The 124,275-nt window shown below is 40.0% G+C and overlaps 1 protein-coding gene and 1 long non-coding RNA gene across 4 annotated transcripts; both read left to right on the top strand.

The window, feature by feature from the left end:
- The first annotated feature begins 17,770 nt into the window (after positions 1-17,770).
- LOC105196367 (tyrosine-protein kinase Drl) lies at positions 17,771-93,896 on the top strand. 3 transcript variants are annotated; one of them, XM_011162288.3, is made up of 11 exons: positions 17,771-17,842; positions 18,283-18,363; positions 20,287-20,369; positions 47,037-47,164; positions 68,753-69,023; positions 75,920-76,094; positions 81,608-81,812; positions 87,198-87,354; positions 87,933-88,200; positions 88,669-88,855; positions 89,137-93,896. In XM_011162288.3, exons 3-11 carry the CDS (start codon positions 20,303-20,305, stop codon positions 89,383-89,385), a joined length of 1,707 nt encoding a protein of 568 aa, XP_011160590.1. In that variant the 5' UTR covers positions 17,771-17,842; positions 18,283-18,363; positions 20,287-20,302; the 3' UTR covers positions 89,386-93,896. The 3 variants fall into 3 exon arrangements, with proteins under 3 accessions (XP_011160590.1, XP_011160589.1, XP_025988506.1); XM_011162287.3 differs by lacking the exons at positions 17,771-17,842; positions 18,283-18,363; positions 20,287-20,369 and adding an exon at positions 24,749-25,375; XM_026132721.2 differs by lacking the exons at positions 17,771-17,842; positions 18,283-18,363; positions 20,287-20,369; positions 47,037-47,164 and adding an exon at positions 24,749-25,375.
- Positions 93,897-104,336: 10,440 nt separating this feature from the next.
- On the top strand, positions 104,337-114,445 carry LOC113003426. Its single transcript, XR_005574605.1, has 4 exons — positions 104,337-108,926; positions 112,983-113,162; positions 113,281-113,383; positions 113,490-114,445. It is a non-coding gene; the product is annotated as an uncharacterized LOC113003426 (long non-coding RNA).
- The last annotated feature ends 9,830 nt before the right edge of the window (positions 114,446-124,275 follow it).

Genomic DNA, 124,275 nt, shown 5'->3' with positions numbered 1-124,275 from the left:
TAGCGCAAGTGGCAAATCCTTTTATCAATCACCCTGATTGCCGGGAAGAATAAGAGAATAGGGTGCAAGCGTTTCGCGTTGGTGTGCCTGAAAGTTTTTTTTTTATGACCCCAGATATAATTTATTGGCCACTCCAAACAAGTCCCCGCACTTTTATATGCGAGCGCGCGGCGCGCTCCTACGAAACTGCAATATTCATTTGAATACGACCGAAAAAGGGTAGAGAAAACGGCGAGAGAAATAGCGTTGCTGAAATCAACATATCCTACGCGCTTTTGTGCTCAGTTTCGAGCGGCGTAAAAATAAAAGTTTATACGGGAGCTATGTACGTGCGAGCGATTGCTTACGAGGTAGAACATAATAAAAATTTCATGTACACGTATTGTAAAACGCGATGCGATGGAAATTACCAAAATATCTTAAAGTAGCGATGTAATGTATGAAAATTAAAGCAAATACTCAATTACGAATTTATTTTTCAAAGTATGACGAAGCTGCTGGGTTCATGTCTGTTATTATACCTTCATTTTTTAAATAAATTAATTAGGTAATATGTAAATATTCCTTTGTCATGCATCTACTTGCTGTAAAAGCAGTTATTTAAGGATAATGTAATTAATAACGCGTACATGTACTTTAACGTGCAGCGCGAGCGTTGTGAAATACAACAATCGTTCGCGTATAACCGTCGGTATACTCAACCGGCGATTATCCCGGTATTTACGAACCTTCGATGCGAATCGAATTTCCGCATTCGAACGACATAAATTCCAGGAATACGAAATCGCTATCGTATAGTATAAGAGTATAATCGTATACCTCAAACGATACCTCGCGCATGGCGTTGTTACGCAGAACGGGAAAGGTTCACGTAGAATTTTTACGAGCTTCCAGAACTGTCTCGATGGTCTTCCCATGGGGGTCGTATATGTGACAGCGCATATATACTCTAGATTAATATAATATCACGAGGCGCAATGTTAATATCGTCACGTGAGCGCAGCGACGGTATGCATCATATGAGGAGAGAGCCTCCTTGTGTACCTTTTGCAATAACCGTAAGAGAGAGAGAGAGAGGTAACGAAGCTTGCTTATTCTAACACGCGGGATGTGTGAAATAGCTTTCTACAATAGTGGAGAAAATTTAAATGCCACGTTTCCCCGGCAGCTCCAAGTGCATCCGCACCGCGCGCATTCCCAAGAAAGAGTCTGAATTTCGGCGATATCGTAGCATGCGCGCGTGCAAGAATGTTCGCAGGACCTATCAGCAGCCGCGAATGGCACTTAAACTGACAAATTTGCGATAAGTATTCCGTGAAAGCATTCGAGTCATCTTCACAATCTTAACATTCGCAGTAGGAGTTCTGAAAGCTGCTGAAATAAAAATTCCAGGACTCTCTTTTTAATCCTGTAGTTTTTAAATAAATTTCCTCGATATAATCCGACACAATGATAGCCTTTAAATATCTCGCGCCGTCTTAAAGATTTCAGTTTTTCCACGTCATATATTTTTTTATAATTTTTCACACGCCGGATGCTTTGAATTATTGGACAATTATTAATAAAAATAGAATGAGCAAACTTGACAATAATTTAGCTGAAATATTAGCTTATATAGGGGAGAATGCCATGCGTTTGTATTAATAATGGTCCGCTGAATACATCTCTGCATGTACAGCGGATGACAACGGGCTGGCAGTTTTATAGGGATTGAACACGTAGTCGCATAAAAATTACAGGCTTGCTGGACTTCAGCAGAATTGGTGCTCACAAATATAATGGAATTACGAACGAGAATTAAATGTTTGACCGTTTTATTCATTTTCATAAATCGTTAATATCCACACGTTTAATCAACTTTAATCTCAATCGTGTCTTTCAAAATCGCTATCTAGTGGCTAAAAAAGGTATCTCGCTTTCCATGAATGTAGAACAAGTATTAAATTTTCATCGCTTCCAATTATTTTAAGGCCAACCTAGTAATTTCGCGACCTTCTTAGCCGGCTCTCTATGTGACACGATTGCCTATTATAGTGTCGACACGATACTTAAATAATTCAAAGTATGCTTAATGTGTACATGCAGGACGAATGGATAATCGATAAGAGTTACCTATGTATATCGAGGGTTAGATAAGTTTACGTTAGCCCTCCCGTTAGGATGTGACGGTTGCGTGCAGTTCTCTAATTGCATACGAATCTGATTTTCGTCAAATATCGACATTGATGGGTTTGCGCGATTGATGGGTATATACAGAATTAATGAGCGTGAATTGCGCTGTCGAGCGCTGCGTATTACATATTCGATTAGAGAAATTATCGGAGCAACGTGATTAACTTTACGATTCTGACTGATGAGGCATTATCTAAAAATATTATGTGAAATTTTTCGATAACATAAGCGTAATCGTGAATAAATGTGCTTTACAAGAGTTGTAAAATTAAATTTTAATTAAAAGGAGCGACAATTTTTTAGATTGAACGATTGTAAGGATTGCAGCATTGATTTCACGAAAGATAGAGGGTAACAGAAAATTAGGAAAAATAATAAAGAAACGTGATAAGAGATTTAAATCAGTTGTAAACCACGGGGATTAATGTCCACGATCAGCCGACTTTAACGAGGAAGACACGCATTTTTTTTCCTAACTATATCCTCGCTGGCGCGAAGGCGATTCACTTAAAATTCTTGCGCGAGCATTAAGTGTCTTATTACGTTACTCTCGGGGAGAGAGTCCAGGTTGTGGTCCGTATTTTTTTCTTCATCCTTTTTTTCACGTTTTTTCTTATTCATCTCAACTCAATTAACGCGGCTCTTCTTTTCAAAGCCCGCGGAAATTACAAAGCGCCTCACCGTCGCTTTATCACCCATTCGCAATTATTTTTGCGAGAGAACTGGCACGGCCGGCTCTCCGTCACGATGCCTAAGGGACATAATTCCCCGAGGCGCCCGTCCGAGTTCCTCAATTAACGCATCCACGCTGCTTACTTTGCCTCAAATACGTGGGCGAGCGGAGGGGGTCGTTAACGCGGTTTTCTTGCGGAAGGCTCGCAATATCTCGGCCGCGATCAAAGGGAACGAATTTCATGTAATTACCGGTGAATACGCATTTCCGTGGAAGACAAGCGCCAAAACGGTACGCGGATAAATTTATTCCTGAAGTTTGTCTACGATTTTTTTTTTTTTTTTTTGAGAATCGCTTTTACCTATTAAAACTAGCCCCTCTCGCCACTTAATGCGCTTTTTATCCATTTCTCTTTCTCTCTCTCTCTCTCTCTCTCGCGCGCGCGCTCTCTTTTCCTATCTTTCTCTCAAAGCTTTTACCAATTAAGGTGACGCTTGCACGAGAAATGACTTCCTGGTGGCCGATGTGTAAAGGACCCAACGGATTACGCGGCCCGAGGGTGCTCACCCAGTCGTTCTGAAATTCAGTACGAGTCCTTTGATCCTGGTTCCCTTCCCCCCTTGATTGCAGGTGTCTACGGCCGGAGGGGCATTTAAAAATATCCGCCGCAATTCAAAATAATGTTGGAAATGGACTCTACGTGCTATCTTACGAAGAAATGTTCCCTTGTTAGCTTCAAAGCGCCAGGACTCTGTATTTTCGTGTATTACAAGCGTGTGCGTGTTTTTAGACAATTTCGGAAATTATAAAGTTTACCGCATGTATAAAATTTTATGTAGTGAGACAGAACTTTTATGTCCGCGGTAATTCAAGAGATAAAAATAATTACGGAAATTCGCACTTAATATTTAAATTACGCTTTTGCATAAAGTCCAAAAACGCGACGTTCGCGAATGAGGATGAAGAATATAATTTGGAAGAATCTTTTTCTATAACACCACCACACACATGTTAAGCACGTGTTTTATACCTGTGAGACTTGATTGTCGATCTTTGTGTATCGATAAAGATTTACAGTTTACATAAAATGCGCCCACGCTAGAGACGCCTTGAACGAAGTGAAATAAAGTAGCTAATAGGGAGAACTCGTATCGTAAAATCATGCTCGTCCGTATTCTTATACCCGAGTCAATAACGTCCCGATAAAACCGCCCATAAAATTTTATTTCGATGGCAGTATAGCTCTCGATATTTTTCGTTATTAGTACTGTATTGATAGAGTCCGCATCTCCGCGGTATTATCATACATTATATTTGGCTGTTTTTTCTAGAAAAATCGAGAGTAAATTTTTATTTATTTTATAAATCGTGCATAAATTGCGAATATTTGCAAAAAATATTTATTTTATAAAACTTTCACAATAATTTTGACAAAATATTATTAAAAACATCTCAAAGTATAGTTTAAAAAGTGACATTCATTGATATTCAATCATCATCTTTAATAATCAAAAAAACATATAATATAAAGTGTTAAAAAATAATAATTCCAAAAATTGTCTACGCATCCAAAAACTTGATTTATCAATTTAAGAATGATTCTATCTGCTTGGAGAAACAATGTTGTTATTTAATTTATTAATATATCGAGAGAAATTTATTTTAAAAGTCAATGTACATGTGGCAACAATTTTTATTTCAAATTGCAAAGTTTTAAAAAGACTAATTTATATTTTCGATTAACAGTTAAGCGACAGTTCATAACCGCGGTAAGGATAAACGTAAAATTTAATCGTCGAGTGATCTGCCCCGTTCGGGCATTTTGGATAACTGTTACAGTCAGCGGATATGTTGCTAGTTCACACGATCCGTTCACGAGCTACTTTCGCGAAACGAGCTTGCAGCAGGTGAGCTTGAGTTTCCTACAAGAGAATTCTAGGCTCTCGTCGCGATCGATTCAAATTCCCATGGTAAATGCATGCATTCGCCTCATTCTGTGTATAAAGCGACACGTTTACAAGCTTTTGATTTACAAATGTGGCAATTCTCTGCGATTCCTGTGGCGATTTTGCATAAATTGTCAATTTGAGCTGATTTTAAATTAAATTGAGCATTGACGATTTAACGACGATGATAAAGTGAAATTACAATTTAACATTTGACCGAGACTAGGTGATACGACACATTAAAAGGAGCGTCTCACAATGTGATCAAACAAGAGAACATGGGTTTGTTTTTTTTCTCCGATTGTTCCATCGCAGCGTCGTAACATTGTAACAACTGCATTGCAGACACTTCTTGAAAATTGTAGAAGAATCGGTGGTGTAATGCAAACGTGAACGTGTCAATGCGTGTTTCTGAAGAAACGAGTCTCGCCGTCACCCCCGTATCGCTAAGCGATAGCTCGCAAAGGGATCGAAGCGCGTCGGAACGTTTCTAATATCCTGTCTGTCGGCGGGAGATGAGGTGAAAGGGCATCAAGGATCAGCGCGGGACACGATCGCGAATAGATTTGGCGAACGCCCTTGGAGAGGAGATCCCCGGAGAGGGCGCGGGAAGGATGATTTCTGTTCACGACGAGCTGGCCCGGACAGTTACGAATATTAGATTAAACGCCGCTTGAACCCCTGTCATTAACAGGATGCTCTAATCAAAGTCGATCCAAAGTTCGGTACCGTTCGACGTGGGTGGTGAGCGTCTTATTAAAGCGGAGGAGAGACAACCCCCCGGCGCTTCTCGTCCTGCCCAGCAGCCATCCGTAGAATATCCAGCCGGCTCATCCGCGTCGTTGCTCGCCCACGGAGGCGGCCCTCGCGTTAAGGGATTATATTATAGACGGGATGATGCGCGTTAAGTGTAGTTCGCCGAGGTGCTGTAAGTGAATCATGCCGATGTAACGCGCGAGTGATCGACGTCGATCTCGGTGCCCGTTTCGGGGAATGCGGTCGTGCACACTGTTATTCGCACTTAGGCGTCTCTCGATTCTCTGATACACACGCTCGTGCACGCGCGAGATACAACTTCATCTATGGAATTAATTGAGAGGAGTCGTTTCGCGTAATAGCCGTCTCGCGTGACGCGAAAATTGGATCGCGCTAAGACAGGCGGTAATCAACGATTTTTGCATGTTACGTTGCATGTTGTGCCGGCCTCCTCGCGAGTTAATTTGGCTAATAACAAATTACATCCTCATTTTACATCCTTCGTTCGTCGTTATTATTATTTTTTTGTGACTCTACTAAAAATATCCATAGGCAAAATTTACATATTTTTTTTCGCGCAAGTATAACATATAACGGAGCGCGGAAAGATAACGGAACAATATGCTTGACACGTTTCTATGATCGTTATAAGCACTGAAGAGCGTTTACTTTATTATTTATCGGTTTTGCGCGAACGGAGACGGGGAGTTAAAGCGTCGCGTTAAAGCTCACGATAATGAGAGGCGTCGCGCCTTAAGAGAACACCCTTAAGATACCGCCACTCGTTCCGCGTCGTAGTGCATAATCGTTATCTCGTCTCTGTACGATGCGTTTTCAACGGCGCCGCCGGTCCAGACGCGAGTGTTTCTGGAAAACGCGCCAGAAACGGCACGTTCCAATGTCCCATTCACGCTCCATTTCTCGTATTCATTCATGGCCCGTTAATCTTTAACTGCAGGTACATAAGCGTACGCGAGTTCATGCTAATTTTATCACTTGCGGATACGAGAGAGAGAGAGAGAGAGAGAGAGAGAGAGAGAGAAAGAGAGAGAGAGAGAGAATAAGACAAAACAGCGTCATAATCTTTGATGACAAGATAATTAAGTTATTACTATTATTGTCAATTAACGTAGGGCAAGAGATTAAATTGGCGTGTTAAGTTAATAACAAATATTAAAAAGTAATAATTATACGTGAGCTTTTTATGAAATAACGGCACGACCGTAAATTTATAGCACGGGGAGATTTAAAGTTTTCAAAGCTTCAAAAGTTGGTGTAATTCTAAAGAATAAGTCAAGATCTCTGAACTCTCGGGACAGCAATTTTTATGAAAACTTTTCGATATGTTTGCCTCGCGAAACGGAAGCTTAAGCCTTTAGTTCAAAGAGGCCGAGCTGGCACTCTCGTCGCGGATACGATGAGTAGAAAACTCGCGGAAAATTCCGGTTAACCCAGATGAGCGTTGATACGTGCGAGTTGGTGCGAGTTTTTTGTATTTTTCAATGCGCCCAACCGCGCCGACAACTACCGCAGGTTGAATTCCTGTCCGATTTCTACGGGAACACGCCGAAGTTACCACGGTTCAATGGGACAAAGAGACACCATGGTACTATTGGCGCTGCCGACTCGATCGATATTTACCGAGACATAACTCGATAGAATACACGACTGAACGTAGTGCGCAATCCGTGTGATAACTCGCAGCTTTGGGCATTGCTGGATCAACACATTGAATAGATTCACAGTCGAACAGAAGCGAGACAAATTTATCACTGAATATAATTTCTCCAAACACAAAGAAAAACATATCATTTACGTAATTAATAATGCGTGCATTGCAAATGGAAACAAAAGGTGCAGATGCCAATTCTCATCGTAGATTTAGTATTAAATATCATTACCTTTTGATATTACGTGTACTGAACACAAAGAATTAGAAACAATCAAACTTAATTCATTATGGAAAGATGGATTATCACTATGAGCCACCATGTAAACAGCATAAATATAGAACGGGGCAAAAGAACTGAATTGAATTTCAGGCTGTCAGTAGCACAACGGTTTTATTCTAAAAAATAAAATTCCGGTCGTCTTGCGGATATATAAAACCGCCTTTCTTTATTTTACCTCCATTCCATGTGTGGCAATTTGGTACGCAAACTCGGATAAAAGATGTAATTTTTGGCACAAACATTGCTCATGTAATTGCGCTCCGGAATTCGTGTACCTAGCCTCTTTTCCGGTTTTTTTTTCCTTTATAAAATACACTGCCGGGATTCTCCGCGTATCTCCGAATTATTGACATTTAACCATCGATATCTCGTGCAGCGGATAAATTTACCTGATCGTCGTTCTTCCTTTCTGCGTCGACGTACGATGCGGAGAGCCGGAAATTTTATGGAAATTATGCTCCGAGAAGAACGAGATGGGATCCCGCTACGGCGACTCGCAAATTCGAATCGAACGCATTAAAAGTCCATTATCGGTCGCCGAGAAAAATGAGAGAGAGGGAGAAGGAGAGAAGGAGAAGTGGCCTAAAGCATCAAGGAAGATTCAATCGGTCATGGCAGTTAAGACCCTGCTATTACTTGTTAACGTAACAATCTGCTTGCCGAGATACAGAATATCGATGGTTAAATAATGGTAACTTAGTTAAAAGCCATTCACGTTTCCTCAAATGCTCGTATTTTTTACAGAAAATAGCGTTGAACATTACTATTCCAAAATCTCTCAAATATATGTATAATATATAATAGATATAATACATCAAAACTAATGTGAACTAATGTGAAACAAACTCATTTCATTATACAAACTCTATTAATGCAACGTATAATTCGCGTAGGGCTGCTTCCCCGATTATGTACTTAAGGAAGGGAGCTCAGTCTGACTGAAATGCTGTCTATGAAAGATAAGGATGATGACCCCTCGGGAAGACGGATTCGACAATATGCTAGACACGATTCAACATTATCACAATACAGTACAAAGATTTTTGTTTGTTACGCATATGCAAAAGGATGTGACTGAAATAAAAATTAAAACAATCTAAATTTTAGTAGATATTTTTTAATTTAACTAAAATATCTTTTTGTTTTATTTATAAATTATAAGATATTAGTTAACTTAAAGAAATCGGGCAAATGTTACTTTGTAGAGAGAAAATCAATTTTTTGTAGCGAAATAATAAATTATTTGCAACGTACAAATATTTTGATTTATGGATATAAATTTAAAACAAATTTTTATAAAACATTTTTTGCCACAGAGAAAATATATTTTTCATGGAATCAAGGCGCTCAGAAATATTTCGTTCGATATTAACGCTCGTATATCAAAAGTATTTCTCATTTCTCGGAAGTTTACAAAATGAGCATTAAAGCGTGCGATCGATGGGAACCTTCAATCTAATCACTACGAGCTACCCTCTGAAATTTGAAACGTTCTCTCAGGATCGATGTCGCGCTCACACTCGCCGTGTGTCGTCGTGCCACGCTGAAGCGCGCGCAGAAAAGCGAGCCATACGTAGATACACATAAGTATATGTATGTACATGTGTATCTACGCGGCGCACACACTACAGCATCCGGAGAGACGACGCGGAGGAAATCGCTGTATAAGCTTAAGTACATGTGTCTGCGCGGGATAGGGTGGTACGTAGGGCGTTATCAACGTGCACCACATTGGTCCGAAGGCCGAAATACGATTTCGTACTTTGTTCCCGCGCGTGGCTCACGATAATTGCGCAGAATTGCGCCGCTTAGATTACACCGGAGAGTGCCTTCTTTGAAGGAGAAGAGAGAGAAAGAGAGAGAGAGAGAGAGAGAGACGGCTGGGACCGCTCGAATGCCCTTCGGCAAAGGCGAGCAAATTCGGAGGCGATGGGCGCAAGTAATTGGTGCAGCGAGGCTGAAGCGGACGAGAACGGAGGCCGGAATTAGATGTTCCTATGTAACATTGAGAGAGGGAGAGAGAGAGAAAGAGAGAGGGCTGGTACATTTTTCGTATCTTCCTGAATTCGCGATGGAAAAAGAGGAAAAAAAAGAGAGAGAAAAAAGGAAAGGAAGAGCGCGCCGTTCCTCGCGGCCAGGATCGGACGAAACGAAGTAGCGCGAAATACCTTGATGAAAGAATTATTTATTAAAGACCAGCGAGTTTCACGCGGAACGTTGGCTCTCCAAGAAACCTTACCCTTTGCAAAGTTTACGTTTTCGCTTTGTACGATACAGCGAGCTACAGACAAAGTCTAGAAACTATATTATTGCGTATATATAATTGACGAAAATAATACCAAGCTTGCAGTACGAAACGTTTCATTTTTCTCTTTTTTAAGAATGCTTATATCCGTCATATTTTAAAATATTACCAAAAGTATAAAATTTTCATAGAGTATTCTAGTGTTACGTGCTAGTGTTTGAGTAAAATTCGAGCACAATTCACTTATTGGTTTAAAAGTAATTTAATTTTTTGTTTACTCTTCATTCTTCTATAAAATCGCGCTTTGCAGTATTCATTTGCAAATCTGATAGGAAAGTAGCACTTATCAATTTTTACACAAATTTTTTTTAGCTCGTATTGTATAGCCAAAATCTTTATATCTTATATAAATTTAAAAAAGCGCGAGCTTTTTCTTAATCTCTTGTTTAAATTGCGAAAAGAGGATAATAGAAAGCTGTCGTAGGGAGAGCTTGCTAAACCCTGACGACTAAATTTATTCGATTAATTCTTTACCCTGCAAATTAATATTTTGCCTTCGATCGTTCAGCCGTCCTGGCTTTGTTTCTTCTTCGATGTTAACGTGATAAGCTTGCTATCAAATGCATTTTAAAATCTGTTCATAATAATTTGCATCTCGTCCTGTTAAAACTCATGGGCGTGTGTGTGTGTGTGTGTGTGTGTGTGTGTGTGTGTGTGTGTGTGTGTGTGTGTGTGTGTGTGTGTGTGTGTGTGCATCAGTCAGCTGTTTCGAGGGAAAACAGGGCGATTTTGCAGCGTTAATTTAATAGAACCAACCGTTGGGAAGCTGTTTGCACCTTAAGCCTGCCTACGTGACTTCCGCTAAAGACGTCGGCTTATTTTCTTCCGGCGCCGCTTATACTGGGCAAACAATTGCATTAAAATCTATTTGAAACGATTCGGCACCTCGCCGTCGACACCATCGCGTTCCGCCAATTTTCCACGTTATGATCGCCAAGGCAATTTAATCGACTAATCAACAGAAACGCGATAGATTTCGCCGATGCGCAATAATGGTAACTAGCGCCTGGAAAATTACTTTTTCGTTTTATCGTCAATTAAAGCAGCTCACTAGCGGTCCCCTAGCGCATCATTCACTTACATAAAGAGGAAGATAAATCTCTGGGGTTATTCGCCAGGAAATATATCGAGGATCGTAGGCACACAACGGGGTGAGTTTAATAACGTACATATAGCGCACACTCGAAATATTTATATCTCCATTCCGGGTGACCAAGGAAACACCCCCTATTGTCGCGAGAGTCGCGACAGAATCGACTTTGGGTTAACAAAATATCACGACCAGAAACGGAAAGAATTTATAGTTTATTAGCTTTCGGTGCTGCGGCTGGGCGTAGCTATTGGGCTATTGGACCAAGTCCATTTAAACTTCGCTGGCACCGGGAATAGGATAATAAAGAACGGGAAGACGAGGGAAAAAAGAAAATGGGAAGAAATAAAGATGGTTATGTAGACGCGCGAGCTATATACGAGAGTTTCAATGCGAGAAGATTAGCGATTGAACATATTTTTTAGCATATAAAATCATTCAGTAATGAATAAACAATTACAAATGCAAGTTCGAATATATCCGAGGGCATTTCTTTCATAAAATTCAGCGTCCACCTCAGTTTTCCAATATCTGTGTCTCTTATGCGACTTTGCTCCCTTCTTTTTTTTTTATATTAACGTACGTAGAACTGAACTCAATATTTCCGATGTCATCAGTTCACGTGCATGTTTTATCGTGAAACATTTCCAATATCGCATGCCATCAAATCCTCTCACAGATTCCTCTCCGAGCGAAGCAATAGAAACTAGGCGGAACGCGCGGATGGCAATCGGCCAAAAATTATGCATTCCGTCCGTTCGGTCTCGCAAACAGCAATTTACAGCTATTCACTACGTTCGCGGGATCGGAGATCATTCTTCTGAAGGAAGTGTAGGATTGGCCGAAACACGTCATAGACCGCCATCCCCGTTGAAAATCCGTCGTGGCTGGAGCGTTTACCCTCCATGGCTCGAAAGAGAAGGGACGATCGCGGACGGAGGGACAGGAGGGGCGATCTTTTACGAGCCCTTGGCTCGCTCGAAATTTGTCTGGATGCCACCCGGGTATCCCGAGCGTCGGTTTTTCTTGGCGCGCCAGGGGTTAGGGCTCGCCGAGAAACAGGAAGTAGTAAAAGAAGCTCGACTGCGTTTCCTCCCGCGTGTTCCTGAACCGACGACGGTCGCGTCGGTGTGTTTTCGCGCTTCCTTCCCTTCCTCACCCTTACCCTGCGCGCGCGATGTTCTTTCGTTTACTGTCGCCGATAGCTCTCCGCGTCGCTAGTAAATCCGTCGTTCCACCAGCCACATTACTCTCGTCCGAACGAGAACCGTCCGATTACGAATAAACGACGCTACGGCACGGAGAGCCGGCATGGCCCGGATAAACGAAACGATAGGCGGACGAGACGAATAAATCATTGGACGTGCATTCGCGCAGCGCATTTGTTTTTACGACGATCCGCCGCAGCACCGGCGTTTGCGGCGAATTTACACTGAGCCGGTAGCCAGACGAGTCAAGTAGTAAATTATCTTTCTTTCCTACTTTTCTCGAGGAAGCGCTATTTATAAAATGACAGACGTTTCATAGATTCCTACTTCAAGAAAGAAAAACAATAAGTGGTAAATCAGTTTGTTACAAACTTGGAAAAAAATTGGTATTAAATCAACAATCATATTTTCGTTTATATAAGAGTATAAAATATTCTTGAAGGAATTTCATAATCTTAAACAGACATGGCTTGCTTACATAAAGAGATAAAATTTGTCATGTAAGAAACGAATTTCTTCACATAAAAAAGTTATGTTCGTTTAAAATTGTTAAATTTTTTCAAGAAAAATTTGAAACTTTTGCTTATATAATGAGAACGTAATTGCTGATTTGATAATAATTTTTTCTGCGAATATATTTAAAGCATCGTTTTATTTTCCAGAATTGTCTAGAATTGTTGCAAACATAATTCAAGCTTCTCGAAGCTTGTATTATGTAAAGTAAAAACTGCAAGAAATATTAGTAAAGGTACCAAAGATATTGTTAATTACTTTTCTTCTCGAAACGCCTGTTATCATCACAAGAAAACTTCGAAGAGAAAAATATTTGCATAGTTTGCTTCGTAACTTACTAACTCTTTATTAAGAGTTGGCAGCTCGGACCAACTTCCATCTCCTAATTTTCAACAAATAACTTATACAATTGACTCGCCCTCTCCACCGGTGTAAATCTTCCGCCAATTTAAATAAGGTCCATACTTTCTCGATCGGCTGCACCTCCGACATTACGGAGATTGCGGCGCATGTACCTGTGTACCCACCTGTAGAAGTGAATCTCGCGAAGAGGTAATTTCTCTGCCGCGCATATATACCGGTATGAATTAAACCAATCTTCTGATTAACCAATCTCGATGATTACAAACGGCGCGCTTCATCTGCGGACGGCCATTAGCGTGATGGCCCGCACCACCGAGCTCCGATTCGCACCGTTCCGTCATCCGCGCCGAGTTCTCAGGTATTTATCACCGATCTTTCTCGCCTCCCTGCACCGCTGGAGCTTCGCGCCCGCGGGAGTTTCATGGAATCACCGGTACGTGAAAAGAAACGAAAGTAATCTCGCGATTCTTGCTCGAACCGCCACTTCCGCCATCGCTCGAGGGAGAGGGGGAGAGGGAGGGAAAAGGAGGGAAAAAAAAGAGTAGACGAGTACAAGCGGATTATCTGTCGGCGAACACACATCGACATCCGCAAACCTAGAATTTATCTGCGGGTTAACTACCGTCCGCCAATGCACATGTTTGCTTTTTAACCTTTAAGCGTGTGGCTCAGCATATACGCAATCTTTCGCTTTTACCACAAATGTAATTATACTTCTGTAAACGTAATTATGTATGCTCGCGCGAGAAGATCTAGATTAAATCTCTAATTTGAGTCGTACGGAGGGCTTCAGCTCGCGTACGTGACAAAATTAAACTGTTAAGTACGTTAATATTTGCAGTACAACGTAATACGTCGAATGCATTAATTTATTAATATTTTTAACATATGTTCAGTTTTGCAAATTCAGGGTACACGGGACAACCGGATTATTTTAATGTAACGGATTAATTTTCGGTAATAGTGGAAAGTGCTGTTTGTAAATCCATGCGTATATTCTACCGCAAATATAAACATATTGGAACGAATCACGTTCTACTAAAACCCGCGCGCTCGGCAAACATCTCGATATTACAACGTCGCAGCGAAATAAACTGAAACAAATCTAGCGGGAATATTATTTCGGACAATCGATAGAGGGAAATCGTGGAAAACCGCGCAACATCGGGTGCGTGTACAAACGCGCGGTCGTCGCGGCGTGACGGCAAACTTCGGGGCCGCGAGTTATTAATTTAATTATGTATGCGAAATTCGATTCTCTCTCGTTAAAATGCTCGCTAAATATTAATCGACCGAACGTCAAACGCCGTCGAATTATCGTCAGCCGGCCGGGGGAGGAGAGCAATTAAGTGGCCAAATATTATTCCATTGTAAACACATTGGACACGCGTATTCCGTCGGTCCTCGCGCGGCGCGGCGCGTCGGGAGGAGTGTCGTTGAAATTACATAAATACTTTCTCAATCAAGCGAAGTAGCTTTCGCTCTTCAAACACATGTCGGATTTAATGTGAAAAACGCGACGATAATTCATACGTCGTAACCTCGGTATCTACGTCGCACCGATCGAAAATGTAAAGGGACGCGAGAATGAATGGCGATTCAAATAATGAAAGTATTGTGATAAGAGCGAATGCATTCGATGCAATCATTTGTGGAACGTGAAACGTGGAAGATTAATTTTCGTCAATTTTTCGTAAAGTTATAGTGTTTTGAAGATCCAGCGCGCCATACATAAAAATACACAGCGCACATTTTTTACTTGTGTAATTTGACAATTGCGTTGCTAGAAAAACAGGTGCGAAAACGCGAGGCATTTTGGAACACCGACATCGAGACTCACACGTGCGTGCTCGCCAATTTCACATAAATCATGATCGTGAACGATATAATCAATGCGTTCGCGCAGAAAAATCGCAGCGAAATCATTTTGAGCAGAAAAATCGTTTAAAGGCTACGTAAAACTCTAGCGCTTCCAACGAGCGCTTATCTCGTACGATTAGTTTGTGAGATACCGACAATTAATTATAAAAATAAAATTTTATCTCGAGAGTTTTATTCGTAAAAATATTTTCGCGGAAAACACGGATCTGTAATGAATATAAATTGCCATGCACAGAACAATTGCAAGTAAGTCATTCTAAATGTTTTTAATTTACGAGATATTGATCAGTTACAAAAATAAAATTAATTTTATTCTGAGAATCAATTCGCTATTTCAATACTTCTGTGTAAGAAAAATTTCCTTTAGTCCTGATTTTGTTTAAAAGTTAAAACTTTTTTTAACACTTTTAATTAGTGACTTGTAATCATCTCAAAATATTTAACAGTTTGCACAATATTTCATGATGAATATTTTACTTCGTATAGTACATATCTTTAAACTAATAGTAATTTTCATTATTACTTCAAAATTTAGAAACAAAAGATATAAAAGTTTTATTCGTGCGTTATCTCTTCACGATCGTACACACATGTGTATGTATGTAGATGTGTCCGTAGAGTGTATTAAGCTCGGGTCTGCGGATCCGTTAAGCCTAAATGACTGTGCAGATCAGTAATCCCTGCGGAGGTCCGGGATATCGCGAGTTTCGATCGAGGATCGTCGTTGATGCCATGATACCAGGAATCGATTTCTAAGGATTCCTGTCATTATCACGGCCGTAATTAATGTCACATGTAATTATCTGCTAATCTAACTAATATCTATCCAATATCTATCTATCTTATTACGCAACTATCATTATTCATGTTCATTCATTCGTGGCACTGCTTACGGTATTTCTGTTATGATTTAATTTGCTGAAGTTCTTATAATTTTATAATAATTGTAAATTGACAACTGGCATGCGATCAAATCAGTGCGTTATCATTCAAAGTGAATTGCATGCAATTTAAAATCGCAAATGCAGCTCAAAATCGAACGTAACTTGTAATCAAATTTATTTTATTATTCGTTTATTATTTATATAAGAAAATAATGAAACAAAAATTATTTTTATCTTATATGACTTAAATGTTGAAAATGTACATTACTGAATACTTATTTTAACATTGGATACAATTTAAATAATCTGTCTGAAATTTGTTTCTTTTTATGCTGAAAATTTCGTAGAATATTTAACAGAATCAAAGAATAACCAAGTATATAAATTTAAAATTATCATGAACGTGTACTAGTTTTTATTTAAAACTAAATATGAAAAAAAAAAGACATTTTTCATACTGTGAACAAGCGTTTGTACATGTTTTATAACTTAATTTATTTTTTTGTATTGTTTTATAGTTTAATTTAACTTAAGAATTACAGTATTATACTTGTTTTTTATAGTAAAATATTTTATATAATTTTTTTTAACAAGCGACTAACGCGCAATAAAAAAAACCAATATAAATCTTCTGTTTCATAAATTAACATGTAATTTTCAAAAACTAAAGTTTGCGATTAAAAATATTATAATATGTGATTCAAAATTGCGATGCAAAATTACAAGCAATTCAAGATATAAGGTAAAAATCGCGATGCAACGTGAATCACATTTTTACTACACTCAAAAAAAAAATTGATCAAAAAACTACAATATTTAATTTGATACGTTCAACTAAATATTAGATTGATTCAACAATTTAAATTTGGTTGGACAAAAAATAGTTCATTCATGTCAACCATTCAAATTTTTTATTCAAGAATAAACCTAACCAACTCAATATTTAATTGAACATATCGGTCTATAATAAATATTTTATTTTTTTGATAAATTTTGTTTTCAGTACAATTCTTAAGAAAGATAGTAATGCATAATTTTGTGAATCGCAAATTTCTAGCGAACAGTCGGGAAAGCGATGATCATATTTTTGGATGTCACAAGTATCGCGGGTATGTAATTTTGACTCGCGTATATTTAGCCTGCGTTATAATGCAAGATAATAACCGCCGCAAAGGGCGTGCATTATTTATTATTCGAAATGCGGAAAATGCAGGAACGTGAAGCTAGGAGCAACAGGTGTAGCGTCGTCGTCGTCGTCGTCGTCGACGTCGGCGTCGTCGTCGTCGTCGACGTCGGCGTCGTCGTCGTCGTCGTCGTCGTCGTCGACGTCGGCGTCGTCGTCGTCGTCGTCATCGTCGTCGTCGTTGTTATCGTCGTTGTCGATGTTGTGGTCGGTGTCATCGTCGACGCCTTGTTTACGAATCGTCACGAGTATCAGACGCGCCGTAAGCATCAGATGCGAATAAATAACAAGGTGAATGTTAGGTTACTTACCCTTCCACAGTCGCGCTGCCCGGCGCCGACCGACGCCGACCAAGTCTCCGCTGCTCCTTCTCTCGGAATCCTTCGCAGCGTTTCTTCTCCATAGCACTCACACGCGCGCGGTTATTACCGCAACGCAACAAACGCAGGATTAAATGCGTAGGCCGATTAAATGCGAGAGCGGTTCGCTGCGCAGTATCTCCGTGATGTTCCGTTGGCGGGAGAGAGCTTCGATAGCGGACGGCGTCAACTTCACTCCGATTTACTACGCGAGTCAAGCGAGGGTTAAGAGGCCGAAATTGAGACGGCTAATCGAGACGGTTTCCGTGCACGTGCGAGATGTTTCGACGCTTGCTACAAGCTGTAACGTACGCTACGCATGTACGTATGCAAAGTGAAGATCAAACGCGTCGATTCGGCAGCTTAACTCGAACTTGACTAGCGTCCGCTGTGTCGTGGCGGTAAACCGCGGCGAGTGTACGGAGTGAAGTTGTCGACGTGAAGTTGCCGCTGATGACGTCATCCGCCGCCATTGTCGCTCTCTCTCGCCAACGGAACGCCACGGATCGGACGCAGCGCAGCGAAGCTCTCTCGAATCGCGTTCAATCGGGAATTAGGTATGGCCTGCACAATTGATTCTGTACGCATTGCGTTTCGGTATATAAGCGCGTGCAAGGGGGATCGTATGTAAACGCTATAGAAAAGCAGCTGCGAAAGATTCCGAGAGAAACCGGGGGGAGGGATACGTAACCTCTATTTACTCGCGCGGTATTCATCGCTCGCGACGCACTCCAAGTGTATTTTCGTGTATAAAATTACGTAGCCTGTATTAAATTACACGTCTAAATATATATTATAAAAAAAGTACACGCGCATAAATGCGCAAAAAGCGACTACATATTTTACACACTTGGATTTGCAGAGTATTTTCTCCTCGCTGTGCGGCAACGTAATTAAACGCGGCCAACGTCGAGAATATCGTACAAAGTGCCGCGAGAGCGAATTGTGTTCTAGTGATTAGCGCTTAATCTATTGACTAATGTGTTTTCGCAAACAGGTATGTCAGTGCCACGCAAGAAGCAACAATGGAGAAACGAGGGAGCGGGAGACCAAAAGAGATATCGGGTGCAACGATGAGGTGAGCATTGCTTAACCTATTTCATTATTAATTAAAGAAATCACTCGTTTGCGTCATGCACCATTTTTAATTATATTTTAATTTATAATATAAATTAAACTCTTTATTGAAATAAAAATATTTTTAATTATACTTTGAGATTTTTTAAGTATATGTAATAAAATATTTGCAACCTAGTTGAATTAACAAATATATATAAATTATTTTTCGAAATGCTTAAATTATTAAAATTGATAATATTGTTGTTACATAATATTGTTATGTATAATAAATGGTATAAATCAAAATGAACGAAACTCTTTATCGAAACGGAAATAAATTTTACTGTTTAAACGTACATTAAATTTAATAATCCCTTTTAAATCACGTACTTAATTAACTATTCAAATTTTCATCAAGAAAGAATCAAAAACAAAGTTTGTGTGTAAAACTAATTATTATTATTAATTACCATCATTGTCAAATTTAATATTATACGTTTATAGATGTATTAATTAAATATTCGTCGAATTAGAATGCAAGTTGTAATATTTTCGTTACAAAACTGTCAATTGAATGGAATTAATTGTTTCAGGCAAAATTCTATAAAATCATTTAACGCTAGCAAGTCCGTGGAATACAGCGTGAAATGCACAATAACGATTCATTCATTGGAATATAAGGAACTGTGCAAAATAACAATACGCTCTGTTTAAATAAAATATTAAATATGTTATTAGACCAGACTCGTCCAACACACTTTGCTCGCTGGTTAAAACACTTCCATCTCTTTACACTGAGAAAAAGATATTTAAACATTTCTTTATAAAATATTTTATTCCGCTGAAATAAATATTTATTCAAGTACGCCGAAATAAAATATTATTCTTAACAAATAAAACAAGTAATGAGAAAAATGAGTTGTATTGCACCAAAATAAAATACATTTCACAGAAATCTATATTTTGTCATTGCAATCAAAATTTTTTTATAATCAATAAATATGGAAGAATCATTATATTCGCTTGCTAATATTACGACTTTTTTTCTCAGGTTATGCGAGAGGGAAACTAAGAGAAAACAGGAAAGAACGGACGCTACAGTTCCGCTTAGTTGTATATAAGACGGCCATTGATTGAAGCGATCGATGATTGACTGGGCACAGCAATGTAACGTTTATTTTTTTCTGTTTTCGCTCTGTCTCGCTCTCACAAGACAATATAGAGAGGTGGAAGCGTTTTAGTCTCGCGAGCGAAGTGTTGGACGGTATTAGACAGATATTACTGGTTGATGTTGGTGACCAGACGGTTGGCACTCGATCCTTGTTTTCGTTACGTACGCAGCCGTGTCGTGTTTACCGAAAGGTCGCCTCGTTATCATTCTTGTCCCGACCACCGAACGGACAGGCATCCCCAAGCCAGTCGCCCCGTGTGTAGCGTTATTACTTCTCGAAACGATAAGCTCAAAGAAAATATCAGAAATATTAGAAAGATATTTCGCTCTTTATTAACCGCTGGGTCACTTGCATGTACGATTAAGATTCATGGGTCTCGAAAAAGCGAGGCATCAATTGTTTGATACATAGCAGGTATCTCGCTTGATTTATCTGATCGAACCGAGAGAAGAAGAGAATTCAAATTCTAAATTAATGTTTTTGTCGAGATACCGATTTTTTGATGATTGCTTGAATTTGAATGAATCTCGCGTTTCCAATCAGGTCAAAACGAATCGCGATTGATTGAAAAGTAATTGTTAATACTCATTTTGGAGTCATTTTGATGTTATGTCCGCTTGCGTTTCAGATTATTTTTAATTTTAATTTATGTATTGTTTTTCGACTGCGCGGTGATACGTGAATTGTTGTATCGCGTATTGCGTGCATGTGTCATTGTATCGTGATTTATGTGATGGAATAATTAGTTTCGCGCTTAATTATGTTTTTAGCAAGTGTTGCCTGTGAATGTGCAATGAAGGAATGCTGAAAGGAAGGGGAGACATCAGGCTCATCGACGGAGCTCATCGTTTCGGTGAGTGCATATTTTTTTTAATTCGAGATAAGATAACAGACATCAATAAGGTGTGTTATTCGACGAAAGGGCTTTGATCTGGCTAAATTGTTGAGCCAGTTCTTGTTCACTGAACGTAGAGATAACGCGATTGTTCTTGCGGTTTAATAACGCTTATAACACACGCGTCAGTAATCACAATACCATATCTTGCGATTGAGAGACATAAATTAATAAATTTATTAACGACTTTTTTAGTTGCGGTTGCTCGCGTTATTTAACGCTTAATAAGCTCCATAATTGTAAACGAATAATTAATAATTGCATACCGCATAATTAATCGTCATTTATAAATGTATTGGTTGTACAAACATAGGTCTGGTATAAAAATCGTAAATTTTGTATTATACGCATTTTGAACATTTTTGAATAATTAGTTGTTGATAAAATTGAATGAATATGTTAAGTAGCTTTATTATATATTTTGTATTATATTTTGATGAAATTATTTATATTGCATTGTAATATAAATTATATGAAAATAAGTTATACACATAAATGAAAATAATATAATACGTGTGCAAAAGAAAAAGACCGTTGGTTAGGGTGGAGCAGAGGTTTTTTCCAAATTGATTTGTTTGAAAAATTTGAGTTAAATTCAAAATTAAAACTATACCTAATTCTGTGTATCGTAAAAAAAACAAAAAAAAACAATCTGTGTAAAAAAACAAGATTTCTCATTCATTTTTTTAACGATAATAAAATAATAAACAATAATAAATGAAAGGAAAATTTCAAATTTGTAAAGTTTGTATTCAATTAATGAAATAAATTTATTAATTATTTTTGAACATTATAATAAAAAAGTAACGCTTCCCATTAGAAGTATCTCTTGATACGTTTCGATTAAAGATAAGAGAACGGTCAATGTGTGGTCGATCGACCACAGCGATCAAACATTTGCAGATATTACACATATTTAGTTTGTCTTGATTTAATCAGGAATTTGATGAAGTGTTTATTTGGCTTTCCGAAAGTTATTGACATGGCGACTGAGATAACATTATTAATATAATTAGAGATTAATCGTTAACTAAAAGTTGACAAAATTGTAACTTTTATTTTATGTATAATTTAATCAGAAATTATTCTCTTTTACATTTTGTTAGCAGTATTGTATTTTTAAAATTCCTAATAATGTAGGGGTTTAGTTGAAAATGTACAGGTATGACACGAGAATGATGCAAATTTATAAAGAATGCGATTCAAAATTTATGAAGAGCTGCAAGCTAAAATTAATTCTCAGTGTAGTTTACATAAAATACTGCAGGAGCCGATATAAGACAGAAAGATGTATATCGCTTATCAGAGAGCGCACAATCCGAAATATAGTTGCTCGAAATGTGTTGAATTGTGAAAATCATAATAATTCAGTCTGGAACGCTGGAAATCCCCGGCGGCATTAAGTTGAAATAAGAGGGACGACGAGGAAGAAATATAAATGTAAATATTAATACAGAGAGAGTTGGGCTACTATATGGGTCTTAAGAGCCGAGGGGAGACTTCCTCCACCGAGCTTGCTTCCCTAGCCTCTTTCGTTCGCTCAAATATTTAATGGATTCGGCTAGATCCACTCTTAGCTTTAGGTATATTCGTGTAACTTTCCTATGTGTGTAGATTGAGTTCGTGTGCTGTCCAATTTATATACGCACATACATATGCTATACGCTTGCGTGATTCTGCGCACGGAAGCTCAAACTACATTCTCAGGAGTTTGGAGTCGATTCACATTTCTCTTCGGTAAAATTACTTTTGTAATCAAGCAGAATGCATTTTTCGACAACAAATTAAATTACATCAAACGGTATGCGATTCGCAAAAGAATATTACATTTACGAATATCGATGGTGGATGAACCAGGCGCAATATATTTTAAATTGTCCGTGTCTAGAAATTCCAATAAAACTTTTATTGTTTCATTATAAAAAAAAAGAGATAAAATAGAAAAATGGGATACAATTAGAGATCCTTAACTGTAGAGATTTGATACTATTCTCTATTGTATTGTTGAAATTTTATGAAATTTGAGACTCATTTTGTCTCTCTGTCTCTCTGTTTCTGCTTTATAGATGTACAAGTGTGTGTGTGTGTGTGTGTGTGTTTTCTTAATAAATATAAAACAAAAATTCATAAATTATGATATTTCCATGTTGCGATATCATTGCTTCCTGTGCAACATTTTTTTTACGTTCGTAGCTAAAGATATTTCGTTTGACCGAACATCAATGCCATCGTATCGACGAGCCGTCAATATTAGATTACTCCGCGAACTCGCGAAGCATCTGTTTGCGTGTAAGCTCGAGGGAAGCGCGATTCCACGAAAAGAAAGAGTGGAGGAGAACGAACGAAAAACGGTCTTTAATTATTTGCGATTGGCTCGGGCGAGTCCCGCGGGTGTGTTCCGCCGAGTTCGACGGAGAGTTAATTAATCCCGCGGTATAATTAAAGCGCCGTTTTGTCGAGCATCGCGGAGGATAGAATGGATGGGGATAGAGAATGGCTCTCTCTCTCTCTCTCTCTCTCTCTCTCTCTCTCTCTCTTTCTCTCTCCTCTGGAAGTTAAACTCTACGAAGATCAAATTGTGAATCCGAGGCTGCGAATTGTCCGGGACTCGCCAGAGGGTGGAAAGGAAGTGGACACTCTGCGACACGACAGGGGTATAGTCGGGGACCGGTTTAATTAAATTCTAACGCTTTCGGAGAATGCGCGCGCGAGTGAACGGACGTCGATCGCGCGCCGATACCACCGACCTTCTCTCCCAGGATCACTGTGCACGAGAGGAATCGACGTGATCCGGACCGAGGAGGGCGAGGTCGTGCGAAATTATTTCTTTCGTCGTTACGGTACCTCCGCGCATTCGTGTGTCGAGCTAAAACTCGTCAGTGACGATATTGCGTTCTGACGAGGCCCCAGGACCTCGGGGATACGAACACGCGAGCACGGGCGGGACCATTACGGTGGGATTTTATGACTCCAAGTGGATTGAAAGTTTTTGATGTTATTGGACGCCGAACGTCAATTTCGTCGCTGCGTCGAGTCGTGATCGTTAATCGGTACTTTGTTGCCGTCACGTCAATAACGAGTCCGATAGAATTGCGAGTGTCAAAGGTTTTCGGTATTATTTCGAAATTATATCGTAAATCTGATTCATTTCGCGTCGCCAAAAGGTTTACTCGTTTCACAAAGAAAATCTCTATTCCCGATTTTTCTGCGCAACGCACATTGCAGGCATTAATATAAAATGGATTGATAATTTTTTTACTTTTCTGAATTGTACATACAATGCTCGCGAATAAATTATGTTCTCACAAACGCGTATATCGTAAAGATATCAGCTTAAAGCTGAAAATTTCCCCGTCTGTTTTCTACTGCAGTTTTATATATTGACATAAAGCAAAATAGATGTTGCAAAATGAGTGTTTTTTCAGTTAATATCTATGATTCAATTAAATGTAGATTTACTCAGTCACACATTTGAAATCAGAATAATTTGTTTCAATTATTTAATGCAAAATAAATTTACTACAAACACAATAGATGGGCGATTGCGATCATTACAAAACATCTATTTTGTTATTCGCGCAAAAATATTATGCATATTTAAAAACGGCCGGTATGTAAAAGATTAATTATTCATTCCGCCATGTGCTAGTGCCGTATCTCTGAAAATTCACAAATGACAAAAGCGGGCATATTATAAATGTGCAAAGTCCTTGATTGAAGCGTTTCCATAGTGCGTATCAATATCATGATTGGCCTATTTCCAATCATGAGGACATACGCAGTGACCACAAACATTTGCTAATTACAGTATAACGTTGTCTATAACTGCAAAAATTATATCTAGCGATTACCGGCAGTATCGCTTTTGAGCTCAAACGTTATCGCGCGGATCGCGCGGACATGGTCGATGATCGCTTGAACATCCCCTTGATATCTGTCGAGTAGCGAGCGCGCCTTTGCGCGATTTTTCAATCAGAGGCAATATTCCGGTAGTAGCGCAAAACCGGATGAACTTGGGGGAATAAACGCGCGCGGGCGGATAGTGTTTTAGTGCGACCGTGCGTGTTCCCACGATGTTTTCACAGCCGGCCCTTCCGTCGCGGCTTCCGTCATTTTCACGATGTTGATCCGGCTGTCTATTTTCGGCGACGTAACTTGCACCTTACACCGGGATTTGCGATGCGTACGCACGCACAGTACGCACGCACGCACGCACAGTTTTTCCAGCAATCCGTCACACGTACGTGCATAATACGCGCTGCGTCGCGATATAGGCGGGCTGCCGCATGATAGGCGCAAGCGCGACCGGACTCGTCGTCGAAAACGACGGACGTTCAGTCGCACGGCGTTCAGTCGAGCACCGACGTCGTCGACGGCGACGTCGTCTCCTCCCTTGCGCCTGGACGCCACCCTTGAGTCTCGTCGTCGCGCCATCACAGTGCCATGTGATAGTCTCACCGTTCGACAACGCGCTCGACTATGCCCGACTTATGACAGAGTAACGCGCGCGAAGAAGCCACCGAAAATTTTGACAATCGTTGAAATTCGTTCTTTTCTGTATCTCGGGATGACGAAACTTTTTCTGCGATCATCTTTTACGATGATTACGAAGCGCGCTGAAACTTTGCGAGCGTAGACTAATCGAGAGACTTTCGTTCGGATCTCGAGGAGTGGCGCGAGAAATGGCAGGGCACGTCCGTGGATGGAACCACGTGCGAGTGGTCGGTGCGAAAGCGAACGATAGGATTTTCCTGCGATTCTCGACGACGCGACGTTGAAGTTGAAAACTGAATAACTGACTAGGCAGGTGCGTGACACGTACGGAGCATGTAAGACAATGCGGTGGTGTGGTGGTCCCTGCGATCTCCTGCGGCGCAAGATTTTCGTTCTTTTCGTTCTGATCGGCTGCAGCGATGGCTATTTTAATATATTCATCAGTCACTCTCAGGTCATGAAGCTTTTAGGTACGTAGAACTTGATGTTGGCATAAAGCAAATAAGGGAAGGAAATTAAATAGTTAAAGGGAATTGAATAAATTGTCACCGGGGGGACAATGTAGGAAGGATTTATTTCATTCTATAAATCTTTATAAAAGTAATATAAATTATTTAAAAAATGTGTATTTGAAAGTACATACGAAAAAAAAGAAGTGTCTGCACGTAGGTTAATTTAGTTTCATTCTCATATTTAATTCATATTGCTGTCGCCTATTCAATTGCGTATGATGTGAAAATTTTAATACAAATTTTTTTGTTAAAATGAAAATAAATTTAGCAGTCTGTTTAATTTTTTGATAATTAATATTAAAATATGAACTTTGAATATAATGGAAAATGTTTTGCATTTTACTCGTATTTGATGCAAAAACTATTGAAGCGTCATTTGGTTTTATACTTTTCCCTATATGTGATTTATTTAATTAATACAAAATTACTTTGATGAAAACAACCTTTGCAATTTAAGTTTATGTGCATTACAAATAGAAAAATTATTTGAAATTTATTATAAGCACATTCGTTAACTCTGAAGGTGTACTCATCCGACATCGATTACAGATTTTAATTTTAATTATACTTGATTTATTAATAGAACAATCTATTCTCTTCTTGCGAGCAATCTTTTTCTTGTGACACTGTGTCGTCCTAACTTCACGTGAGCGTTAGTTGCAAAAACGTTAAAATGCTCGTCATGTCCTGTCCCGCATTACTTTTTTTTCCATTCAATCTAAATTCTCGCATACATCTCCCCGTGGCGGTAAACATGAATGTTTTCCCTCCTGTGACTCGTTAACAGGTACCGTTACAATTGCGCGGTGTTTTCTGAAAGTAAACGAAAGCCGACGAATGCGCGAAAAAAAAGTTGATAGACAAAATCTGCAAAACGATTACTATTTTGTTGCACCGATGCTTGTGTGTGAAATCGCAAACAACGATAAAAATCACTTCAAATATATAATATAAACAAAAAAAGAGAAGAATGATAAAATGGGAGAATTAATTTTAATAACAATAAAAAGTTGACATGTGAGACGTTCCGTAGACGTTATGTTCTGCGTAATTAACATCTCATTTGTAGAAGTTCGATATAGATAAATAAAATTCTAGATTTGTCGAGAAAAATTTCTAAAGTTCGCGAATCATCTCATAATGAATTCTATCGATTAGATATAAAACAATTATATTTTGAAAATACATATTAACGCTCTTGTTACGCAAGCATTGATAGCTTTTGATTTGAATTGAGATCTTAATTAAAATAAATAGAAATTGTTAACATCTTTTCTTTTATTTTGGAGCAAACAAAGGCATACACGTGCGGCATAAGCATAATAATGTTAATTAGCATCGGAATATTCTCTTTGCGCTTTTACGTTTACAATTGCGAGTCATTTGTGATTGTGTTATCCCTTGTACCTTATCTAATTCCGTCTCTTTAACGTTTGCATCGTTCTGCATCCCTAGTGCGCAATTAACGCGATTGTAACACGTCGCGAGGGAAAAACTCTTTCACGAGAACTCGTCCGGCAACGGTTTTAACAAACGCGAGCGGAAAAACTTGGAATCGCGGAAGGCATCAGGGGAAGGCGGAAGGAAAGGGACAGGGGGAGGCACCACACTTTATATGGCACCGCGAGTTGCGGCGAAATCGCGGAACGGCCGGCGAAAGAGTGAATTAGCGTCGGGATCACTTACGGCGAGCGTGTGGAGTGTCATTTCAGCAATTTGCGGTACGAGCCACTCGTTTTAATGTTCGCCGGCCGTATACCGGGCCCGAGGTTCATACTCGCGCGTACCTAGGAGAAAAAGTCTCCGTTCCATTCGATATCACTTTACGGCCCCGTGATTCATATCCGCGCGCGCGGCGGCACTGCAACCCATCGTGGACCACCGGGCGTTCTCCACTCGACGTCGGTCGATTGGCGGATCGGAGGCGCGATGAGGACGATACGGTCGGCCGGCCGGGGGTTCGGTGGAGGCCCGGAGAAAAAAGTAGAATCGCCGTATTTACGAGCGGCCGGCGGCTCGTGACTCTCCGAAAATCGAGGCAATCCCGGCGGTCGCGACACTCCGAATGGCAGAGCGATCCGACACGTTCCGCTGGATGCGTGTGCTGCAGCGGTATAGATTGCGCTACGGCACTTTCGTACATTTCACGTTAATCGCGAAATATGGCGCACCGGCGAGTGTGCAAAAAAAAAGGGGGAGAAGAGAGAAGTAAATTCGATCGCGAACTGAAAGCTTGGCAAAGTTTAACGCTTTTTTTTTTATTGTTAATATCTGGCGCAGAGTTCGGTTCGGTGATAATTGCACTTGCTAGAAGTAAGAGTACGAGAAGCGGTACAATATCGAAGATCGATAGACATGAAATATTTGCGGTATATTCAAGTCTCTCGTAATATACTGGTGTACTGGATTAGTCCAGTTTCTCCTGGTAACTTTGACCATCTTCAAAGAAATGTTGCCAGACTAAATATTGCCAGAATTACGGTATGAATATGAATCTGAGATAAACTCGAGAGATAGATGCGGCTAAAAGCGGAATGATAGTTATTATGATTAAAGACAGGTAGCGTTGAGTATATTAATTTACATAAAGTTATTAATTTTAATAACATTATTTAGCGCAGAAAGTTACCTTTTGGAGGCAACTTTTCTTTAAAAAAAAAAAATAAAAAAATATGTGTATAATAGTTTTATTTCTCTCACTCTCTCATCCTTTAAAAGCTATGGAGAGTTTTTTTTAATAACACGTATAAATATTGTTTAATTTTTAAAGGAATGTAATCTTTTACTCTACCATTATTAGTTTACGTAATTTTACTATCAATTATAAAAGTGAAATAATCGTAGTTGGCTAAAGTTAATTGCTTTATCTTATGGTTTACGTAGCATCAAGTATGCCGCAAATTTAGCAAAAAGGAAGATAGCTCCATTCTCTAAACGAGTCTATTTTTCAAGTGCCCCGAGCGGCCGCGGATCTCTAGATACAGGGTAATCTTCGTCACATTTCGGATTCTGCCGTCAGGAGTGGAGAGCGGGGGTGAGAACGATGGGAAAGTGAAAGGGTTGCTCCTGAGAAGAGGTAAGCGGTGGGGCAAGTTTCGTCGCCAGGGTTCTCGAAAGTCACTTAACTTAGATTGCACGAGCGAAATGACTTTACTTCCCCGGAAAACTTCGTTCCGTTGGAAAGGCATCTCCTCTCTGCAAGTACCAAAAAAGAAAGAGAGAGCAAGAAAAAAGAAGAAATAAAGATAAAAAAAAAAGAGAACGGCTGACAGAGATAGAGAGAAAGAAAGGCAGAGCGTGTGTGTGTGTGTGAGAAAGGCGGTTGAAGGTGGTGTGTTACGTAGGAAGAACGGAGGGACGGGGAAGGAAAGAGAGAAAACGCTTTCTGCCACCTCCGCGCGCACACCCTCGTCCTTTGCGAGGACGAGGATACGAGTCGACTATTACCTGACACCTCCGTGCGGATTCAGCATTTACTTCCGCCGTCGAGTTCGGAACGTTTACACGGGGTTTGCTCTGATTGGGCAGGGGATTTCTCACCGTGTGATGAAAGGCGCGGGATGAGCTTGAGCTTTGAAGTAATATCCTTATTCTTCGAATGGAGTTGTCTCTCGGCAACCTGGATTTACTACCGAAATTGCTTCGCGCTAGTCAACTGGTCTCATGGCTTCAACAGTGTAGAGGATCGTGTTTTCCTCCTCAACGAAGTTATCTGGTAGCAATGTAATTCTTGTAAATAACGTACATACATTTCCGTGCTTTTTACTTCTTTTATATCGGCTTTTATATCGGACGATAAGTCAATGTGTCAATACGTTTATATACGTGAAAAAAATTAAATGAATAGCAAGTTTAAATCGAAAGATATTACAGATTACGATTAATAGTAAGAGATTTTCTGGATTTACGTTAAAATATAGACGATCCTTTAAATTCAGATTAGTCGAAATATTAACAGATTTTCACATTTATTGGATTTGGCGCCAATGTTCGCGTCTGTTGTGAACAGTATGCAGATTTCGGGAATCGTACGCTACACGCAATAAGCAGGAACTTCGCAATCGTCCCTGTCCTAGAATTGATTTTTAATTTACCCTCGCACACGCGCATACCCATACCACTCACGTACACTATGCACTCTCGTTGCAATCGTCTCCGTATGTTTGTCCTGTCTGGACCACGAAACGCTCCGACAAACAACCGACAACGTGTTCATTGCCGTCGACTATCGGACTAGCTCGTGAAACGACCCTTGTCGATTCCCCAGGCTCCAGCCGCGTCGCTGGAAACGCGCGACACGAGAAAATCGATTATTCCGCAAGAACACCCATTAGAAAAAAATAAAAGCATTACGCAAAAGGTTATCATGTACATTCATGAAATACCTCGCACGTTTCTAATGCCGGTGACATTTTTTTTAACGTTAACGTTAATCATTTTGCTAAGTGCTCGAATTTATTATTTCATATTTTGTCAATATTAGGTGTACATGTTAAGCGTGATTTTTTTTTATACGAATTTATAACAAATTTAGAATTGCTCCTCTATTTATTTAAAAATATATTATTGAAAAAATTGTATGGTGTACATGTGACCACATTTCTAACGCAAAGCATATATATATATATAAAGAGAAAATCATCCATAACTAATGACGGATATATTTGTATGATCAATTTAATTTCTTCTAAACGCAATTTTGGCATTTCAAAGTTGAAGGAATTAGAGCATCCAATTTTTTCGCCCGTTGAACAAATTGCTTCCACTCTGGAGTAGTTTCTTTCGCTTCTGGTTTTCCTTATCCCGGTTATATCTAGTTACTGGTCGCAAGCACTAATTTCTTCCGTTAGATGCACATTGTCTGGCGTCCCATCGCATAATTTCTTTTTCAAAAATTATTTATTTGATACAAAGTATCACACATATGCGCACGCAGTGTCCGTATCAATTTCCCCAAGCGGGCGCTGGCTGGCAGCAAGGTGGAGGAACGGCGGCGCTAGCCTAAATTGCAGTAGTTTGCCGACGGGTAGATCCGACCATACGATAACGTAAACCGCCCATGGTTTATAGCCGCGCGAGCGAACCTCCCGCGCGCTCGCATTCACGCATACTCGCGCGTTCCGCGACTGAACGTGCAGCTCGCACGATCGCTGTGTGCGTTCCCCGTAGGAGCAGACCGTGTCTCTTTAGCCGTGCGTTACTGCAAAGCCCTTGATCCAACGATAATAGATTAATTAATACGTCTTTCCTGTAATTGACGGCGTTTACGCCGTCGCGTTTCCGTCTTTCGTGAGCGCGACAAATTGGGGAAGGGTTTGCGCTGATAAGCACGTCGACGATGAGGATGGATGCGGTGTCTTCGCGGTAAAAGATTTTCTTTCTCTCCTTAATCAACGAGAAGGTATAAAGACAGCAATTTATCCGTTTGTTTTCAAAAAAGACAAAGTAAAAATTAAGTATTACTTTAGCTACAAAATGCAGTATAAAGTATCGAAGTATCATTTTTATAATATAACGGAACGAAAGAATAATAAGAGAAATAAAAAGTAGGTAGAAAAGTAAAAGGAAGAAACGTTAGATTTTTCTTGAAAATTGTGCTACATACACGTTACGGTAAGAAATTTAATTTTGCCAGAGTCATCGCTTCGTTTAAACACCGGTCATACAATAAGTGCACGATTGCGATTTTCGAGATAAATCAAGAGATTTTTATGAGACGCAATTATTCTTCGAGAAACGGACATTTCGCGAGCTTTCTCTACGCGCGTTTCATTTAACGCCACATATATACATCACAGTTAATTTGTCAGTTAGCAAGTATACAGCTGATTTGCAATCCGATTCACGAGCGCGCCAACCGGCCGGCTTACACAGGAAATTGATATGACCGTACAAACGCCGACGTTCGCGATATGCATGCCTCTCCATATCCACGATTTCGTACATATTTACACGCGTCTCGCCCGTGGTAGACACGTGTGATTTACGCAAACGCGCGAAGATACGCCGACGAAAATTTATTCTCCGACGCGCCATTGATGTATAGCTAAAGCATATTGCATTTTACATTTTATACACACACACACACACACACACACACACACACACACACACACACACACACACATATTATGTGTACATCTCACAGATGTGTTTGTATACACTTTGTATATTGATTTTCTAGGATAAATCTAATAAACTGTCTAAGAACAAGAAGACACAGAGTTAAATTATGGCAATTCTAATTTTTAAAATATACAAATAAATGATTAATTGTAGATATCGATTAACTCTGAAGGATTTTCTATTTTACTTAAAAAATAAAATTATAACTTTCGAGATGTTATACCTAAGAAATGGAATAAAAACACAATTCTTATTGAAATGCTCGCGCAATATAAATGTGAATCTATATTCGAAACGTATAATTCAACTCGTCGTATTTTTACATTTTTTTCCCTCACTACTAGGTAAACGATTGTGTGCTTTTTACTCGTCATATTTCTGTTTCCTATCCATCCAACTGCGCCGGCAACTATTAATCTTCTTTTTTCCATCGGATGCTTGAAAGACTTCTATTGATTCGAGAACTCATCGTTCCGTACGTGACGTATGGTACGTGTCAAATGCATCGTGCATGCATCACGTACGAAGTGGTCTCATAGGATATTCGTAGGGACAGTGCAAATAGTGTAGGTAGAGGTGTTGGCTACACGTGTATTCGCCCTGGCACTTGCACATTAGTACCGCTTCGCTCGTACGTCGATATCCGCGCATACATGGTTAAACATATTTGTACGTGCAGCTAGGGTCAAATCCGTTCGTATTAATTGGCAAACATTAAACTCGTTATGTGTATTCGAGCCTCGCACATGTAACGCGAGTGATGAAATGTTATTTCAGGCTGGTAAAAATGCATCTGGTAAAAAAAAAAATATATATATATATATGTACCGTGCTTTTTTGATACGTCGTACGATTTAATTATATAGTCTATCGCTTTTGAATATTTTTGAATACTTTGATCTCCTACCTTTATCGACGCTCTTTATACTCGTGTACCGGAATGTATTCAAATATTTTTATTTTTATCTTCGTGGTGTATTATAATCAATTTATTTAGTGCAGAATCCTTTTTTAAATATCTTTATATTTTTATATTGCGCGCATGTGTACGATATACATATATTGTATTTACTTTTTTCAAGCGCGTTAGAGTATTTTTAAATATTTCCATCGCGATGCTCTCGCGCGCGAGCGACACGATGGGGATGCACTTAAAACAAAGATTCAATTCGAAAAATAAAGAACACGCGCGCTTTTACGCTCTATATGCACTCACACACACACACACACACACAAACACGTACACAAACGTGTCGGTCTATGATGTTAAGCGTTAACATCGTTATACGTACAAATCGGACGTGTACACGTCGATTGATGGGATCGATAATGTAACAAAAAGCGTGACGCTGTATATCGCTGTCATGCGCCGCCCATACTATAAATTTGGCGTCATTTAATTCCTTCATTTAATCGGATGACGTATACACGAGCATTTCGACAGGAACAAATTTACGAAGTAAAATGCCGGGATGTGTACGTCCGTCGTGTCGCGCGTGTACGCGCGTTTTTCAAGTCATCTATTTTTATTTTTTTCAAAATGAATTCATCGTTCGATTCTGCGAAATTGTTGCGACGCGAATTCGTTGTTCGTAACATTATGTGCTCGTTAGAGAGCGCGGATAGAGGAGGAGGAGAAAAGGCCGAAGCGAGAGCGGCGAGAAGCGAGAGCGGCGAGAAGCAAAAGCGGAGGAAAAAGTGCACAGGGGCTGCGAAAGAGACTTTCCATGGTAGCGCAAATGAAAATGCGCAGAAAATCGTCGGGGCGGCCGTCTGCCGCCGCTTTCTGCGGCCGCATATATTTCGTATACCTGCAGTACCTGTCGAAACCTATCACCGCATGAGATCTTGCTGCAGGTGCGATAGTGCCGTTCCGCCGCGACCAATGGAAATTGCTCGTGATTTCCGAACATTTTTTACATCCCTGTCCTCTACGTCGCGATGTCCAATCCCCTCTGCGTTTTATTCTTTTCACGTGCCCCTCGGTCTCCGCGTAGATAATATCGTATCGTTCGCTCCACTTGTAAATCAAACGATATCGGTCGGCTTTTCGATGTTTTACTGGGGTATGATTTAAACGAGCATTAAACATGCAAGAGTAAATCTTCGCTGTATATTCTCTTTACTCTGTATGTATGTTTCAAAGTTCTCGTATAGAGGACGATAACGTTCAAAAATTAAAGAATGAAACAAAACGAATGATGTAATGCAAGTTGGCTGAAAAATCGGCTCTTCGGTAAAACTCGAATCACAGTTTGAATTTTACGTTATGAAAGTATTATTTATTCGTTTTTGTAATTTATTGAGTATTTATGCACACATTATTCGTTTATTCTGCAAATCATAATGCGTATGCTGATAAAAACCACAGGTACTGTGGAAGAATTAATATCGATTGCACACCAAATGAATATTCAACGTGTGATTGGGGCCCACAATGTTGCTACGCATTCGCATTCTAATGAGCGTGCATTCCATCGTGATCAATTATCCTAATTGACAATTAGTCGCCAGACATCATGAGATATCAAGAATGGGAAATGTGACAACATTTAAATCGACAGAAATAAAATATGAAAAATGAACATCGCGCCTCATACAAATAAAATTAGAAATCTTGTTTTTTTTTGACAGAGTTATATTTATGAAAAATAGTATGCGTGTAAAAAGTTGTATACTCACCTTTATGAATATTAATATTTTTAAACAAAGTGAAAGAGAGAGAGAGAGAGAGAGAGAGCGTGTACTATTTTTACATTTTCTCAATAGTTTTATTTTTTACAATAAATTAAAAAATATTACATATACTAAAAAAGTTTATGTTAGAAAATTTATACTTATTTTTGCAATAGATAGATGGAGCACGCTCATTAGCTTTACAGTCGTATGTAAAGCAAACATGTAATTTTGATATGAGCTTTGAGTGAGCTGATAAAATGGAATTCACTATGAATAGCTTCGATAAGCAATATAACTATAGGCATGTATTGTCAGAACTTAAATATTAAAGGACGGTTATTCGTCGGATTTATGGAAATAGCAGAGTATATCGGCACATCGTCGTGTGCAAGTAGTACAAAACGTGAAAAGGTCGACATCTCTGTAAAAGTAACGTCTTCTATGAAAATTATAATATATTCTTGCAATTCTTGTGTCTGAGAAATAAAATTGAGAAAAATTAAATCTTATGAAAGAACTTGTATTATTAAAATTGCAAAACAGAATAATGTAACAGTATCAGGTTTTTTACATTTAAATATTCTTTGTTTCAGATATAACAAATAATAGTATTTTTTTAATTTTATTTAAAAAGTATACAAATGTCAAAAAGTTACTAATTTATTTTAAGCATTAAATGCAAATATATTAAAAGATTTAAAAGTTTGAAAGAATATTGAGTACACATATAAAGTATAATTATGTGAATTTAGGAATATACATTCACATGTTTCCAAAGGAATAAATATATATGACGATGACTCTCTTGCGTACAATGTAACCTCGTTTGAAACTATCTGGTTAATTTCGAGAAGGTATTTATCGTTATTAACAAAGTGAGAACGTTAGTTCGAAGAGTCAGGTCAATGCATTGGGGACATTATCAAAATCGATTTTCGATTCGACATAGCGATGCTGGATTGAAACTTCATAACGCGAACTATCGACAATTTGGCACACGGCGCTGTACGTTGTTCGTGTTAGATATATAATTATTGCACAGATTCACTTTGACATAATAGGCAGCAAATGTGTTTAATATATAAATAAAGATGAAGAGACAAATTCTAAAAATCAATCTAGGTAACTCAATTATTGACGTTATTCTCAATAATAAATGGCTTTAGAGGTAAATGCTTCTACACTGATTATTATAATATGCAAATAATATAAATTTTGTAATTTTATATGCTCACTGCACCAGTCAATATGCAAATAAAGCAAAGAAATTGAATTAGTCAATACACATATAAAAACAACTAAATTATATTTTCAAGTAAAAAAATGAAATTTTAATGAAATCTGTATAAAAATTAATTTTAAAAATATTAATTTTTATTAATTGAAATTAATTTGCAATTTATTACTTTGAAGTCTTAAAATTTTAATATTTTTCTTCGATTATTTATTTGTGATTGTTCAATGATTAGTTGAGTGATCCTTACGTAAATTGCATAACTATTTTACTCGTTCGACGGATTTCTTTTGTTTCAATTAGACAAACTATCTAATTTCTTTTGATTAGACAAACTTCCGCGGTAGGAGTTTCGCGACAATTTTCTCGTTGATTGCAATTCCGTAGCGTTTTGATCTGTATTTCAGACAATGAAATTCATTCGCAAAATTAATATCGCCAACGAGACGCAAACTTTTTCATACGATTGCGAGAACGTTCCATTCGGCGATTTAATTAGCATTCTCTGGCAGCGTCGGAACTTCCGTTTTTCTTTTTCTATAGCTTGCACTCGGCCAGTCGCCGGAGAAGAACAAAAATTTTTCCGTCGGATGTTCCCCCAATTAAAAATTCCGGATAGCTGAGCGCGCCTAATTATCGCTCGTGCACGAACAGTCGGGCGGAGTTCTTAATCAGCGATGGTTAATTGAGAAGCTGCGGTAGCGATCGACCAATCCTACGAACAAAACCACTTCTGCGGAAGCATTATACATATGCACCGCTGCCTGGTTTTTACCCTGTGTTTCTCTTCAGGCTGCGGCTTTTATTTTTTACAAGAAAGGAAAGTAAAGAATGAGTCACGAGAAAGGATTTGCTTTCTCATAGCCTTCGCGAACCGAGAGCCATTTCTTGCAAGCTAATTCTTCAATCCAGGTTTGCTCTTCTTATTTAAAAAGTCCGTCCAATTTTGGATCGGGCTTTCTTTCAAAAATTGAAATATTTTTCTGCAATTTTTATCAATCCGCAAACAGTTATAGAAATGTTTATTTATTTACTATCATTTCAATCGAGGAATTATGTCACCTCACGAAGATGGAAACTCTTTAAGATATTTGTATCCAGGATTTAGCTAATGAAAATTCGCTGTTTTCAATTGTATTATCTTGCATTCTATTTTTGTTAAAGAAAATTGATCTCAATTTTGAAAGGAATTTACACGTACGAAAACAGATTCGGTGAACTTGGAGCTGTATGTCCCATGCATGCCTCCCTGCAAATTATGCAAACTCGTGGAGATGGCCAGCCGATTGTAAAGTAGAATGTCGTAGGGAAAGTAATCAAATTTCAGACCTGTTAAATCCTGCAATGAATGTGCATTCCGAGGAGCGTCATCCAAGGCAGACAGGAGAAGGGTGACAGGGGCTGGGTAAGGGCGTGAAAGGAAAGCACGGAGAGGAAGTACCGTCACTCGAGGGCGATTAACGATCGCTGATAAAATGTCTGATGGGTAGGCGAGTTAGAGAGATTGACTGCTTTCGCAATAACGCCGGGATAGCATTAGCAATCTAGTTTATTAATTTGCTCGCTACTTAGAGGAATGCGTTAATTAATCGGCGCGTTATCAGATATCTGTAGTGACTGATGAGATACGATGTGAAGGATAATACGTCCTTTAAGATATCGTGGTATTGGTGCTAAGTAATAAATTGATTTATTACTTATTAACGGAAAGTTTTTGATCAATTATTTTCGAGTCTGTAAGAATTAATTCTCTTTTCTGAATTATTGAAAAAAGGGAAATTGACATAAAAGTGAATAGTAAATGTAGTTATTAATTTAATATATTTAAATCGATATAAAAGTATCGCCTTTCAGAAGTAATTATTAAAATTACATAGATTTTATAATTTCCGCGCTGTATTGTGCTATCCTAATTTGGCTCAATTAAATCGAGTTTACTAGCATCAAATGTACTACGTGTTTGTAAAATTTAATGGAACACTTAACGTATGTTCGATTAAATTGATGTATCGCCGGTATTACCTTCATTAACGAACTGTCGGCGCGTTTGTATCTCATCGACGTTATTTCTCGCGATAATTGTCGCTAATTACGCTTCGCGCGTTCGCTTTATTTGAACAAATGCGCCATTATTTCTTTTCTTCTTGGATCATTGTCCACCTCGTTACCAGCGATCGTTCTAATGAATCGTCACGGGTTTCAGTATCGGCACGTTATCGATATCGATTTAACCGCAAGTGTCGCGACGACTGTTTTGTTTCGTTAGATTGGAACACGTTAGACTCAATTGCATCTTCTCGACATTTAATAATTTTCTTTTGCGATTTCAACCGAAGTTAAAACAAAAAATATCGTTACATATTAGTTTTCTTGGAGTAATATTTAGAGACTAGTGTCAGAGTCGGTTTTAATTGTTAAAATCGATACGTACATTTTATTGTTCGATCAGCAAAATCTGTTATCTGGATCAATTAAATATAGGTTGCATTCAACAATGTGTCGAGTCCGCTTCGGGCTTTTACCAGGGATACATCACGTACTGTCAAACAATGACAATCGATGCACGAACGCCACTGCAATCGTGCAGTTTATATTGAATGCGCTTTTTTTCCAAGAGAAATCCGTGTAGCGAATAATTCGTGAATAGCGTCCAACTTGGTTTAGCGCTAAAATACTTCCGCAACAAAGAGGTGAATAAAATGGCCTTTTTTTCCGTACAGCTGCAGTCTCGATGTAATGAAAGCTTGCATCGCGGTGGCCCCTTTTTCGCATTCATCCCTCGGTTGCCATCGTCGCCTCTCGCGAGCACAGTTTTTCACGGCAGCAGCCACCTTCCGTTTGTTTATAGCTTCAACTATTTATTGTCGTCGAGGAAACAGGAAGGTTTTATCATGGAGCCACGTTAAATTGTTAAAAGAATAACGCGCTAGAAGAATTTCGTCGGGTTTGTTATGAAAAAAGTGAGGAATTTTTAGATGATCTAATTTTTTCAAGTTTTTACATTATGTTTTCTACGTCATTCTTTTGACAACAGCGATCTGCGTGTTTATTCTTTTACATCGACGTGTACATACTTTATAGTATATTTGCAAAAATTTAAATCTTTAAAAATTTTAAAACTTCAACAATTGAATGAATAGAATTTTACAGTAATCATAAGTCATCAACACAGATGTTTAATCGATTCTTTCTTTTCTTTTTTTCTTCTCGTTGACAAATTCTATTTTCTCTGTTTCTTTCAGACAGTTAATATCAATGTAACGTAAATTAGCAGGGGAACAGATCTAGGTAGCTAACGTAAACATAACGCAAATTAACGTGGCTGCGCAAGCAGATCTACGGTCGTAAAATGAATAGAGCAAGACGGTGAGATTCAGAGTTGGAGAGGAGCTCATTGCACAAGGAATTTGCGACGGATGAAAGTTAAATTTGCGTCAGCTCGTCAATTGCAATAGGAATGGCTTATCCACGTGCGGACTTTGCGACTTGGAGCGAAATCCAAATATTGCTTACGTGCCCTACGAACCGTTGACACAAACCGCGCGCCGATTCGTTAGCCATGTCGCTAATGCCGCCGTTCCGAAATTAACGAAATTCAGTAATTGAGTAACGGGATAGGAGGGGATAGCAGATCGTGTAATATTCAACGTCGTTCTCATGATGCCGGATCAATATTTAATAAATGTTTCAATCTACCTGAAACAACAAATTTATTGGCTCGAACGATTACCACTCGCCGACAATCGTGCCCGAGGGGCCATGCGCGACTAATTAAAAGCACGGGGGTATAATTGAATATTAAGAATTCTGCCCGACAAAGCGACGAGCGACCGACGAGGGGAGGGAGACAAACCGAGCGTGCGATAGGGGAAAAGCAACGGCAAATTTTCGTGGAACAGGCGAGTTGCGACTGATTTTAATTAAAGACAAACATCCCGTTCAACTAGACGAGGACGCGACGCTCTTTCGCGACCAACTTCGAGGAACAACCGTCCCGAAAGACTCGTCCGCTTCTTTTTGCTCCTTCCCCTTTGTCTTTCTCCCGTTACTTCTTGTTTTTCCTCGTTCCATTTTCCTTTCGTTTCCCTTCTTTTTTCCCCTCTCTCCCCCCCTCTTTGGTGCTCCGCCGTTGATTTTCCGCGGCATTCGCCCTCGGCTCTTTTACGCCAACTATCCGACGAAACCTCGGACAAGACGTCGAAAACTAGAAACGAACCGAGCGAAGAGAAAGCCGGCAATAAAATGGGGAGAGGTTTTCAAGAGATGAGACTCTGTGCCGTTGAACGAATGTAGATAATTTTCATGTAGATAATTTTCAGAGAAAACTCGCGAGCAGAGAGAGAGAGAGAGAGAGAAAGGCGGGAGTTGGTTTGGACTTTCGTCGAGATAATTTGCGAAAAGTGACGCCAGCTTGCTCTAACGACCCATGCTTCTCGCTTCTCCACGGCATCTCTTTTCACTCGGTACGGCGCAAAGTGTACAAATAGACACCTGAAAAATTTGTCACTTTGAACCTAGATAAAATAGTGGTCAGTGCGCTCCTTTGGCGCTCGAAATCAAAACAAGTTCTGCTGTAAGAAAAACCAGGAAACGCGAAAAAGGGTGGAAGGTATAATTCACGTAAATGGAGTTATTAAGAAAAATCTGATGAAACATTACGAAACATTATTTTTCATGTGGGGAAAAGGCATAATACATTTTTTATATCTTTCTATCGTAAAAGGGGACAGCAAAAGTAAATTCATGTTACTTATGCTTCCAACCCCTCGTACGTCGTCAAGTCTCTCGCAGCGAAATGCAGCTCGTATCGTATCGCTTTGCCGGTGAAACAAGGTGGACTCTAATGAATAACGAATGAGGGAGGAAGACCGAGCGAAGTGGAAGAGTAAAAGATTAGCTTCTGGCGATATTCCTTCCATCGCATCTATCTTCTTTATTGCAAATTCGACTAGTCGACGTGACGCCGCGCACTCTACGCGCGCGCCCCGGGAACAATAAATGACTCCTACGGAATTCCATCCGGCGCCGACGCACACGCTCGCAAGGCGCGGATCTCGCGATAAATGACTCAGATAAAATGAATCGTGGAAACTGTTCAAGGTCGTGGCGAAGGTGCCGCATCGCGCTCGGTTCGATGCACCGGGATATCGATTGTGCCTCGCGACTCTTTCAATCATTAGAGTTCCAACATTTGCAATCCGTCACGCGTGAAAAACCATAGACACGATAACGGAACTAATTCTTATACGACGCGGCGACGGACGAATGCATTTGTCAGATACTGGGCACGATAGGAAAAGTACGCAACTTTTTTCAATCCGAATAAATGTTTTCCACGTTAATGTATCGCATAAATCAAAAAGACATTGCATTAGAATTATGTGACAAGTAGAGTCAGTCTTTACAAGTTGGTATCTTGTTACCAACAATCAATCTTTTGGCGAAGTGTCGCGAGAGTAACGCAAATGAAAAAAAAAAAAGAAAAATCAACAAATCCGCGATAGAGCTGGCAAAGTTAAACGAAGGGTGAATCGAGTATCCGAAACACGAATACTCGTGGACACGACATCGTTCGATGAAAAGGCTCGCGCGCTCGTTACTGACGAAGGGGTAAACGGGTGGAAACGGCGATCGGGGGAAACAAGATCCGAGCGCAGGAGATTAGTTTCCAGGGGATACCGACCCCCCACGCGACTTTTTCCATCTCCGGCGATCCGCGAGACGTTCGAATTTCCGTCGTAGTCAGCCATGCGACGCAGACAGAGTTCCCCTATCGGCGGAGGATGTGTTTCCTGCAGGATGTTGTATCCTTAATGTGTTTACCTTGGCTCCTGACCCTGATCGAACCCTCGCGTGTCTTCCCTTCTGAGCGCCTGGAATATCCACTTGAAGAACATCCGTGCTCCTCGTCGCTTAGCCCGGCAGTTAGGAATACAAATTGCGCGGTGTGCAATGTTAATGGATTGTCGCGACTTAGAAGCGAACGATCCCAGAACCATATGCTGGAACATGGTACCATGCTAATAAATTAGACTTGTTAGTTTCATGTGAAGACAAAAGATAACAAAACAAATTAATTTGCTTTGTTTTTAATATTATTTAATAAATTTAAAAAAACTCGTATAAAATCCCATCAACATTCTAAAGGGTGTATAAATATATTTTTTTTACCAATTAATGTAAATCTTTTATCTTTAGACGTCGTACTTATACATTATTAAGGGGATAGATACAATTAAAAAGGAATTTTTGCAATTGAAGGGAGATAAATAAGCAACGGAATCATATTCTTTTAATTCCAAGTGAACTGTATTTTAATAAAAACTCGATTTGAAATTTAGTTACAAAAATATGAAGATTAAAAAATTGCGAAATAATGATTTCTCTTGACATTTTCACCAAGTAAAACTTGATTTCAAATTTGCGTCAGAGAATTCGACATTAAAATTGAAAAACTCGCCGAGTTCTGGAGCACCCTGTATGCATTATTCCGGGCGTGATCTCTAAAATTTAAACTTTGCAAACCGTTTACGTTATTGACAGAGGATCGCACGAAATGCAGTTACTCGCGCGCGTTCATTTCAAATTCAATTTGGCGTCGCATCAGTCTGTGATACACAACGTCAATCCCTATGCTAATTCAATTTTCCTGGCACGATATATATGCTTCTAGAATGAGACTTTCGGCCCCGAAGTGGCACACATGTGTATTTAATTTTGAATAATAAGTCTTTAGGAATATTTCTGATGCATTTAATTAAGGAAAAATTAATGGATCGTTCGTCCGTAAACGCGATCAATTATCTGGCAACCGAAATTTTCAACAAGATACTTGTAATCCTTAGAGACGGTGGTTTTTCGCTTAGAGACAGCCGAGGGTAAAACATTGCAATAAGTAAAATCACATTCCCCTTTAATGACCCAAGATAGTCGTTCATATGCCAAACACGATATTCTACTTAGCACCATCGAAGCGGAAAGCCCGTAGATGAAGCTTCACTTCTGAAGAAGCATCCATAAACTATCTTCCATGTACCCGTGCTCTCATTCAACGGAGAGCCGTCTCCCACGGGATAAGACAGCAGAACCGGCCCTTCTTCCTAAATTCTTCCTTCCGTGGTCTCGACGGCAAATTGATAGATCGCCCTATGACCCGCCGTGATCTTACGCGGTTGCATGTGGGAGATACGTCACGTGATTTGATGGATTCAACCGCGATTTTATCATATGAAAGGACAAACTATGTAATAAAAGATAAAATAAATGATATTTGCACGCGCGCTCGCATGTCTGCACGCTACATCGTTCAAGTCCGCCTCACGGAATTTCCATGCCTTGAAAGATAGGAAACTTTTATACGCAGGTACTTCTTGAAGATATGTAAAAGACTGAAGAAAGATTGCCGTGCAAGAAATGCGACGCGTGACAGCTCTATGAATATATCTCCAGCGGAATTAAGTGTGTGAGAAAGCAATAAGTAACATCTTACACATATTTCTCAAGAAGTTTTAAGCAGAATAAAAGGAATTCTTTTCGCGAAGAGCTTTACTAGCGCGATAGATATTTAATGTCAAAAATTCGGAAAATGTCGAGAATAATGTTGCGCTTCTTCTTGTTTGTTAAAATCAGACTATGCACACATTTTGAGTAAGTACACGGAAAGAACGGTTTCGCTAAAGTATCTAAAAATTTTAGTTGGATACGAATCTCTGAAAATACTTTAGATAGTTGCTGGAATGCAATTTTTATTGCTCCTAATGCTTGAACATTCCTCATAATTATTTCGATGGTCATTAAAATGATTTTTCAATCATCTATATTTAGTTAAATTTTCAAATACTTTGGCAAAAGCTGCTTTCTTACCATATACTGCATTTCTGGAGGGGAGGGGAGGGAGATATGCACTTAACATATTACTTGGATCTCATCCTTTCGTGCGCGTAAAGCAGAGTTCGTAAGTGCGGCACCAATTTAAGCTATAGACGTATATGATGTTGCAGCGAAACCACGCGCGCGGAGCTCGGTGCAATTACACGTTCGCTCTCGCGCCCCGCTAACTTTTCGCCGTTCCGAACTTTAATGTACGTCGAAACGAAGATGCGGGACGCCGTGAAATGAAATCTACGGCGGCGGTCGTGCGGGCATCGTACGCGGGTCGCTCTACGCAGGCAGTCCCCACGTAATCCCGGCGACGTAATGCAACGGCTGTGCCATAGCACGCGGCGCACAACCTGATTATGTCCATTTGTTGCCCACTCGAAACCCCCGGGCGATATCGCGGAACTTAATCCACCTGAGTTAGTTGCGCGTGCTCGTTTCTCGTGGGATCGTCTAAGATTTATCTTCTTGTGAAATATTTTCTCCCGGCTTTCCAACACACCAACACACTCCGAGTCTCTCACGACGGAGGCGCAGGATCCGCGCGCGAGCGCGCGAGAGGGAGAATATACGCTTTTCTCGGCACGCTCGTGCCCCCCGCCGTTCGCTCTCGTTTCTTCGGCTATATCCCGAAGCCGTTCCCGTTTTACGTGTGCGGCATTCCCGCGGGTACGGCCCCGGATAGCTGCGACTGATAAACCGACGTATAAATATCCTCGACAACTTTGCATCCCACCTATCTCGCGACGCGTTACGTTACACGGAGGTAACGGGGAAAGGGAGCTGGTAATAAAGATTCGCGTCCATCGGAAGTTGGCGATTTTCCGGCTGGCTGCGCGCGACCATTTCGCGAGCGAGCAATTTAATTGGCTGGAACTGAGAGCTAATCGTTCACTGGCGTTCGTAATGAAAAGGGTCGCCATTAGTGAAGTCGTCTGCATCATTTTTACGATGAATCAAGGGAGAATTTTGATGTCGTTGAGAGATCAACGCGCGTCTGCGTTCCAAAGTACCGCATTTATATGATAAATCATACCTCTATATCCACGGAAAGGTCTTCTTAATTGACTCGTGCTATTATTAATTTGACACATAAATTCGATATAAATCGCGAGTCATTTTAATTTTCAATTTCAGAAGAATATATTTTTCTTAATTACGCGAACAAAAAATACATAGTTTTATCATCTCGTGCAACTTGGAAAAAATGTAGAATATGACGATCCTATTGAACACATCTCCTCTTTAAAGAAGAAAATGTACAAATGCAGAATGCGCGTAACACGATACCATTAGGCAGTGACATTTGTGCGACGAGTTTTAGGGCGTCTTAAAGTGCAAGTGGTAACGCGTTTACTTAGTCAGACACGACTCTCCACTTTAGCCGGGATTAACGTCTGATAATAAAATGGAGTACAGAGGGATTAATTCGATTTCGCGGATGTTTCGCTTAATACACGGCCGACTGTCATTATCAGTTTCTCTGCCGGGTGTTAGTCTTTCCTCCGTAAGACCCGGGGCACGAAGTAGAAAGTTACTTAATCTTCTTACTACGCTTACCCCCGAGTCTGCCCGACGCCGCCTTAAACTTCGACTACCAGCATTTCAATGTATATACGTATATTCACGAAACGCTAAGCTGTCGCTAAACCGTATCACAGGCATTCGCCTCTTGCTCGCAAGAATATAGATTGTACGACACACAAAAAAAAAAAATATTTTTAAAGAAATACATAAATGCTTTAATCTAAGAATATTTTGTGCTTAGCGCAAAGAATAAATAATCTTTGATTATAAATAAATTATTCTTCAAAGCGAAAAGACATTCTTGAGAATTTTAAACTTTCAATTTCATTGAGATCTTATTTTACAACGAACGAATTACATGAATCTCTACGCAAATAAATAATAAAATTCTATACGTTTATATAATTAAACGTCTAGTGATTGCAGACAAGTTTCGTCTTCAACAAATTTCGAAATATCGTAAAAATGATATTTATAAAAGCTTTATAATTTGTAATGTTTAATATATTTTTAAAAAGTGAATAAAAATATGATTAGGCACGATGAAGAAATTAAATGTTATACTCTTTTAGTTGTCAAAGAGTTGAGAGCACAAAAGCAGTAGTAGAACTCTCTGCAGAGTCAGACCATTTAGAGTCAGAGTGGTTCCCATTTGCTATTGCAGTTAGAACTTTCCCGGCTCCCGGTGTACAATGCGTTATGTAAGGATGTCTGAAAACAGCACCGTGTAGAAATAGCAGTAAAAATATTTCTCGACGAAAGTTACCGAGTAACAATTTAAATTTAAATAGAAATAGTTGCAGAGCGTTGTATATTTTAACTTGAAACTAAATCGCGCTCAGCCAAAGACGCGTTAATAGCAAATAGCGGTGCTCACGAAGCGATGAAGCTTTGCAATTTTTAACACTGTTAACTTTCGTCAAACCGCGACAAGTATTTTCGCTCTCGCAGGGTGCTGTCGTACGGATTTGTAAAACATTCTATCCTCTCCATTTTTCTCCTTCGCCTCTGTTCTTTCCATTTTTCCCTCTTTTCCTGCATTTTATGTGCTTCTCTTTCATCGAGTGTACAGCACTCCGAACCTGAATATCTCGCTTCTTTAAAGGGGTCTTATCGCGGAGCAAACGCGACCACGTACGTCAGAGGACGACGTTGAATACGGCCGTGGCGGTACGTACCTATGTAGGTACCGGTACACATCTTCCGACAGAGCTTGTTCGCGAGCGTGATATCGAATTGCGTAGTCATACGTGAAGGCAGACGGATGACGCATCCGATCGCCCGAGGAAATTCAGATCCTTATGTATCTACACGAGATTTTTCGGGCTCGAGACGGCAGGGGGTGTCTGGAGGAGGAGGAGGAGGAGGAGGAGGAGGAGGAAAAGGAGGGGGAGGGTAGGCGGAGGCGCGACTACGTACGAGTGCCCAAGAGGAATTTTCAGATCATGATCCACTGAGAAAGAGGATATGCGCCGAGGATGGGATGCCTGGCATCGACGGATCCGTATTATAAATCCGTCCCCGCGAAATCCCCGTGGTTATTTCGCGGTAGATATTCCTCGAGATACGATTTCGCCGTATGAGAAATATGCCGATAATAATCGTCGTATTAGATCTCAATCCTGCCACGCCGATATCACGTGTCGGCGTGTGCGCTCGTGACAGACATTTCGCTTTGCGTTTTCTTCTCCTTTTTAATCTTTCCATCTTGAAACTTGTACATCTCCTGTACGAGTTACGCATACAAGTGCACAGCATCGTGCTGTGACGTTAAGATTAAGAAAAAGATTCACACGTAAATGCCGAAAGGATATATTTGACAAGAGATCACACGCAATACCCTGTCTGAAGCTACAGCTGACAATAATTTTGTGCCGCGCGTATTCGCGTGCCGCTGAAACGAGAAGTTCTTTAGAGCGAAATTATTCTGCCTCCTGAAGTTTCCATGGAAATGAATTCCGTACAACTGTAATACTACGTGTAAAGAAGACGCGACCGTGGTCAATGTCCCCAACTTATAACGAAGGGCTGCACGTGCCGTAGTTCGCGATCGGTCGATTCATCGGAGGAGGCAGAGCAGGGCAGGACGGGGAGGGAAGGAAACTTTGCCGACGGCATGGTACAGCTTTTTCATAATTGATCGTCCAATCGATATACTCCGTATTCTGCTTTCAGGACTCGAGGCCGAGTTGTACTACGTGCGGGAGGGGGTGGTCAACACGTACGCGATGAATTTCGTCGTGCCTGTGCCGGCGAACATAGCGGACCTAGAATTTTCATGGCAGAGCCTCGTAGGGCACCCGGTACGTATATACATGCATTGAGGTGAAGATGTTTCTAGCGCAAACATGCATTCGAGTCTACGAGTTACAATTTCAATCGTCGCGTCGCGCGTCGTCGGTTTGACGTTCATTTGTCTTGCTTTCGTTCGATATCCGCTCGAAGCAAAAAGGCAAAAAGTCTCTGGCTCTTTTAGCGTACGACGTATACAGAGTGTGAGACTATCGCGCACGTACGTACAAGAGGAGAACCGCGTTCTCTTCGCAAAAGATTTCTTTCATCATCCAGGTGGAATATTTCAAGATCTCCTTTACATCTTTGAAAGGTTATGAAAGAAATCACGATTCGAGTATTCGCGACTGTATTCGCCGAGGGTTAAAATGAGTCTCCCGCGTGTGTTCGAGCAAAACGTTTCCGCCGGCCATTAACGAGACGCAACAATGCGGAACAAAGTAAACATGTGACCCGGCTGGAATAGTAACACACGGTATCCTCGTTTACGTTCCGTTGCGGGATGGTGGCCCGTCACGGTGGTTTACCGGGGGTGTTCGCTGAGGGTTAAGAGGAGCTCGGCGCGGCTCGTGAGGGGTGAGGCACGACGGTGCAGAGCTGTATCAATACTCTATCAATATGAAATACAAACAGATGGCCTGGGCGTGAAAGGGACGGAGCGAGTCGGTGTACACCGTGCGGTTCGGTTTTGCGCTGTTCGGTTTTGCGCTCCCTTCGGTCACCAAGGAAACCGAACGCGCCCTCGAAACTCCCTCGCAACGTGCTGTACGACGCGGGAAAAACGTGAAAAGTCGCGACTCTCCCTCGAACGAATGTTAAACGACAAGGAAATCTCCGTTCTACAGATAACTGCCGCTGCATCTCATTCAACGTAGCTGCCATACTGAATTCGGTCGATTATTATTCTGTCGACTAGCTTCAATCTGTGCATTATCATATTATCCGTCGTTCAACCATACTATTTGCGCAATTAGTTATCGTTACAGACTACACGGATTCCTATTACTTAATATTTGTAATGGTTTGGCCTATGAATACTGAATAATAAAAAATAGAAATATTATGAAGCAATTGGTGCTTTAAAAATACGGACAATTAGACATTCCTTCGTAATATTAATATGAAATGTATAAATAAACGAACAGCAGCGTCATTAAAAGTATTGTTACGTACATTAACATCAACAATAATAAATTAAAAAATTATCATATGATTCATGTACAAAAACAGCCGTATAATTAATCATATAATATATTAATAAAATTATAAATATAATAAAATATATATAATATAATTAAATCAGTTACCGCTCGCATTCGCTCGCGCTTATTTAATCGCAAAGTTAAAATGAATTTAGTTTAAATAACGCCGACGAGTTCTTTCTTGTCGCTGTTCGCTCGTTAATGAAACGCGTACCGCAAATTCATTGAATCCAGGGATTTTCAAAACGAGCGTCCGTAAAAGGTCGATATATTCGCGCTACGAATCCCGGTGCATTGTTGAATGCGTCGCGATCGTTGGGAAGACGTCGTCCATCCACTCGCTCGTAGATGTATAACATACGTCTGGCACCATTACGGTGGACGCTTTATTGCGGGAATACCATGGCGACCTATCTCACTCTCGCGAGGGAGTGTTTTCCAGCCCTCCACTTTTACCCGTTATCTCGTGGACCTATCCGTAGGTTCGTTAACCGCGAAATCGCGCCATTTCCGTGATCACGGAGCCGTCGTTTCGCCTTATCTCCTGCTCACTTTCGACACGACGGAAGGGTTTCGCTGCTGGAAACGGCCGGAGACGGTGAAAGAATGGAAGGACGGCGTACGTAACGAGACGAAAATTGGTCACTTAATTCTGTACAGATAGTTGTACGTTTTACGGCCAGCCGTTAAAGAGTTTATGTTTCATTGGTTCTAAATTGTTTGAATAGTATTATAAATGTTACATTACTAATTGAATGGAAGCGCCAAAGTATTTTGAATTACCTCTTAAATTTGTCTTAAAAAAATTAAACTTCTTTATTGCAGTCATATTAATTATTTTTTCTTTTGTCCTAAATAATTTTTAAAATATTCTTTTTAAAACTTTTAAAACTTTATAGAACTAGATCTTTCTATCTTGCGTTAGGTATTTAGAAGATACCAATATTTTGAGTTAAATTTTTTTCAAGAAGGAAATTTATTAAGAGATTTATCAATAAAACTCATAAACGATCGCGCGGGTGATGCACGTGCAAAACATTACAATGCTTTCGCGAGGCTCTGATGTATGTTGGAAATTTCTTGGTGCCCGCTAAAAGCACAGCAAATGCCGTCCAAACGCATTTGTGCGCGTTGAGATATGACGCCTCGCAGCACATTCAGCGACAACTCGATTAAATGTAGTGTTATCCGGTTTTATCGGTACATCATCGGAACAAAAACTTTTCCTCTATCAAGGGAACGCTACATATCCGTCCTGATTCTGACTCACCACAATGTCGCATAGTTTCCGCGTATCTGCATCCAGTGATTGGATGAGAAGATCGATCGTATGATACCGCGATGTGCGTTCCAACTAATCCGGTCTAATCTGGACCGACGAGTTCGATCGATGACTCACGACACTTTGTTATTTGCCTTATCTGACGGTTTCATCTATCGAGTGGCTCCCTACAAGCGTATCGTGACGGAACTCAACGCGGCTTGTGCATAATTCCTCCGGTATTCCGATCGCGAAATGTTGACGACGGGACCGCGCCGTCGGGTTCGTTGTTGACGGCACGAACAGGAAGGAAATGCTATTTTTCACTTTTAACGTGTTTCATCGGTAAGATTGCCCTCGGAAGACGTCAACGCGGCAGTGAAAAATGGTACGAGGCGAGAGGACATCGAAGAAAGCAAAAAGAGATGGCAAAGTAACACGGAGGCGGAAGCAACCGAGTGATAGCACCCTCGATTAGGTTCTTGATTCGCGCTACGGCGAATCGGAGCGTTATTTCTTCTCCCGTTATCCTTCGTTCCGAGCCTTCCTCTTGTTCCCAATTCGTCGCCCGCAGCGAAACGGGAGTTATTGGTCGTTCTGGGCAAAGATATAGACTGAAATGAAGTTTCTCAGCGATGGGGGGTGACGTCGCGCCGAATCGGGGATGATTTGTGAATCATCCACTTGTTAGGCGAAAGTTTCGCGCTACTTTTTTTTTTTCCTCGAGTCGGAACCGGGGTACGACGATAGGGTGAAAAGCGTAAGAAGGGTGTCGCAGACTGGTGGTGCACGGTACTGTTTCTTTCCCGTTCTCTCGACTCGCTTTCAAACGTTTCTCGATCTCTTCTCTCTCTTTTCGTCTCTCTTCCCCCCCTCCTCGCCTTTCTTCACCCGATTTTTTGTTTTTTATATATCCAGTGTTATTTTCTCTCAAGTTTTTATTTCTCTTATACGTTTTCCTCCTCCTCCATCTCTGCGTGCCGTGTTTTCCTACGTATCGTATTTTTCCTCTATCCTTCCGTCTCTCATTTTTCCTTCGCCTTGCTTTCTTCCTCCCTCGTTTCATGTCGCTCCGAGATCGGGTTGGGGACTGGGGTGGATATAGGGTCGATCTGCGATCTCCCCAGGGCGACAATTACTTGTAATACCGTTGGTCTCTCGGGACCGATGGGAACTCGATGGGGCGTACTCTCCGTAAGAAAAAAGGATATTACTGTTACCCACATCGAGTCTGGCGCCGCTCCCTTACGAAGGGCACGATCTGTCGCCCTTGTCTTATCATGGTTGACGCGTCTGATGATCTGTTAGGGGTCTCTCTTCAATTAGACGTGCGCATGTCCTGTCTATCATACGAATGGCGTATTTATACAGTTGAAATGCAGTAATTTAAACACATAGCCATTCCTTGCATTTGATAAAAAAAAATTTTATTGTGTATAATGTAAAGCTTTAGCGTAATTTGCGATTAATTTAATGATTTATAAAATGTGCATATAGATCGCTAAACAGAAATTCACTTTGAGTTTATTGGAAATTACGGTCGTTGTCACTTCAGTTCAGATATTGATGTTGATATCGAAGCTGATTATATCGCCACTAACTTTCGACTCCTAACGCGGAATAACGTTGCAATTAGGCTTTTGCTAATTCTCGCGAGAATCAGATCAATCCAGTATTCGGCCGGGAACATATCCCTTAACTACTAAATACCAATTTGCGATGCACTCGGCGGGCGTGCGCTTTGTCGAATGACGCGTCCACGTACCATCGAATTCCGGCCACTTCCGTTAATTAATGAAATCCGAGCCGTGGCTCATTCATCACCGGCGATCGTATATGCGTTCGCATCGGAACGAACGCCGCGCCCGCGTCCGCGCCCGCGCCCGCGCCACGCTGGGCCGTATCTCGTCGCGTGCGCTCCGATATGTATGCGCGGTGTAAACGACGCGCGACCGGTAAGCCTTTGCTGTGCGACGATGACGGCAATTTCGAATTAATTGCAAATTCACTGAGATCACGCTGGTTGGGTGACGCGGAGGTGATTAATGTCGCCGTGGTAATCCGGAGACCGGCTTCCCGCCCCCGACCGGTCCATTCGCCAGTCGCCCCCGTCTCGTTCTTCCGGCCATCGCGACGCTTACGTATGGTAAGTGCTGTGGGATAACAGCCTCGTGTTTCGGATAACAGGGAATATCACCCACGGGGACACCCGACACCCGTCTCTGCCGCCGCCGCCGTCGCCACCGCCGCCGCGGTGGCCGTGACAAACGCACTCACCGCGGATTATACGACATAATCGCTGGAAACCCGAGCGTCCGACGAACGCGTGGTAATTTTCCTGAAATATTCACGGAAGATTTCGGTGTCGAAGAACGCCCACGTTTGCGGCCGTGTAACGGGAGACAATGACGGAGGGACGGTTGTGTTGGATTTAACGATGGTAGATTACACCGTGACGTTCTCCCGGTGCGGTGATTTCGGTGAACATTGGGTGGACCTTATAAACGAAATTGAATGGAACATTGCTTTTCCATTTTCCGCGTTATAATATCTCGACACGTCTGACTTCGACTCGCTAAACTAGTGGAAGTTTAACATAATTAAAAAATAAGTTTAACGTAAATAAAAGCAATTGTTACGTTACAAAAATTATATTTTTTTTTCAACAATAATTGCAATAATTTGCACAATTATTTTTTTGTGCAATTATAAATTTTTATTTTCTTCTTTTATTTTTCAAGATTAATTTTTAATATAGTAAAAGTATCGCGTTGCAAACCGGCAAATATTTCATTTGTATCAAAGTCGCGATGTGTCTTTGGATCTGCTGCATCACATCGTTTGATATTTCTGTGATGTGGGAGATACCCGATAGCGAGGTATCTTTTTTATCGAATGCAGAAACCTTGTCGGGAAATATCCGTGCATATCTATGATATAAAATATTCAAAAAGGAGACCCATATGGAGTCATCTCTGTAACGCTTTGCATTGTTGAAGCGAGAAAACGATGTAGACCGTTTATTGCCCTCTGGGATTACTCAAGAGCCGATAAAAAATTTACCAGCATCCACCGGATCTTCGCTAAAATGCACGAAACGTGCTTGGCAGAGTTAGACACGTTAATCCTTCTAAATCCAGTATTAATCCAAACATTCTTCAGAGCAGTAAATTATAATATTCTCACGTATGTCATTGTCACGTATGTCTCTAAATAATACAAGAGTTTTTTCATATTACATTGTTTTTGCAATTAAATTGCACAATTCTGAAACTTTTTACTTTGATAATTTATTTCGATTAAATTATATTATTACATAATTAAATCGCACGTTACATTAATTATTTTTAAATTAGATAAGCTGAGTTCTCCTTTTTTCTTAGCACTCATATTATTCGTATAACTTTCACAAAAGAAGAGAAGAAAATACAAATTTTATTGTAACATACATTATTAATGTAAAACAATTTGAGTGACGGGAAGTTAATTGATTCATGTTCGCGAATAAATAATAGCGTGTTAGACATTTTAGAGTTAATATTCCATGCCATTCTGTGTGAAGTGCATATTGTGTCGATTTAGTAAATTGTCCCGGAGTTCAACTTAACTTTTGCGAACGGAACGCGGAGTTTCGGAACTCGAATGTCCGCGAACAAGACGTTAAGGCCCGAAACGTGGGTCGCGTTTAAACTGGAAATTTTGTATATACTGCATAATACGACCTTATTATGTTAAGGTATACGGTAGACTGCGACGCTCATGGGCTCGGCGGAGGGGTGAATGCATAATACAGTGCTGCACCCATACTTGTTCGATATAACGTAGGTGGAGGAGAGATTCGAGTTCGTATACGATGGAGGAAGGAAGCGGAGGGTAAAGAAGTAGAGTTGTTGCGTGGTCGATTCGGTACTCGAGTTGCGGTACGATATCGATATTCACGATTCGACAACGTTCATATTTTCTCTTGGCTGCGGCGGTTATCCGGTATTATTGTTGCAATAGGAAGCAATAAAAATTCGCCGGTGGAAATGTCGCCTGCATTCGCATGAGCTTGCGGCGAGTAGATCGGAGCAATTGATATGCAATTATTTAACATTTCTCCTGTTTTATCTTATGTTTCTATGCATACACGCGAGTACGGTTATGCATACGTATGAAATACGTGCGATGGTCCGGAGAAAAATCTCGCATTCATTCTCAACATTGTGAAAAGCTAAAACTTGAATCGCGAAAGACGGGGGTATAGTTGCAACAAGTAAAGGCTTGCGTCTGCTAATATATTGCTTATTCTGAAGAAAGAAAAGGAAAAATTGGCGTTAAACATATTTTACGCGAGTAATAAAATTTCAAGAAAAATAACTTTTTAACGCAAAGTAACGTGAGATACTTGGAAATCTTTTAAAGTATGTTGTTGTAACAAATAAAGCGATATGATTTAAACGTTCATCTCTCCTTTTGACGTTATATAAATGGCGAATTCGAACTAAATCCGCGATATCCACCGCATTTGTGGGAAAGAACTTTAGCAGGGAGTTGCGAGTGCAAATAAGGAGGTAAGCCAAATGACGCGTATGTATTAATTTTCTCCCTCGCGCTTCTGGCGACGCTGGTAACGGCTTTCACATCGTCAAATATACATGGCGTTGACGTTTTAATAATTTCATTCGCCGCGTCAAGAGCCCCATTTCCCCGGCGCCATCGCGAGGCATTTTCCGCGAGAGGATCGAATCTGCTTCCTTTCTCTTCGAGGTAGATTCAATTCCAACTTGCAGAATTGCATGTACCCGCCGGCGTCGTCGTCGTCGTCGTCGTGAGCGACGACAACGGCGGCGTCGCGGGCCCGACGCGACGCGACGCGACGCGAGGCGTGAGGCGCGGCAACGTAATTCCGCGCGATTCTTCGGGAAACTCGTTAATTCCTACGAGAATAAGACTTTTCAATGGCGGTGGAGCGCGCGGAACGCGATGTCGTGCGGAAAGTTCGTAATGGGGGAATGCGCGACGCCGCGGCAGCGTAGATAAATAAGGTGAACCGATCAACGCGCGAGAGGGAGAGGAAATCGCGTAATCGAAGAGCACCTCGAATACCGCCTCTCGAGACCGATGAGCTCGGCCACCGAAGCAATTTTGAGTTTCGAGACATAGAAGTTTTGGTTCGTCGGATTCATCGGGCGCGACAGAACGATTCAATGTAAATGCAGATCACTCAATGTAATTGGATGATACATTTCGTTCGTGGAAGATTTTCTTCATGACATTTTCCGTACTATTCATTTAAAATACTATGAATCGTTTTAAATTTAATTGTTAATTGAACATAAAAATTGCGATTGTTGCCTTCTCATCCTTCAGTGTTACTTAAATATCTCTCGCATTTGGTTGGAACAAGAAATGTACTGCTAAAGGGAGTTTAGCGCATAAATCATCGTTATCGTCTCAGCGATGCCTCGTTTATCGACAAAAGAGCCGCAGCATCGTTCGCCACACGTGAAGCACGCCGCCAATTTAAGCGCGGGAGCTCCGTCGAACGAAAACACGATAACGGCGATGTCCATCCCCGCGTCGAACAGCACCGAAATCTATTGTCGCCGTTCTCCTCGCGCCTCGTCCCACCCTCGCGAATTTGTTCTACCCGACGGCCCTGAGAGGATCCGACGGTAAAAGTTGCCTATAGAAAACTCTTGGATTCCGTCATTAATTTTCCCAGTAGGTGCGGGAGGAAAGGGGACGGACGAGCTGGGCTATAGTGAAGATAGTAGCGTCGGTGCCGCTGGCATTGAGCGATCATCTCATCTACTCGGAGAAAGTTAGATGAGGAAATTTGTCCTTGCGATAGGTTCACTCATAGTTCACAAACTTCGGTAGAAGGCCACGCTGGCTACATCGTATACGTGTGCACGTGAATAGTGTGTGTATGTGGAAGAGGAGGACGGGAAGGGTAACACCCATGTCCACACTCGCGTCCGACATGTACGTGAGGGGCCTCCGTCACTGTGGCGACACCCGCTAGATCGAATCATTCCCCTATCGTGGACCGCCCAGCCATGGAGATTCCGGAGAGCGACTACCCGAGAAAAGGAATTGACTAAACCCCTTGAGAATTAATATCTCGGTGGGGAGCAAACGATCTAAGTGCTTCAATAATCGTCAGAGCGGTTAAGGGTAGAAGATAAAATCGTCCACCTCCCCCCTTTATGCCATGGCAATGGCGTACATTCGCGATACAACAACCAGTCATTATATTTCTATTACTTTACGTCTGCAGTAAACGCGAGCTATGAATACGTGATTAGTTCTCTTTATTCCGGATATTTACAATTTGTTCATAGCTGTTTATTTAAAAACTGCGCTGGAGTTCCATTAATACGATTTTTATATTGAAATTCGAAGAGATAAAGAGTAAAGATAATTTTAAATATCAATTTACGGTATTGTTAAGACATCGGTTTATCTTTTCGCAGTTGTTATTCTCAAAATAAAATACAACGTAAAATATAAGAGACAATATGTGGGGGATGCGTCACGATAAAAGCAAAGTATGAGAAACTCACCTAGAGGCGTCCGCTCTCAAAAAGGCGCCTTCTGCTTTATAGGAAACTTGGGATCAAGCGCTCGTTTATCAAACCGAGAATTACGGACATCTGTCCGCTTTGGAACCGCGCCAAATTGAGCGAGCGTCCGCCTTTCACCGGTAGGCGAGTACTTGAGAATCGATGGAATATTACGTCCATACCTGCCGCTGCCTTCGTTTGATTAACGACGATTAAAAGTGCGACGAATCTTCGCATTTAACGCGATTTAAGGCGACTGCTTTGAAGTGTCGAAATCTCCATTGGTTTACATAACGACGCTTTTATTCGAAACAATTTAGAGACAAGTACTAAAGGTTGCGTGTACGTGTGCGTATTGTAAACTGGATAATATCAAAGAGAGAAATATTAATTGTGGTAGTCTCGATTCACGTACAATTTATATTCATATCATTTACGTGTTTATGAGCTTTATAAAAAATGTTATATAAGACGGGTGCTTTGGGTAAAATACCTTCGTTTGAAACTTTTCAAGCAGATATATTGCTTTTCAGAAATAATTTTTGGATTAACGCATACATTATTTAATTTTTTAATCGATATTAAGTTCTTTAAGAATGACAGTAGTGTAAAAGAATGCATGTCCGTGCAATAAACGAATTACTGCGGAAATAATCCGTAACAAATCGCTCCCGCAAGGGTGCTTTCGAAATGAACAAGTTATTACCACGGACGTGCAAATTCGATATGAAAATTTGATTCGAAGTGGACAATATGCGAGGTGGTTTGCGCACGTGATTTCACGAGAGGCGTCCCTTGACGGGCCGGGTATCGTGACGGCATATCCTCGCAGGTAACGTAAATGTAATTATCGTCAGGGCTGCAGAGGCCAAGGATCTAATTACACGTCGTCCAGATTCCGGGACTCAATGACGCGAGTCCATCGAGGCGTAAGCGCGGGTACGGGGATGAACGAAGGGCGCGACTTAAGCGAACTGCGCAAGGACGCGGGCTAGCGGAGGGTAGCTAGTAGATGCTCGTGTAAGGTAGAAGGTCGGGATCAGGGGCTCGTTTATCAACCTCGGGATTCCAGACGTCTGTCCCGTGTCCCACGGGATGAATTTATCGGTTTTATAATTAAGCGTGGCTCCCAGTACCGACGAATAACTTGCATAATAATTTATATATTTGTGTCTTCTTTTCTTCCTCCCTCCTCCTCTCTCTTTCTTTATTTACTCTTTTTTCCGGTGACGCGATCTAGAAATACGCGAGCGTGCTTCGTTAACTCCTTTAATTCTCTTTCTTCTTCCTACTTCTCTTCCGATACCATCTCTTTCGTTCCGAAACGCTACGTGTTTCGCACGCAAACATTTTTCAGTCATCTAGAGGATAACGAACGGGACGAGATAGTGAAAAGATCGCCGGTTGCGCGGGAAGAATTTAATCCCGTGCCGCTCCAATGTCCGACGCGTTCTAGAACTTGGAATGGGCAACTGCGTTGAAGCGTTTTATGATAAAGAAAACGATATGTACGAGAACGGCATAAAGTTGATTTTATCTACAGTTCAATAATTTCACCCTAATTTTTAGTATAAATACAATATCCAGCAGGTACAGTACATCTTTAGTAAAATAAAATGCAAAATTATCAGTTCAAATAAAAGAGTAGTTGCTCTAATTTGTTGCCAATCGAATCTAACACTCAATATCAAATGTAATATTGGATATTGAACGAACGCACGTTTAAATGACAACAAATGTGATTACAATAATTACGTATGTATAAACATATAGCTGATGTGTCATCGATAGTGACACACGTGTGTTTCGCAAATGTATCAAGTTTCAACTAACGTGCACTTTTCCGCAAACAGAAAATGGATAAATAAAAAATGAAATGATTATAAATGAAATTAAATGCTTCGGCGAGCAATCTTGCTCTGTCGCTCGCTAATACCTTACCTATCTTTGGAGTGGGTAATGGAAGCTTGATTTTGCCACGATGAACGGCGAGATGAGGCTACGACATCTCGTTAGCGAGCTTTCCGTCTCTCTTTCTCCCTCGCTCCCTTGTTGCTGTTTTTCAGTTCCGACAAGCACCAAAGCGACCCGTTATATGATCGCAGAGTATGAAATATTCGTCCGCGCGGAATTCCGTGGAATTCGATTCGATCGGCGGACGTGAATGCACGTTGCGGTGGTCGATAATGAGAAGCTATGGACGTACAAATGACGAGAATTAGAAACGCAATTTTCGAGCACGCCGAGTATTTACATAGGGAAATAATGCCGGCATCGGTCGAGTCGTTATTTTGCAATGAACTTTCCTCATTTATAGTGGGCTTAATTTAAAACATTTCGCAAATAACGAGACGTATTCTCTGCATTCAATTTACATAGAAATTACTGCGTGATAGCCTCATCACGCGTAGAGAGAGACGGATTTATGCTTCTGCGGCGGACCACCATAAGAGTCCTAGATTCACTAACATTTATCACGTGAAATTGTTATAAAATCTAACATCTCCTGGCAAGTTGCCATCCGCGTGAGAAATGATAGGACCAAACAAAGTAAAAGAAGTCTTTCTTTCTCAATCCTGACATTTTTTATCCGGATACATATATATTAAAAAGAGATGATAATGGCTCATAAATTCGAGTCGTGTCAGAGGCCATTTTGCAGCGGCTCGCTATACAACGCTTTACGAATTATGCTTGGTACAGAGACGAACGATGATACGAATCCCGCTGCAAGCCGACTGCTCTCGGCGACGGACGCAGTAATTCGCATTGCAGCCGTAGCCGCGAGGCTCACGGTTGGACGTATTATGGCACGTCAGAAAGCTACGCCGGAGGTTTCTCTGCAGGGTCGGTCGCAGGCCATAAACTAAATGACAGGCTTCGAGCTCTCGAGACTCCGCACTCCCGCACGCCCATCGTCGCGAAACACACGAGAAGAGGACTCCGTTGATATTGTTGCTAACCAACTCGCGCGGCGACGTTAGCGTGTAGGGCGGCGCGCAACACTAACGAGCAAGTAATTACAATGAAACGATTGAGCCGTCACTGCCTGTAGTACAGGAGAAATCCAGGTAGTTATCGCAACTGTTGAAATCCCGGAGTACCGTTCGCGGATTTGAGTTGGGAGCGCTTCGAAAGAGAGGGACGGGCAATGAAAGACGGATGCGATATGCGCGAGAACCGCAGAAAGACGAATAGCAAGGAAGATAGAAAGAGAGACCGGGGAAAACGTTGAGAGGATGCGAGGATGGGAACGGGAGGATACGAAGAGAAAGGCAAAGCGGAAAGGAGCGAAAGTGAGAGAGAGAGAGAGAGAGAGAGAGAGAGAGAGAGAGAGAGAGAGAGAGAGAGAGAGAATGGATACGAGCCTAGTATGGAGTTTGAGGCTTGTTTGAACAGGCTGCAGCTTCCAGAGAGGGTGGACCGGGGGTACCGGGGGTTGCTATGACGATCACGCCCCATCGAATTACGCGAAAATTGCCCTACGTACCCTCGACCCCTCATCCATCCCCCTTCCTCCCTCGGTACCCGCTCTCTTCGTCTCCCCCCCTCGTCCACCCTTCATCAGGACTTTAGTCATTCCAATCTCTCCTCTCCCGTCCCCGTCACGTTGCGGATGTGAGCGAGGATAAACGGCTCGCCGAATTGTGCTTCTCGATGAACCTCCTCGAGCTTGCGATACCTTTCGTTGAGAGGAACGGCGCTCCGAGTAAGTGGAGTCTTAAGTCAACGTTAAGAGTAGACGGCTCTTTCCGCCTGGTGTTCATCTTAATCACCACGTTACCACGAGAATGCAATCGACTCGCGATATGTCGAAACGTAATTACATCGTCGAACAGCTTTTCGGATTATATTAAATTAAAGACTTTAATATGAGTAGCTTTTCAACTTAAATTCTAGAAAATATTACGTAAGTGTAACAATTGTGTAAAGTCATAGCAGTTAACATTTCGGAAAGTTTATTTTGTTGATAAGGCGATATAAATTTGGGAAAATAATTTGCAGAATCCGGATATCGATCGACACAGCCGCTTTCACCCGTCAAAGAAACTAATTTCTCCGTGCGGTTCAGATTTCCATTATCGTGCACGAGAGCGTTTTCATTTCCTTACAGAAGCGTCTGCCGTGTAAACAGCGCATAATGGAATATATTGGAGTCGAGAATATAGAGATCGCGGAGAAAGGGCTAAAACGCTCACCAATAGCTCGAGTAAAAGGATAAAATAATACAAAATCCTCTGTGCATATAAATATCTAGCAATATTATCTACCAATTGTAATAATATTTAATAATTGTCTGTAAAATTATTAGCAAGTTTAGAAATCTTGTGTCACTTTGGAACAAGTATGTAGGGGTTAATTTCAAATTTGTATCAAATTTCATTATCAGCTATCATTAAAGGACGATGAGTAAAATAGGCCCTGGAATTTTGCTCGCGGCAATCTACTATTTCTTGCAGTATAAAGTAATATTTTGTAATATTTGGTACAAGTAATGCTGTAATTAGCTCCAGTTAAAGCATTAACACCGTTATGACAAATTTAATTCAGGCAACCTATCCGTAGTCTGTAAATGCGTCACGTCACAGATGAAGCACAATGTCGTGAGCGAAATAATGGAAGCCTTATGCGCGCGCGCGATAGCAACCTGTTCTCCAACTTGGACTTCTAATCGCTCGCAGACTTCGCGCGGGCCATCGGATTCGGTTAGAACTTTGCTGCGAGCCGCTGTTCCGCGAAGTTCACGTCCGACTGGTAACCGCACCGTTAAGCCGCCCCCTCGATCTCCGCCGAGATTTCCGTCGCGCTGATTTAAAAGGTCGTTACGTCTACGGTCGTGGTCAGCCGTATTTCTTTTTTGATTCGTTCGGCAATAAGCCGTCCGCGGGATTAAAAGATTACGACGTCCAATATCGGCATCGAGGACCGTTCGGGTTCCGAGTAAGCACAAGGATAGACGTCGCACGAGATTCCTGCGGGAATTCCGGCAATCCTTTACGTGACTACCTTCCGACTGGGTCCCTTGCTACGTGAGTACCGAGGGGAAGCAATGTTTTCGCATTAGGGATAAACTGCCCCACGTCTCGACGGTCGGTCGGTCGGTCGGTGCGAGCGAGTGTCGCCAAGCCGCTGCAATTTATACGCTCCTGGCGCCAATTAACTGGACTTGCGCGTAATAAAATTAGTCTCGTGCGATTTGACCCTGTCGTCGAGCTACGTGGTTAACTCTACGGAAGAGTACCGGGAATATTGCGCTGGCAGTCCCCGAGCGTTGCTCAACGAATTTCACAAAGTGGACAAAATAAAGATCTCCAGACGGAAATAAAATGTCTTATCGCTTGTCGAAGCATTATTAGTGCGGGATAATAGCGTGGGATGAAAATTTAATGAAAACTCGCGTTAAAAAATTGTTCGTTTATTCATTTCAATTTAGTCTAGAGCTTTCTGATCATTACCATAGTAGTAGTCTTAATTCTGAACCATTATACCTTGCTAGAGATAAAGACTTTTTTATTTTATACTTATATTTATACTTCTTTTTATTATTACTGTAGCTGTTTCCTTTGTTATCTTCATGAATGATACTACTCATTGTCTTTAATGCGAGTCGGATAACATGTAAAAAGGATACGCATAAGTATGAAACGCGCAACGTAAAATATTCCGTTAAAATTAAGAAATAAAGAATAACGCGTACGAGCATACTGCGGGAAAAATGGATAGGTAGTGAAAGTAAAGGAGTATGGAAGCAGACCGCACGTTATAGAGGCAAGAGATTCCATATTTCATGGAGATAACGAAGACAAGTGATGCCTGGGAATATGAAGCTCAAGAAAATGAATAAGGGACCGGCGCGGTGATACGTACAGCGCGACGGCAATGTCAAAATCATAATCGTACATAACGCGTTTAATGTATCATAAATTATATATCATAACGAAACAAAAGAAATAAAGAAAGGAAATAAAGAAAATGGAAATAAGGAGTAAAAACGTATAATCTTCCATCGGTTTTAAACGAATTGGATTAAATTAATACATTTGAGATATTGGATAAATATTCCCCTTACAGGAGCATTAATTAAATGTAGCTATATTAATTTCTAGCTGCGTCCAAGCAAATAATTTAATATAGTAGCTACAAAAAGCTCCGTATCATTAACGAAGAAAAGCGAAGGAAGGGAGCTACTCGCCGTAGGCGCCAACTGCAAGCTTATAAGGGAAAATGGATGCACGTGGACAGACAGCCCGCAGACGGGCAACGCTCGTGTACACATGCTAAGTGCGTCGCGCCCTAAAGCGAGTATATTGCGTTAACACCGAGGGTGCAAACAGCCCTTGCTTCGCTTGCACCCTTTGTACGCAGTTCTTGTCCTCTTCGCGGTAGTACAGTCGAGCTAATTATTAAAGCGTTAAAACCGCTCGTTAGGTCGTCATTTACGTCGCGGTAGCATAATTCCGAAGATTAATACAGGGATAATCTTTTGGCAAAGCGAATGTAAGAGATACGAAATTTTACTGAAATAAAAGAACTCGATATTTAAGCGATATTGAAAGATTGTGAATTGAAAAGGTTGTCTCGATGCAGTCTTCAAATCCAAAATAATTTTCGTAAAAAGAAAATCTATAGGCGTATAATAACATTCAGACACTTTCATGATTAGAATCTTTAGTGAAAAGAGAGTTTGATTTGAAGTTTAATATTTGGATTATATATATCGTACAGTAAAAAGAAAAGAAAACGCAAAGAATTTTACTTTGAATTCTTTAACTCTTTAATTCTTTATACATATATATATATATATATATATATATATATATATATATATATATATATATAATCTGCAGTTTCATGAATTGTTCCCGCTTTTTAAATTTTTTTCGAACTCAGAATAATATTCATTTATTCGCGGCAAAAGGAGTATTAATCAGTTTTATACATACACGTCTTTATGCCTGTTACCTTTAATCAATCTCACGTTACTGACAGTGTCATTACACCTCCCGGTACGTAAACATTAACGGTTTCCGCGAAGGAGGTTTCTTCGCTCGTTCTCCCTTGTTGTTAATTCATTTGCCTACGAAGCGACTAGACTAGAGAGGGGCAGTCAAAGGCGGCACTGGAATGAAGGTGATTAATTCATCGTGTCGTCGGAAGTGGCATTAAGACGCCTTCGTATAAACGCTGTCCAAAAGGAAGTGGCACCGCCTCACTTTGCCTCTCGGGCAACCAGTCTATCTGCGTATAAGAGCATTAGCGGCTATATATGCCATGTATATATGTGATTGAGATATTATGGAGAGACTAAGCGTCCTTTGCGTGCCTCCAAAGAGCGCTCGCGAGTAAATGCCGGGAAGGATGTTAAGGGGTTTTCGTTTTCACATGCACGCGATGCTCGACGATGCCCGCGATCCTCAGTCGCTTTTCATTTTTTTTTCTATCAAAAAATTTAATTCCACTCGTATTTACGTAGCGTCACTTTTTAATCATTCCTAATTGTCTAATAAAGCTGGTTTAAAATCAACCGTATTACGTACATATTGTAAAATTGATGATAAAACCGAGGGACGTTTCATTTCTTTCAGAAATTTTTCTTATTTTGTAACCGATCTGTGTGGCCGTAGATATGTTAGATTTTTATCTCATTCGTCTCATGAGACCAAAAGTACGAGTCGCATCTTGACATGTTTCTAAAAGCAATTTAGAGATTCGTCTAGGCGTTACCTATTGAGAAATTCTTGACATACCGCGAGTCTCCTATGCTGTTTCCGTCAAAGAGACTTTGATTTAATTTCTTGTGGTTAAAAGCCATTGGTCAAAGAAAAGGGAAATCAAAGCGTAAACTCGAAACTTTCGTCCATCGCAGTTCAAGTGCGAGAGGGTTTTCAATGGCGATACGGAGGGTGGACACGCAAAAAGACCAATGGCATTTCGTTATTGCACACGCTGAAAGCAAGAGGGAAACCATAGGAGGAACCTCGTAAGGCATCGTCAACCTATTAAACGCCATATTCTTCTTTCTCCCAGCTTTGTTTGTCCACTTGTTTACAGATACTTTATTTTAAAAAATAATTAAATGTTTGCATTTATTTGCAATATTCTTGTTTACAATTTATTTAAAAGCAAATAGAAAACTCATTTTAGAGCAAAATTTTATTTATTTATTTTTTTTAATTAAATGATTTTGGATAATAATAGTAAGACATATATGTATGTGCAAAAGAAAGTTATCTTCTATTTAGAATATTTTGAAAATTATTAATTATATTATTGAAATGCATATATATATGATTACAATATCTTACAGGATTTGCGATTTGATCAACTTTCATGTGTATGAAAATTAGCATCACCGTCATTGTCTCGAGATTTTAATTTATGATTTAGAACTGCATGATTAACGAAGAATACTGTAGTTATCTCACATTTAAATTTAAAATGAGAGTAGATACATACGTGGAAAACGATTCGAAAATGCGCTGTTTTAATCGACCGCCCACGAAACGATACGTATCGTAAAACCGTGCGGATTCAATCGTGTAAAAGATCCATTGGAAAATTCCCATAAAAATTACACGATCGTTGCTTCGAGTGCTTAGCGACACGTGACTAATTTCGTGGCTTATGCACCGATGGATATCGGTTGGCACCGCGTTACTTTCAGTTACGCGGAAACGTATGCGGCGTAACTACGTTTCGGTAATATTTGCTTAACATGTTTTCTCCCAATTTTAAAATAATATTCACTACCCGGTAAATCCGTTATGATAATGAAAATGTTGTTACTCTCCCCAAAATAATATAACCGGGCTCAATCGAGCGAACTTTTTATACAATCAAAAGAACGAACGCTTTTCACAACAACAGACTGCACCTCATAAAATAGTTCACACTTTAATATTTGTTTGAAACGAATAAAAGGTACGTGTGATTTTCCTTTTTTTACTAAACGTAGAATTTTATACAGTTGCTGAAATTTTGATTTCAGTTTGCTCACTATCACATCGCATGAGTTAGGGGAGCGTTTAATGATCGCTCTAAATTATATATAACTTTGAAACGAAAACGTATAGCGGCGCGTGTCAGAGGATCGATAAGAAATATCGTGTCTAAACTTATTAGTGTTCACGACGTACGCTCGACTGATCCGCGATATCGAAATCTATCTCGAAAATCCTGGCGCCACGATTAATCACTGAAACCGCGATCGGCGGCGTTGACCCTTTTCTGTACGTTTCATGCCGCGTTTATCATCGTACTTTTCGCATGGCCGCACATTTTTCATCGCTCACGCGCATCCAGCCGAATCAACCCGCGGCGGGCTCGCTCACTGGAATAACACAAGGACGCGAATAATACGAGCCGGGAATAATTCCGGGATAAATCAGCCCCCGCCTTCCTTCGTCCTTTAATATTCTCCCTGCTGCTGTGTCCGATAATACAAAATCGCGGCATAATTTCGGTATAAATTGAGGGAGAGGGAGGGGCGCGCGGGGAGGTGGGAAGCACCCTCGTCCCTTTAAAAGCCACGGACGTTTCCTTCCTAGTGTCGGACGATAGGATTCTCTCGTGTTATACGACTTCCTTTTCATCGACAGCGACAATGGCGATGGGTGCGCGTCGCGCGCCGCGCGTCGCGCGTCGCCTCTCGTCGTCCGCCTCTCGTCGTCCGCCTCTCGTCTATCCAGAATCGAAGTTTACTCTTTGTACACAGAAATACGCGCGTACACTTTGCTCGCACGTGCGCTCTCGTGCATCCCTTGTACGCGAGACTCGCGAAAAATACGGGAAGAAGACTGACGCATCGCAATTCACGCCCGCGATCTCTCGCGCTCATGGGCGTCGCAGGGAAGCGCGGCGGCGGACGCTCTCTGGTTACTCCGCATCCTCTCGACTGTTTCACCCTGGATAGTCACAAGCCCGCGTGAAAAATTTAACGGAAAAACTTGTAGCTAGCCGTAAGAACGCAAACTACCTGATAAACTCATTAAAAGTATGCCGATGGGGCTGTCGAATCTCGCAAAGTCGTTTTAATGAGAAAGTAGGGAAATTAGGACTTAAAAACATGTTGGAAGTTAATGTTGCCTATAGCCTGTCTCTTTAATTGATAAATATATAAGTAGAAAAGTTTCTAAGCTCCTGCTGGGAAAAGTTTTCTCATGCGCCACCCTTGGAGAGATATCATGTCGGCGCCCATGACTCTGTTCTCTCTGGATTCGAGAAGGGCGCACTACGAGAGGAGCAGACGCCTCTTGGGCAAACATTTTTACGCTATTACGGGAATCCGAGACTGGATATTAAGCAAACGCTTACAGCTGCAGGAAATCACTCGAGTCTCACCCTACTCCATTCTGTCATTCTTTCTCTCTCTTTCTTTCGAGCGAGAAGGATCGAAATCTGCGTTTTATTCCGCGAATTTTCGTCGAAAAACACGTAACGCCACAGGCGCGAGTGGTGACGATGCCAACTTCAATCGATATGGCGCGGATTAAAATTCTTTTCAAAGAGAATTTACATGTTTATAGCTGACAAAGAGTGTCACCGTAACAAAAGAAACAAACGAAAGAAATATATTATTTCTGCTGTAATTAAATTAAATATTGATCGCTGTACGATTAATTTCGTGATTTGTTGGACCTGGTGGCACTGACACCTTCCGTTGTAATTTTACTCTTGCCTCGCCATAACTCTTGACTCGCGTCATAAAATACATTTGCAGCGCACCACAAATCAATCAAGATTTGTTTAGAGATATCGACCGTTTCTCTCTACCGGATGAGAGTTCGGAGAGCAATTCCGGGAGACGTGAACGCGTTTAGCCCGGACGCAGTTGATTTATCGTGGGAGAAAAGGGCGGCGCGCAGTGAAAGAAAAGGGTGGCTTTTCGACGAGAGAACGAGGCACTTCTGTCAATTACTAGCCGTCGCGTAGGTAGAACGGTGAAAACACGTTTTATCCCTGGCAGCTCGTACGCGACGGATGTCACGTCATCGCCCTCGAGAAACGATTACGAGGCAAACGGCGTTCCGTCTCGAAACCACCCTCGACAGCGCGTCCTCGATTCAACCGCGTCGTCATTAAGTTACCGTCAATTAGAACGAATGCCAGGGCGAGCGCGTTCGGTATGAAAAAGTTCGCGTGCCTGCTGACGAAAATCGAAAATGCCATTCGTCATTTGTCTTCCCTTCGGAGTGTGCTTTAACTGCCCTTCCCCCTCTCCCTGTCTCCTTATTTGCGAGGAAAAGTTGGCTGAATGCAATCTTTTAAAAAAAAAAAAAAAAATTATATGTACTGTAATTAGTTCTATACGAAAGGAATAATCAAATTAATTACGTGAAGAATATCCAACTGTAATTAAATTACAGTATAATAGATTTTATTAAGGATAGCTCAGAGCCATATTTCCCGCACGATCTCTTTCTAGCGCGACGTCAACGACTGTGAATAATTACTCGCGTGATACACCTCGTGTGCAATCCTTGAATCAAAATAAATCGTCCACCGTAAACTGAGCCACTTTCTGTAATTAAAGAGAAAGGCACGAATGTGCGCGGTACGCGGAATGATCTAAGAGCCTGTTCGAGAGCCTTGATATAAACGATGAAGGGGTCAAGGGGAAGGGGAATATACGTGGTATCTTACGCACGGATATTCCACGGGGAGTGTCGTGACACGCGTGCACGGCTGTGCATGGTCCATTCGTCTCGCTCCGCGTGTGCGCGCGGTTTTCGTAGGGTAGAAAAAAATAATAAATACCCAGTGAGAAAGAGGGAGCAAGAAGAAAGAGAGAGAGAGAGAAAAAGAGAGAAAGAGAAAGAGAAGTAAACGCGATCTCGAGTACGCCATGGGGGTACGATAGGCAGATGTCACGCCACCGCGACCCCCCGGCGCGACGATTACGACGATTACCGTAGAGCCGGCGGCGCGGCGTGCTCGCGGGAGGGTGGAGTCGCCTTTCCGTTGACACCGCATCACGAAGCACTAACCAGATTATTTATGCCACCTCGTAAAACTTGTGGCGTGCCTGAACACACTAGTCGCCTGGCCTTTCCTCCCTCTGCGTCTCCAACGGGAACCAATCTCAAATGACAAAACGGGGGGTGGTGGTGGTGGTGGTGGTGGTGGTGGTAGAGTCGGTGCCTCCCAGGATCGCGGACTGCTTACCTACGCGGTGCGGTCTTAGCTCGACTCGGGCTTGAGAGTTGCGAGATACGCAGCAGTAAATACGGAATAGACCGACGCGTGGGATTTAACGTGAAATATCGTATGCCGGCCGATACGGCGTGGCGGCGATATATATTCATATATCTATAACGTTAATATGCGCAATCGTATGCGGCGACCGCAAGAAGGGACCGCGAGTCTGGCATTTTCATGAGTTATGGGCGCCGCGCACTATTTTTATTACGTGCCGGCATATCGTCCGGTCCGGTGGACGATAACCGGAATGCTTTCCTGGTATGAAATATTAGCGCGCAAGGAGGAAGTTCGTAGTGAGCGCAAATGTTTCTCAAGAATTCGCCTATTTAAGAATTTCTTTACGAAGCGACCTTGCGCCAATTTTAGGTGTATCTTCTTTTCCAGCTACCGTATTCGATGGAATTGGACTACGACGTGGTGGGCGTCCCGGGTGGACCATCTTCCGGGATGAGGGCGTTACTGCCACCGAAGGTAAACGTGTCTGCCAGAGGCGAGGTTCCGATCACCCTGCAGGTCTTCAGGATCAGATTGCCGTGCTCGGGTGTCGTTAGCGCCGAAATTCCTTTGGCGCTCAGATTGAACGTCACGGCGCCGCCCGGCACTAGGTACAACGACACCGTCTTGGTCTTCAAGAGGAACAAGATCTGCTTGAAAGGTACGTGCGGGCATATCCAGCTGTCGGCGGTAGCACCTCGCGCGCGTGACGACGCGATTATGCGTGCTTCCTCCCCTCCCCTCGCTCACCCCGGCAAGAAATCGCTATGCTAATTTTGAAAAATGTCGACAAGGCTAATCGGGCTTTATTATTCCAGTACATGAGAGAAAGCGGTATCCTTATTTCGTTATTCTCGCGCATGGAATTTAGTACGGCTTGAAAATCCCGCGATTCTCATGGCAGCCGCGCATTAACCGACAACTAGATCCGGATTCTAGATTTCAATTTTTTTTTTCTTTCCGTTGGAGGAACGCGCAGCGCGCGTTTCCTTCTTCCGCTTGTTTTATTCAGAATCCATGAAAAAATCATGACGACGCGCGCTGTTTGTCTCACTTAAAATATGAAAATGCTAAAGTGTGAATTATTTAACTCTTCCGCTTAGTGGCGTTTTACCGGCGCAATTAAAATTGTAATTCTTCTTCCATTCTGAATAACGTTTCTCCGATTCTTTATCTTTTTTGCTCTCTCATTTTTCCAAATTTATATTCATTAATCGTAACCTCCACCTCAATTAATCAATAAATTTCGTTACAACAAAATATGCAAAATTGTATAAATCAAGTAAATTTTTTAATAATTCATGAACCACGTTAATTAATGATTACAATATCACATTGGGTTCGTGGAGTTTCGTGCCTTGTTATTTTCAATGGTGATATTGATCTACAGTGCATTATATGAAGATCCATTTCAAAGGGTAATACTGTTTAAGCTTTGTAATCTATATAATATACGCTATACTCGCTTGGCCTTCAGTACAAACGTTTCGCTCTAAAACACCCTTTTGTTTATCTATACCCACTTTAACGCCATTGCAGCCCGTTGATAATTATTTCGTTTACGTAATCTCGGATTTAATTAGCACGTTCGCGAACCCGGCTGAATATCTTCGTTACGGCGAGACAGTTTCGACGCGGTCGCGATTAAAACAGAAACGCGCATTCATTTCGCGTCACGCGCAAACTCAATTTATCCACGCGATTTATGAACTCTGCTCTGAACTGATAACTTTGACGTCGTGATGTTAAACGTTTATAACGCGCTGAAAAGAATAACAATTGCAGTTTTCAGAATGCAAAGCGAAGCAGCTGCGAGTTAATCGCATTGATACGGCAACGGAATATTATTCAACAATTGGCACAAATGTTCCGCTGCAATTGATATAATATTAAATCTATATGTATATATATAATAAACTTTTTTATTAATTTCGCGGAGTAAAATTGGTCATTACAATTCCACAGGATTAATTTATTTTCTAGCAAACGGCATTTAACGCAATAATGTACGTCGATTTCCGGATCTTTCCTAAATAAACGCCGTCATATTATAAATGCAATGCAGAGTACGGTCGTTTAAGTAATTATGTTTAAATAATGAAATTATATTATATATATATATATATATATATATATATATATATATACATACGTAACGTACATTCAGTTTACGTTATGCGGGAGAAATGGAAATAACGGATTCGGGCGAGGGTACAAACGTAATTTCCGCGCCACTTCCGACAAGGGTGCTCGTAAGCTTATACTCATGGTACTTCACAGGCGGTTCTCTCGACTCCGCAAACCTCACGCGACCTCGAAAACGTATGTTTTCTAAAAAAACAAGCCATGCAGCAGCGATGAATGCAATCTGGCAAATAGCCCCGATTTTCGTTCCGTTATAGTTTGCCAATATCCCGTACAGATTTTGTATAACTAAAGCGAATTTCGCATGCAGGAGTTCCGGTAAATAAAACTTCCACGCGAACGAAATTAGAACCATGGCGACGCGTAGTCGCACTGTTTGTTTTTTAGCTTTTATTCTCTTTTTTTTAAATGAGAAGAAAATTAATATTGATTTCCGATAAAAAACAGATGAGCTCTGAATTTCGTCGGATAAAAGAGATGTGAAAGAAACGCATTTCAAAATTGAAAATAATTTTTTGCATTTCGTTCTCCGAGATGTAAGCAATATTATCGAAACGAAATAAAACACGCCAAATAATTTTTTAAATTAATTTTATTGTTATTACGTTATATATTCTTGATATTATGCATGTTAATTACATATTACGCACACAGTTATCGTAAAGCTTGACGAATCTTCGTTTCAAGTTACTACGCGCCAAAGGGTAACTGAATATTGCTCGTAACGGAAAATATATGCGTTGACGCGATATACAGGAAACGATCCGACGACACGGAGAATGGCCGCGTCGGAGAGAAAAAAAGATAAAGAATAAGAAGGAGAAAAGAAAGAGCAAAGGAGAGAGAGAAAGAGCGAGAAAGAAGCGCAGATCCGGATCCGGTTACCGAAGCAGGCGACGGTACAACAAAAAGCAATCCGCCGAGTAAAATTGAATCTCGCCGGGGGTCGGTGTATTTAATGAAAGAGAAGAGAAGGCAGAGGATCCCACCCTCGTCGAAGATCAAGAGGGTCGGCCGCGTAGAAAAACGAAGTAAGTGGACAGAGGTACGCGGAAAGGCAGGAAGAAGGACGAAAATAAGTAAGCGCCTCCGCGGTGAGGACCTTAGTCGCGTCTTGAAGAGCAGATTTCCTGCTTTGTCGAATTTGCTTCTTCCTCGTTCGCTCCGGCGCGGCGCGGCGTCGTCGAAGTACTAGCCGGGCTCTGACGAGTCCTTTGGCGATCGTTTCGAGCTCGAGAGGTCCTGCTGCAATCTGAAAGCGCCTCGAGATCACTCGAAAATAATCGAATTCTCTGTATGGAGTCTCCATACTTGACGTTCACGTAGAATTCCATATATTGGAAATCTGCTGTCAAATTGGAAAAAAAAAACAAAAAAAAAAAGATTCAGTGATCCACATCGATTCTTAAGTCTCAATCTCTAGTTACTGTACATATAATATCTACTATTTCAGTTTTTGATATAATTTCAATGTTTTGAGAGCGCGTATTAGTTATTTTGTCGTATTGGAACGACGATGTGTATCGTTTCCACGCATCCGCTCTGTATTTTTTTTCAGATTTTTATATGTTGTTTTCAAATATTCAAATTATTTTATATCTCAAATATGTTCGAAAAATGTTGACGTTTTGAATTATCGAGTATTTTTGCAAGTTTTGCAAGTGTGCGCGCGTACTACGTGAAAAGTTCCAAAAAAAAAATATATATTTTGGACGATAGTGACTCTAGTAAAAATTTTATTTGACGTGATCCTGAATTTCAAATATTCAACATATGAGCGCAAGCTTTTCTTTTCCTAAACTGATCTCGATATTGAAAATTTTTTTTTTATTCCACAGAGCAAAGGAGAAGCGCATATCGGAGCGCGTTGCACAAAAGACGTAATTCCGTGATTTACGTAAGCCTCTCAGCATGACCAAATTTGTTTCTAAAGTCCACAGAGCTCGCGGCGAATGAGGGAACGCGATTCGTGGAGGGTCATCCTGTTAATCCTCTGGAGACTTAATTCCGGGCCTCCGTAAATCTCGGTTAAGGTCTGTTTGATGGTAGCAGATAGCATACCTCGCCCGGATTTAATTGAGATACGCAGTCGCTCTTAACACACCTTCCTGACTCCGCAGTCGCTCCAAGTCCCAAAGTTTCGGAAGCACGCGTCGCTCGCGCCAACTTACGTCGATAGGTACTCCACTGTTCTTCGAGTGTTCTGAGTAATACGATCGATCTCCCTTACGATAACTTCCAAGTATCGAAATAAAGACGATGTTGCGCCTCGCTTGATTTTTAAGTGATATTGTATCAGGTTAATGTGTACCAAAAATTATAATGTAAACGGGAAGACTGTTACACGCTGTGATACATAATGTATTACAAGGTATAAAGCAAAACCGAGCGCTACATCGCGTGCTGAGAAAATCTAGTAACATTACGGGGAGTATGGAAAAAATAAAATATTGTGAAATCTGATGCAGTTATATAACTCTAACAGAGAAATTGTAGAAATCTCTCAAAGATACTTGTTTGTATTTCGGACGCGTCGTAGCGTGTGAGAGGAACATTTTAGGAAGATGGAAAGACTCCGCGCAAAGGAACGACGCGAGTTTTGCCCCTGAGAAACTGCAGCACAGCGCCGAAGGCTGGCTACGATTTATTTAACTTTTTCTTCCTGCTGCTTCCTTCCTGCGCACGTCTCATCGCGCTCGAGCAAACTCCTTCTCGTCTTGCTCGTCTTCCTAACTCGTGTTCGCGATGCTCTACTTCGGCTATCACGCAACCTGCTTGGTTTACGTTATCTTGGCAAAGGCAAGAAGCCTGTTTCCTTCCTTTATGAAACAAGGAAACGAGCGAGAGAGGGGAAAAAGGAAGAAATTAAATATGATAGTTTATCACAGTAACGTATTTATTAGAAAATTGCATTTGCAATTTTTATGAAAATGTGGAAAAGCAGTGCAATAGTGAAATAAATGAATCCCAAATTGGAGGGAATATTTATTGCGGGATTATTCAAACATTCAAATATCAATCGTTTTTACAAAATTGTCGATAATTAAAAAGAACAAGAAATTAAAGGACTTTAGCTGTATATAGACAATTAATATAATAATATAGCAAAAGTTTAAAAATACAAAGATTTACAAGACATTTTGTAATAAAAATTAGCATGTTTCATAAAAAGTCAACATTTTTTTGGAATACAATGTACAATTGTTAATAGTAATTCAGCAATAATGGATTGTAAATTTAATTTCTTAGTTTTAACTTTCTTAGTTCCTTCCTTGATTAAAGAAACAATCTCGCGACAACTGTGTATTATGTCAGGCTTAATCCGCGAGGTGAATTCTCACGTCGCGCCGCAAGCAATGCGTATTTTTAATACACTACTACCTGCAGCTTAACGAACATTTCAGAGAGTACGTCGTAACATTTTGTTTTTTTTTATTTCCGTAACCAACGTTGATGTTACTTACTCGGATGAGATTGCTGTGCAACAAAAAGCTCCACCTTTCAAATAAATATAAAGGGAAAAAGTGTGAGAGTGTATGTGTCTTGTTATTAGATCTTAAAAATAGGATTTTACCATTAATCCGTGAGAAATTGTAATTTGAATTCTGCGTTAATATTTTCTAAAATATAAAGATATTTTTCATATACGAGTGTTGCACATTTTTATAACAGGGAATGAGATACAACGAATCTCAACTAAAGATTCGTAATTAAAGTTTCCATTAAATTGAAATAGAAAAGTAAATGAGAATTTTATAAAAAAAAAAAAAAAAATATGACATGTGATGTCTCATAAAAAATAATTCTAATAATCTAGCGCGACTTGTAAACGAGGAGAGAAATAGAACGTGGTAACAGCGATCTTACTCGCTCATAGTAGGCGTAAGGAGATAAGTTACCGGGAAATGAAGAGTTGTTTTGGATTTTAGGCTGGCGATGCCGATGAAGGAATGCATTTACGGATTATGCGACGCTATAATCTCGGGGACGACTTAAGAGTTGATGGAGTTTACTTAATTTTATCATGACGCTCCGAAAGGACGCGTCCCTTTCCTCAGCATATCCTAGTCGGGGCTGACGTGCTCGGTTCTTGAAAGCTTTTGAGCCCTCGCGCTAAAGTTCCTCCCCGTCTAGGCCACGTTATTTACCTTTATAAGAGACGACAAGGCGGCCCCACCCCCTCCCCCTTGCGTTCGACCCGAGTCTTTTCTTCTCGCAACGCGCTCACGAAAGGATAGAGAGAAAAGAAATATCAGAAAGCAAGGTACCGGCGGGAAAATGTAAACGCGTGACGCAGCGAAAGAAAAGTCTCGACAAACTCGTCGTTTCAGACTTTCCCGCGAGAAACGCCAACTGAGTTTGACTAATTCGTCGAGATTTCTTGCGAGACGTACATTTTAATAAAGTAACATTTCCACGAAAATTGACAATTTAGAATGTAATTCGTGAAATCCTAATAATAATACTTGAAAAAATATTCTGCAGACTTCTTTAGTGATTGAAATAAATTAAAAAAATTTAGAATTCAAGACTTTTTTTTATATATAAAGTAATATTTGTTGAATTTAAAAAAAGTTCTAAATGTATTACATGCCGTTTGCAGTTTCGAATTACCAATAAATGTGCACGAAGAATAATGACGTAATGACGAGAGAATGATTAGTATGTGTAACGCAAGACCGCGGCACGTGAGAAACGCATCGCTACGCGAGGTAAAAGTAAATTGAACGTAATCGCGATAGCGGTTGTACTTGCCGGAAAATTCGTGGTTTGTGGCAACGATTCGCCATCAAAGTGAGATCTCTTTGAGCACTTTCCATAGCTCGTCGATATTCCCACCCGGCTCGATAGCACTGCGATGCGTATAAACAATAGCTCGATTCAATGTCCAAGGGCTTCCCGATAGATTCGGATCTCGAGCACGTGGTTTGAGTGGAAATGCTCCAATTGACAAAATGGATTGCCGATACTATAATGGCGGTTATGCGAGCTTTACAGATCGAATACGAGTATAAAAACCGTCGAATGAAATGTGAAGTGGATACGCGAATTGCGTATCAATTTTTTTTTAATTGAAAATAAAATTAAAATCAAATTAAATGATATATTGATGTCGTTTACGTCGCGTATATCGTATATACCGCGTACTCTGGAAGATTAAAGCTTGAGAGATAAACTTGAGTTAACATTCAACGCTAAAAAATTTATTTTTGAAAAAAATGAGATTAATTTTGTTTTATTAAATTATTGTAATTCGATTATTTCCAATATATTTATTCACAATCATTAAAATTTTTTTCAACAAATGCAATACTTTATCCCCTTATTTTTGTCAATGTTTAAAACAGACTGTCCAAGAAACAAAATACGCATAAAATTTCCAAGTGCTGACGAACTACTTTGTGTCTACAGGTGTCGAGACTCCTCCTAGCAACGACTCGGTGCGTTTAGAACCCGATCCGCTCATGAACGGTGCCGGTGCACTCTACGTCGCCGCTACCTGTGCCTGCGCCTTAATTTTGGTCGTCGGCAGCGTGGCCAGCGCGTTGTACATCCGCAACAGCAAGGCTCGCGTTCAAGAATCGCAGTGAGTAAAATTTTATCTAAATGAATATTACATTTGACGACAATTAAGCAGGATGTAGTATCCGCGCTGTTGCATTTAATGGCGTTGCACCTTCGTCTCTCATTGTTTCCGCATTAAAATCGTCTAGATTAAAAAATGCAAGTCTAAGAATTCATAAGGGATTTTTAAGATGTATAAGCGAGTTGGTAAATGGCTCGCCAGACTCTTTCAGTCCTGCAAATTCCTCGTCTAAGTCTTTGCTTCGTTAGAATTAACAAAGCGCGCATTATTAAAAACGCGCGGTGGTAAAAACGAGTAACGAGATAGTAATAAATTCACAAAAACACGTTACCGGTGGAACGCGGTTTTTCGAGCGACGTCCGCGGTAAGAAAGAAAGCGTCACACGGTGGAAAAACGCCGGTGAACGCCATCCGGCTTTTCGTTCTGCCGCTTATTAAATTCGCGTTTCTAAGGTTCGCGGTTGGTCGCGCACAAAAATAAATGCCCGAAGAAAAGATTTTCATTACGTAAGACGCGTCGTAAATGCGGCTTTTCCACGTACCGTCGCGCTCTCATTTTCGGCGAATCACTCGAGCGAAAAGCTATCGCGCGGGCGTGAGTTTCGCGACGTCGCGAATTTTCTGCCGAGCAGGAGAGACGTATTCGGCGCTGCGACCGCAAAACCGGTCGTGGGAGGCGAAGAGGGAGCGACAGAAAGATTTCCGCACCCCCGCGGGAAATTCGCGTGGATAAGCTGGATAGGAGGAACTCGTCCGAATGAAATATCCTTTCAATAAGCCGCCGGTGATCCGTCGGCCGCTTGGCACGGCAGCCGACATTTTATTGCATAGCTATGCGCACCCCCTTTCTCGTATCCGGAGACTTCTGCGAGAGAGAATGTAAGGAGGATGTTAGGGGTCGAGAGGATCCGCTTTTACCTCTCTTCCCATATTCTCCTTCTTGCTCGACGGCCGCCCTTTACCGCGTACGTGCACGACTTGAGTGAACTCGAATGCAACATTTTTGCAAATTAATAACGCGTTCGACTCTTTATGAGATTGTACTGATTACTATCACGTGCACGGTTCAACATTCGTGAACATTCTTTAGCTATATTTTTCTTTTCTTTGCGTTTTTACGGCGCTTGCGACTTTTAAAGTATTTAATCTTTTTTTAGTTCTTTACTTAGAGTATGAAATTTTATTACGATTCTTATTAAAAATAGTATATTTATGTCTGTTTTTAATTTTTTCGTGTCAATGTATTTAAAATCCTTTTTCATCCTTTAATAGGATTGCCTCTCGTTTGCCTCCCGGCCGGAGCCAATTGTTCTTACCCGAATATATTGAGCCCCCTGGAAATCCTCATCATGAATTTTTCTCATTAAACGAGAAGCGAATCGTGTTTTAGCGCCATTCTCCTCATTAACGTTGAATATTATGCGAAAACTTCTATCCGCCTGCCTTTAAAGTTCGATCGTTACTTTCACTGTAATTATTTTATACTTTAGCACATCGAGTGTTCCATTCCAGTGCCTCTATTTCGAGGTGCATAACCGAAGAACTTGAACGAGATAGAAACCATACTGCCAGGGAGTTAGGGTAGAAACAAAGCTACTCTTACTTCACTTTACTACCATTTCCTTCCCTTCCCCTATTGTTTGTCTCAAAGAGAGAGAATTGTCCTTTACCGGATATTTATTAGCTCTTTTGATGTCGCCCGTTGCGAATTTTTCTCGTTAAATTGATAAGAAGGGGAATTTACTCTTTCTACAAACTTTGCCAGTATTGCTACATATTTACTTCATATTTATATGAATACTTATTGCAGTCTTTTTTTCGTGATAATAACATCGTTATTTTTAAAAATTCAATAATTATTTATCATAGATTAGTAGACAGTAGAAAACGTTTCGACGCGTCCATTGTTTTGCCCATGTGTCGATATGATGAATTCTCAGTCATTTTTTCAAATAACAATGTTCTAATATATGTATATATAAATGTAAATACTCAATAAAATTATAATTGCTTTTATAGGATAAAAAAAATTCTGTTTCTCATTCTGATCGGGCTGTGCGAGAACGCAATGCACAGAAAGATATATTACGTTAACTCCAGCGTTATTTTACGCGAGATTGAAATATTACACGGCGATCTGTCGCGGAATTGAAATCAATACCCCACCGTGGCACTGACCGTAGCATACGAAAAAGAAAGCAACAGATGTTCGCTCGAACAAACAACACGCAATTGGCCGGTGCGTGACGCGAATGCGTTCGAACGCGATCGCCCGTAACAATGTGATCTCGCATCGGAAGACATCAAATATTTATCGCATGGCAAAGTGGCCTTTATAAGGAGCCCATGGGAGGGACGCACCCTCATTTTATATCATCTTTCGCTCCTCTTTACGCTCCTCTCGGGCGCGCGGGCCAATTGTCTCTCCCGGGATATATTAGCTCTTTTGAGGCTCTCCACCCCGATAACACGCGGAGAAACGATGGATCCTTCGCTTTCTCTGATTTTCTCTTTCTCTCCCTTTCTCCCCCCCTTCACCCCTGTCTCTTCCTACGTCTCTACGTTCCACGTACATCCCCGGCGGCGGATAAAACTGCAGATTTTACATTCGTACGCTCGAGCGAACACGGCCACCCTCGTCTCTCGTAAGCCCTTCTTGCCGCACCGAACTGCACGATGTACGAAAGACGCCTTCGAGATTCGGCAAGCAGCGAAAAGTTTTCTCAGGAGTTACGCCATTCGCGAAACTCCTTTGCTACAGTCTTCCAACTTTTCGATCTCCTCCCTGATAAAATGTTTATTTTTGTATTTTGGTATTGACTAGATTGGCTTTTCTGTATTTCTATACACAATGGGTCTTCCTTTAATAACGAAGATATTTATGTACGATTGATCGACTCATTAATAAGTGAATTATCTGAGCTAAAATACAGGTTATCTATGTCAAATATAAAGATGTTGAGGATATTTCGCGCCGTTCTCTCTTACAGCTTATCAGCTTGTATTAAAAGTTAGTTCCGCTTTGAACTGATAATATTGCGGCAAGCATGTCGTCAGTTTCGCTATAAATTCTCAATCTATGGAAATTTCAGCGCAAATACTTGCTCGCGAGTTACAAAAGTGATATTACTTTCCGAACGACACTTTAACGTTTCTGTTCCTCGCGCGAGGCGAGAGGGCTCGCTTTCGCCGGCACAGACGGATTCGTCGGAAGTCGATCTGGCCTCGCGAAACGTTTCCGTAAGGGTCGCGTAAAAATAAACGGCCACGAACAAGCGAACGGGGGATATTTGAAATCGATGGCTGTACGCGTTTTTTCCGTCGTTCGTCTTTTTAGCGAATACGTTCGGCGGCAGATTTACATGCACGAAATGGCCAATAAATCTCTAAAAATATCCTCTTCTATTTCTCGCTGGTATTTTTCAGTCGTCGTTTCCGTCTTTTCCCTCTTTTCCGTCTGCGTTTTCGGAAGCATCATCGTTACTCTAAATGACCTGCGCCAAATCCTTTTGTATTGCTAATAAATTATCCAGGTCATTATATTTTTATTAATGCAAATGTATTTGTGCGGGAATACTATTGTATTTATTCCTAAACGGTATTAAACTCATATTATAAAAATGAAGAACGGACAAGTCAAAGTGAACAAGTCAAAGTAGTTGCAAAAAATTTAGATTGATAACACAGAATAAAATAGAATAAATTGGTAGTAAAAAAAATTCAACGTATCAAATATATTTAATTTAAACGCTAATCAATTAAGTCGAAGATACAGAAAAAATGAGGTCTTTGATTTAAAATTGAATTGATGCGCCTGTTCGCGAAAGATCGTTGACGGTACGAAAGAGAGAAAGAGAGAGAAAAAGAGGATCATTTAGAGCTTTTCGGAAGCTTATCCGGGACGAGATGTAAATCCTCCTAGAGATAGAATGAATGAGTACTTGAGGAACTTCTTGTCGAAGATAATTCCTCGTTGAGGGTTATGTAAAGGGCACCGGAATGAAGTATACTAAAATATGATAATGCACCGTTCTTCCCACTTATGCCATTTCTATCTTTTGCTGGGAGAAGTGTATATGCCGGACTTTGTAAAGTGACCGTCTATCTCATAAACGATGTTGTAATTTGAATTGCGATTATCTCGACATATTGCTGCCTGAGTAGTCTCCCCGGGGAAAAGCTTGCTAAAAGAGCCTATTATGCGGTGATCCCCAGGCGAAATTAAAGCAGTTAAATTAGCGGTTACGGTGTGTAGATTTCCTGATCCTATAACAATGAAGCCTTATAAATGTTTGTGAAATATTGAACATGTGACATTCAGCATTGCTTGACAAGAGGATAGAAAAATTTTTGAAAGCTTTATTTTAAATTCAGATTGCAAATATTAAAATTTAATTATACTTTTAGTAAATAAAAAAAAATTATAACAAATGTTTTCATAATACATGATATGTTTATTAATGATAATTATGCTTCTAAGGCTTTCACGAGCATTTTTTTTAACGCTACGAAGTTGTCTCTTTGCCTTGATTCATTATTAGTGCCAAAGTTTCGTGAATGTTGCAGTTTATTTCATCAGAGTGAGAAGCAACTTAATATTGAGTTGCTTCTCTGAAGAACGTCTTTTATATATACTGTTCAGGGGGTTGGGAGGGAATGGAGGTGAGTTGCTAGGATTGTGAGGATGATGACTTCTTTTTTTAAGACTACAATAGTCACTACTACATCGTACTTTCTAAGGAAGTACAGAGAGGTTACAGGGATACATCCCATTAATCTAGACACAGATAATAGCTATATGACACAGGTATAATAGAATATAGAGAACTATTCTCCCAGTTATTGAAAAGCCAGCCAATTGCCCTTAAAAAGACGTCATCAGTGTCCTAGTGACGCTTTCCCCCTCCTCTCTATACCTTTGCTCGCTTTTCATTACTCCTCCCCTCCTCTTTCCTAACCTCTGAAAAGCATATATAAAGGGAGTTCTTCAGAGGAGTAACTCAGTGTCAGGTTGCTTCTCGCCCTGATGAAGTGAACTGCAATGTTCACGAAACATTGGCACTCACGATGGATCAAGTCACGGAGACAACCGGTAAATCATTTAGCATTCTTGACGTGATTTTTTTTTTTAATGAAATAATTTCTAGCTCTAATAGATTTTACAAAATCATAGCTGTTCTCGGATGATTGTCATAACGCATTAGAGAAGACAATTGATTTTTTGTGAATATAAAAAAAAAGCGTAATTTCCTATTCAAAAGTGTATTACTCAAAATCATCGACTACAATAATCCTCTCGGCGACATTCAAACTGACGACGGATTCGCAGGACAGACTTGGCATGTTAAAATTTGTTTCAGCGAAATCGTCTCGCTGCGGCGGTGGAATCCGGAGTTTCGTGACAATTACTCGAGCACCCGCTTTCACGGGGCAGCGCGTCTCGCGCCATTGTAACGATAATTAACCTGGGTGTTACAATCGTGCCCGCTACAGAGATCCTTTCGTCCTTTCAGGAAAACTCTGCCCTGCTGCAGTTACTCCGCGGCCGACACCGGCGGCCTGGCCAGGAGTTCCGTTTTAGTTAGGGTCGACCCACGACCCGGAAGTGCAAATTCCGGAAGTTACGCCACCATTGCCGACCTCGAGCCGCTGTACGCGAGGCCATGCGGTTCCAGAGCTAGTTACTACGCGGCGAGCCATGTGACGCATCTCAGCCAGGTATGCAACGATTATACAATTTGGCGGACAGCAAAACAGTATTGTCGGTTCGAAGCTGTAAAACGCATGTCAAGCGTCAAAACTGTCATTTCACATTCGTATTTTCATTTTACGCCGTTAATACCGCTTGACATCGTTATGTTACACGAATCAGATCTAGATTTTTAATTTCAAAGGCACTCTTCTGATTGAATTTAAAACTACTCCTTTTTCTTTCACCGATATCATCAGGGTATCGATATTCTTTGAATAAATTAAAATTCAAATGATGAGTTTTGCTACAGCATTAATTAAAGATTTAATTCTCAAGAAAAATTTTTAATTAATAATAGCCCAGAAGAATATAACTCGAATAATTATTCAACTTTGTAATCCGTTACAGTTTCTCTCCCTTCGGCGAATAGATATTCAAATTGCGCGATGTCGTTTGTTGTTTCTTTACGCACGTATTCGCGCTTCGTGATTTTTCTAATCGCGACGAAACAGCCCGTGAAACAGACTCGACGACGGACGACGCAAAACTCGTATTGCGCATCAGGAAATCCGATTTTCTCCCGGTCGTTCCTTCCACTTCACTATCGCGAACTCCGCGTCTGCCATCGACTACCGGAAGCGGAAGCAGCGCGCGAGACGGCTCCTCCTCCTGTCTCATCCTACGTCCCGTCCTGTACGCCGCCGTCTCGTCCCGTATACACAACGAGTGCCGCGCCTCGAAAACTTTATCGAGTTTGCGGCCGAACGAGCCGTTTTCCACGGACAACTTTGGTGCGCAACCCTTTCCAACCCTTCGGCTCTTTATTCAGCGATTCTAAACCCGCCGACTTACAACTCTCATCCCTCTCACCTGAGACGTAGGGGAAAAGGTCTACGCGTGTAGTGCCTTTTTCGCTTCTACTGTCGTCTTTTTCCGAGCACGCTGGTCGATTTCTTGCGATTTCGAGCAAGCGGAATATTTTTCCTCTCTCTCTTTTTTCCCTTCTTTGCTCGCTTCCGTCGTTGCTTTGACACAACTGCTGATCGCGTCTTTGATCTCTTTAAGTTCGTATTCAGTAGAAATGTTTGGAGCATCGAGTGCTTCGTTGGGTCCGTTTCTTCAAGAAACGCGATATAAATCTTCTCGATAAAATTTAAGGTTTTTAACGTGGCAGAAAATACTTGTCGGCTAATTTATTTTCAGCTAGATTTTATCAACGTAAAACTAATTTCTTTTAATTTTATACACGTTATCACGAGACACAAGTCTCGATAATAACAATTCGATTGATTGTCGTAATGGATATTAAATTAAGGATCAAAGAATTAGAAAAAGATTTTGGTTATTATATTAAATATTATATCTATGTAAATATACGTAGTCTTTTCGGAATTTATTGTTCTTATAGAACATATTAATTTATAGTATATATGAATTATGAAACAAGAGGTTTTCTGCCTAAGTGAAAACATATCATTGGGTAAGTGCCTCGTCGAAAAATTAGCTGATAATTTATAGGACTATCTTTATGGGACATAAAGCAATTCATATGTAATCTTCGCGCGTAACGTGGCATTTATACATACAGCGGCATTTACGAGCAAAGTGGTAAAGGTCGATTTCAATAACCGGCCGCACACGCAATCACCGCGTGTCACGGCTCGCCGTTTCGTTTTAACTACCGTTTTGAAGCACGCGCTATTACCCGACGCTATTACTCGTCAGCCTCCGAAGAGTATCTTCCTGCAAAGTGCGCAGTCAAAAAGTGGAGCGAGGGTCGCGCGAAAGTGTCGAATAAATATGAGATCGCGTTGCCGCAGTGCTCGCGCTATTCTTGTCGGAACAAGCGTTTTGCATTAATTTCCCCGGGAAAAGAAACGGGTTCTGGATACCCCACCTGTACTTTGTCGGGCGTGAGAGAGAGAGAGAGAGAGAATGCAAGCAAGGGTTACACACACACGTATAGGGGTTACAGCCAACGTTGATGCTAGCACTCGCCCTCCTCAGACGCGGCGCGCACCGAGAAAGGAGGAGGACGCGAGAGGGCGAGGTTCGACAGTGAGGGAAACGGCAGGCACAGAGAGAGAGAGAGAAAGAAGGTGGGAGATAGGGAGAAAGAGAGAGAGAGGGTCCTGTGATTGTTTCGGCTTTGATCTTGGATCAATTTACCGGGTATACGCGCGTATGTGCCCGAACCCTCCAACGCGACGCTCCGTCTCGAACGCAACCAACCCTATGAACGTGCACACAGAGCCGACCTCAGGGCTCGCACACCAGCTAACACAGTTCACACTCATGTACGTACGTCTGGCACGTACACCGACCGATTGATGTAGCCGTGAACCTTCGTGAAAACCCTACCTACCTACCCTCTTCGTGTCCCTAGCTATCCCGAGGACGCGGACCGACCGACCGACTGACGTAATCCAGCGACAGCGTCTTACCCCACCCTGTAAAACGATACGCTTGAGATCCCATTGCTGGGGAGGCCATTACCTGACGCTGTCTATCGGAGGAAACGATCTTCGGCACGAGGACAAACACACGATCCTCTTTCCTCTCGGATCTGTTGCCGTGGATTTCCGTGCGGAAGAGCCGGGCGCGGCGAAATGGAGGAATGGCGGAATGGCCTGACGACCTGACATTTTCCACGTGGTCTGCCTGGGGACACCCAATACTCGACGTTTTTTTTCCCCTCGTAAAAGTTGCAAGCACTTCCGTTACGATGATCGTGAGATAACCGATAGCGTGTTTGTCAATGTTCTATTTGATCCTTGCATTTCGTAATAGTGAGCAATCATTTGTCTAAAATGCAAATTAGTTTTAAGAAATCTAACTCTTTTTTTTGTACGCGTAGGTTGACCCTTCGCGCATTATTTTGTGACGAGGAAAGTTTTTTAACTGCCGAAAAATGTTGTAAAAACATTGAAAAACGAGATACATAAACAAACAAACAAAAAATAACTTTGCTCATTAATATTTAAAAGAGTTTTATATTTAAAATCTTCTTTCTTGCGTTAACGTTCCTAACAGTTAAGTTGTCGCCGAACGCAATAGTTTACCTTGGGAAAAAAAACGAGGGTCTTGCAGTTTATCTTGTAAATTGCCCGAGGCGACTCGGTATATCACGTCGGTAATAATTTTCAGCGAATTAAAAACGTGCAATCAATCAGGATGATAATAAAATTACAAAAGTGCAGGCGTCGCGCCAGCAATTGGCGCTGTGGTTATCAATTACTTACTCACATATCGCGTTACATTAGTTACGCGGGGTTACGCGTAAAAGCTGAATCTTCGATTTAATTAATTCTCACGGCCGCGGAGTTTTGTTCCGCGCCGTCGTGTCGAGGCGCCGCTTTAATCGAGGGAGGCGGAAAACCGTATTATTAAATCGGCGGGGTCGAATTAAAAGTGCTCTGGGCATGTAGAGCGTGGTAGTCTGAAAACGAAGCTTTTAGAGCGCCTTCAGCGGGTCGAACGAACGAACGAACGAACGAACGAACGAACGAACGAACGGACGAACGAACGAACGAATGAGTGAACGAACGAACGTGATGTTTGACGAAAGCCTTTCAGTAAATAAATCAAATTGCTGCTCCCGCGCTGGATGAGCTAAAAACGCTCTGCCCATGGCGCTACACGTTCGATACTACGATTCTGATTCTGTAATGTAAATAGCAAAGTAATATCCATTACTAGACGCAAGAAAAATTTCGTACAGTCACCTGATCAAACGCATCATCCATTATTTTTCTGCCGATCGACAAATGAGTAACGCTCAACGAGCGATTATTCGATCTCAAATCGAACGAGTCACGGCTTTGTTTTTAATTCTAGAACGCTAACGCGAGTTGTTGACAACTTAATCGGTTTACTTCCCTTGTATATTGAGGTACTTCTCGAAATTGCCGACGATTAATTAACGACGATCAATATTTTTCGCAATTCACTCAAAATACAATGGTTGCGTAAGCAATTAACATAATATTTAATTGAGAATTATTTTGAATTTCAGATTAATCACGTTAGACAGTCACTGCGACTAAAACGAAATATATGAAACTTTAATTCTTAATCCTAATCTAATTTATATTTATAGCTTCGTTACGCAACACACAGCGAATTCCATTCGCACCTTCAACGCGTTGGACGGTCCCCGCTTGGCAATTTCCACTTCGCTCATCACATTTTCATCGGGAAACGAAAAAAAAGCACACGCGAGCGCGTATACATGGGCGTCGAGCCGCGGGGGGAGGAAAAAAAAGAAGAAAATATAACCGCGAGGGAAAGCGAGATCGACGAATCGCGAATTCGTCCGCGTTCGGGCTCTCCCGTTGTTCGCGCGAAAACAACGTTCGCCAGACGCGCCGACACAATTCGCCTCTGCAATAATCACAGACCCCGATAAGCCGCGGAATTAGCCGCGGTGTTTGCATTTTCACCGAGCATCGCGCGCTATCCGGGAATTTCGTAAATAATTTCCGAGACCACTCCGGACCAACCCCCCCCGGAACCAACCCCGGAACGGCGTTACCGTCCATTCGAATTGCCTCCGCCGTCGCGCACCTCCCTTTCTCGAATCCAATATATCGCCCGGTAATTTGGCGGCGCGGTCGCATCGACGTGTTTCGAACTGGTTTGCCGTCGTCTCCTTTCCTTCTCTCTTTTTTTCTCTCCCTCCCCCTCCTCTCCTCCATTTTTCCCCGCCGTGTCTCCATTTCGTCCCTCCGCTCGCGACTCGTTTCCGTCCGTCTATGCGTGGGCGCGCGCGCACGTGGTGTGCGTACGTCCAAATGGAACGGGCGGGGGCCGAAGGCAAAACTCCGGAAAATTGAAATTAATGAATAGTCGCCCCTCCCGTGCGCGCGTCGCGTAGCTTTCTCGCGTTTTACGTCGGCTCCGATGGAAATCCGCCTGGCGAACAAAGAGGGCCGCGCGGCGATGTCATAACGATCCTCGGGAGGGAGGAGTCTTCCCCGGAGAACCCGCGCGAGGTCTCGTCGGCACCACCTTATACACGACAAATGCCTTTTTAATGAATCCCCGCCTGATGAGGGTTTTTTTCGGAAGTTATGAATTATGCAGGAGAGCACCCGTGCGCGATTGAGGTTTTAAACGACAGCCGAACTCGAGTTGTTAACTACTAATATATAAATAATAGCGCGGTTTACTCATTTCTCATCGGAAAACGACAGTTGCATTTTTATCTCGTGCAATTTTGTCCTGGAGAGAGGAGAACTACTTTTTTCCTCTTCACATTGTTACTACTATTACTACTATTACTGTTACTATTACAATTTTTTATTCAGCCTTCAATAAATATACATATGTTTATAATATAATTTTTTAATAAATTTTTCGTTCTTGTTGATTTGGCACTTCTTTAGAGAATATGTATTATTGATTTTTAGTCGACCGATCCATGTGAGAAGGCCAGAGCACTCGCAGTATCGAGATCGGCATTATACTGTCGCACTCTCGTGCAGGAGGGTACTTTCGGTCGTGTATACAAAGGAACTTTGGAGTTAGCCGGACGAGAGCAAGAAGTCATCATAAAGACAGTCACAGGTGAGACTTAATTGACAAAAATAATAATAATGTTAAATAGTAATTGTGTACAATGCAAATTGTATTTTTTCTGATTATAAATTTTTTTAGGAATACAGTAGCTTTGTTAGTTGAAATTCTTAATTTAATAAAAAATAATTGTTTAACACGTCCTTTATTTTTATAAATAAATTGTGTAGATTATTGCGTACGCACTTTTTTTCAAAAAGTTTTAAATGATCGATAAATTATAGAAGAATATCTGTTTAAGATAAAATAGAAAGTTATTATATCTACTATCGGTTATTTAGTGATGGTTGGATAAAGTGATACATAATTTATTATTTAATACTTTAAGATTTAGATATAAATTTAATATTTATATTACAATTATATTATATTATATTTTGAGTTCTGATAATTTTATTTATTCCAATTAATTGTTGGATACGTTGTCATTTGTTAAAAATTGTTTTCAAATAGAAAAATGACAGGGAAAATTGTTTTCCGACAATAAACGATCGATCAATATTTAATTCTGATTAACATGTGGTTTCTCTAATTACACTATCATTGATACGCGATACTGTTTACTTTAGAAGTGGCATCCGCTTATCAAGCTTCTCTTCTGGTGGTGGAAGGCTCGCAACTGGCTGGATTAGTTCATACAAACATCGCCTCTTTGGCAGCCGCTTGTCTGGACAGTTCGTGCCCTTTGCTGGCGTACACAAGCACGGCCGGTGAACTAAACCTAAAAGTCTATCTTACGGATGGAAATCACCATCCGGTGACTAGAGATTTGGTACACGTTGGTGCGCAGGTTGCTAGAGCAGGGGCATTTCTTCACGGGCGAGGTCTGTTACATAGGTAAGTGCAAAGTGTGGTACTGAGACCCTGTGTTTGGGTCGGAAATTCATAGGTAAAAGAAGAAGGTAAGTTAAAGTATTATCCACATCTCCATTATAACGTTAAAATCAGTCATGCAAAGGTTTTATACGTCATGTGTTATTGTAAAATATCGTCTCCTTCTTCTCTGATACAATCGTGAGAACTTGAAATAATTTTCAAACATAAAATAAAAAGTTTGTTACTTAATTTGTCAGGCAAAATTATCACATTGCAAATAGATAATAATTATCATTAAATCATAAAATTGATTGAAAATCTATTTTCACGAAAATATAATGAAATTGATTATTGCAAGCTACAATTAATTTGAAACTACCATTAAAAACAACGTTATTGTCCCTGGCAGTATACGAGATTTGCCTATTTTACAGCTTATATCGCCAAAATGTCAACGATAATTTTCATCTTAGAATCAATAACTTTTAGGGATATCGCTGCCAGAAATTGCATAATCGAGCCGGGCAGCCTTCGCGTGAGACTAGCTGACGCTGCCCTGGCTCGAGATCTCTTCCCTCAGGACTATCATTGTCTCGGTGATAACGAGAACCGACCCATACGCTGGATGGCCCTAGAGAGTCTCCAGCGCAACGAATATAGCACGGCGACCGACGTGGTACGATCCCAATTTATATACGCAGACAAATCGAAATTGTGTTGTTTTTTTTCTTTAGTATATATTAGTATATATTATTTGACCTTTATTACATTTTTTATTTGTATTATAAATTCACGCTTTAAAATAAAACTATGTAATTATAAAAAAAGGCGTGCAAATTATTAAGCAAAACTTGTGTTGTTTATTCGAACGATTAAAAAATAGACGTTAATTGTATTATTTTATATAATTCACATAAAAACACAATCATCGAATGAAATCTTTTCTTTGCTTCCAAGTGGGCCTTCGGGGTATTCCTATGGGAACTGGCGACACTGGGTCAGCAGCCGTACGTAGAAGTGGACCCGTTTGAAATGATGGCGTGTCTCCGAGACGGATATCGGCTCGCTCAGCCGAGGCCTTGTCCCGATGAGCTCTTCGCCTGTATGGAGGCCTGCTGGCTCAGTCCCTCTAGGGACCGACCAACCATGCCGCAGTTGCTCGCCTATTTGCAAGATTTCCACGATGCGCTCGGCGGATTCATTTAAATCGTTTGTCAGCGCATTGTCGATTCAAATTTCATCAATTGCACACAGCTAATTAAATTCCCTTAGAATCGTATCGTAATCATATTGCGAACGGCCGGATGAAGAAGACTGTCCGAAAAACTCATTCCGAAACGCCGAAAGTATGTACATCCGCTAAGTTCGCAATCAAATTGAAAGTTTGAAGAAAAAACAGAATCAAAGTCGCATGGAATTGAACGTCGCTGCCCATTTGCGACCCACTGGTCTTATATCCGGTGCAATTTATTGCTGCCATACGTACTGATACCTACTAAAAATTATATTTATCCCAGTTGAATCAAAGTAGAATATCATTGTCTTTTAATTGGTGAAAGAATTGTCGCAAAAAAAATCGACACGGACACATCCGTCCATAGTAGTTAAAACACATGTACATGAACTTTTAAATCTCGCATTTGAGCGACTCACAAAAAGCCGGTTAATATCGCGCGAAAGAGCCTTATCTTCGATATTACGAAATGCGGAAATGGATCTTTTTTTTTCTTAGCTCTTGGGCTAACAAAACAATTTTACGAAACTGCCACTTCACAGTAAAATTATGAAAAAATGGAAGAAGTTAAATGCGCAGTATAAAGAACTTGTCAACATCTAGGTGTTTTTTATATAAGACTTATATACTTAAATAAATATGATATAAATTTAAAAAAAAGTCACACACGCAGCAAGACACTTAGCCAATTTTTATGAACAATATTTTATAAAGTAACTTGCTATGAATGGAGGTTGTTTCTAATATGTACGTTTTCCCCTTAAGAAAATCTTATTTTACTGGGTTAAATTTATTTAAGAAAGTATCTTACAAAGATCTCATAATTCGCAGATGCGGCTTTTGCCTGAGTCAGCTCGACAGACTGCGCGCAAAATGCGCCTGCAACGTGGCTATTCTTTATCCTTTCGACGCCGTTGTAAGCGCGGGATTCAGGCGAATAAATGGAAATGCCGCGTCTTCCATCTGTATTAATTAGCGTCTGTAAACAGATTGCTGTCTTGAATAAGTAAATTTTCAATTAGTTAAGTTAATTAATAAGTGGTAAGCAAAAGATATACATTCAGTTCATTGAGGAAGCTCCTTGGTTACACGGAAATATGAGAATAAAGAAAACAGCTTGCCAATCCAGACGAAATAAATTTATAAAATCATTATTAGAAGTGCATATTGCAAGAGTATACGCTTTTTTATTCGTGTTAATGTACATTTAGGAGATAAAATACGCCGGAACGAATCGTAAGAGATTGATCAATCTTTTTTAAATTAATCGCGCTACGAAGAATCGTATTTAATATTAAAATATTATAAAATATACAAATCGAAATTATTACGTGGGAAATTCTAATGTCCTTTATCAGCGAGATAATTTTATATTCCTGAGATTATGACAATATTAATATACTAATAAAATTATGTAACGAGTTGATGCACACGCACATGTACACGCATTCGTTACATAAAATGGCTATAAACGTGTAAGATTGGTTAATTAGGTCAGTTCGTTTCATTCATTCGATTTTACGAGCGTTTGCGCCGCTATCGGGCCTGCACGGCTTTCTGTCAAACTGCACAAGTTTTCCGCTACGAAAATTGTCTCGACGAACGTCACACAAACCGCGCAAAGAAAGGCTCACACGTGCACACGACCCGATCGAGCCGCTCGATCGTTATTCATTAACAATCGCGATTGCGTCACCTCGAATAATCGTGACCGGAACGACGGAGAGTGCAAAAGCAAAGCTCCGAACACTTAAGAATCCTATTGTTGTATATGATCCTCGGTGAACACAACGCTGTTCCGTAAATGGGCGGTCGAACTATACGTACTTTATAGCTAGGTATCTATTATTACACTGCGAAAAGCCATTTCGAATTCCCCTAAGACTCGCGCCGGCAACAAGCTCGAATCTTGCAAAATCGATGCTGGATCTTAATGTCGGGTCTCGGGAAAATGGCCCCGCGCACAAAATTATCTCGATTTCTACCTCGACGCTCGATCCTTTCGATTGCACCGCATCGACTCGCAATGATCTCGTCTGACAGAGCCCTAAGTGCTAAATAATACTTATTAAAAGCAGAAGTGCTTAGCTTGATGGGACTTGTCGAAGGAAAATGCGATGGTTCCAGAATATTTTTGCAAATTATCATCATCATTCTTGATACCTGTTTACAGCCAGCATTACAAATGTATGCTGACATAAGTAATTTTTATATATAATGAATAATGATTAAAGCTACATTTTTATTTATACATTTTATTCAGAGTATACAATTTATACTCGGCAAAAAATGCGTTTATATTTTAGATTGTATTGTTAAATGGAACTGCGTCTTTTAATTGATCGTGAAATATTCCATCATTGATTTTAAATCGATATTTAACATTTTTCTGCCGTTTGAGTTTTTGCAAGATGCTATTTTATTGTTTGTTGTAAATAAAATTACCACAGATGTCAGCGATGAACACGGTGAAAGGTTTCGCCGTGACATTTCCATCGTAGAAAGATATTACCGAGGGAAATGGAGTTAGAACCTGACTGGCTGCTTCTGTGAGTTGCTTAAAAGATATAATTAATATTTATCTTCACGTTGCAAAAATAATAATGATGTCAAAATTATTTGATTTATTCTTAGGTGCGTTGCGGTATATCTAAATACTGCTCGTATTGCTAAAATTGTACTTTGTGAAGTAAATCTTTCTGATGTTGTTGCATTCATTTAATTATTACACTACGCTCAAAAAAGAAGTGTTTAATTTTAAGATTTTTAAATGTTCTGTTTTTGTCTCCATTTTTTAAATACGTAAAACACCGATTAAAACAAAAATACTTTTCAGAATTTAAAAACGGAGACAGAAACATAATGTTCCGATATCTTAAAATTAAACACTTTTTTTTTAAGTATACAAGTACATATCGTTGACATACCAGAGTGCATTACACGTAATCGTATTAGTTCAATTGCGCTTATTCCATATCTTTTCTGTTGCAAGCGCAATTGCGCAAGTAGCAGCTAAAGCTGGTAAGGCGTATGAAAACGAGACGAGGGACTAGAAAACACGTTTATCGATGTATTAAACATGCAATACTGATCTCACAGGATAAAATTAAACTGCACAGGAGAGTCACATTGCGCCGCGTAAACCAGGATATCCTAGATTCATCGCCTTTCCTCTTAATGACAGATTCCTTTATGGCAAAATAAGAGAATGCAATGTATCATTTGGTTTCAAAATCTCTTTGTTAAATCGCAATGTCCTTGTCATTGATTAAGGATGTTTTGGGATTCCATAATATCAGCTAAACGTTATCCATATTTCAAAACTGTAGACTTCTTAGATTTATTCTTTTTTTCCTATCAAATGATAAACAATTTTTAATAAGTGAATACAAATGAACATTTCTTAATAATTTATTAGTATACGTATAAAAATTTGATTTTATTCATAATGCTACTTCCTCATCAAATTGGCAAATAAGTACTGTAATTTTACATGAAGAATCAAAGTTAAATAATTTTTAAACTAATAAGAGAATTAATTTAAAAAATGTGTAAAATTTGTAAACTTTTCTCTAAAATGTAACACGCATATCCTTCAAGCAAGTTGTTTATTCGTGTTCGTTTGGATCCGACTTTATGCGAGTAGCAGGTGCAAATCGAACGAGCGAAGATTACACATTTGCGGCGCGAGACATACGTAAGACACTTTTAAATGTACTCGATGTGTACTAAATGTCGCATGTTCCTGACCACGACCAGAAACTTTATCGCACACATCTTTTACTCGTCGTTTTCTGTCCCCCTTCCCCCTCCTCCCCCCCTCTTCTTCACTAATCTGCTCTGTCGATTTACCGCGCGAACGTTACGAGAACGACACGTGTCTCGTACTGCGGCCAGGCTAATTATCGATATTGCTATTTAATAACTATCGCTCGCTACTATTTATTGCGACGCTCTAAAGTCGTGCGTTTAAAGAAATCGTCGGATTCTATGATGTATTCGTGAATGTCTTTGAATGGAGGAACAGGGTAGGCTGTAACTGCACACTTTTTCGCTATCGCTGTATAATGAAATCGCTGCTCGTTTTTTCCGCGCAAACGTATACATATATTCTCTCTTTTCCCATAATCATTCTTCCTTCCCTGTTAAGAAAACGAAAAAAAAAATCCGTTGGCGCTGGGGATCCGATTATTTCCGCTTCGATATCGTCCCCTCGCCTTCGGGAATGAAAACCCCTCTTCGGACGACAGTTCCAGTCATTGTAAATATTTGTAGCGAATAACAGTAGTGCGTTGCGCGCGAGAGAAAAAAAATGAAAGCGAGAGAAAGAGACTGAGAGAATGAGAAAGAGAGAGAGAGAAAGAGAGAATGCGTGAGAGAGAGAGAAAGAAAGAGAGAGTTGATTTGTGCAGATTCTATTATTTCCTACGACGATTTACGGCATTATTTTTCAACGGAAAGTGAAATATACGTGTTAAAAAAATTCTGATTCTTCTCTCACGTTTCATGCTTTTCCCTCTTCGTTTCTTAGTTTGGTGACAGTTCCTGAAAGGATTGAGCAAGACAGTAAGAAAAATAGAATTATAAAATAAAAATCATGTTTATTTGTAATTTATTCCATAATTTTTTTTATTATAATAGACAATTATAAATTTTTTAAATTATAACTAGACGCAAAAAAATTATAGCATAAAGTAGTTCTTAATTCAACTAATAGTAAGATTAATATAAAAAAAAAACGTTTATTTGTAAGGACTTGGAAATAATTTAAAAGGGCTTATCAAAACTATTATTTTCTAGAATTTTGAAACATTTTGCTTTTAAATCCTCTGTTTCATAATTTTCATGATTAACGGCTAATATGATATTTATTATTATATTAAAACAAAAATAACAGCGCTAAATATATGTACGTTAAGGCGCAGCTATCAGCTTGCTGTCTAATGTCAAAAAAGAAAGGCGTAAGATATGAAAAGGGCGCGTCGTCGTGCATGCCTTACGAGGTGCCACATAACGCGAAGGTATCAATACGGAACGAGGCGCCGAGAGAGGAAAGAGAGAGAAAGAGAGAGAGAGAGAGAGGTAGGAGACCCTTTCTAAAATCGTGGATGCCGACCGCAGGCGGATCGAGAGGGTCCGGTGAACGCGGCACACGGAGGCATACTCGGGGCACGGCGGAGGGGCACGCACTATTTCTTAATCCAAGCGGGAGAGAAACGGGAGAGTCGACCAGCCGACCAACGAAAATGAAAGTGACGGAGAAAGTCAGGGCATTGTTACGAAGCGTAAAGCCCGCGGTGTGACGACGTTATGCCACGGCTCACGGATCGCGGGATTTCGATCCGCGTGGGCTCTCGCGCGACAAACTTGGTATCCGCGGTAAACACGGTGGTTCCTCGTCGACAATAGAATCCCTTCGGGAACGCTTTGACGCCAAAGACTCGAGAGAAAGCGATACATCGCAATCTTTTTAATTAGGATCGTTAGATATCCCGGCGATTGCATCACGAGTTTGTTATAGCATTAGTGATTTGCCGTTAAATAACTTTGACGCGCGACATTTTTATCGAGAGATACATATGCGTACGCTTTTAAGAGGCTTATCTCTCTTTTATTTTGCGCTATTGCTATTTAAAAATTGCTATTTAAAAACAGTATTATTTGAATTTTATTTTATTTTATTTTTTTAAGTCTTTTTTATTTCGCGCTATTATTATTGCGACCACGGAATGGCTCTTAATGGAGGCAGAAAAAAGAAATAAAAAAGGTGAAAAAAAAAATGAATCTGGTCAAATTTCAAAACGCTTGCGTGCTTCCCGTGTATTTATGTTCTTTAAATGTTAAGATATTCCGTTCTCTTTTCTTAAATATGCAATATGCCGACGGTTTCGGTTTAAAGACAGATAAGGGGGATTCGACGGCGGACCTGTAAAAGATTTACACGATTATTTCCAGCCACGTTTATAGGAGTATTGCCGAGAGCGTTTATTTCTGGGATTTCTGGGTCATCACGTCAGTTTATTCAGTATTCTCGTTGCATTATCTATCGCGAGCAAACGTCTGAAGGGCTTTCTCGGTTGCGCAATTTTTCGAGTGGGAGTTCCACACATGGCGCGTATATTAAGTACACCGTGCTTTCTCTCTGTCAAAACAGACGCCCGTCTCTCGAGCTTGATCGTGCATAACGTCACGGTATTTCAAATGTAACATTGCTTACCCACGATCGATACGTTTGACAACCGGTAATTCTTGTCGCATGCTAAAGCGACAAGATATAACATATAGCGCGATAAAACAGTATAATAATTATTATCGTCAATTATCTACAACGCGTGCGGACAGTAATCACTTTTTATCTCGCTAAATCTAACGTCGAAGAGCATCACAGAAACGCGGGACGCCGCGTAAACAAAAATGAGAAAGAGAAAAAAAAACACGTAATTTTGATTTGTAATTAAAAAAAAAATTAGCGACTTTTAAGAGACATTACGCGCGGAACCTTTGTGAATATTCGGCAGGGTGAAAGGCCGGACGACGTCCCCACTCTCATTACGCCACCATGGATCATTGGTGGCACATTACGATATTACAAAACTTTCTCTTTGACTTAATAAATATTGACAATAGATATTAGCCTTAATGTCGTAATATTAGCAGGTGACGGCGCATAATACCCTCGCTCGATTCATTAATTCGCAGCATGCAAATGCACATTTTGTTCGTACTATTGCCCCAATTAGAACTGTAAATCGATTTGTAGAAAAAAAAAGAGAAATGTATTGTGTTAAAATTTTTTTTATTTTTATTAAGTTATAGTTTAAATTACATTACTCATATCAATTCTAAGCTGCTGACGCGCAACAGGATCGAGAGAGATTTTAATATGGGCAATTACATTTATTTCAGACTTAAACTTGCTTGCTTTTTATTTGTTTTTTCCTAATCTCAAATTAACTTTCTCTACGAAAAGATTCGACAGGAGTGTGATACTACTGAAGAATTATAGTGTTACATGACGAAATTATATATTCAAATCGATCTTTAATGCACATTGATAAATGCGCAAGAAATTACAGGATTACGTGAGACATTGCGTGGCGTATGACAGTATTCTCATCAAGGTGAATAATGCCGAGTTTTACAGTCTCTGGCACAATCGACAGTCGTCGTGGAAAATTAATTTTATGAACGAAAAGAGAAGAATTACCGCGACGCTTCGCCGACGCGCCGTAGTGCCGGACGGTCGCACTGACATAAGAGACGCCGACGAAAGTGCGGCGTTACATAATTCGAGCACGGGACACTCGTCCTCGCGTCCGGTTGGTAGGAAACAAACGTTAAATGCCTGGTGGGGACAGAAAGATAGCAGTCGGACAAGAAGCTAATTACATTATTTTGTCGTAACAGAGGAAACGTTTTCACACAGCCGGTCTTTTGTGTCCCTCAAATAGAAATCGATCGTCGCGCGATATTACGGCTCCTCGGTGAATATTAAAGCGATTCGAGCGAAGCAAATGCTAAATTAGGGCAATTCCGATACTGAATCGTCACGTTTTCGAAGATACCAACTTTTTTTTTATATCAATAGTAAAAATGATATAATTTGCGTGACAACCTCTCTTCGAATTATATTGTAGAAATTTTGGCGATTTCTAAAAATAAATTACTATAATTAAGATATCTCTTTGCCTAAAAATATTTAATTTAATTCGTCGGGAACCGATAAAAATGTTTATTCCAGACTCTCTTTAATACGAAATACATATGCCATTTTAGAAAATTAATCTTTTTGTTTGGGTAATAAAATTATTTTACGAAATTCTTTAATCGAAGTTGAGACTTTATTACTTTTTATTTTCCTGTCTCGGATTGTCGTGTATTATGGTAAGCATCATTATGTATTATATTTATGACATTATACTGCCTCAATACAGCAAAAATATGCGGAACATTGCAATGGTTTAACCGATTTTACTATAAAATATCGTGCGTTTAGCGGCGTGGGGTTCGCTTCGTGGATAGCGCGCCGATCGCGACCCGTCGGCGGCGCGGTGACGCAACTTTTTGTCCCGCTGGTCTTCATCTTAAATAGCAATTATCATGCTTTCCAGTTAGACCGGGTAAAACAATCGGGCCTCGACAGCTACATAAACCGTCGTGCGATCCAACCGGTCTTTCATCCGAGTTGGAAAAACTGGTTCCCCGACGCGACGGGCTCGGAGATCCGAACCGCGATGAACAAACAGGCCAAAGACGCGTACATGGCTTATCGGCATCGATATGGCATCGGTGCCATTGAAGATAAAATCGAAATCAATGAATCGCGCCAGAGCACGTGTATGGCGTAGAAATACTACAAAGTTTCCTCAGAATTCTGCCGCCCGAACTATCGTCAAACGCAGAGATCAAAGTCTAAAAAAATTATACTCTCTTAAATGAAAAAAAAATTATTTAAATATTAAGAATGATAGAGACGGAATTAAATAATAATCATAAATATATTTGCACTCTCTCTCTCTCTTAGCAGCCAATAAAGTGAGAAAACGAAAGCGCGTACAAAAATATATTTTTATCTTCAAGAAAGCATCACTTATCTCGCGATAAAAAGAAAACTAGATATAATATTATTGGGAAAAATACAACAACATTATATAATCTAATTGGCAATAACGCGCAATCCTTACGTTTGATAAAGATTTGGATCAGGCTGCGAGGAGCTATCGTGAAGCTAATCGTAAGGAGACTCGGGACACAGTAGTCGCGATCGAGCGAACGGTCGAGTTAGTGAAACACTTGGAAAGGCGGCTCAAGGCTTAGCTAGCCTTGGACGCGTTAGATTGCCTAATATTCAGGCTCCGAGCAATGCTGCGTGTCGCCGCCATGGGGCAAAAATACACGTGAAACCGCGCGATAGAAACACGGGGCTTTATCGTCCGCGCGCGACTGCGCGTCGAAAGCGGGCGATAAAAATTTATTTTCTTCCTGCCGCCACCGAGAAAGCGAAAATGAATTTATCGGCGACGTTTAGGCTTTTCCAAAAGTCGGAATTGGAATTCATGGAAAGGTTCCATCGTTCCAAAGACAATATCTGATGTTTAACTAAATCTGTACTAATATAATTTTTTCAAATTACATTTATCACTCGGTACGTCCTTTTTTTTTAAAAATTTCAAGCTAAAGAAAAAATAGAAATTAGTGTGCCTTTGTATGTTAAAAATGATTTCCCTATGAATGTGTGTGAATCTATTTTTAAGTTTGTTAATCACTGATCACGTATTCAGCGAATCGTCTTTCCTCGTGACGCGCGATAAAAATGTTTCAACATATTAAATCGATCAATCTAATACTTTTTAATCTTTGCATAAGATTTTTCGAGCTATTCTTATCAGTGTTAAATCATATTGGTAAATTCTCTTACGTAAGAGACCGAAAGTTTTGTTAGACTTTAGAAACGCGCTTGCGAAACTTTATTTTCGGTGGTCACGTCGGCTCTTTTTCATGGAGGATGCTCAATTCGAAGATTATAATCGCCGGTGATTCACAATAGTAGAAAAAAGAGTCCCTGGCCGGCTCACTTTCTAAGACCGGGGACTGTTTAACCAATCGCCCATTACGACCGTCGACATCGCCATGGAAGGGTTTACGAAACCCTCCACCATCTATACTTGTTCCTCCTCCGGCACAACATCGCCGTCGTCTATTGACGTCAGAGGGAAAGACGCGCATGAAAGCGTATCATAAAATTATGCATAAAATGCAAATAATATTTCGAAATATCTTCATGCAATGCACAAGCAGCGATTTATTATTATCGAAGAAGTCGTGTCAAACGTGATCGTGATTGACAATATCACAGCGGAAAGAGAAGAGCTCCGGCAAGAGTGCTGACTAGATCGGAATCGCAACTGATAAGAGATACACGAGTCTGCCTATCGATATTTTTAAAAGTGATAAGAATAGAGAAAATTCCGGCGAAGATCAACGCTGGTTCATCGCTTATCGGGCATATTTGCGCATTCGCGCGGAACGCTTGGAAAGGCATTACTGAACCCTTGCGCGTTTCCAAAAGTGAAGTACGCGAAGTGAAACACACGCTCGCATGCGCGCGTGGCGCACACGTGTGCGCGCGTTCGCGCGCTTGTGCGCGTCGGTTATGACATAACGACGTAATGCATGCGTTTAAAGGAGACCATCGGAGAGACGTGAGCCGTCTTGCGGGGGAAAGCACTGCTCACTTTCACCGTTCGCAGGCTTTTACATTGTAACACGCGTGCACCACGCCGGCCCGTGTGCCTCCGTGGGCACACAACCGCCTTTCGCGTCCCGCCGCGCCGTTTAATATAGTACCAGACGCGCTCTCGCAACGAGGACCTGCATCGGTCTTGCGTAACTGCATGTCGTCGGAAGACACTTTGTCCTCAAAGTTTTTCACAGCCGCGCATCACGACTGCGAAAGCAGTGAGAACGCGTATCACCGTTGTAAAAACGAGACAGTTACAAATTTATTGAATACCTTCTGAACAAAGATATATATAGAAAGAAAGAGAGAGAAAGAGAGAGAGAGAGCAAAGATGCCGAATGCCAAAAGATGCAACAACCAACGCGAACAGATCCAAGATTGCTGTTATATTATAATACTGTTTATTAATATTATTTAGTAATTGTGTAATATGTTAATATTATCTTATACAAATTACTCATTATTATAATAAGTAGTATATAATGAAATTAACATCTTTTGAAGATCTTAAAAAAATAATTGCATCACTTTTTACGTCTCTGTGTATTTTATCTCAACTATGTAAAATTGATTGCCTGTATCTTTTTCTTCAGACAAGCAGTAATGTTGATTTAATATCATGTAATTAATACTATTGTATAAAAAACCGCTTTTATGTACACGAGGGTATGTTACGAGGATTAATTAATTATTTGTCTTGATCTTCGTTTCGAGCCGCGCAATGTAAATATAAGTAAGTTATATCATAGAAAGTGCGCTCGCAACCTAATGACTTTTCTCAACACTGTGATCGCATGGTCAATCTTCTTGACTCAATCCAGATAACCTCGAAACATCTTGATCGTACTTTTGAATATTCGCAATATTCGCAATATGATCATCAAAGTAGAGAGAGAAAGAGACAGAGAGAGAGAGAGAGAGAGAAAGAGTAGTCCACTGTCCAATTTAACAGATGGATAAAAATAGAGTGAGGCAAATTTGTTCACGTGTAATCATAGCACTTATTACTTCTAGTGCTGCTTCTCTCTATTACCTACGAGTAAATAGGAGATACTTTACACATCGTACGTTCTTCTATAGTACGTTTTAAAATTATTACGCTTTTATTTTAGTTACAAAATTCTTTTATACATGCAATAACTTTGAATGTAACAAAGTATTAACTTGAAAGGTATTTATGAAGAGCGAGAAGTAATCTTTCAGAAAACTTTGAATGAAAACATGTGGGAAGTTGTTTAAGAAAAATTACCTAGCGCTTCTGATTTTGTCATGAAAAAAAATGTGATTTAAATATCTCCGCAATATCTCTTTTTATTCACTTCAATCTTCAGTACTTAAATCTTATTAGAGGGAATTTTTGTCGACATTCTTTTCTCAATTCTCAAGTTTTTTACTATGAAATTCGAACGAGGTCCGATTATCTCCACTAGGTTTCTTTTTTATTCTCTTTCTTTTCTTTTTTTTAACGTTCGTTCCTATTCATTCTTTTCATTCGTGATTGCGTTGAGTAAAAGTACGGGGCCTAACGGTACGCTCCTTCGTAAGGTACCGCGTATCCTCGGTGCGATACGTAAAGTAAGGCGGGCACTTTCGAATTGCATAACCGCGGCCCGCGCCTTCATTCGGTTATGTCAGAAGAAAGCTGTCGAGAGCTGCCTGTCTGGGAAACGTAGGTACGGTTGTAGATACACACCACGTACACACATGCGCGTGTGTACGGCGCTCGCACGCTCTGCGTCTGCTTCTCTTTAAACACGTTATAAATAAACGCACCAGTTTCTTGGCTGGCGGGGCACCCGAACGTCCTACTCATCGAAACGACGAGGGCACGGCTCCTCCGTACAAATATTGTACATCTCAGAATTTCCAAATTGAGCAAGTTACCGATCAGATTACCGGTCAGTTGCATGAAGAAATAAGATACTCCCAGTGTTGCCATTGTTTGTAGAATCTTGTAATCGTGATAAATTCATTTTTCCATGAATTTTACTTATTATTTGACTTATTATTCTCAATTGGCTATATATCGCTGTCTAAAGTTTAATTTCCTATATTTATTTTAACATTAAAACTCCAATTTTTTCTAAATATGTATTAATTTTCATTGATTTTATTAATGAATGAGTAAATCACTGAATAAAATCGCATTTTACCCTTGCTAATTCATACAAGTATGAAGAACAATGATATTGCTTGTATATCGAGAGAGATGAATAAGAGATGAATAGTTTCCGATGGATCTGGACACGTAAGACAGACAGAATATTGTTTGACTATCTACCTGTTTGCCCGAACACAAGTCACCTGTAAAGGTCCTTGGCATAACTTTTTTTTTGTCGGCCTCCTATCAGTACAGTCTTTCCAAAGATGACCCCGAAAATGAAATTACCATAAAATAGTTTCCGCGTTCCGGCTGCATGTCCGATGATTTACGCATTTACATTTTTCAGTCTTTTCATGATGACTTCTGGTATATTTTTCTTTTTCTATTTTGACACCTGATTCGCTATAATGGAAAGGCTCTTTCTTTCCTGTCCCATTTCGTACATGTCCAACAATACTTTCTATAAATAAAGATTAGTGGGTACAAATTTATTGGCTACTAATAATCATGCCGTTATATAAAGAATCATCATTGCCGCATATATCACTGACTCCAGAGAAATGACTTTGTGTAACGTCCATGTAAAAATGTCCGATCGCCAATAAAACAAATTGACAATGATTTATAATTTACATTTATCAAAGGTCATTTCTTTTTGAAATTCTTTTCACTTTGAATGGGGACAGGGGCGGCAAGGCTCTTTTTTAACTATTGTTTAATATTACATTGAGTTGACTCTCAATTTTTAGCACCGCGTAAAAAATCGATTAACCTTTCGACTCCATTGTACGAGAAAAATATACATAATGAAAAATGTAATCTATTTTCACTTTAAGAAGTTTAGATAAATATTTTATCGATATTAATTGTAATTAATGCGTACTTTTAAATACATTCAAATTTTTAAATATAGAATTGTTACGTTTCTTAATTTGTAGACGCACATATTTGTCATCTGAAATACTTGAAAATATTTGAATAACTAATTTGCTCTTATCCACTTATAAATTATATCATATTCTTCTATAGTGGTACAAAGATAGAAATGTATTTACCTTGTATCCTTTTTATATATTATTCATTTTACATATATTACGCACGTACATATAAATGAAACTGGTGCTTCTTTACAATATCCATTAAATGCTTTAATACTTGGTTTAAAATAGGAAACCTTTAAGTGCGCGGCAAGCTCAATCAGTGTGAATAGCTTTAACACCACGAAAAACCCATGTTTAACTCAGAAAAATATGTGTTATGTCACATAAACCGTTGATTAGCCCTAAGATAATAACGCACCGCATTATCTTTTACATTAATTACTGAGCCGCTTATGGGTTAACACGTACACGTGCCACATGATAATAGCGCGAACTAGTAAAATGTTGCCTTATCATTAGCGTTACTGCCGTAATAAGATGCCGTTTATGGCGCGCGACAATTCCTCATGACGAGTGTTTTATCATTTACAACTAAACTTCTTAATCGTTTTGTTAAAATGTAATGTATTGCATCGTGCCTGATATATTTTCTAATTTTTGTTGCATAACGACATTCGCCGCAGAATTGCTAAGTATTATATAAACAAATTTTATAACTTAAATAATCGATATACACTTTGACAATTAAATTAACATAATTTCAATCGGTCTTTTGAGTTTTTCGATAAATTGTAAACGTTAAAAAAACGAGTTTCATAATTTTAAGAGCTTTTGCTTTAATAATGTTATGTAATACGTTGCGATTTAAGAAGAAGCCTTGTGCGCTACAAACATTTTTTATTTGTTGCCAATAAAACAAGTCAATATGCAAACAATCACGCCAATATAACATGCCAATATAATTTATTCCATGTGCTTTTATGCAGGGAAACAACCTCAACGTGACTATGTGTCCAGTCGCATAACTTAGAAATGTTACATATGAAAATGTCTTCGCTAATGTTGCACGTAGGCGCTACAATTTGTTGCTTATGTAAATTGCAATTGTGTATGCATGACGAAGCAAGGGTAAAGTATTGGACATTCTTAGAAAGCTCTTAAAGTCATTGTGTCCACGAAATATCTATGCCGTTACTGTCATATTATAAAGAGTAGGTCATCGTAGAGATAGTGTAAAAGCAACATTGTGAATCTTATCGCTGCCATTAAATTTTCGAACTATAATTTGCATAAAGTAGAACGGCCATGAGTTCGGCACGTGTAGCTTATAAAACATAAACGGAAAATTTTTATCTTTTCTTCACTCCCTTCTGCGAAAAAAAAGCGAACAACATTCTAACACATGTGTTTTTCACATGAAAAAACATGTGCAAAATAGCCAGCTTTTGCATATCATATTTGCTGGAAAAAAAACTAATAGTTGTATAATTTTTGCAAATTAGGTATTTAAATTAATTATTTCGTCAAGTTTGCGTTAAATCTTAGAAATATACGGTCTAATATAGTGGTGCGGCGTAATGTAAACTGCAGGTCACAATCTTCTTGTGAAGTCGCATGAACATTATTGAGTATCGCAAAATTGTTTTTCTTCTTATTAAGTGTTGACGTGCAATTTATTTTAAAAATTATGTAATAATTTTTAAAAATATGAAGATAATTATTAAACTTTATTCATGAATTAAAATTGCTAATTTTTTAAATTATAATTATCATTAATATTATTCTTTATTTGTACGAATTGCGGAAAAATTTATGAGCTTCGTTCAATTTCTGTCTAAGTCCTTACCAGGAAACAATATTTTTTAAATGTTTTTTTAAATATTTAAAAAACGTTATAATGAAGAATAAATATTTTAAAAACATTTAAAAAACATAATAAAAAATGTGCGCATCACTAGTTCACATATGACGTTTGTGACTTGACGAAATTCAAATTTGCATCTGAGAAGTTCGCCTAACCAAATACTCGACTGTAAATGAAACTCCTAAGCAAAAGCGCTTTCCCTCGGTTTAACGTTGTTCTTCGCGGCGCGTGGTGTCCCTTGGCGCGGCCGTATACGTAAAAATGATAATTTTACGACGACGGAGCGTACCACCGTCACGGTGTTTCACGATTGTACCAGCCGTAAGATCACGCGCCGCTTGATTACGAGACACATTTCCAGCGCGATAGCTTAGGTGCGTGCATTATGCGTGTGCGCGTGGCGCACGGTACAGGCGTGCTCACGATTGTCACGGAAATAGGTCGTCGCCGAGTGCTAAGACCGAGGTTGTACATACGTGCCGTTGGCAGGAAAAAAAGAAAAGAATCACACACATGCACGCACACTGTTCGCCTAATTCCTTCTCTTGAGCCGGGCCAGAGACATTTGGCCGCTTTCCTCATTCGCGACGTTTTAATGACTGCTCTAGAAATATTTCGTCTACTCAGCTAGTAATGCTAAATTTATTATATATCTACCGCTCAATCCTGACGGTCGTTTCGCATGAATCATTCAAATTTAAACGTAGAATAAACGGATTTGTCATTAACTCAATCAATCAACTTTCCAATGCGATTTTGGGGACGTGACTTCATAAATATTACTTGACGTAGAAATATGATTTTTTCAAAATTGCATTAATTATATGATAATATAATTTTAAACATAGGCGAAATATATTCTCTTAGATTATTTCTACATGTTTTGTCCATTTGCATGTTTCACATAGGATAATTTAGTCCAAATGAAATTTTTTGAAATATCAATTACACTAGAAAATGGCTGTATTTTCCTTGGCAAGTGGGCAATTTTCCTTGTGAACCATAATTTGTAAAAAAAGTTAGCGATTCAAAAAGCTCTCTGTCTCTTAAATCGATACTATTTTGACTTTTCTGTCACGTTCACGGATTAACAAATTCAAGAAACGCGCACTCGTGCGCGCAAGCCACCGCCCTCGCGGTCGTTAGAAGCGACGATTGCCGCCGCAATAAAAGTACGTGAGACTATCGTGCGCACGAAGTGGGTCAGAGTGCTCACTGGGCCGATGTCGAAAAGAATCGAGGGACGAAATGGGTCAGCGCCGGAAACGCGATGTCGAAACGTATCGCGTCTAGCCGAGCGCTTTCTTCGCGACCTTCCTCCTCTATAAATACGCATACGTGCGTGCCTGTACACGCACACGAGCAAAAGCGCGCCTATCACACGTACGAGCTTCCATGGGCGTGAGATGTTACTTCTGCAGCGATCACTCGGACCGGGAAATCGGGCTGGGAAATGGGTCAAGAATGGAGCGACAAGAGAGTTATGTGTTTTCGGTAGCCGAAGTAACTGACGAACTTCCGCGCCGTAAAGACCCCACTATACACGTAATTTAAGATACACGTGTGGTCCTGAAGATATTCAATTCGGAGCGGACGTAGATAGCCAGTTCCCTTTAAAATGAAAAGCTTCTAGCTACGAAAAACCATTGATATTATTTTATTATTATATTAATATTATTTTTATTAATATTACCATTTATATGGCTCTTATTCTTCAGGATTCTTGTATTGATTTTATTTATTGTTAATTAATGGATCATTGAGAACATTAATTGTAGAGCATGAATAGGGTATACATATAAAAGTATATTTTTGCACTGGAATTTCTAACAAAATTCTGACAGAATCTATGGATTAATACATTTATGTTATATAAAAACATTACGTTTGCTTCTTCAATCTAAAAAAAAAAAATTTTCATAATGCATCAGTGAATAAGCTCGATAGTGTGTAAAGACAAGAAATGTAGCCATTTAGAAAGTTGTAACACGTGCCGTCATCACGCGTTTGAAAGTTCTACTTTTTACTGACGAGGAGCGATATTGTTTCCCCTGCCGCCCCCTTTCCCATTTGATACGCAACGAATATCGTTACACAACGCTTGGGTGATATTATTAGTGACCCGCCTGGATGATTGCTCGGCAGCTGCCTTTGCCAAACGGTCAAACGGTCTAGGCGCTTTCTTCCCGACCTTCCTCATCTATAAATAAGCGTGTGAGCTTACGCGAGTGCGTTTATGCAATTGTATGTCGAGAAATAGGTCAAGCCAACAAGCGCGATCCTGTTTCACTTTTTACCAATCGGCGATGTTTTTCTGATTTCTTGGCGAAGGCCAGTACGCTTCACTGGCGATCGTTTCCTATATGTACGCAATATAGCTTCAAATTAATCGGGATGACTGTCGGATTAGAAAGGTGTCTCTTCTGAATATCTTCTCACACGCTTAGATGCTTGACATATTTGATTTTCTACGGTACGAAAGATGATTCATGCGCGTACATCTTATTTTGAAAATACAGATTTTTTTCTTCCCTCTAGGGAAGGGAAGGAAGAAATTAATTTTTAATTGCTCAAATTTGTAATCACAAATTGTGATATTAATAACAACGATAATGTTGACAGAAAAATGTTAATCTTGTTCATGTTTTTATTTTAAATGTATGTAAAAAAAAGACACGCATGCTTATTATGATGATCATAGGCTATCGTTATCGTACAAGTGCTTGAAACGCAATTAATGTGAAGAAATATTTTGTGCTGATCAAAAAATTCCCCTGCAGCGGTCGCAATAACTGCTTGGTCAAGTATTGATAAAGAAATCATTTGGCGAGAAAACAGATCGGACGAAGGTCTGAGGGAAAATTGGGGTCGCAACGTGCTTTCTTCTTGGCCTTCCACCTTCCTTGACTTCTACTTATACTTCGTCTTCGTCGTTTCTATAAATAGTGGCTTGCACGCGCTTACGCTTGTGCACGCCGACTGCGTGAACCGAGGGACACGCGTACTCACGCACTGTGCGCGGTTGCGACAGACCGCCTGATTACGACAGGGCCGTACGTTCAGTGTTGATGAAAGAAAACACCTCTTCTTCGTTTTTATCACCTTATTTTCACGCCCGCTTACCCCTTGGACTTTCAGAATGTAGCAACGAGTAAACGCCGTAAAAAGATACTCGGATAACATGTTTTGAACGCATATACCTCTTCATTTATGTACCGAAATAGATTTCCAATCTCTTCGGGGTGCTTTACATGCACCGAGAGAAAATGTGGAATAGTTCTGCCAACTATAATCTTACAACCCTAAAATTAAACTACCTGTCACTATGGTTTACTTGTTCTCAAATTTTTAATTGCTGGCATAACTTTTTTTCTCTGAATGTGTGAAGGAAACGACAACAAATCTATTCTTTTAGCCATTATAAATTGTGTCCAAGCGGTCTCTCTCTCTCTCTCTCTCTCTCTCCTCATGTGTTTTCCAAAATATTTTGAATATTGCAATTGATGCTAGGCAGTGGCGAAAAGTTGCGATAGAGCAGCATTCAATGGGAACATTTATACGAGGGTGCAGTCGCCATTATGCTACGAGAACGACAAGCCGCGAGAACTTCGAGGCCGACCTTAACTCTCGTCTCGAAACGGGCACATCGTTTCTAAATGCGTCGTGCGCGACACTCTTTGGGCCGTGTTAGCGCTGCTGCGAGCAACAAAATACGATAAAACGAGAGCTCTAGCGTGCCTATTTTTCCTCAACGCAACCTGATCGAGCCATAAATGTCTCTTTATTCCGTGAATCTTGTTTTCGTTTTCATAAAATAAAATTTATATATGCAGACAAAGAGAGAGAGAGAGAGAGAGAGAGAGAGAGATTTTTAAAATATCAGCAACGTATATCTTTGTACAAAAATAGTTTAATTTATGCTTTAGCCGGGAGACGTCGAATATTATAACGACTATCGCAAATTGAGTGCAAATAGAAAGATCATATCTGCACGGTGGTCGTTTACATAAAATTAACTGCATTAAGAACATTTTATATTCATTTACACGTCGCTCGCGCTGAAATTATGCTCTATAATCTATTTTCTTTTCTCAGAAATGACCATCAGCGAAATGCCCAAGTTAGTGCTGACGGCAAGTATATAATAAGAGTGGCCACTATTATTTCGACACGGCTCCCTCGCGAACACGGCCCTTCTCTTCTCTTCTCTTCCCGCAGTGCGGACCACGCTTGTCCCGCTTATGTAATTTTCTCAACTGCCGGAGTGCCGTGAGTGTCGACGAAACGAAATTGAAAGTAAAGTAACCAAACGTTCCCTGTGGCGTAGTGTTTCCGAGCCGTCGTCGTTGAAAGACGGTGAGAAGCGCGACGGCGAGTAAAAGGAGACGAGGCATGGCGCGCGCGGTGGTAGAAGCTCAGCGAAGGTAGTTTTGTTAAGGTGGGAAGTGAAAAGGTGGAAGGCTTCCTGCCCTCCTCACCGGGAGGAAGTGGCCGTGGAGGAAACGGCACTCTCTTTTTACCGAGCACGAACAAGCGCGACCTGGTGAATGGTGGCGCATTGGGTCGTTTTTGCGAACAACGCACCGGTGCCCATTAAATTCTAAAGTTAAATTACCCCTCGGGCGCGCTACGTTTTTATTTGTTTAAGACAATCCCAATTTTTCGCGATTTGCTCCGTGCCAGATATTTCGGGAGCTCCGAAGAAAATTTTGCACGAGTTATTTTAAACGTCTTTTCTTTATTTTAAAAGAATTTATGTCGATTGTATGAAAATTGAAGAATTTATTTTATAATAATTTGTAAAATGTCAATTTCCGATTATGTTAAGCGGTCTGTGAAAAAAGTTGTATTAATCATTACAATGTCGTAAAAATATGCTGTTAAAATTTAACATTTTTTATTTTAAACGCAATGTTGATTTTTCCAAGCTTTTTTGTGAATTCGAGATCTCTCGTTTTAACTGTTTATGGTTCTCGGAATCTGCAGGAGTTTTCAACGAGCCGGGAAAAAGCTCGCGCGTTGCTTTCGCGCATTGGCTCGGTCCGATTCACGAACGATCTATTTTCCTGCGAGTCAGTCACTTGGCCAGCCGCTTGGCTAAAAGCCACTTATTGCATCTTAGCAGTCTCTTCCTAACTCTCCGGACCTTGCTCCCATTTCACCGCTCGGAGGTATAGAAGCATTAGATCCACGCGATGTACACGCCCGATACTCGCGCGAAAGTAACTATTATGGTCATAAAATCAATGTTTCTGCGCTATCCAGGTAATATCGAATCAAAATTATGCTTTATTTAACTGTATTAAACATAAATTGAAAGTGCAAAGAAAAGTGCTTCTCATTTCCTTGAAATTTTATTTCATAAAATATTATTGTAAGAAGCAGTACCACATTTGCGAAATGTGTTTTTGATTCAAACCAATTTTCGAAAAGAAAAGTTATCTTCTCTTTGCTACTTCCTGGAAAATTTCAATAAAGATGTTCAATAAAAAATTTCTGACAATGAACTAATTTCTAGGGCTAAAAGATACTTTTCATTTAAAGTTCTTTGCTTCTATATCTCTAAAAAAAATTTTTTTTTTCTAGAACAATAAGTGTGATTCATTGTAGACAAGGTTAAAAACGATAAAAATCATATATTTTAAAATCCGATTTCACTGGGTTTCAACGGAACGCATAACCCGTTACTACTTTTTCTGTCGGCGTCACGATGTCGCTGCCCTTATAATTCGTGCGTGAATATTTGGAGGTCAATTTTTATCCTTCGTTAAAGAGAAACGCCCAACATTTTGAATAATCAGCAAAAAGTCACTTAGAAAGCTATTCGCAATAAACGAGATTCAAAGAAGTGAAAATTGTTCTAAGGTCAATTTCGCATAGTTTGGATTATTGGAGAGCCTTGAATTTGTCCGAATGGGCAGAATACAAAGGAAAAGAAATAACTGTAGAACGGTCTGACATATGAAACTTGGGTGCCACGGTCACTTCCTCAAAAATCCTGTCAGTTGGAAGAAAGAGAAGGGCGGAGATGAGCGAGCGTCAAGCATCAACTATCGAAAGATGTTTTTGCGCGCTATTATTTTGGCATTGTAACTTGTAACGGCCGGAATAATTCCCAGTCGCTCGTAAATGCCCTCGTAAACGCCTCATAATATTATGGCTCTTCTTGCCTGCACTGGTTGGTTCAAGGAAAAACGCCTAAAGATACAGGATTGATGAAAATTTATTCGGTCCATCCATCAAGGAGTGGTCCATTTTTCCTCCACTAATTCCTTTCGAAATCGTGATCCCGAAAGTTTTATGAGTAATACGATTTTAGAAAACTAACTTTTATCGTCGACCTTACCCTTTGGTAAAGCGATCACTTTGCCGATCGCACTTTTGTGCTCGTTTCCTGCAGTTTTCTCGGCACGCATAAAATGAATGATTTACAGCTTCTTTCGTTGCATATTCACGTTACATAATAGAACGTAGTTTAAACTAGGAAATAAAAATTTGCTATTCCTAATCTAGGAAAATAGTGAACGGATGAAAAGAAGATGTTACTTATTATAATATTTTAAAGAATTATAATCAAATTAATATACACAGATATATCGTAATTTTTTTTTACATTTGAAGCCAAAATTTCTTAAAAACATATACCACTTTTATATCTGTCTGCCTTGAAAATTGATAAAGCGTAATCCTTTCGAGAGTGATTTCTTTTTTTTTTAAACAACGAAAGGTAATGTCGAGTGTAAAAATTTAAATTTCTTCCACCGATAACAAGGAGAAATAGCTGCGATAAGTGATAAGTGAAGAGCAATTATTGCCATTAAACACATAGTGCTTGTCGTTTATTAACTTTCTATGTTTTGAAACTTCGACGTAATCGTCTTCTGAGTTATCTAATATTTACTGCTTTTACATCCAATTGTATTGAGAAAGATTACATAAGCACAAGATCGTCTGAAAAATTCGCTTCTTTCTCTCTCTTTCTCTGTCTGTCTCCGTCTCGATCTCTCGTTTTCTCTTTCGTGCTCTTTGCCGACTATCTGCTCATGGGTTACCACAAACGTCATTTATGGCCACATCTAAGTTGGCCGAGGCTACGTTTTACGGCGTTTCGATCTCAGACGGTTCTTTAGTATCTATGCTTCGTTTCACCTATCTGTCCGTCCAAGGCTGTAACTTTGTCGCGCGTTGCTTCGCGAGATGCCAACTCCTAATCCTTCCCTCGCTTCTGTCATTCATGTCATACGTGTTGATGACTCAACGTGTATCTTTCATAATAATTGATGTCGTGACATAACCCGAAAATTCAGCGTTCTTAATTGCTTATAATCAATGAAAAATATGTTCATTCTTTCAATTTTATAGCTGCGTGAAGCTTCTCGTCTTTATTACACTACATTTTACGTTTAAATGGCATGAAATGAAACAGCGTAACGTTTATGTATTTAACTAAGATAATATAAACAATGGAGTTTTTAAAAAAATAAATAGTACTTAATTGCGTTATTTGCTAGTGAGAAAAAATTAATTGTATATATAAATTACTTATATAAATTTTAATTAGCATATATAACGTGACATACTTTCAATAACTACTTTGTTTCTAAGATAATACTAACCTAACGTCAATAAAAAAATTAAGTGTTAAGATAAAAATTGGCCATGACCGATCGGTTCTTTGTAAAACAAACGTTCTCACATTTCTTTTCCATCAATTGATGCTTCGATAACTATCGAGTCCTAACTAGAAACCGACGCGTGAAATTATGTCGAGGTAACTTATCCAGATGTCGTTCGACTTTTCATCGTTACGAGGTTATTATTATGATGAAACACGACTTGGCTGAGACGGTTGAGACAAAAGATAATGTGTAACTAGATAAAACACGTACGGTGATATATAGGGCATTGCTCCCCGCGGGAGCAATGGAAGCAAAGTTTCCTTTGAGAAACAGAGTGCGTTTGCGACTGAATTAATCAAATTTACTACTTGAACATTAATTCGCAGCAACACGTTATTAATATGCCCGATTTATGAAGATATGATTAGGGCTCAGCTTAAAATAAAATAATAAAACTTTTATTTTAAATAAAAACTATTGTCGCATCAAAATCTTCAAGACTAAAACTTACAGGCTCCGAACATTTTGTTTGCATTCTCGAACGTATTCAAAAGTATGTGTAGGTTAATAAAATTGATCAGAACAGTCAATTATTATTTCACATGTAATTGTTCATTAGTATTTAAACTGAAAAATAAATAAATACAGAATGCTTTTATGTAAAATAAAAAAAGTTTTATTGTTTATTAAAATGTATCTACGTGTTTTTATTGATATTTTAAAAATACTAATGAAATAAATATATGCATAAGTGCAAAACATCAAAGAATCCACGTTAATAAAAAGTAGTTTATACTATTAAGTTTTACTTTGCAATTGCATCGTATAAATAAACAAAATCACATTTTAATATCTGTTAAGGTTACATTAATTATCTCAGACGCGTTTGAAAAATCCCACCGGACATCTCCGTAAAAAGAGAGAACGAAGGCAACTCTAGGTACGATGAAAGAATTTCGATCCAGCATAAGACAATCAATAGTTCCTGGCTTCAAAGCACTATTTTAATTGGTTTCCTGAAGAAGACGTAAAAAATATATTGTACGTTTTATTTGCACAACAGCACGTATCTAATAATGATTACATTTATCTGTAGATAAATATACCAAAACTTTGATTACAAATGCAAAAAGATCTTATGTAAGATTTTTATTTACAGATACAATGCGTCTTTAAATGAAAATCTAGATCTCTATATCGGGGCGTCTACAATACACGTGTAGACACTTGAATTTTAAACTGGACTCTACTTACAATGCGTCGTAAGTATATCTACAATTGCTATCTACAATCACACGTCTCTTTAACTAAGTAGCATTATATCTCAATCACGACGTCTAAGCGCCGATCGTGTCATATCTTCAACAGCGCTGCATCGTAAAAGAAAGAAAGATGATCGGTACAGAAGATCCAAGAATTACAGATCGGCGACGCGATCCACTCTCCCGTTTCCGGCGACGCGAAGAAAATTGCTCAACGGCGCCCCGTCGATGCGTGTGGATGATAAGCATCCGCGACCATTCCGTTTCTCCTCTTTATCAGACGAAACTTCAGACGCGGTTACCTACGCAGGCGTTTCAATTTCCGAATGACCCAATTTCGCAATGCGGCGTCGCGTATGCGTACACGCATGTGCACGCGCGTGCAATTGCTTCAGGCGCCGCGGCTAATCCTCCACATTCCTCGATATTGTCCACGTGCTCGTCCGATAACGGAGCGACGTCTTAGGAGACGTTACAAACAAAGCAGATAGGATATTATTTCGGGATTTCCGAGCGAAATTTCTGACGAACTTTAAATCCATTTCGCAAAATGGACATTTCGCAAAATATCATTTTCATTTAGCAAAAAAAAAAGAAAAGTCAGAAGAGAGAAAAATACACACCGTGCTTTGCACGCCATTTATGCGCGTTTATTTCAAGGTTTGATTTTGTAACTACATGTTTCTTCGTGACGGAAATAGCCGCAGATCGGTTATTTTTGCGGTCATTTCGAATTTACATATTTACAAAGTGACAAGTGCAAATAAAAAAGAATTATCATAAATCACGGTCACGTGCCCCTTATCGGCACTTAATTTAACGCTATGTGAAACGTTATAACCATGTTTCGATAGTCGCCACTGTTATTATTTCATATGCACGCAAAATGAGATTATAAAGTTATTTTCATAACTCGGCGCGCGTCGCATTTAATGTATGCCAATATTCTGTACGTACGACGTAAAACACAATACTAATCTCTTTCATTTTTTTATCATGGAGGAATCATGAGTATATATATATTTTAACACGTTGTGTATCCAGTAATGATAATTTTTTTACGTCAAGAGTAAAATTTTCATTGTTATAAATATATAATGATAAAATATTATATATAATTTTTACTTTACGTTGTTATCTAGCTATTTATGTTACTCAAAATTTTATATTAAATGGTATTTTTACTTTTCACAGTTACTTTAAAACATTTCCTGCGGATCACCAGGAAATTTCTTAAAGTAACTGAAAAGTCAGGTATCGGTCACGGATAATCAACGACTGTCAACGCATTAACACTAAAAACTCTACAGAGTTTGGCCCTAAGAAAAGACTAATCTCTTCGTTAATTTTCCATTCACGCCAAAAGTGCATTATTTAAAAATAATAAAACACGAAATTAAATTAAAATATTCTAGTAAAAACATTATAATAAAATAATTTTTTTTCTCGCTTATCATCTTTCTATTATTACGAAAGTTAGAACCTAACAAATTTAAATAATTACGTGTTATGCAAATTAATTATTATCAGTAATGTAACAATCAGTGACATTTTGAGAATTCGAGGTAAATGTAAAGAAAAAGCTTTAAATTATACATCCTTTCTTTCGAAATCATTCGTTCCGTTGTTGGAATAAAGCTTGTGACACTTTATTCGAGGACACATTTCTTATAGGTTTTGAAGAAAAAAATTCTTTTTCAGAAAATAGGAAAAGACTATTCAGTACTACACATATATTATTTTTCACGTCTCAAGAAATTGTTCTACGTGAGTGGAAATATATAAATGTGTTAGCGAGACATAATTTTGGAGATAAAAAGCTGTGTCCTTTGCTTTCTAGCTTGACTGCGTTCAACATAAACATTATAAAGTTGACAGTGAATATTTCAGCTGAGTAAAATATAAATTTTGCAATGTATTTTAACACATTTATGTTGCATGGTTCGCAAAGACAAAAAAAATGGGCCTTTATAAAAAATATTTTTACAAAAAAGAAAATTTGTTTTGTAAAGATGTAGCATATGTGTTAATTTATTAATTATTATTAATTATTTTCTTTGAAAAGTTTTTTTAAGGTAGACGCGATATGGAAATGAACCTTCAGAGATTTTCAGCGTTGCAGGATCATTCGATTGCATTTTCTTAGTAAGTATTTTCTCAAAATTTTGTGAATCTTTGTGATAACTTGTGCTATAATGTAAACGACTATTGATTATTTTTCTTCTAATTAGTCTGTATAATATATTTTCCATCATCTTTAGAGAAGACTGGTGTGTATATGTGCGTGTGTGTGCTTCCATTTTCTTTCACGATCACACTTCGAAGACGTCAACAAAACGCTAAGACAGTCCTCTCTCTTCTCTGGTGTACCTGCCGATGGAAAGGGCGCAAAAAAAGCAGGAAAAAAAAGAGATGGAGAAAATTCTTCTCGGCTCGCGTTCGTGTACGCGATCGAGAGTAGTGTTCACGCGTACTCACGGCTCGCGTACAATGCGCCCTCGCGCATAAGAGTGCAGCGAGTCGTGCAACGCGTGTGTGCACATGCCGATCGCGCTGCGTGCGTGCGTGCGTGCATGAATGCTCGTTCGAGCATTAGTGACGCGTATAAGTGCGCACCGAGTGTAAGTAGGCCACGGGTGCTTTCACACGATAAGACCTTATCAGACGCGCGCGCGTACGCCTTTGGTTCGTATCGCGTGCCCTCCCGGCTCCACTGCCCCCTAGAACTTTACTACTTCCTCACGATCTCGACCCCCCTCTTCGTCTTTTTCTAACATGCGTCCTCTGTCTTCTGCCTCTCAGCCACCTTCTTCTTCTTCGTTACTGATATCAAGGGATTATCCAATCCTTGTTGTTGTTATAGTGGAGAATAGCGGAATTTTTCTAAAACGTTATCTAAAATTCTTGCTTTTAAATTAGTGTTTCTCTATGTGATAGAGATAAGCATCTTGAAGTATATTTATCTTTAGAGTATTTCCCATTTATGAACGATATAAAGCACCTGTTAAATCTAGCAAATTATTTTTTTTTTCGATTTGTATTTTCCAACAATGTTATTTTTATAAATAAAATTAAGATATTTTTAAGTATATTTAAAAAAAATAAAAGATGATACCCGATTCAATAGTTCACGGAAGTTATTGTTGAAAGAATTTCGTATTTTCTATTGTTTTGAATTACTTGATTTATTGTTTAACTATATATTCCATTGATGCGAAATCGACATGAAATGTGATGAAAAGTTTTCTTATGGAGTTTGAAATTCTTTTTAACAGAGTAATTTTTACAAGGGATTTTGCCTGTACAATCCTTTTCGCAATAGTACAAGGACACAATATGTTTCAGATATGATACACTTGAAAAGAAATATTTGAAAATTTAGAAAAGAAAACCTTTCTTGTCAGTCACTTTTCCTACGCACATGGCTGAATTTCTTGCGCTTTTCTTTCATGAAAATAAAGAAAAATGTGGAAGTTTGTTGAGACATCTCAATTTTAATTTGACAATACATCATTTGATTAGAGCCAATCTTATTTTGATTAAAAACAAATGTTGACTAAAATTAATAGGTGCGAATGACTTATAACGAAGCTAATATTTAGAATAAAATAGAAATTTATTTCTTCAGCTTAAATCGCCAAAAAGAGTTATAACTCAGTTTAAAGTTTTTAAAAATTAACCTACACTCATCCATCCCATCCTTACAAAACAACGTGACTAGACTTCTGTTGCCTTTTACAATCTCACTATTGTATAATTTATTTCCTATATCCTGTCCGTCAGCTGAATTACGATCCTGTCGCTCCCAACTTCTTGTCCTCACTCTGTTTTTCTCCTCTTTATTTCCTTTTTCCACTCTTTCCACACATTCCATAGTATCTCTCCCTATTTTGCATCTAGATTCCTTGAATACATATCCCTGTATATTTCTTCTTTACATTCCTCCATTTCCTCAAACCATCTGCTTATCCTAACAAATATTTATTCGTTTCCTCCATATTCTCGCATCTTAATTTAATTAGCGCTCTAATTTCCACTCCCATATATTCTCACCTTATCTAAAAATTCCTTTTTCAAATATAGGACACCTTCCTGCTGTTACGATAAAATTAATATTTAATTAAGTTAATCAGCAAAGCTAAATTTCAGGAAATTAAGCGCCCAACTAACAATCGCTTATTATTCACGTAAATTCAAATGACTATCTGCTTTGCATTATTTCATAACTCTTGTATGCTGCGAGAGAAATTTTCTTCGCATGAGCGCGCTTGCGAGCGCAACGCGAGATTTTCTCCGCGTGTCACGTCCCTGGATCGCATCGGGATGCGTTAACGCGGCGTACAAATAACAATGTGGGGACCTTGAGACCGCAATGGTACAAGGCACCGAGCGCAAAATATTCGCATAACGCTTTGTGACATGTTACATAATAACCCGTAATGCGAATGCAACGTCGCGTCTGCGGCGTTCAAAATCGAGTGAAAGATCAGGACCGCTTAGAAAAAAAGGAGCAGGAAGGTAATGCATGCGCGTGCATACGCGTGGACGTTCAATTGTACGTCGAGTCAAGGCAACACAGAAGATTGACTGATCGATTTATCGTACAGCGTCCGCCTTATCGCTTTCTATAACTTAAAATTATCAACGATTACTTCGAAAAATGAAATAATTGCACTTAATCTTGAAATTGTTCGGCTTAATACAATGCTTTCTAAAATTACTTCGACTTCTCATATGTCGCAACGATATTACAGCCTAATTCTTTTTTTAAACACGAGAATATTTTTATCCACGTAATCTCTACGATACATCACAGCGATACGCTTTTATGTGTCGTAGAACACGTGGAGTCGCGTTTAATATAACAAGTATATTTTTTCAACGCTATCATATCTTTTCTCTCTGCAAAATAATACTTGTTCTCAAATACTCTTCTAAAATCTTTGATGATTGCTGAAATATTCCAAATACGTTAGATCCGAATCTTTCCTCACGTATTAGTGTTTCGCGTGGCGATATATCACTTACGGTTTTATTACAGATAATAGCGTTATAGTTCACACGTGGTTTTCTTAAGTACTTTCTAGAAATGTAAAAAAGATAAAAGCAATACATTAACTCGTTTCGTATTGCGGCGAATTGTAGCCGCGTATAATAAATGCTAAAGTATATAGGTAAGAAATGTTGTCGTAAAAGTACGCTTATTTGACGAGGTATCGCGACAAGAAAGCACTGGAAAAGAAAGCAGACGGAAACAACGTGGTTACGAGTGACCGTGAATTAATGACGTGACATAAGCTTATGAGCCGAGCGAGAATTTGACCGACAGTCGCTGAATAATAAAATCTTATATAAAGTTAATCACTCCGAACTTATCTCAAACGCGTCTATTGAGATTGTAATCGCTTTTTATGGATGTGTCATATATAATGCAAACAATACAGTTTCTTCTGCACATCTCTCATGCATACACACGTTGTTGCATATATTTTGGGGAAAAAAATTTGTTAGCTCGACTAATTCTTTTGACTCCATTCAATTTTTTTTCGGTTCAAGTATTTATGCCTTTGACTTGAATACATAAATACTTGAATTTAAAAGATTTAATCGAGTTGAAGAATTTAATCACGTTAATAATTTTTTTTTCTTATTGTCAGAGTGCCTATTCTGAACGCACATATTGCGTAATTGACAATTAACGAAAATGAGAGACGTGGAGATAGCTCAATTTTAATTTGACGATACATCATTTGGACATGCGCCGGGAGTCAATCTTATCTTGACTACAAGTAGAAGTTATAAGTAATTAATAGCAAAATTATTACTTGAAAATTTACTGGAGAACATTTATTTCAGAAGGCAATCTCATCAATTCGTGCAATAAAAAATAGAATTTATAACATTGACTAAGAATAGTAGTTACGAGTGACTAATAGCAAAGTTAACGTTCGATTAACGAAGCTAATTTTTAGGAAGCTAGACATTCAGCTGACAGTTTACCGAATATCTATTTTGCATAAGTGGGTCTTTTAGAAGCCAATCATTCCTATTAATAAAATAAGAAATAGAATTTGCAAACTAATTACATGCTCTGACACTAAAATCGAGAAATTTACAGTAAGCGGAGTCGATCGGTTCGGCTTCCGAGAGAGGCTCGAACGATTCTACGATTCTTCGTTAGCGAGCGTTCGTGCGTCTCTTCTCATCCTTGGATGCATCGGCTCTGAATGACGATTGCGTCAACGCCTCTAACCATTTCCATCGGCGGCACGAGCTGTCGTTTCAGAAAGACCGACCTCTTATGCAATCCCGCTGTTGTTTTTTTTTCCTATTTTCTTACGGCGAGGCGCGTGCACGCGCGTATTCTTCTTTGGAAAGTCGAGGTCTCGACTTATTATCTGGCCATGTACGTGGAAAAGAGACCTTATCATTCGTCGCCAAGGTGCAGACCCGCCATGATCCGTGCTCCGTCAGCATACGCGTCAAGCGCGTCGTCGTTTCGCGAAAACCTTCGCGGACGCGCATTCAATTCGCCTTTCACTGAATCGCATTGCTAGCAGCGTCTCTCAAAATCATAATGATCCGCGTTAATGCCGCGTTAACTGATAACGCGAAACTGTTAATTTTGTGCAATTTTAATTCCAACCGGTTTTTTTTTTAAATACCTGACCTTATTAACCTGCTAATAAAGTGAGATCTCTACTTGTCGCAAAGAAAAAAAGAAACTTAAAAAATTAATTAATTAATTAATTCAATTTTGACAATAGTACTTTTTAAAATTATTTTTTTATCGTACGCTAACTGATAATAATCAGTGTCATTTAAAACTGTAGTGTGCAGTCAATTACTTTGAGAAACACTGGCTTAGATGGACAATTTCCTGAAAATCTCAAAGACTAATTAAGAAAACTAATTAAGAAGTATGTTAATCATCTGCCTCGCGTAGAATTTCATCGCTTCTCTCAAGGTTGCACGGGACACTACCTTGTGCAGCGCGCGTTTACGGCTGTGTTTTTTTTTCCACGTAAACGTCTTCCAGAGCGAAAATTCTCGCGGACTCCGATCCCGATTGTATTTCGACGAGTGAGAGCGCCGCTCGCCGCGCTCGCGAGTGTATTTCTGTGAACTACTGTACGTGCAAAGTAGAAGGTTACCGCATGACATCAGCCAGAGCCATTAACTGCACTCTATTACTTGGTTCTTCGCGATGATAGCACAATCGCATTTTCTTCTATTACCGATACGCTACGCGAGCGAACGTCGATTGATCCGCCGCGGGTCAACGGCGGATCGCCGATAAAATCGGCGTCGAGCGAAAGATAATGGCGCCGCCGGCCGTGATGCGCACGTGTCACTTGCACGCAAGCGGGACACCCGGGGATAATTAAAATCTTGGGAGCGCACGATTAGCGGATGAGTTTTTATTGACTGAAATAAGAGCAGATCCGCGATAAGGCGCGCGCGGTATGCGCGCGGCGGTATTACACGCTTACGCCCGGCGACATCTTTTTCTCCGCTAATAAAACCACCGCATAACAATGTCAGCTTGCGCAACAGAGTTTCACACGTTTTCAATTGTCTGAGGCATCGGACCCCAAACTGGGGCGTGAGGAAATTCTTCGGCGAGAGGGAGGCGTAATAATGGCTACTTCTTGACGGCGAAAGAACACTTGTATTGGCATAAACCGTAAAAGTAAATGAAATCAATTGCAATTATACTTTGCGCTATCGTTCCGAACGTTAATCTTTTACAGCGGACACTTTCTATTGCAAATGAGGTTGATTGCTCTCTCGATACGCGCGCATCGACGAGATGCAGCATTCGACCTATAGTCACGCGTGTTCGCTCAGCGAACGAGCACGCGGGCACGCTAATGTTTTGCAAGTTGCGCGCAAATATATGCGTAAATAGGTGCTCTCGATGCTTCTCGATCACCTATCTTTTTCCATCTTCTGGAAAGGGGGGAAGGCAATAAGGTCAGATTCTTTGCGCCGCGCCGCCGCCGGAGCGATAGTGACCTCGTCGAGATTGCAGCTGACAATCCGGCTTTGACGAAATTGTTCTGGGATCACTTGACTCGCGGCTGTTGATTACTGGTGGATCGACAACTGGGTGTTTTTTCCTCCGTACTCTCGCGGAACTCCGCCGTCCGTTTCCCGGCGAGGTGCGCAAATAAGCATCTATCGATGCTAATGACGAGCGCACACGCCCGTGCAACCTCGTTCCTATTTTAGAATCTACTCGTATCTTTCCGCGAAGAGGCGTTACCGCCTTTCATTAAGTGCCGCGCGACAAAAAGCACCGCGCTCTAGGACGTCCGAGAATCCTTTCGCTCGCTGTTTGTCTGATTATCGATCCAATCTGCCGCACGTGCGTATTTTTCTGACGTATGCGTATGCATATGTGCAAGCGAAAACGATCATAAATGTTATGCTAAGTGGCTTAATCCATAGTCATGTTTCCGGAGCGAGATTTTGCAATATTTTGCAGGAAGGCAAAAGCTTATCCATCAGCGAGGTACAGTCGCTGCAATATAATGCAGAAGTATTATCATTTCGATCGATCGATTTTTAGAAATGATTCCTCAGAGAAAAATTTTACCGGAGATTCAATTGAGCAAATTGATCTTACCTTGTAGAGATCTCACCTTCTCTTAGATTATACGAATGCTTCCACTTTTCCTGTTAGATTGTTTTTGAAATTATAATTTCTTGATAAAATTTTTGCTTACTCAAGTCAGAAATAAATTAATATTGATCGTCACGACGAGTTAGATACGAAACGTATATCTACTCGTTAAGCGCGCGCGAGCCTGAAATAACGACCTTGAAAATAGGTACCACCTCCACCTTCGTCACTTCCATCAAGTGGGCACCACCACTATCTGCCGAGAAAACGGCCGACAGCCGGTAGCGCAGCAGCGGCGGAAGGAATCGGCCCAGCGCGGCGACGGGGATACAGCAATGCAGGAGCAACGACTAATAGAATAGGAGAGAGAAAGGGCGAATAGCGAGTAGAGACAGGAGGGTAGGGAAGAGAGAGAGGACGGGCCAGTGTTGGCGGAACGAAAGAAAGAAGGATGCCTCCCCACGCAGGTTATACGCGGCCCTTTCCTTTTCCCGCAACTCTCCCTCTCTTTCTTCCCGCCCTCCCTTTCCGTGTCCGGCTTTCAGCTGTGAACTCACTCGCCGTGTACGCAGGGAGCAAACCGGATTCGCAATAAAACGAATATCCTATCTCGAAATGCGCGGGACCAGCGAGAGAATCTAACATACAACGTTCAAACTGGATCTCGGCCTTTCCACTTCTTGCCTCGTGTTCTCTTTCTCCTTCCTCCTCCCTCCCGCCCGCGCCCTCGCCGTCGCCGTCGTCGTTGTCGTCATCATGGTTATCTCTTAACGTTCCTTGTTGCGCCTCCCTTCGCCTCCTTTCGCACAATCTCTTTCGTGAGAGATTTGCCCTTCCTCTCGCTCGTTGACCCGAGTGAAAGGGACGTTGAAAGAAGGGATGCCTAAACCGGCATTGAGTGTGAGAAAGGTGCAAGTACAGATCGTCAAGCGTTTCATCGGATGAGAAGGGAACACTTAGAAGGGAACGAGAAGTGAGGGAGAAAGGAGCGAGGAAAGCAAATTAGAGAGTCACAAAGTAGAGTGAAAGAAAGAGAAAGATGTGGAGCTCGGTGGAACTAAAAGCTGTTGAAAGGGAGAGAAATTGTCTCATGGGAAAAAGTCAAAAGATCCCTCCTGCATTAAGTCATTTACGAAATAAGATAGAATTTTTTTTATTTTTGGTATTTTTGCTGTTACAAAAGATAATGCCATATTATGATACTTTAAAGTGTTTTTCAGTAGTTTCAGTTATCGATGACCTGGTCTCAGACCGTCGGTAGTTCACTAACCCATTAAGAGTTCCATTTCCATTCAAAGCTGTAAGATACTCGTACTACTTTATTTCGTACTTAAATGATCTAATATAAGTAATACTTCGCTTCCGATAAGTAGAAGAGTAAATATTAATTTGCGGAAATAAGAAAAAAATTAAGTATCTGTTTCCGAAATAATGCTCCCTTATTTGTTAACAATTTCATAAATTTTGTATATATTTTTTAAACTTTAAATTTGTGTAAATTGGGAAAATTTATATAAATTCAGATAAGGCTATATTTACACAAACTTGCTAATTTGTGCAAATAAAATCGATCATAAATAAGAAGGTTATACTTCCCGATAAAAAGATAGCACACATGTGCTATCATTTCGTTCCAGAGTGTAATTATAGCCGTGTGAATCGTTGGATTATATGTAGGAGATAAGTAAATTGGAGATAATACGGAGAAAATTTTTTACAAACACTCGTGACTTCAAAAATTACGACCTCAATCAGAATACAATATTGATCGGTGTCTTCATTCTACGTTAATAATATAGATTTATTTTATTCTTTTAAATTTAATTAATTATTAGCTAATAATAAACTAGTACTTTTAGTATTAAACAATTTAATAATATTAACATTACGGTGCTAGTTCATATTTTTTAAATTTACATTTAAATATTAAACATTTTAATAAATATTACTTGACAGAGAAAATTCTGTCTATTACACATCTATTTAATATCAGAAAGTAAATAATTTGAAGCAGATAGTAATACGCAGATCAAACAGAAAATTAAGAAAGTCACGAGCGCGAGGCTGTGTCATTCGAAAAGACTGAAGCTCTCGGAGCCTCAGAAGCGTAAACACGCTACGAAGGCGAGAACGGAGGAAAGAGCAGAGTGTTTAATTGCATGTATGCCGAAGCACCGAGGAGGAGGACTGGCGCCCTTGTGATTCTGTTCCTCTCTCTCCGTCTCCCTCTCTCTCGATCCTCTCTTTCGCGCATAATGATAAA

This window comes from Solenopsis invicta, chromosome 4 (genome assembly GCF_016802725.1).
Source record: "Solenopsis invicta isolate M01_SB chromosome 4, UNIL_Sinv_3.0, whole genome shotgun sequence".
In the NCBI taxonomy this organism is placed as follows: Eukaryota; Metazoa; Arthropoda; class Insecta; order Hymenoptera; family Formicidae; genus Solenopsis; species Solenopsis invicta.
Note: the sequence above shows the minus strand (reverse complement) of the source record. Positions and strands in the feature narration are given on the sequence as shown.

Excerpts from the sequence above, each read along its gene's own strand:
- LOC105196367 (XM_011162287.3), top strand. The coding sequence starts at position 25,249 with ATGCGGTGGTGTGGTGGTCCCTGCGATCTCCTGCGGCGCAAGATTTTC. Across the intron at positions 76,095-81,607 it reads GCTCGCGTTCAAGAATCGCA|GAAAACTCTGCCCTGCTGCA; the intron begins GTGAGTAAAATT and ends TCGTCCTTTCAG. Across the intron at positions 88,201-88,668 it reads GGGCGAGGTCTGTTACATAG|GGATATCGCTGCCAGAAATT; the intron begins GTAAGTGCAAAG and ends AATAACTTTTAG.